The sequence below is a fragment of the Nelumbo lutea genome, chromosome 3 (genome assembly GCF_056320005.1).
Source record: "Nelumbo lutea isolate HS-2025 chromosome 3, American lotus-T2T, whole genome shotgun sequence".
In the NCBI taxonomy this organism is placed as follows: domain Eukaryota; kingdom Viridiplantae; phylum Streptophyta; class Magnoliopsida; order Proteales; family Nelumbonaceae; genus Nelumbo; species Nelumbo lutea.
In genome coordinates this window covers 98,493,090-98,637,268 of record NC_142686.1, presented here as the reverse complement: position 1 = coordinate 98,637,268, position 144,179 = coordinate 98,493,090, and the positions used below count along the sequence as shown (strand labels likewise).

Genomic DNA, 144,179 nt, shown 5'->3' with positions numbered 1-144,179 from the left:
ATCTGTGAATAACTCTAATGATTTCATCCACTGTACTACCCTTACAAGGATCAAAGCCCTCAACTCCTCGGTGCTTTTCTCTACTTCCGAGAAAATCCTAGCATTTCTTTCTTCCCATAAGGACCAACAAATCACAGCCCTTAGTCCTCTCCACATAATCTTGCCCCTTTTCATGTGCCACTTGAAAAAAGGAGAAAACAGATTTTGCATGTTTGATGGAGGGTTCTAGCTACTCCCAAATAGGGAAAGAGCCCACTCCCAAATAGACTTTGCATATTGGCAAGACACTAGTAGGTGAAAACCGGTCTCCCTATCAGCTTTACAGAGAACACACCAGTGAGGGGACAAGCAAGTATTGGGTTTCTTCTTTTGGAGCATATCACCAGTGTTGAATCTTTCCAGAAAGGCTTCCTAGCAAAAACTACCAACCCTAGGAGGGATTGGTTTACACCAAACCTCATGAACAGGAAAAGGGATGGTTACAGGACTGGTGGACTGGCTTAAGATTTTGAGAAAAGAGGCACAGGAGAAAGAACCAATGGGGGTAGGAGTCCAAATTGTAGAATCCACCTTAGCAGGGTCTAAGAAAACATTGTCAAGAAGTTGAAGAAGACTCAAGACACTATCAAGGTCTGAGTCTCTCACAACCCTTCTCAAGCCCAAATTCCACCCAAACCCAGAAGTGGAAGAGGAGGGGGATATGAAGGATGAAATTGGCTCATTTTTAAGGTTAGAGAGTGCATACAAAGAAGGAAACTGGTCCTTTAAAGGAGCATCCCCCACCCAAGTTTGTTCCCATAATTTTATAGCACTACCTAAGTTCAAGTCATACCTGATAAAAGGGGAGAAAACTGGTAACAATTCATGAATGGCTTTTCAAGGTGAAACACATGTAGTCCTAGCTTGGATTCTAGCATCCCATCCATTTAGCTCCATCCTGTGTATGTTGACCACTATCTTGGCCCATAACTTCTCCTTCTCTAGTGGGAATCTCCACAACCATTTCACCAGAAGAGCCAAATTCCTATTTCTAATGTTTTCGAGTCCCAAACCACCACTATTTTAACTCCTAGTCACCACCTCCTAGGCTACTCTATGATCCCTTTTCTCCTCTCCCGGCTACCAAAGGAAGTCTCTCATCATCTTTTCTAGTCTATTGGCAACATTTACCGGGATCTTGAACACTGAAAGGAAATAAATAGGTAAATTTGCTAGAGTAGCCTTAATCAGTGTTATCCTCCCACCCATAGAAAGGTAATTCCTTTTCCAAGAGACAAGTTTCTTTTCAAAACTTTCCACCACCGGATTCCAGAAGCTCTCTCTCTTTGGGCTGTCGCCCAACGGTAACCCCAAATAATTCAAAGGCCACTCAAAGACTTCACGCCCAAGCACTTCTGCAGTGTCCCTGACCTCACCTTCTTCCATATTCACACCAACTACACAACTTTTCTCAAAGTTCACCGTCAAATTTGACTTTTGTTCAAAGAGTTGTATTACCAATTCCAAATTCCTTATATACCTCATAAGTAATAGAATTTTTATTAAGTTAAAAGAGACAATAAGAAAGATACACATTTGAATTCATGTGCACCCCTTGCTTAGCTAAACAATCTGCCACCCCATTTGCCAATTTTCTTTCCCATTGAAACCTCACTACCATGCTTGTGGTTAGCCACTTGAATCTTCACAGAGCCCCCTAAAGGACCAAGCCACTTTCTCCGGTTCCCTTAGCCACCCAATTACCAGTTCAGAGTCACCTTAAATTAGTATTCTATCAAAGCTCAGCTCTCTACCAAGCTCCACTCCCTGTAAGATTGCATGGGCTTCTGTGTTAAACAACATCCCCAACTCCAATGGCACCAGATAATAAAGTAATAATCTGACTTGCATTTTTGAATACTCCTCCAATACCAAAGGACCTCGTATTGCCTAGGTTGCAACCATCGAAATTCAACTTGATAAAACCTTCTTCAGGGGGCCTCCAAACTACCACATGCTTTGATAGTATAAGCTTTTGCAACCATTTCCTAATTCTGCCATAAGTCATCAAAGCAAAATTGTAAAACAAGTCTGAGACTTTAACCCAATTTATGGCCCTGTTAAGCATACACTCCTAAACAACAACCTCATCTCCCTCCTTGTCCTTGAAGATTCTAGCATTTCTTTCCTCCCAAACTGTCCACACTAGAGTCACCCTCAGCCCCTGGCACATTTCCACATGACCTTACCTCTTAGGCCACCTAAAGGGTGTAGGGTCAAATAGACTACCAATTTGCAGAGGCTCAGTCCACCTGCCACCAAAAAGACCAAAAAACTTTTTCTAAAGAGCTACAACAAAAGGGCAGGGGATTAGTAAGTGGTAACAACTTTCTCCATTAGCTTATAAAATACTTTTATACTTTTATAAAAACACAATAACATAGATAATAGTAGTCGATCAAGACTACAGTCAGTCTTGAATTCCAAAAGATTTCAGATTGAGAAAAGTAGAAGAAAGAGGGAGAAGAAAGCAGAAGTACACAAAGGTTTTGAAAGGAGGGACAGATCGAATGAATCTGCTGCCGCCACTCTCTTAATATTTATAGGTTATGTTCACTAAATGTAGGAAAGGGTAGAATTGCCCTTAATGCTTACATGGCAAATAAAACAAATAATAAACTGAAATAACAAACTGTCTAAGATAACTACCAACTAACACTGACATAACTAACAAAGGTTACATGTGCTGTCATACAAACACAGTGGGACCACATCCGTGGGGCCCACATCAGTGTTCTCTACACTCCCCCTCAAGTTGGGAATAGATATTTGTCATTCCCAACTTGAATAGGTCTGCCTCTAACTTCTTCCTTGGAACAACCTTGGTGAGAAGATCTGCGAGCTACATGTTGGAGGTGATATACGGGAGACACTTCTTGTGATGAGACCCTTTCTCTGACAAAATGTCAATCAACTTCGATATGCTTAGTTCTGTCATGCTGCACCAGAGCTGCCTGATTATCACAATACAACATCAAGGGCTTCTCATAATCAATACCCAACTCTTCAAGTAGTGATTTCAGCCATAGGATTTCAGCCACTCCGTTAGCCATTGACCTGTATTCAGCTTCGACACTAGAGTGGGAAACAACACTTTGTTTCTTACTCCTCCAAGAGACAAGGTTACCTCCTACAACGGCACAATATCCAAAGGTAGACCTCCTGTCATCAGCATTCCCAACCCAATCAACATCTGTATAGACCTCCACCTTCATGTGATTATTGTTCTTGAACAGTATACCTCTACATGGGCATCTCTTCAAGTATGCTAATATTCTCTCAGCTGCAAGAAGATGAGTAGTTCTAGGGGAATGCATGTATTGGCTGACAACACTGACTGCATAACTGATATTTGGCTGTGTGAGGCAAAGATATAGAAGCTTTCCAACCAACCGTTGGAACATAACTTTGTCTTCAAGAGGCTCTCCACCCTCTGCACTGATCTTGTGATTCTGTTCAATGGGTGTATCGACAGGCTTGACACCTAACTTTCCAGTTTCCGCCAACAGATCTAGAACATATTTCCTTTGAGAGATAAAGATCCCCTGTTTAGATCTAGCAACCTCAATACCCAAAAAATATCGCAGTGCACCAAGATCTTTCGCTTCAAACTCTTGATGAAGGAGCTGTTTGAGGGACTCAATCTCACTATTATCATTCCCTGTCATTACAATATCATCCACATATACAGCAAGCAAGGTCAAAGAAGAGTTCACTCTTTTAACGAACACTGTATGATCTGATTGGGCCTGTACATAACCGAATTTTCCAAGGGCTAGTCTGAATCTATCAAACCAAGCTCTAGGGGACTGCTTTAATCCATACAATGCCTTATTCAATCGGCAAACCTTCTTACCTGTCTCTGTATCATGGAATCCAGGGGGCAACTGCATGTAGACCTCTTCCTGTAAGTCTCCATTCCGAAAGGCATTTTTAACGTCCATTTGGAACAAGGGCCAAGAGTAACTTGCTGCAAGGGCTAATAGAACTCAAATAGTGGTCATCTTGGCTACTAGGGCAAAAGTCTCCAAGTAGTCTATACCATAAGTCTAAGTAAACCCTTTTGCAACCAACCGGGCTTTGTACCTTTCAATGGAGTCATCAGCATTATGTTTCACAGTAAATACCCATCTACATCTAACTGGTTTCTTTCCTTTGGGTAGGTCAACTAGCTCCCAAGTATTATTTTTCAAAAGGGCATCCATTTCAACTTTCATTGCATCTTTCCACTCTGGAACTGATAAGGCTTCTTGCACTGTTCTGGGGATAGGAATATCAGCAATGGAAGTGAGAAAGGACCTGTAAGAGGGAGACAGGCGATCATAGGATAGAAACTGGGAAATACAGTGAGCTGTGGATGTGGTGCAACACCGTTTCCCTTTACGGACCGCAATAGGGAGGTCAAGGTCATCAGAAGGAGGGGAAGTAGCAACAGTGGAAGGTATCTCAGTGGACCTTGGGACTATAGTACCTGGATCTGGATCCGCAGAAGGAACTGGGGCTGGCCTGGACTGTTGATGACCGAGATCAACCTGCCTGCATTGCCTGTGATAGACTTTCAACTCCTGATCCCTCTGACAACCCTCACCATTACAGCCTTCATCACTCAATGGAATGGGTAAAGGAACAACCTCAGATGAGTTAACCCCACTCTCACTATGCTCCCCCTGAGGAAAAAGACCCAAATTCTCACTACTCTCCCCCTGAGGAGAAACCCTAGGATAATAGGGTGCCTCCTCAAAGAAGGTGACATCCATCGAGACAAATCTTCTCCTTGAAACAGGATCATAGCAGCAATAACCCTTTTGAGTTTGTGCATAACTGAGAAAAATGCATTTGGAGGCCTTGGGGTCAAATTTGGAATGATGAGGTCCAAGAAGCTGAACAAAACAAGTACAACCAAAGGTTTTAAGAGGAACAGTAAACAACTCCTCGTCTAGGTATAGAAAGGTAAACGGAGGCTTCATATCAAGAACCCGTGAAGGAACCCGATTAATGAGATACACGGCCGTGAGGATAGCATCACCCCAGAAACGGATAGGCACATTGGAGGTAAACATAATGCTTCTAGCCACCTCCAAAATGTGCCTATTCTTCCTCTCGGCAACCCCATTCTGTTGTGGTGTACGAGGACAAGTGCTCTAGTGTATAACCCCATTATCGAGTAGATAAGAGGCTAGTGGCTTGGCAAAGTATTCTTTTGCATTATCAAATCGGAAAACTTTGATTTTGACCCCAAACTGGGTTAAAATCATCTGTTGAAAGTTTTGGGTTAGAGCGGGAAACTCATCTCGAGAACGCATAAGGTAGACCCAAGAAAACCGGGTATAGTCATCAACAAACAACAGAAAATATCTGTACCCACCCATAGAAGGGATGTGATACGGCCCCCAAACATTAGTATGCACAATATCAAAAGAGTTACTACTTCTTTTATTACTCAAGGAATAAGATGTTCTACAATGTTTGGCAAGCTCACAACTCTCACATATCAAATTTGACATCTCAACAGACTCAAATAAAGTAGGAAACAAACTCTTCAAAGACCGAAAAGATAAATGACCTAATCGATTATGCCAGAGCATAACCGGACTCACAAACTGAGAAACAAAAGACTTCTTATCCACAAGCTCTTTCCAATGAGAACTCTCTCCAAGCAGATAGATCCCATTCGTCTCACGGCCAGTCCCAATCACCTTCCTCGTCTCCAAGTCCTGAAAAACACATCGGTCAGGGAAAAAGGTTACTGAACAGTTCTGATGTTTTGTAATACTACTAACTGAAAGCAAATTAGTATCAAGTTTAGGAACATGCAAGACCGAGGATAAGGAGATAGTATTAGATAACTTGATGTCACCCTTGCCAGAAATGGGAACAAGAGAGCCATCAGCAATGGATACTTTATCTCTACCAGAAGACAAGTGATAAGTAGTGAACAGTGATGGCAAGCTAGTCATATGGTCAGATGCACCTGAGTCTATTACCCATCAATGTTCAGTGTTACCTGGAGTTGAAGCATGGTAAGCTGAGGCCTGAGTACCTGAATGAGCAAATGCTGATGTGGCAGGGGCTGATGGTGACTGAGATGATTGAGCTGAATTCCCAACCTCCTTTTCCAACTGTATTAGGGCAGCCCGAACAGCAGCTAAGGTATCTAGGGGCGTGCCTTTTGTGCCTGACGAGGATGCATAATCAGTATTCACAGCCATATGAGCATTACCCCTTTTATTCCTCAGTTTTGCTGGGACTAAATGAGGATGCAGCTTCCAACATGTATCTTTCGAATGCTTGGGTTTCTTGCAATGTTAACAGACTAGGTCCCGTTTATCTTTTCTTCATGTCCCTTTCTGTATCACCCCCAGACTTAGGTTTAACTGTTGCCAGGGCTGGGGGGAAGGGCTGATGTTGCATCATAACCTTTCTCCTGGTCTCTTCACTATGCACCAGAGAGTAGGCTTGAGATAGGGTCACACTGTCTCTTGTCAGTATCTATTGTCTCACAATGTCATAATCTGAATTCAGGCCAGCTAGAAATTCAAACACCCTATTGGTTTGGACTTGCTTTCTATGGGTATGTGCATCTTTTGGACTTTCCCACTCAAGAGTCTCCAAATGGTCAATTTCATGCCACAGAGATTTCAAGGTAGAGAAAAAAACAGAGATTGGTTTCTCTCCTTGTTAAAGGTTATTCACCTCACACTTCAGTTCATAGGCTCTAGCAACATTAAGGGGTTGGGAGTAGGTCTCTTTCATGACATTCCATATCTCCTTGGTTGTCTTTGCCCACAAGTAATTTCGACTGATATGTGGCTACATAGAGTTGCACAGCCATGTCATAACCAAGTAGTTCTTCTGAACCCACTTGGTATTACATTGGGTCTTCCTTGGAAGGTTCTTTCACATCTCCCAATAGGTAGCTAAGTTTTCCCCTTCCCCCAATAGCCATCCTGCTGATTGGGCCCATTTCGAGTAATTGGATCCGTCAAATCTCATAGTTGTAATCTGAAACGCAGTCTCAGACATACTACCAGAGCTGTTGTTCCCCGAAACACCTTCTCCCTGATTTTTGAACTCCATTCTTGGTCAAGAATCAGTAGTTAAGAACTATTAGGTTTACTGCAATAGAAAACAACACTTAAACAACTGATCACAATCAGAAATCTGTATGAAATCAGTTCAGATCTGATCTGAAACCAATCGGCAATCACAATATAAGCAGTCCGATAACAGTTCTCACTCCCCAAAACAAGTTCGGAAGCCAAAACAGGTCTGAAAACCACTTAGAAAGCAATCTGTAATGCTGAAGCAGAATTAGGGTTTTAATCGTAGAGTTAGGAAAACCTTTGTGAGAACATAAACAGTGCTCAGCAGCACCTTCCAAAAGAATTCACAGTCAAGTCTAGCCATAGGGTTAATGACAAACCCTAAAAACTGATCACCTCTGAGAAAAAATAGGAGAGTTCGGCCGCTCCTCCTAGATAGGTCCAACCTATCTTGACTGACAGCAATCTCAAGGGAAAAATAAAGACTTACCCAGAAAACTCTGATCGCTACCTTCAATCGTGGCCTGAACCCTAACCTTCTCTGATTCTTCCTGATTACCAAAACACTCTCCAAGCCTCTACAAGTCTTCGGACAGCTGCTAAACTTTTCTGGTAACCTCCAAGAATCAGCCAACGAACAGTCCTTTGTAAGCTTCTAGCCCTAGACAGTTCTCATGTGGTCGGCTGGACTAGACTCACATGAGAAACCCTAGATAGGCTATGATACCAAGTAGTCGATCAAGACTACAGTCAGTCTTGAATTCCAAAAGATTTTGGATTGAGAAAAGTAGAGGAAAGAGGGAGAAGAAAGGAGAAGAAAGCAGAAGTACACAAGGGTTTTGAAAGGAGGGACATATCGAATGAATCTGCCGCCGCTACTCTTAATATTTATAGGTTATGTTCACTAAATGTAGGAAAGGGCAGAATTGCCCTTAATGCTTACATGGCAAATAAAACAAATAATAAACTGAAATAACAAGCTGTCTAAGATAACTACCAACTAACACTGACATAACTAACAAAGGTTACATGTGCTGTCATACAAACACAGTGGGGACCACAGCCGTGGGGCCCACATCAGTGTTCTCTACAATAACAAAACCAACAGTATTATAATAAAACACAATAACAAAAAACAACAATAGTAATAATAATTTTAATGTTTGTATCAGAATCCATGTAATAGAGATAAGTATTCAAAGAATGGTGTGTATTGGTGAAATATATGACCTATTTGACTAGGTCAACAGGCTATGGATGTGACATTTGTTTTCTTTACTTTTTTGTATTTTAGCTATTTCCATCATTAATCATAATACTTCTCACATTTTTAGAAGTATTTTTGTTTAGTATGATGAATATATAATATTCAAGACACGCTTTAACTTTTTTTTGTAAATTTATAATGTTTTCTATATTTTTATTTTTATTATTTGTTTATGACATCACAATTTCACTTTTTGACTATGAGTGAATGTGGTTTTGTTGATTTTTAGAACATTGTTCTTTTATTAGTGTTTTCTATCTATCTATAAAAAAACTATTAGTGTTTTCTATCTCATGGTCAAATTAACTAGTCAACCAGTTGACCCATTAGATCAGTATTTTGGATCCATTTATCATCAAATTGCTTGCTTTCAAAACACCATTTACTTCAATCAACAATATGGGACCTAACTATTTAAACCATTGAACAGCTTGACCTAGTTAGTGGGGTCACAAGTTAGACATTAACTCTCTTTTTTCCTTGATTTTTGTATTTTGTTTCCATCATTAACAAAAATAATTTTTATTTTTTACATTTATACTCTTAATATGATGAATACTTAAAAATAAATTTTATTTCTAATTTTACGATGTTTTGTATTTCTATCTAATTTTATAATTTTTATTTTATAATTATGACATCATGGTATATCCATTTGACCTAGAAGGTTGAACCATTGCCCCACCGCTTGAATGGATAGAAAAATTGGTTTGCTCTTGGGTCAAGTTTATTGTATTCCATTTTCATTATAGTAAAAACAAATCTTATTTTTTCACACTTATTTTTGTTTAATATGATGAATATATAATATTAGAGATTTGCTCAAATGTTTTCTACAAAATTTCTATAGTTCTTTTGTACTTTTTATGTTTCTACTTTTTAAATATATATTATTTAATTATGACATCATGAGTTGATCCATTTGGTCCAAAAGGTTGGACAATTGGCTCACCATCTAGATAGGAAAATGGTTTCATTTTTAGATCAATTTTAAATTTTGTATTTTATTTACATTATTAATAAAAATAATTATTATTTATTACACTTATTTTTGTTTAATATGACTAATATATATTAGATATGTGTCTATTTTTTTATTTTTTGTATTTTTATATATTTTTAAATTTTTAGTATTTAATTATGTTATAATTGATTGACCTATTTAAGTTGTATTCAAATTACAGTTTCTACCCTCAAAGTAGAGTTGGACTAAATTCAAAAATAGGGCATTTTGTTCAATAAATACTCCAGAAACCATGGAGAGCTATTCCCTCTCTCTCTCTCTCTCTCTCTTTATATATATATACATCATCATGGTTTAACCAAGGTTGAACCTCTGACATCTGAACCTCCTTCCTTTCTGGGTCAATGTCCAACCCGGTTCTCTGAACATTGCTTTTGAGAAAAGTGAATGATGGCCTAGACTTCTAAGAAGTTAGAAGATTCAAATGGATTTCTTTAGCAAGCAGGTTTTGAAAATAAGAATTTCTCGTTAAATGGAGGTGGATATGTTGGGACAAAGCTTTTGAGTTGTGGTCTTTTAAAAAGATGGATTTGATGAAAGGCCATCAGTGGAAATGATTGTGGCAGTTCCATCAGGAGGATTTGTCTCTTTAGCAGAAGATGGTGCTGTGGTGGTTTTCTAATATGTAGGAACCTCATGTTAGTGTGTTTTGTAGGCAGTAAACTGTTCTTATGGTATGAGTTTTTGCCCCTTTGGAAACAATTAAGGGTACAAAAAAACTTGTGGCTCTAATAGGTTTCAAACTCGGGGATGGGGGTATCAGTATCTTTTGCCTTTTCTGTTATAGACTTTATAATAGAGTGAATCTAAAATGAGTTATATACACACACATACATGCATACATGGACCTGGAGGGGGTGATTTTTGAGTAGGAGACTTGTTAGATACACATTGAGGTAACTGGCATCAAGGCTAATCGTCTCATCTAGCTGGGTGTAGAAAATTTCTAATCCTTAGTTGACAGCCTTTGAAGAGGAGTGAGATGTGAACTGTATTGACCTTAAATTATTCTGACACAGGAGCCATATTTGCATTTGTAATTCTTTGTTTTTTTTTTGTTTTCCTTTTTGCCACCTCAGTTTATAGGAGATTTGTTTGCCTTGTCTATTTTTAATCAAATCCCTTGTCCTACACCAGTGGTCTAGTGGTAGAATAGTACCCTGCCATGGTACATACCCGAGTTCAATTCCCAGCTGGTTCACTTTCCAATGACTATAAAAAAAGCTGTTTTCCCACACATTTTCTGTTATTTCCTTAAACAAAATACAAATCTATTTTTTGTTGTCTGGCAGGCTCATTGTCCAAACCTCTTTGGGACCTGGGATTGAGGGGTCTTAGGGAATGTGAAACCTCTGAGGCAATGGACCTAATCCAATCACTAAAGGGTGTTTGTTTGGATTCACTCTCCTGGCACCTTCTCTTGTGCCTCTTTCTTCCAACTTTTGCTTCTCCTAAGCCTAAGTCCTAATATAGACTTCCTGGTTAAAGCTATTTGGCTAGGCCCCACTCCACTGAAAGCTAGAGCTTTTTGCTGGGAGGTCTTTCATCACAAGATCAACACTTTCTGAGGATCTGCAGAAAAGGAGTCCTAATTGGTGCTTGTCACCCCATGTTTGTTGCCTTGGTCAAGCAATGAATCTTCTCTTTACTTTCTAATCTTCTGCCCTTTCGCTTCTGGAATTTGGGAGCATTTTTTTTATTCTTTTTGGATGCATGTGGTCCCCTTCTACTTATTTGGTTAGTTTCTTTGATAACAACTTTTTCCCCCAAAGAATAGGAGAAAGATGCTATGGAGATATACTAGAGCTGCCATTCTTTGGGCGATTTGAGAATGCCAGAACTTTGAATGAGAAAGCCATACAGTTGAAGCTTTGATTGAAAACATAGCAGCTAAGGTAGCCTTTTGGGTTAAGACTAAAGCTTTCTTTGAACCTTATAATGTTGATTATATAATTAGAGGCTGGCAGCAGATTGCTAACTAATCCATGCCAAAATCTCTAACAGTTGCACACGGTCTCCCCCACCACCAAATACTTTTGATGAGTGCATCCTGGGCAACCCTTGTTTGGTGGAGATAGGGACTTCGCTCAGAAATAAGGAAGGCACAATTTTGGCAATCTTTTCAGGTCCTATGGGACATAGTAAATCAAGGTAGATTTGTTGGCACTAGTGCCGGGTCTGAAGGTTAGGAAGGCTCTAATCTATCACAACCTGTAGGTGACTCATTAACTGTCATTGAATGGCTGAAGAATGAAAGAAAAGGTCATTGGTGCGATAGGCACACCATAAGAGAAGTGACCAGCTTAGCAAGGGAACTGAAGAGCCACATTTAGTTGGGTTCGTAGAACAGCTAATAGAATGCTGGATGCTTTAGCATGACAGGGGGCTAGCAGAGAGCATCTATTGTGGGGGCCTACAAATGGGGTATAAGATAACATAACGCTGCATCTCAAGTAAAAGTTTGGCAGGGGGGGGGGTCTAGTGCCCTCATAGTAGTTCTGGGGTGCTTTTGGCACATCTCTCTTTGTACATTTGTCCCTATTATTTCTCATAATTCAATAAAAGTTTCATGTTATCCATCAAAAAGAAAAAAAAAAGATTCAATTATTGGAGCAGAATTCTTCCATCAGAATTGCATTTGATAGTTCCGTGTTAGAAAATTTGCTCATTAAGGCCATTTTTTTACCAGTTACTGTTTTGTACAATTGTGGTTCTTATGAGTTAAATATATATTTTTTTTCCAGAAAACAAGTTTGCTGTTGGAAGTGGGGCCAAAACTGTTTGTATTTGCTACTACGAGCAGGAGAATAATTGGTACATAGTGTTTTTCCTTTCCTTCTTCCCTTGTAAATTATGTCCTTATTCTGTTTCTTGATTCTGGTGTTTTACTAAAGATGCCATTAATTTCTATGAAATTATTATCTTTATCTTTAACTTTTTTTTTGGTAAATGATCTTTATCTTTTAATTTTTCACATAAATAATAATAATAATGTAATATTATTGAATCATTAGTAAAGTATTTATGGTTATCAGTAAACTTCTATTTGGTATCTTATTGATATGGAAGAATCAACAGCTTTGAGGATTTAAGTACAAATCTACAGGTCATGAGAAACTCAAGTTGGTCCACATCAGCAGCTGGGGCAAGAATAGTTGTTGGGGTTTAATTTGTTGGATGCAGGATTTTATTTGCTTTTACTGAAAAATAATTTCATTTCTCAATGTTTGTTTTCCTACCATGGGGCTTGTGTAGTTACTTTTAGCTGCCTTTGCTAGATTTATATTTTGACAGGAACCTTTACAAGAGTTGGATTATACTTGCAATCATGCGATATAAGTAAGCAATCATCTATTGTAATATATTATTAAATCTCAAATTTACATTTCTGTGAACTTGCTTTCTTGATGGATCAGGTCTGGCCTAGGAACAACTAAGCCTAAGGGTTGACCCCTAAGGCCAAGGCCCAGCATAACCCAAGGAAAAGCACAATCTTTCTGACCTTAACTCATTCCCAACTAAAAAATTTTAAACCCTAATTATTGATCAAAAAGTTTTTAAACCCTAATAGAACTTGAGTTAAGTCACTTAGGTGGGGTTGGTCTGCTTCAAGTGTTCTTCCTCCAAAAGTACCTGTGGTATGAGATAAACTGGCTCATGTATCTTATAGGGCAGTTCCTATGACATATAGGTGGCTAAGTGCTATAAACCTCTTGTAAAGATGCACATAAGATTATGTTTGGATTGGTTAGTGCTGTTGGGCCAATTTATGCACATTGGACTATGAGAATTTAGAGCTAAGTAAAAAGAAAATTTGGAGGAAGAATAAAGAACGAAAAGATGAAAACACCACATTCTGTATGACAGTGTTGTTGAACATAGATTCAGCAATATGAAATTAGAAGGTAAAATGAACTAATCATTTTTTCTTTTTCAAAGTGCACAAAAAATGATGTTTTCTCTCTGGCATATACCTTGCTTTCTAGGTATAAGTTGTTAAACAGTTTTATGACTTTTTTATCAAAAAGAAAAAAATAAGTGTTACGACTTTTCCTGCTGTATTGTCTGTACAAACTTGTACGTATCTAATGTTAGCCAGAATTCTTGATTGATTAAGTTCTTTTGGTTAAAGAACATTCCCTTTTATTTAATGGTTCACTATAAAATTCTTTAATTTAAAGAACATAAAAATATTTCTGGTTGTTAGTTTGAAAACATTGAGGATCTGTGATTGTGTGTAATGTGGGCTGTGCATATTGCTTTCAATGACTTTTCCTTTAACACCTTTAATTGTGTTGACTAAACTTGTGATATGGTCATATGGTGTATTGTTCATCAATGAAAGTAAAGCCTGTATTATTGTATGGATATGATGTAAATGATTAAATAATGTGAATACTGATCTTTGTGATTCTAATATCTGTTTCTGAGTTTAACAATTTATTTTGGTTGCAGTTTCTAATTTTAACAATTCTTTTATGCTTGCTCTACTCCAGGTGGGTCAGTAAACTTATCAGGAAAAAGCATAATTCTTCTGTGACGGGTGTTGCCTGGCATCCTAATAATGTGCATACTCCCTCCTCTATTCTTTCTTAGTTTACAAATATACTCTTATTTTTCTTCCGGTGGTGATATAAGCATGTTATTATGTTATAAATAAAGATTTTAACTTGAGCATTCATCCTTGAAAATAATAGTTTTGATTTTTGAAGGTCACGAAATATTTAGATGTCCTTGCACATTATTTCTTTATCTTGTAAGAGGGAACAGATAATTCTATTGGATTTTAGTTCTTAGTTTTCCAAAAGAAGAATCCTACTTTTTATGGTCAAAGTGACTAAAAAAAACTTAGTGAAGTTGAAGTTAATAGAGTTTTTCTTTTGATAGTTATTAACTAGTGTTGGTACTAGCAGAAATATACAGTATAGTTATACTGTATAATTTAGGTATATTTTCTATAATACATTCAGGTATTTCTATTGGAGCCAGCTCATGTTGCTTCTCCACTATACTGAAACCCCAGTAGAAAGTGCATAACTCCAACCTGATATGAAACCTGGGATAGAAAAGAAAGAGAAAAGAAGATTCTGCAGAGAAGAGAAGAGAAATTGAAAAGCAATGGAGAAAGCCAAAAACAAGATCTGGCTGCCCTTTTCACTGTCTTATATACTCATAAAAAAATCTGAATACAATGACAAGTATACCCTTGGTAAGTCAGATACTACTAAAGAACATAAGAAAACACTCTTAACAAAACATAAACTAATGGTCCTTGGGCCCAATAACTCTAACTAAACTTTATAAACAAAAAGCAAATGTTATCAGCCCAATCTCAACACTCCCCCTAAAGTTGGAAACAGATGTGACACATTCCTAAGTTGCATAGGTCATGCTCAAGCTTGTTTCTTGCAATACCTTTTGTGAGAACATCAGCTAGCTGTAAGTAAATGCAACATATGGTAGGCACACCTCTCCGGATGTCACCCTTTCCCTTATATAAAATGTCTATCCACTTCTATATGCTTTGCCCTATCATGCTGAATTGGGTTATGGGCAGTGTTAATTTTTGCTCGATTATCACAACATAGCATCATAGGTTCTTTTGCCTCAATTCCAATCTCTCCTAACATGGACCAGACCTAGAGGAGCTTTGAAAGTTGGAAACAGATGTCACACATTCCTAAGTTGTGTAGGTCATGCTCAAGCTTGTTTCTTGCAATACCTTTTGTGAGAACATCAGCTAGCTGTAAGTAAATGCAACATATGGTAGGCACACCTCTCCGGATGTCACCCTTTCCCTTATTATAAAATGTCTATCCACCTCTATATGCTTTGCCCTATCATGCTGAATTGGGCTATGGGCAATGTTAATTTTTGCTTGATTATCACAGCATAGCATCATAGGTTCTTTTGCCTCAATTCCAATCTCTCCTAACATGGACCAGACCTAGAGGAGCTCTGAAACACCATGCACCATAGCTCAGTATTTAGTTTATGCACTTGACGTTACTACAACTGATTGTTTCTTACTCTTCCATGAAACCAGATTACCTCCAACAAGGGTGCAAACTCCTGATGTGGATCTCCTGTCATCTAGGCACCCTTCCGAATTAGCATCTACGTAAACTTCTAACTTCAAATGTCCATGGTCAACAAACAATATGCCTCTACCTGGGTGTCACTTCAAATAGGTAAGTAACTTACCGCACTAACTGCATAAGAGATATCTGGTCGTGTCATGCATAAGTATAACAACCGACCCACCAACCTCTGATGCCTTCCAACATCTTTAACTAGCTCACCATTTGAAGCATTCATCTTGTGGTTCTGATCAATAGGTGTATCAGCTGGCCTTGCCCCAAGTTTCCTTGTTTCCCGTAATAGGTCCAAAACATACTTCTTCTGTGAAATGAAGATCCTCTGCACCTTGCCACCTCAATGCCCAAAAAAATATTTCAGCTCCCTAGGGTCCTTAATTTTAACTCCTAGTGTAGGTTCCTCTTCAAGGTACATAGTTTTCAAGGCACCAAGGCGAACCTAGGCGACAACGAAGCGCTTAGTGCTTAGTCACCTAGTTGCCTAGTGCCTCAAAAGCAATGTTTTAAAACACAGAGGCGTGATGCGAGGCATTCCACTACCTAGAGGCATGAGGCGTAGTTCAGAATGTAAGAGGCGTAACCGCGTAAGCCTCCCGAACGCAAGGAGGCTTTATGCTGAGGGGGGATGAGGAGGAAGAAGAGGAAGAAAAATCTCATTTTTCTTTATTTTTAATAAAAAACCTTTTATATTAAGAAAACGAGGATGCATATCACTAGTTGGAAAGGGGGGGGTTCTTGTCGAAGACCACATATTGGCCATTTGTTCAGGCCCTGCAGGAGTGGGGGATTCCATTCATGCTTAATTTCAAGCAGTACTGCTGGGAGCACAGCTTGCAAGGGAGCTGTATTTTGAAAGATTGCTAATTGAAGGGGATTCTAGGCTGATAGTTGAAGGGACTGGATACCATAATCTGTTTTGTAGAGAGGCAGTGAAAAGATTTAAATGGAGGACTATAAATATAACTAAGAATTCAGTGGGAAAAGAGGTCGGCTAATGGGCTGGCAGACTATTTTGCTAAACAAGGGGTGCATAAAGATCATCTTTCCTGGGCTCAATTGTAAATCTTATTTGTAATTGAGGCTGCATCTAACACGTCTATTTGGGAAACTTCAATGTATAATCTGTTACTTTCGATTATTCAATCAAAAGAAAATTAAAGTACATAAACATAACATGTAAAACATATTCAAAATGACAATGTAAAAATAAACCAAACATAACATATAAAACATATTCAAGCATGTGGAACATTCAAGCTCTTTATTTTTTCCCAATTGCATTACTTCAAATATTTAATGTGATGTTAAACATTTTGCATTCCTAATTTTATAAGTTGCCTTTGTATTAATCTTTTATAAGTTAATGAAACTTACTGTTTCTGATAAAAAAAATTCTAAAAGCCGTCTTTGTACCAAGCCCCATGAGAAGTTCTGTAATTTTAATTATTATTTTGTACGTAAAAGATAAGTTCTGTAATTTTAATTATAATTCTTTTGGCTTTTAAATTGTCTTGTATCAAAAAGATGAATGAACAACATTAGCAAAATGCACAAATCTTGAGAAGGTGCATGTCTGGGCTGAAGTGCAAGGCTCACTAGGTGCGTGCCTTTTGAAAGTGTTACACCAACCGCCTAGGCAAGGTGCAAACCTTAAAATGTGCCTTGCCTATGCGCCTAGGCACACCTTTTAAATCATTTCACACAAACATACAAAAGGGAAATCTTCTCCAGAGGATTGTAACTTAAAATTGAATTTGCAAAACCAATATATTGTCCATCAAGGGCTGCTTTTATGATCCATGGATAGTGATTCATATGTATTTCCTTTTGTCAAGAAGTAGTACATCATGGTTATCACTTCCAAATCTTAGTTTAGGTGTCAAGGAAACCATGTATTATGCTTTGGGTTTTCATCCTCTAATATCAACTGCAGATCCTTCTTGCAACAACATCTACTGATGGAAAATGCCGAGTTTTCTCCACTTTCATCAAAGGTGTTGACCCAAGGTTTGCTTAAATAAATTGAAGGAGCATATCAGTTTGTCTTTTATGCACTTATCAATCTGTTGAGATATTTTGTACTAACTTATCCATATTATGTATCTGGCTGATGCCCAGGGGTTCAGGAACAAGTGTTTCTTCTGATTCAAAATTTGGGGAGGTCCAATTTCTATTATTCTTCTCTCTTCATATTAATATTTTTCTGACGTAATTGAGTATGTTGACAAGAAGATGATATCTGTATTACAATTTGTACATTGAAATTCAATCTTGGTATTATTTATATGGATGTCTTGTTTATGCACATTGGCATGTGCTTAGTTCAATATGTTGACAAGAAGATGATTTCTGCATTATAATTTGTAAATTGACATTCGTGCTTATTATTTAGGTGGATGTCTTGTTTATTAACATTGGGATATGTCTATTCAAGTATTCTTTTATTCTGTATCCTGTTGGGTCAGAGGTTACTTACATGCAGATTTTTCAAAAGAATTTTCCATGAGGGCCCCCTCATTGGGATACGTTTTAGTCATTGGATTTTGAACCCAGTTAATGCCCTTGTATTAGTATAAATCCCATTGGACACCATCCCCATTGATTGAATACTACCCTTTATGCGAGGGTCGCTTAGAGTTTTCACTATTTTCTCTTGGTCAATAGCAGAATGAAATTTTTTACTTAAGGCATAAGCTGAGCAGCATGGGATCGGCCATAAGCATGAAAAAAATGAGACACCAAATCATGCCTTGCCAGTTCAAAACACCTAGGTTCCACCTGGTTGCTTTAGTTACACTGCCATACAAAGTATCATGCATCTAGGGAGTCTTCCTCAATCTCATTAAGCAGAGAAGTCCAACATGTATAACAGTCAAAGGGGCCTTGCAGAGGGGGAAAATTCCAGCCTGAATCAGTCACATGGCCAATGGAACCACAGTATACCATGATTTATTATCTACATGAATCTTTGTAAGAGCCTCCAAGGATCCAACCCCTGAAGACCTGGATTTCCAGGAGAGTTCCCATCAAAGCTGAACTAACAGTTTCATGAGGAACCAATCCTAAGCTTCAAGCTCTGTGAATAATGGAATTAGAAGTGGTCTCCATCCATCCTTCAAAAGAAATAGAAAAAAGGTGGTCTCCATCCTCTGACTATTGGATCAATTCAAATTTCTTCAGAATAATCTGTGATGAAGCCTAATTGAGTAACTCCTGAAACATGTGCCAATGGGAAAATTAACTTTTGTTGATTAGAGAATTTGTCCTAGATTTAAGTTGTACCTTTTGTATTTTACCCTTTGTTATGAACTGATGCTTTTTTATGAAGAGTTATTTTGCTGTAGGATATAATTTATTGGGGTTTATTTTATGTGTTCTTTTCATATTTAACATGGCTCATGTGAATGTTGGATGTTTAATGACTATCATCATTTGGAAAAATAAGATTAGATGTGCTTATGCATTTGTTTTTTTCTTTATGTTTTTCTTCTCTATTTCTGTTGATGCAGCAAATCGTTCAACTTGATCTCTCATTTAGCTGGGCATTTGGTGTAAAGTGGTCCCCAAGTGGCAATACCTTAGCTTATGTAGGTCAGAAAATTCTCTCCTATATTTCATTATCATGAAAGAAGTTGTCCCCAAGTGGCAATGCCTTTGGTTATGTAGGACCAAAATTTTCCCTCCTGTATTTCTTTTATGATGAAAAAACCTCATGGTAGAACTGCATTTCCTGCACTGATTTGCATCAGTTACCAATTGCAAAAAGTGCTTTCAACAGGTGTACAAAGAATACCTTTATTGCTCTTTGAAATTCTTCTTGGGCTCGCCTAAGATTATGTGGTACACATGCTTCTTTTTAGTTGCAGGTTGCAAGACAACTACCATGTGTGTAATTCTCTACTTGAACCTTGTCATGTCCATTGCAGCGTTGCCTCCATATTGCAATTTGCAAGCTTACCATGCATAGATGACCTATAGATATTTAAGTTGATTATGAACCTCTGGTATTTTAGTATGAAAGCCATCTTAATCAGTTTTTTGATCAGGTTGCAATTTGTATTCTTCTCAGGTCACAATTCTATGATATACTTTGTTGATGATGTTGGTCCTTCTCCTCTTGCCCAAAATGTAGCAATACGTGATTTGCCTCTCCGTGATGTGGGTCAGCATCCTCTCTTGTTAACATTACATCTATTTATCTTTCAATTCTTCTTTTTGTTCAAATTGTTTCACTGTTTGTGTTTGTCTTACCATTTGGATGGGCTTTTTTGTCCCAGGTCTTATTTGTTTCTGAGAGAGTGGTGATAGGTGTTGGGTTTGACTGTAATCCCATGGTTTTCGCAGCAGATGAAACTGGCATATGGTATGTTACGGTTTCATCAGATTAGCATCTTATTACTTGCATCTCTGCTGCTCTCCCCCCCCCCCCCCCCCTCCCCAATTGAGATGTATAATCTTCATACAAAATCTGATATTCCTTGTTAAATAATGGAAAACTTTTGTTAAATTTGGAACCATCTCCTACAAGGACTTTTTGTTGAGAGGTATTATATTTGAAAATCAGTACTTACGAGGTACCTTAAAAGAAAAAAATCTCTTCCAGTAGATTTGTTCTTTGTGATGCTAACTATGAAACCACAATCCATTTGTTGATCTGCTGATATATCACTTGTGTTTGGGAACACTTCTCATTATTTGGTACCAATCGAACTCCATGTGTCTAAGGATAGCATATTGCATCCGTTTTTTCTCCCCACTAAGATTAAGGTGGAAGATTCCATGGAGATGCCTAAGAACTGCTATCCTAGGAAGGTGCAGGAAGAAAGAAATGCAAGAATCATCACAATGAGAGTGATTCACTAGGTTTAGAACAAGAGGGATTTAATGCTTTCACCTTTGATGACATCCTTAGGTGGCTGTCAGCACTTGGATTCATCAGCCACCGGAAGAGACTTCTTATGCTTTCTTGTACACCTCAAAGAGATTACATTTACTTTTCATGAATATGTTGATTTTCTATGCATTAAATGAAGTTTATACATTTTTTTGACACGTGATGAAGTTCATACATTTTTTACAAAGATTATGGACAATTAGGCTGCTTTTGGAAACGATACAAATGGAGTGTAAATCCCGGTTCAGGGTAAATTTGCACTCTGGTTCATTTTTGCCTGTGTTTGGTAACATTACATTTATGCATTGACAAATGGCAGAATACACATTTTCCAGTGCATATTTACATTGATAATAAGATGTAAAAGTACATCAATAAAAAAGAAGTAAATTTGCATTCAAGTGGGCCTTTGATAAAAAAAGGCACATGCTTTATTGGAATTCATGTTTGAATCCATTACAGCTAAAAGTCTGTTTGGTAAGAAGGTAAATTTGTCAATGCAAAACTAACCCAACTTTGCAATTTATATGGAACGTTTTACACTCTACATATTTGCATTCACACTTATTTGCATCATTTCCAAACACAGCCTTAATAGCGAAAGATGGTTGCTGCTTGCTATTGGAACCTGGGGAATTACCCTAGGGTTCATTGTTTTTATTCAGAAAAATCCCATCACCTAGGCGACGCCTAGAGAGCCTGCCTAAGCAACTAGATGACAATGTGCCCCCCTATTACCTAGCCTTACCTCAGCACCTTGAAACTATGGTTACTGTAGTGATATTTTTTTGTATTGTCATAGGAGCTTTGTCAGATTTCTTGATGAGAGGAAAATATCATCATCAACCTCAAAATATGGTTCACAGGTATGTAGGTCATTTCTTTCTACAATTCTTTCTGTAGATATGAATATTTTCTCTAGTGAGTTGGTAAAATGGTTAGCTATTTGGACAATATATATCTTCAGCAAAATTAGTAGGTCTGTATAAATCCTATGTTTTTTTCAATATTTGTTGTCTCAGCATGCCGCAGAGTAATCAATGAATAGTTAAATTTGACCTCCAAAATACTGAATATGAGACCAAGGAGTATGATTCTTTAGAGTGCTTAAAGAAAGAATACTTGCACTTGCTAATCCAATCTAATTACATGACAAAGTTTACCTTTGGACAAAAAGTTACATGAAGTAAACAACTAAGCATACTAAAGATGTAAACCTCAAGTCTTAGTCAATTATAATTTTATTCCCATATCAAAGTTGATCTTGATGTATATGTTATGCGTATGTACCAGAGAAGGTAGTCAGTCAGATCACTTGGGCTTATTCTGCTCCATGGACGGGGGACTATACTGTTTGGCTATGTTTTCACTTTTCCACTATGTGACTGTCCTTATATTTCACCTAGTGCTTTAAAACCAAGAAATGCATCTAAAGCACATGGGTTTCTAGAGCATGGGGCATGAGGTGCAAGGATGAGATGCTTGCCTGAATGAAGTGAGGAGCCAGCTATGGAAAAAAGTTAAAAGAAAAAAGAATATAATATATAAACACGATGGGTGACAAATTGTGGCCTTGTAGGTTCAAGTCCTGCATAGACTAAACTATTTAAACTCTAAAAAAATCATAATGACCATCTACAATATAGTAAATTACCTATTCAAACATCAACTTCAAGGTTAATTCATCAAATAATAGCAAAGAGCTAGTTAGCTGAGGTACACCTAGGTTCAAGTGAGGCATACCCAACAAAATGAGCCTAACCTGCGAGTGTAAATATGCTTTTTTGAAATACTGATTCCACCTTTTATTGGAGCATCCACTGAGGGACATTGACTGTCAAACTCTTCATTTTTTTTTAATTCAAAGAGTTTTAAGGGAAAAAAGATTTTATATTAGACAAACCACATGGACTCTTGGTCTGAAACTTGCTTCATAAATGGTTCTGCCATTTTGGACCATTTTGGACCCAAAATGGTTCTGCCATTCTGGTCATATCTTGAATCACTAAATTTCATATTACCCTTAATTTCTTTTTGGTTTTTTATTTGTTTGGCAGTTTTCTGAAGCATTTGGGAAACTGTATGGCCAAACGAAACAAGGATTTTGGAATGATGCAATTGAACCTTCAAGACCTCGTGGAGGTGTTCATGAGAACTGCATAAAGTACAGTCTACTCTGTAATGTTTTCAGTTCATCTCTGCTATGCTATCATGTGTACATTCTATTGAGACAATAACATGTGTTGTTCTTGGAATTCTAGTTGTATCTTACCACTAAAGAAGGCAGGGGATGCTATAGTGAAGCGATTCAGTACTTCAGGTTAGTTTTAAGATTTTCTATGTCACCTCGTACCTTCTGGTTAGCCATATCTAATACAGATAACTGTCATGTAAGGTTTACCTAAGTATGATGTTCTCATTTCACAGGATTGGATGGCAAAGTGGTGATTTGGGATTTAGAAAATCAAACAGATATTTCTTCATATCTGTAACTGAAGGTTCCTGAAACATGTGATGTGACTTGCTGAAGTCGAGATTACACCGGAGTTCTCAATGTGGCGAGGCCCATATCATGTATTTTAGTTGTGTTGTAGAAAAAGGTTGAGGGAAAGTTTACTGAACAGTTGATTATGGTACTGTCTGATTAGGTTGTTGTATGTTGTATCTTTCATTCATTCTTTTTTTTTTTTGTTTGGTCACAGAAAAGCTCGCATTTCAGCCCAGTTTATATCTATTACAGTATTTGGTGCAAGAGAATCCTGAACCAAATGGTAAAATGGTTTTCTCCCTAACAAACTTCGGAAGAGGCAATCGAAGAACTAGTGATTCTTTATGAGCTTTTCTATACATATTTATAGAGAGAATGCGAATATTAACCCACGTGGTTAAATAACAGATTACAACAATCGACTCTGTTGTTCATTAGCCCCCTTCAAGTTGGAGCATGTGGAAGTCAGATGCCCAACTTGTGAGTTAAAGAAAACTAATCAACACCTAATGCTTTTGTGAGAAGATCAGCAGGTTCTTTGCTTGGAAGATGATGAGTAGCAACTTCTTTCTTGGCAATGTGCTCGCAGATAAAATGCCAATCTATCTTGATGTGCTTGGCACATTTGTGATAGAATAAAGGTTCTTTTGAGTAGTGATAAAGATGGTGAAATGAGATGGGGCTCATTTCAACCACAGTAATTCTGCAGTTGCAATTGTCATAGCTCGTAGGGAATCACCTACACGATGACATAACCTGTTGTAGAACACCTGGTTAGAGGACAAGTAGCACAATTTGAATCACAAAAGGCCTTGAGAACTAGGTCTGTTGTAGAAGAGAGGAAGATGCCATGAGATGTTTTGAGGTAGGGCTGGCCACAAACTGAGTTCCTCATGAACTATTCGAGTTTGGTTCAACTTGGTTTAAATCGAGCTCGAGCCTGATACTTAGGTTCCTTTGCTAGTTGAGTATATTTTTATTACATACATACATACATATATACACAAATATACAAATATACATAATAAATAATTTTATTATATATAATAATATTTTTTGTGTAATAGTAAATAATTTTTATAATTCTTAACTTTTTATATGTAAAATAAAAAAATATTTTTATATGTATATTTTTTAATTTTTATAAAAAAACTTGGCTTGTAGTTGAACTCGAGTAGAGCCGAGCTCGAACTTGTAAGCTTTAAACCGAGCCAAGTTCGAGCTCAACCCTAACACAATTTCAGTGAGTTGAGCTTGAATAGCCAAGTATTCAGCTCGGCTCGGGTTGAATCCACCCCTATTTTGAAGTATCGTCAAACCTGTAAGGCAGCATCCACATGCTCTTGAGTGGAGTTCCATAAGTGTTGGTTAAGGATATGAACTGAATAGCTGAGTTTTGGGCTTGTAACAATGAGATACACAAGTCGGCTCACAAGCTTAATATACTATAGGAATCATAGAGCTGTCGCCATTACTCCATATGTGTAGATCATGGTCTGCATTCAGCCATGCTAGTGTCTTGTAATAGATCAACAAGAACAAGGTACTTGTGTTGACATAAGAAAATTCCAGATAAGGAACGATAACTTCAAACCCCCAAAATTATGTAAGAGAGTAGGAACATAAGTACTTTTTTGAAGCTTGAATGTAAGAGAGATTGTTTCTAGTGATTATGAGGTCATCAACATAAACAAGCACTATGGTTTATGAATTTAATTATTGATAATGGAACAAAGAGTAGGCTGCTACTGATTGAACAAAACCATATTGTTTGAGTGCGATAACAAATTTACTGAACCACATCCTTGAGGCCTACATAAGGCCATAAAGATATTTGTGCGGTTGACACACCACGTTTGGTGAGTGCTTGTAAAAACCTTGAGGAATTTTCATGTAGACTTCCTCATGAATATCCCCATTAAGAAAGGCATTGTTTAGGTCAAGATGGTGTAAGGACCATCCTTTAGCAATAACAACCATAAGAAGGCACCTAATTGTTATGAGTTTGGCAACCGGTGCATAAGTATCATCATAGTCAAGATCCTTTACTTGCTTATGGCCTTTGGGTGGTTTATCAAATATGTGGGTGACCAAAAACATGTTAGACAGTGTATGCCCTTAGGTCCAATAAGATTGAGGTGCATATACATTTATTGTAAATGAATAAAAATACATTATTGTTTCATGTTGATATTGGTATTTTTTTATAAAATTATCCTTTAAACTAGACACTTGCAAAACTTGTGTTAGTTTAAAATATTCTCAACCGTTGGATAGAGTTGGGGAGTTTATCCTGTCATGGCTAACATTGATATGCTACCAAAGAAGTTGGGGCAGCTTGTCTCAACTACTAGGATTAAAGCCAAAGCACATCCAGTGGAGTGTGTGACATTGTACCTTGTAGCAAGGGGATATGTCATTCCCTATCAGGTAGTATTTGATCATTATGGGCTGAGAGGTTAAGTGTAAATGTTGGGCTCATATTGAGCCCATAGTTATGTGCTCAGGGGTTCATTGCGTTTAATAGTGAATTCGGCCAAACCTTTTCATAGAGGTTGAGTTGAACCCCTGTGGACTTATGTAAGGTCATTATGGAGTCCCACGCCATACAAATCAGGCCTAAGTTGGTCATGCAACAGCTTGGGTCATGAGCCTTTGAAGCAAATGGGCCTAAAGCCCATAATTAATAAGATTAAGTTGTCACATAACAACGTAAGATATCATGTGCTCTGGATCGAATCTGGGTTCGGAAATGGGTATGGAGCACCCATCCTCTTAAGAAGATAAGGCTTATCTCTTAATAGAGTCTAGATCCAAATTAGATTTGGATAATCTCCTAATTTGATTAGGAGAAGTGCTTCAGAAAGAGATAAAAGAAGAAGAGGGCGAACTAGATTAGGAGACCACTCTTTCTTGTTCTCTCTTCTTATCTTTTGTCTTCCAATAAACCCTAATTTGACTATAGCTATTTTGGGACTAATAGAGATCAATTTTGTTCTGATTTTTGCAAGAAAAATCTAGAGGAATTTCATGCTCACCTTCCCCAGTTCGATCCAAGCAATTAGATTGCAATTTTGGTGAAAACTGTGTTGCTAAACTGGCTTCAAGAATACACTGCATCATCTTCAGTGGAGGCTGGTTTTAAAACTGATTTAGGCGTGAACTTTCACTTTGGGATCTGCGTTTGTAGTATCTGTATCAGGTATACATTTCCCTCTTTGGTTGGTTTCAAATCTAATCCGGTTCAGAGCAAGACCAATCCTAAAAATGTAGTTTTTCAAATCTAGCATGGTTCGGCCATCCATATGATGGATCCTAACCCTTTCTTCAAAACTCGCATGTGATCATATGTGAGTGGTTTATGAAATAACATTTCCATGGGAGTCTTGCCATCAAAAATTGGAGTTGGGGTGTGATTTATTAGATAGGTTGTTGTAAGTATGCATTCACCCCAAAATCGAATTGGTAAATGTGTTTGGAAGCATAATCCATGACCACCTCAAGAAGATGGCGATGTTTTCTCTTAACAATGCCATTTTGCTAAGGAGTATTAATACAATTATGCTAATGAATGATGCCATGTGGCATAAAATTCTAGCATGGGTTTAGACAAGAATTTGGACCGTCTGTTTTGATTTGTTTAACAAATGTATTAAACTAAGTAGAGATCATCTTATGAAAAGAAGTAAAGATAGTATATTTCTTAGATTTATACTACATAACAAACACCCATGTACATCTACTATAGTCATCAACAATAGTGAGGAAAAAATGGGCTTCAAAATGAGAAGTTGTTCTATAACCACTCCATATGTCCATGTGTAGTAACTCATAGAGGAATCCCAAGAAGTGCTTAGTGGAAAGGGAAAGCAAGTTAGTATGGCCCGAAGACATGTTTCACAACAAAACAAATGCCACTATTATATGGTGTATATCTAGAAATGGTAGTGATGCGGGATGGAGAAGCATGACCCATTTGACAATGCCATAGAATGTAATCCAAATTAGAAGACACGACAATAGCTAGTGTGCTGGTTTTATTGAGGAAAAGACATTAAAGATAGTACACACCATGATGTAGTTTACCCAAATTAATCAACCTCTTGGAGACAAGGTCTTGTAACAAACAAAAACCAAAAGGAAAAACCACAGAACACCCCAACTTTGATGTGAGTTTAATGATAAACAACAAATGGTAGTGGAAGTTTCGGATACACAACACTCCGTCAAGTAGAATATCTACTAATAGCTTAACCAAACCAAGATGGATTACAGCCTTACAGGTATTGTGGATCCATTGGGTAGTTGAACAAATTTTTCACTAGCAATAGTGGTTTGATGTTAAGACAACACATCCAAGGTGGTGGTCATGTAATAATCTAACGCCAAACTATCCAATATCCATTTTAAGGACGGAAAATAAAATGAGTTAGGAGACATACCAACAAAATTCATGGATGAAACAAGAGATTTTCAGCAATGACCACTGCATTCAATTGTTTAGCACTTTTCCTTGGTGTGGTCATTACAGTGATAGTGATCACATTGTGGTTGATTCCGGGAATCACTTGGATTCTTGGTTGTTTTACGACTAGAATGTTAAATCTGATTGAATTAAAGGTATCATTAAATTCCATCAAGAATTGATACAATTGATCACATACTCTTTTGCTAAGATTTCTTTTCTTCCATTACAATTATTATAGATAGGGATCAAAGATAATGTGGCTAGCTCAAATTGGGATTTTCTTCTCATAGAACACACCTCACACCAGAACATCTCTCATGAATACTAATATACAAGTATAGGAGTATCCCTAATGTGTGGTTAAGATTGATGTGTTGTGAGGTTGGTGTAAAATATGCTACAACTAACTGGTTACCTTGTCTATCCAGAGAAAGATCTAGTTTGAGCTCATAAATTCTCAAAATGTTACTTGAAATAATCGATCAACTAAATTGCATCATATTTAGCGAGTTGTGTAAGTGTGCACAACACTCTCATGCAATTCTCATGCTATCAAGTTGAAGAGCCAAGCAATCACCACTGAGTTTCCCTTAAGCCATGTTGTGATTTCAGGAGACTCTAGATTAGGTCATGGTAGTGTATTGTTGATGAATGCAAGCTTGTTGTTCGCTAGTAGAGTATTCCACATGACCCTCTGCCATGTTAAATAGTTCTCTCTTATAAGTACACATGAGATGAGAATCATGGCAATGAAGGATCATTAATTCTTGGCTGGTATCATCGATCTTGTAAAGTTGTCGATGGAAAAACTACCTTACACTCCTTCAAAAGCCATACTGAAGGGAAATCACCAAAAAGAACAAGGAATTATCAACAAGAAACAAGGGATTTTTCAAGATAAATAGAAGTTTAGTATGGCTCTAATACCATAACAAACTTTTGATGAAGCAATTGAAGAACCAATGATTCATTTATGAGCTTCTCGATACATATTTATAGAGAGAATGTAAACTGGCATGGCATAACCCATGTGGGTCCTGATTCTTCTACCTTCAAGTATGAGAAGGCAAGTTATTGGGGCCTCAAAGGTTCAACTTTCTCAAGCCTAACTCCTAAGTTACCTTACCAAAAAACTTGGGGTCTGGGAACATAGAAGGTAGAAACGGAGTTTTAAAAAGCTAAGGCAGAGGTTAGGTGTAAGGTTCAAAGTACATTTTATATTAATATATATATATATATGTGTGTGTGTGTGTGTGTGTGTGTGTGTATGTATAACATTTGTCAAATTTGTACAATATTTTTTTTATTATTATTAATTCTTGTTGTCATTTTGTATGTGGGTCTGCATTAACAACATACATATTGTGTTTGGTTTGAGTAATAGAAAAGTTGAGACAAAAATTGAAATTTGTTAAGAAACTTAGGTTTGACAAATGTTGATACTCATGGAAATGATGGTCTTTTTATGCCATTGAGATTTCACTATTTTTATATTGTGTTGCCTTCTCCAAAAACTAATATATATTATGCTTTGAACCTTGGTCCAACCAAGAAGAATAGGTAGTAATGTACTGAGTATTATAACTTTCTAATTGCCCAAAAGAAAGGTGGTACATATGTATCTACATAAGTTTTGTACATACTTTTCCCAAAACTCTATACTGTCTTTGGAGAAACAAAAAAGCAAATGTTTCATATTTCAGACCCAGTTCACGATTCAAAAAAATGAAATGCCACCTTAGTAGGGGGTCGAAATGCCACAAGATCTTGTGGGTAGAGGTGTCAATTGGACTGCTTTTGGTCAAACCTGATCCAATCCAATGTGAGTCCACTTACAAATGGATTGGACCCAATCCAGCCCAAATCCAATACAAACTAAATCCAATCCAATCCATTAAAATGTAAATGGATTGGATTGGATCCAATCCAAATCGAATGAAATATCAAAAATTATATAAAAAATCAAAACATATAAAAAATTATAAAAATATATTAAAATGAAGAAAATATGAAAATTACAAAAGTATACCCTTTTGGCATTGAAAAAGCACTTTTATGAAAGTACTTCGTAAAAGTACTTTTATAAAAGTACTTCCATAGAAGTGTTTTTATAAAATTACTCTCATATAAGTGCTTTTGTTAAAGTACTTGTGTAGAAGTACTTTTATAAAAGTGCTTTCATAGAAGTGCTTTTATAAATGTACTTTCGTAAAAGTGTTTTCGTAAAAGTTCCTTCATAAAAGTGCTTTTATAAAAGTACTTCCATAAAAGTGCTTTTGTAAAAGTACTTCCACAAAAGTTCTTTTGTAAAAGTGTTTTCATGTAAAAGTACTTTTATAAAAGTGCTTTCGTAAAAGTGCTTTTATAAAATTGTTTCTGTAAAAGTGTTTTCATAAAAATACTTTTGTAAAATTACTTTTATAGAAGTGTTTTCGTAAAAGTGATTTTATGCCGGCTTCCGTTTTGATCGGTTTCAAATTGGACAAGGGTTTGGCCTCATGATCAAATTATTGGGAATTTGGTTTAAGTTCAATTCAGACCAATAAGAATATGGACCAATTTATTTTGCATTGGCCCAATCCAATAATTATAATGGACCATCCAAATTCGATTTGATAAGGTTTGGATCGGATTGGATCCGATTCAATACCGATCGATTGACACCCCTACTTGTGGAGGCCAAAGTCACTTGAGGGTTGAAATTCTATAGTTCAAAAAGATGGAATTTGGATTTTTGGGTGAAACAACTCTTGACTCTCTTGACTCACTCATAATTCTCAACTCTTAGAACCCCAAGCCCCAACCCTAAATATTAACCCTCATTGATTGATCTCCACCTCCTCCTTTTCTATAATGGATGAATCCTAATCTTTTTTTTATAAGTTGTCATACATCAACCTTCTCTAACTTTGATGAACAATGAGTCCCAAGTATGTCATCTTAAATCCCCTTTTCATCTATTTGATCCCATGTAATGTTGTTTTTGTATAAAAAATTAATTAATGTTTGAATCCCATTCGATTAAATTCCTTACAAATGTAACAATTTTCCCATGTTAAACCTCAATTTTTTTCTTCATTAAATACTATATAAATGCATCATTTCCTCATATTAAATACTTGTTTTCCCATTGTTAAATTTCTTTTCAATGGACTAAATGTATATAATTTAATCATCCAATATGTTGTAGTAAAAAACTAGCCAACAGATAAAAAGGAGAAAAGAGGATAGACTAAGATGAGCGGTTGAATCGAGTTGCTTCTAAAGACCTACAAAAGAGGAGAGTCCCAAGATATGTCTTCAGAGTGAGCTATCTAATGCTTAAGTCAATGAACAAGGGATTGTCGAGCTGAGCCAAGGAGGGTACCGACGAGGAAAGCAAGGAATTAGGGAGCTAGAGAGTCTTGTATATTGCATACCTTTTTTTTTGAGGTCATACCTATACATAGGAGAGATGTCATGCTCATCAAAGAGTCCAAGTCCCATAAGGGAGACAATATTGGGTCAAATAGGCAACTAGGCCAATTTGGATCATCAGAAGCTCTCCAATTCCTTCTAGAAAACATGGCAACACGAGCTTAGGTATGTATGGGACTCATCATTTACCACCCCCCCCCTTTCGAGACAAAGGTGATCATCTTGCTGCTCAGATAGTAGGAGGTTAGCTCGATCAAAGAAAGTAATACTATTGGATGACTAAGAGGTCAGATTTGAGATCTATTACCATTCCATGGATAGGCAGTCATTTCCTTGTATGATGTGTAGGCCATGCATGGCATCTTAGGGGTTACATTGCCTTTGCTTGTATAGTTGGCACAGGTATTGGTCATTAATGCATCACTTCAACTTCAAAGGAATTTGACAGAGTGACCCCTAGATCGAAGGATGCATGGCATTTGCTAGATTGGAGTAAAATTTTAACTATTAATGGCAACCCGATTTAAACTATTGAAGATCCTTTATAACGAGGAGTCCCAAGTGACTAGGATTTTGCCATTTGCTTTTGGATCTTGGAGAGAGGTCATCCAGGAGTTTGGCTTGATACTTATCAGTGCTCATTAACATCTAGGAGGTCAGTATGTCCTCATCTAGTAGGTCTGAGCATTTTGGCTCAGTGATGGAGTTGACTAATAGCCAAAGCAATTCGATTAAAGAGACCGTCATGGACGAGGTTAGGGAGACTAAGGCTTATAGTCATCTAGATAGGGATGAGTTTTCTATCAAATTCAAGGCTAAGGAGGTTAAGTTTCGAAGACCGGTAGGGGATGAGGATCCTAAATTTGGTATGGGGGCTGAGGAAGCAATACCAAGGCATGTTGCTCCTATGTCAGGAGCGAGGCTAAAGAGTCTGAGGACACCTTTGGGATTGGAACCTCAAGGCCTGTCATTTACATGGCTGAAGAGCTACCTAAGAAGGGTGCTTGGCTCATCAAGAATGCCTTCGGGTAGGGAGATGTGGTGAGGATGCTAGTGACAGTATCATATACTCGAGGAGTTCGGGATGAGAGCACTAACTAAGGAATAGGCCCGCTAAGCCCTCATGGGTTGGTTGTGCACATACGAGGATAGTCTTAAAGTCAAGCTACGGTTCCCCATAAACAAGTAGGTGGCTTAAGTATTGATGGATCACTGAGTGACCCTTTTCTCAGCTTGTCCTAAACATGATGAGGTTTCTTATTTCTATAATCTACACGATTTGAATCTATCAGGGCAGTTTGTCTACTAAGGTCTTAATTCCACGCCCTTTTTCTATGTTGGAGAATCATTATTAGTCTAAGGGGTGGTATTACTTTGTGTCGTGGAACAAGGGCACTCGGTTTTTAGGAGCTCCTTCTTCCAACCACGTTTGGAAGGAGTGATATTTCTATGTAATTGATCCAGAGGCATGGAGGTTGCTGACATGATGGTTGGCCCTTATGACTAACTTGAAGGACCCCAAGCTGGTCAAGGAAGAGCATAAGCTAGTTAAGATTGGGCTAAGTCGAGCAAAAGTAGGTTGTAACATGCCTTAAGCCAACCAAACTTGTGCTTGTACTAATGTTTGCTTTTACTTGATGCAAATATGGCTGATTGTCATGGACTGTTCGAGCAAGTGAAGAAGAGGAAGCACACTGAGATAAAGCCAAGGAGAGTGGTTCATATACTAATTTATCAATACTGAGTTAACACAATAATTAAGCAATGCTCCACTTCATTTGAAACATGGATGAAGAACAAGAGATAGGACTTAGAAAAGAAAAAATCAAGGTGTATATGTATGTTTATATTAAGAGCTAGAGTAAAAAAACCAGGATATATACCTTGGCAACCATATCCTTTATTAAATGAAAAAAGTTTTTTAATTACAATTTCGAATGTGTCTTCCATGGTCTCTTTCTAGAATACAATACAAAGATAAGTTTGCAAATACATATATACAAAGTAATCCAAGGTAACAATGAACTCAAAAAAGATATATACTTGATTATTGAGCATTTCAACTAACAAAGAAAGAGCAAGTTTCTAAATTGAAGAATTAGAGTCATCCAAGACCTCAAGTAGACCAAGATATGTTGGGTTTGAAGAGAGAAAATAGAAATGAATGGCTGATAAATGAGTTTGCTAGAGTGGGAAATTTAATTCATTATTAATTCCAACATGTACTAGAAAAATTAGAATAAGGTTGTAGCAAAACCTATGGGAATAGAGAAGTAAATATCCATTCCATAGAAATTATACTTTAAAAGGTTTGTTCACAACTAATCCCATATATCTTTCAAATCGAGATAATCAAGAAGCATTGAATGGTCATAGTGTAACACTTGCCCTTCTCAAAAGGTGAATGGTTATACTTTAAAAGATTTGATCACAATGGGTAAATAGGGGATTAGTAAACGCCCATAACACTGCCCTCAAAAGGTGCTTGCAATTCAACTAGTGATAGAGTTACGGCAATGACTGCAATATTCTTGTCGATAACTAATTAGGAATGAAATAGGTTTTGGATTTTTATCAAATCCTTGGCGGTGGTTCAGGAATTGTGTCTGTTGATATATCCACATGAGGAGGGACAATATCTGCCTTCTATCTCTGACTTGTTAACAACAACAATGGTGATAAGGTTCAAATAAAAAGTGTGTTACGGTTTTGGCATGGTCATGAAATTGGGGGCGACAAATGGTGTCATCCTTTTCCTTCAAATCACTTTATTTCTAAATTTTAGATTTTGGTGGTTGGAAAGAAATCACGAATAGGGCATAAAGAGCACTATTAGGGTTTAATTTAGTAGAGGTAGAGATTCTTTTGGTTTTGCCATTGATGAATACTTGATGAGGCTTGAGGGGAGAAAGAGGTTTCTCTCTCTTTACACACCACTCTCTCGAATAAAGGTACCACATGATTATATTTTAATCATTACTAGTAGTCTTTATTGTGGGCCCTTAACCTTTTTCATTTTTGTCTTAATTTAAGAAACTATACTGGCAACAATTTTATAACCGTTAAAAAGAAACTATGGAAACCGCCAGCTAAACCACAAATTCTTGTAGTGATCACTTTCATGGATGGGTTCTCGATGTGTGAGGCCAAGGTTGTTGAGTATTGTCTCGATCTTAATATCGGCTTTCTGAATGCCAAGGCCACCCTAGTAAAGTCTCCCTACTAAGGAAGTAGCAACACCAAGGACTGATGGTGTGCCCCAATTCAATATGATTCCTCTTTCTTCCTGTCTTGTAGTGGGTTTGCATGCTTTTGAAATTTTATTGTTGTATCTTTTTATGCTTTGTAAGCCTTGAGAGTTTGATGCCACTTTTTGAAAGTAATAGAAGTTTTTGTTATAAATCGAGCTCTTTTGACTACAGATCTCACATTCCTAAGTTTTTTGTGTGATAAATAAGGTGTTTTGTCCAAGGCCGTTACAACTACATATGGTCAAAGGCTAAGTTGGCCTGATTGAGCAAACTTGCTAAAGTGGCTTGTTTGGGGCCTTTGCAAGTCAAGACAAGTTGATGGTCAGGATGATTTGACTCTTCAATGCATTTGTATTCTGCTAAGCTAACATACACGAGGTCCTTTATGTTTAAGTTGTTCAATTCCTCAATTGAACCTTTTAGCCCTTTTGGGCAAACTGGGCTTATACTAGTGATTGGGTCTTGGCCTATTGGTGCAACTAGTGTGTTAGTAGAGTCCAACTCAATGACTTAATTGATTGATCATCATTCCTATCAAGCCTAACTCAGTTAGGCCTTTAGGTAAGCCACACTAGGTGGTGGCTTGGTCGTCATGATAGCTTGGTCAATATGACTAGGGGAAAACCGCCTCATTGCTCCCTTGAGTGGCCTCAACCATTCAATTCATTGGTTGAATTTTCTAGCCCATAAAGCTTATGTGGGTTTATACTGGTAATCAAACCTTGGCTTGTCAACATGACTAGTTAATTTACAAAGTTTGATTCAACGACTTCATTGCTCGACCATTGTTCCTTGCCAAGTGTGGCTTGGTTAGATCCTTCGAGGCTTGGGGCCTAGTTGTCTTGCTTGTAGAGAAAGATATTTGGAATGAAAACTGAATTTCATTAAGACTTATACAAAGCTTCTTCATGCTTCCAAGATGCCAGCTTTGATTCTTGACGTTGGCTTTAGGGTTGTACATGGGTTAGTTTGGTTCAATTTTTCTTAGTTGTGCCAACTGAACCAATGTTGTTAGCTTAATAATTAAACAAACTAAAACATACCAACAAACTACTAAAACTAATTTGAACATTTGTTTTGCATTTGGCCAATTTAATCGGTTAATCGACTATATATGTTTTTTTTTACATTGATTACATATTACCCCTTCTATTTTTACGAACAAACTAGGTGATTGCTCATCATTACATTTTTTCATTGTTTTCTTATAGAAAATTTAATGTAGTGTAATTTATCCCATAATAAAAGTATGATGGGCTCAAAATCATGTGTTAAATTGATTCATCCAATGGTGAACATTTAAGTTGGGAAAACTTACAATATTACAATAATTATAAGTCTAAAACAATAGACCTATGCCTTATCTTTTTGACCGGTGGAAATCAAAAGGGATAAGTAGACTGCACTCCACCTCAGAATTCTGAATTTCATTGTTGACCTATAACAATTCAAAATTTCAAACACATTCATCCTAAACACCAATACCTTCCCATTTATTGGCATCGATTCCAAATTGACACCTACCCCAATTGTACGGTGGAGATAAGAATTCTGGGGGTGGACTGAACATTCAATGAAACCAAAACCGACCAACTCATTTGAGAAATTGTCCAACTTAGGTCGAGTTGGGCTGGTTTTTATCATTTCATTAACAACCCTAGTTGGCTTGTTTTCGGGCTTAGGTGCTCATCTCTTAGTCATGTCTTTCTTGTGTTGTACCCAATTTCATTTTTGAGTTCCTAATGATCCTCAGTGGTGTGTCCACGACTTTAGTAGAATTTGCAATATTCGTCCTAATTTCCTTGGTTGCATTTGAGCTTGTGAGGCCACCTGAGAAAAGGTTTGTCTTGGACTTCCAACATGATATGTGTTTGAAAGACATTTAAAGGGGGTGTAATAGTCGTAACTTGGAACCTTCAGGGTCCAGTTGAGGTCATTAGCTCAGGACCCTTTGTGTCTGCAAAGTCTGTTATTGATCGTGTTGGACTTTTGAATGATGAGCCCAGTTACTTGAGACCCGAGTATCATGATATGCTCGATTCCCATTAGCAATGGCAATCTAATGCAGTCAAAATCTGACTAACATAAAGATGAGGAAAGAGGATAAACTAAGATGTGCAATTGAACTGAACTACTTATAAAGACCTACAAAATTGGAGAATCTTGAGGTATATTCGTGAGATGAGCTCTTTGAAATAAGTAAGGCTGCATTTGGAAATGATGCAAATAAGTGTGAATGCAAATATGTAGAGTGTAAAACAGTTCATATAAATTGCAAAGTTGGGTTAGTTTTGCGATGACAAATTTACCTTCTTACCAAACAGACTTTTAACTGTAATGGATGCAAACATAAATTTCAATAAAGCATATGCTTTTTTTTTTATCAAAAGCCCATTTGAATGCAAATTTACTTCTTTTTTTTTATTGATGTACTTTTACATCTTATTATCAATGTAAATATGCATTGGTTTGTCATTTGTCAATGCATAAATGTAATGTTGCCAATAACACAAGCAAAGCTGAACCACGGTGCAAATTTACCCTGAACCGGAATTTACACTCCATTTGCATCGTTTCCAAGCGCAACCTAAAGGGTTGTCATGCCGAGTCTAGGAGGTTAGTCAACGAGAAAAAGAAGGAAACAAGGAGTTAGAAAGTATTGTCCATTGTTTACCATTTTGTCCAAGAAAATTGAATCTAGGAGAAATGTAATGCTCATCAAAGAATCCTAATCATGTAAGGAGATGTCTAGGTCACGCAAATTCGAGTCATTGGAAACTCTCTTATTCATTCTAAAACATGTGTAGCATTTCCCCATGTATGAATGTATTTAGGGGTGAGCAAAAAAGAAAAAAAAATCAAAAAACTGAACCAACCGAAATCGAACAAAAAAACCGGTTAACCAAACCGGTCGTTTCGGTTTCGGTTTGGTGTTTTTAAAAAACCGAAGATACCGGTTCAGTTTCGGTTAACCAATATAGAAAACCAACAGTTAACCGAATCGACTGGTATACGTGTTTTTCTATATATTTTCTATATATTTATGTATATTATATATTTTATATATTATAAATTAATAAATATGTATTATATATAAATATATATTTATAATATATTATATATTATTTAAAAGATAATATTTATAATTTTTTATTATATATTTTTATAATATATATTATAAAAACTAAAAAGCCAAAAAAACGGCAAACCAAACCAATGATTAACCGAAACGGTCAACCGGTTAATGACTAGTTTTGGTTTGATTCCGATTACTAATTTTCCAAAAACCGGTACTACTGGTTCGGTTAAAAAAAAGGCCCATGGTTTGATTACCCAAACTGTGAGCACCCCTAGATGGACCAAGCCCTAACCCCAAGCACATTTACTTCTTTTATGCAAGTCTATCACATGAGACCGGATCTACTCCTCACACTTGGCGCCTGTGAGGTGCCTCACACACATCCTATCATTCATTGGGAACATCTCCCGTTCTTATTAGTTATTATTCACGGGAGATGTTCCTAATGCACGGTGGATGTGCGTGTGAGGCGCTCATTTGTGAAGAGCAGATCCCATCACCTATCACATGCCCATCTCATTATTTAGTGACGTATAACCAAATAAATTATGAGTTCAAATCAGCCCCACCCCACCCACAATGTCCCACAGCACGAAAACATTTCATGATGATGACATCATTATCATCATTTCTAGCATTGTCATTGAGATATATTTCCAATACATGGCGAGGATGTGCTGTCCTAAGAGACATTGTGGGGGTAATCTTGTGGGGGCTGATTTGGTCTCACATCAAAGGACTTTTACATAGACGTGGCATTACTATATTAGTTAAAATGAGATGTAGAATTTGTGCTTAATAATTTATGAAACCAAGTCCCACAGCACATCTATTGGACTCAATGACAACACCCATTTTGTGCTTTTTTTTTAATTAGAGAAACATAAACCAACTTTACAGAGCGATAAAACATAACTGCTATTTCAACGACAACGAGTCGACGAGGGCGATTCATCAGTTGTCAAAACACAGGCAAAAATCAGACACTCTCAAAGGTCCATCAGAATAGCGAGATCCAACGGTTCCAATCTACTACCTGCAGCTGCTATCTATTCAGATCTTTCGAGTAGGACCCACTTCAACGACGATCCACGATCTATATATTCCCTTCCCGCCACTCTTTTATAGCACCCGTGTCCCAATTACTCTTTCTTTCTCTGTCTTCCAACTTCCCAGATGGTTCCTAGCTAGCTCTAGCTGGGAGTCTGGGACCCAGCTTCCAAACACGCAACTGCGAATCGAGTTATCGAGCCACTTTCCATCTCGAGACGAGACCCGTGCATTCATCGTTCCATTCTTCTCAGATCACGAATCACGATCAAAAGCTTCCTGTTCCTGAACAAGATCAGGTACAATCACGAACCCGTTTCTATCTCTCTCCTGCTTTATCTATCTTTTAATATTTAGGGTTCCTAGAATCGTGAATCTGTAGGGTTGTTGATTTCGAGATTCATAGACTTTAAACAGATCGATATCTTAGATAAACTTCTGAAATTTATATAGCAGCAGATTGATGGATCAGAGAAAATCGTTTCAGAATTTAGGTGTAGAGTTAGCTTCTTAAGAAAAAACAGTGCGCCCCTGCTTTACCTTGAAGAAGAGAAGAAGGAAAAGGGATTCTTGTTTCAAGTATTTTAGTTCTCTTTGGAATTCCATAATTCTGGAATTTTTGGAATTCCGTACCTTTTCGGTCAGCCGGAATTGTTTCCTGAGATTCCGGAAGGGTTAGATTATTTCCGAAATTTTGGGGATTTTAGTTAGATCTTCAGTAGTTCTTCGGTAAGATGAACGATTAGTGTTTCTTTTCCTTTCTTTGCTTTCTTTCTTCTCCCAGTTGTCCAAGTTGTCATCTTTCATGCACAGATCAAGCCTCGAAGATGTCGGGCCAAAGCCAGCGCCTGAATGTGGTTCCCACTGTTACAATGCTTGGAGCCATGAAGGCTCGCCTTGTTGGCGCAACGCGGGGTCACGCTCTACTGAAGAAGAAGAGTGATGCCTTGACCGTGCAGTTCCGCTCCATCCTTAAGAAGATCGTCTCTACTAAGGAATCCATGGGAGAGATCATGAAGTCCTCCGCCTTTGCATTAACTGAAGCCAAGTACGTTGCTGGAGAGAATATCAAACACACTGTTCTTGAGAATGTCAAGAATGCGTCTCTGAAAGTTCGATCCCGGCAAGAGAACGTTGCTGGCGTCAAGCTCCCCAAGTTTGATTACTTCACTGAAGGTGAGACAAAAAATGATCTAACCGGGCTAGCCCGGGGTGGACAGCAGATTCAACTATGTCGTGCTGCTTATGTCAAAGCGATTGAGGTCCTTGTTGAGCTTGCGTCGCTGCAGACGTCGTTCTTAACGCTTGATGAGGCGATCAAGACTACGAACCGTAGGGTTAATGCTCTGGAGAATGTTGTGAAGCCGAGGTTGGAGAACACAATAAGTTACATCAAGGGGGAGCTGGATGAGCTTGAGAGGGAAGACTTCTTTAGATTGAAGAAGATACAGGGTTACAAGAAGAGGGAGATCGAGAGGCAGAGGGCAGCGGCTAAGCAGTATGCAGAGGAGCAGTTTGCGGAGAAAGTTTCCCTGCAGAGAGGGATTTCAGTAAATTCTGCACACAACTTGTTGTTTGCAGCAAATGAGAAGGATGAAGATATAATTTTCTGATTTAGAGGTTAGTTTCTTCGTTGTTTTGGTTTCACTGTTTGCTTATCCAGAAAAAGTCTTTCAATGATTTTGATGGATAATACTATTTTCTGAATAAGAGTTTGATGTCTTCTTATGTCCGAACCTTTTTGTACAGTAATTTGTGATTATATATTTATCTATCCAAGAACTTTAGAACAATGAGTTCTGCTCTTATACAATAATAATTTTTTTTCGTCACCTATTATTTAAACAATCTCGTGTTAGTTTCAATAATATTCTGAGCCTTGAGAGATTTGAGTGGAAATTGAGACTCATAATTTTCAAGATTATTGACTGGAATGATTAAGTGAATACTGATTTATCAAATGGGTTATGCTATTGTTCTTGACTAAATAAACCATGAGTTCTTGAAATATGTCACTAAGGTAAGACAAGTTTTATTCCCTCTTCATTTTCCGGACAATGTCGTCATACTTATATTTATATTTTAATGTTCTATTCGTCTCATGAGACTTCCCTGAGGGTGATTTATTTGCATGCTTTAGTAAAGAACTGTCACTGCGGTTGGGGAGAAAGTAAGGCTAAGAATTGGGGATTTGCATTGGTAGTAGTCTTATGATTAAATGGTCTTCTGTTATGCTTCCCATGTAATTTTTAGGGCATAGGCCAGAATTAGATATTTTCCATGTTTCCACGTTGGCATGATCTTGTAATGGTGTTGTCTTCCATGTTCATATGATTTTGTCATTTTTTGCATGGAGTGCATGCTTTCTCTCTTTGATCAATACAGGGCATTTTATGGTGTGTCAGAAACCATAATCAACCTTAGGTTAGATTGGCAAATATGAAATTTCCTTCTCTATTACTTTATTTGTCTTTTTGTAGAATTTCTAAGGAATTTGTTCCTCGTGTTTCTTAAGTATTCCTTTCCTCCCTATCCTCACCGATTTTATTTATACCCTGCAATTAGTTGTTGAACAGCTGTTCTCCAATCGTGAATCTTTTACATAATGGTCCTTGTTCTCCAATCGTTCATTGACTTCCAAGTTCCAGGGCGCCTTGCATGAAGTCCTTATCCCCACAGTATAACCACCAAATAAGTCAAATTACAGTCTTTTGTAATGTACGCTTGTGCAAAGAGTTGGAATGCTGAGTTTATGCCTCTTAATTAAAAAAAAAAAAAAAAAAATTCCTCTGATATGCATGGGTTAAGCTTTTCTTTACTTGGGAATTCCTGTTTATTCTTTTAGTTTGGATTTTTCTGTATGTTCTTTGGTTGGGCTTCTTGCTTTTCTCTTACATCCATGTCATCCATCTACATTTCTGCTCTATTCATGTCCAAAACTTCCTTTTGTCGTTTTTTTTTTTTATTTCTATCTTTTTCCTCCCAACTTTTCTTGCAACAAAGAACAAAAGTTCTTGAGTGAAAAAATTTGCTTTGTTCTATCAAGTTCCCATATTTGTTTCTTGAATATTTTCAAACCAATTTGAATTTGAACTCTAGATAGAAGGTTTGTAGTACTTAGAATGCTTTTGTTTGATAAAAATTTCAAGGATAAAGTACAAAAAATTATCCTGTACTTTGGGGTGGCGACACTTAGCTCCCCAAACCTTTATTTGCAACAGAGAATTATCCTCTACTTTTAGATTCCAACACTCTGTTCTCACCGTTAGCATTCTGTCAGTTTTGAACTTTTATGAGACCATTTTGCTCTCTCCTTTATTGCATCTCCAAAACCTAAGTTTTGAACTTTTCCTATCTTCTATTTTTTTCCCCCTTTTCATTTGTTTAAGAGAGAGATGGAGAATTGAAAGAGGTAGAGTGTCCACCATTATTGGTCCTAACCAACTCGGGGAACTCATTACACCATTCTGCGTACATCCTGACTCCTGAGCCTAAGTACCGGTCACTATGTACTTCCTCGGCAGTGACAGGTGACCTACTGCTTTCAACTCTGCATCTCTTCTTAAACAAATGAAAAACAAAAAAAGGAAGATGTGAAAAAGTTAAAAACTCGGGTTTTGGAGATGCAATAGAGGGGACAAAATTGTCTCATTAAAATTCATAACTGACAGAATGCTAATGATGGGAGCAGAGTGTTAGAATCTGAAAGCACTTGATATCTCTGTTGCAAATGAAAGTCCGGGGACCTAAGTGTCACTACCCCCAAAATAAATACAGGATAGGTCTGTATTTTATCCAAATTTTAACGTATACTATCCATTAACCTAGAAAGTATGAGCTTGAGCTCTGGTAAGTGGTAACATTTTTTTAGTGCTGCTACTTTAGGGTTTCTATATAAAAGCATAATCTCTATATATAATTAAAAAAGAAAAGAAATTTGCTGGTGGATTTTAGTGAGCTAATTAGAGTTGTGGACCTTGCGGTCGGAGTTATAGGAGGGTTATAGAATTTGATGCCTCTCCTTGTTGAAAGTCAACTATGCTTACGTGAGTGCATTAGTTGAACGGTGTAAAAAGGGTTTCCTCGTATCAAAATAGTCTATTGGTGTGGCATCTTATACGGGTTACTGATGTTCTGCTTTATATTTGATGCTGTTTGTTTTGGCAATTTTGTCACGAGTAATACTGTCTGTATATTCTGATCCTTGTTTTTGGTTGTACATCGCACCATTAGTCTATTTGACCTCCATGTATGCTCTATTCTTGCTTTAGCAGGGACAGCATCCAACAAATATTTTCTGGAAACATGGGGACGTAACTATTACAACCATGGTAACTCGGGCTTCATATTATTCCTTGTGAAATTTTAATTGGATGATGAAGGGCCAATATTCAGATGTAATCTGTTATCTCTGAACAGAATGCATTGTAAACTTCAATTGCTTGCCAACTCTCATTAAGCAGCACATGTTTGATTCGGAAGGGGATTTCCTCAACAGTCATTTAACCGAAGAAGATTTTATTTTATTTTTATCAGTAGAAGAAAAATATTGATGAAAATTTAGGAGTTACGAGAGCTTGGGTGTAAATTCCACCCTAAAACAACAAAAGATTACAGATTTGCCCAAAACATTTGCTGACTTCCAGTCCTTTGTTTAGTCAAAGAATCTGCTATTCCATTTGTTGGTCCATGAGATTGACTACTTGTCAATGCATAAAACGTTGTTAAGTTTCTGTGACATTAATGAAAAATGTCACAAATGATCAACTCTTGGCAATGTTTACTAATAATTGTTGTTAAGTGTTAACTTTGCAAGACGTTTTTTACAACGTTTATATAAAACGTTACAAATGGTCAACTTTTTCGTGGCATTTTTTTGCAACATTAAGCAATTGCCACCAAATATTATCTTTTACAACATTTAATAAACATCACCAAAAGCCTAAAAAACATTGTGAATTCCTCCTTATACGACTTTTTAATAGATATTGGTGACTTGCAAAACGTCACTGAAAGTGGAACAAACATCACAAAAAAATTTCACGACTTCCGTAATTATGACAAAGGAGCAAATATCGAGAAAACTTTTTTGTGATGTTTTCCCACTTTTGGTGAAAACGTCACCAAAACCTAATTATTTTGTAGTATACATTTCAAATGAGTTCACATCTATTATGATTGTGATCAGCATCTCTTATGACCCCTCAATAAAATTTGAATTCAAGACATCATATCAACCATTTTTTTTTTCTTTCAAACACTAGTGTTGTATTTCATTGGTGTATAGCAAGAGAGTACTTAGATCAAAGTCACAACAAATGTTCTATCATTTCAAATAGGAAGAGAAAAAAGAGTATTGTTTTTCATTGCAAGAAGCCAACCTAACATAAATAGGCACAAGTTGAAGTTGCCAAAACAAAGTTTACATTAGGTGGTTAGAAAATAATAATTTTCTATATGAATTACTATTGGGATTCATGTGTGAATGTATGGAGTGAAGACTCCCACATTGGAAAATAAAAGAGAGAGAGAGAGAGATGCAACGGACTTATGTTTACCTACAATTCAATGGTTTAAGTTTTTGGATTAAAAGTGATGTCCAACTCTTTCATATAAATCCTACACGTGTATGCAAGTTCTTCAGTTTTAGCTACTCCCCTCCTTGCAAAAGACTTGTATCAAAACTAAAATTTCAATAGGGCTCAAGTATTGATAGATGCACATGGTGATTTTTATGGCTTTGTTAGCTTTCATCATAGTCAAGTAGTTGCCAAGATTGGTTCATCTCCCATGACGACCTCCACCCATGAAAATGTGCTCTTATAAGTTATAATTGACTCCCTATGGTCAGGTGCAAAGGGATTTTAGCTAGTGCATGTCAAACTTGGTGATATGATAATGGCTTTCATTTGAGATGAGAATAGAAGATCAAATGTGAAAGAGACTCATATGTGAGGGAGAGATCATTAAGATTCATGTATGAGTATATGGAGTATTAAGAGTCCCACATTTGGGAAAAGAGAGAGAGAGAGAGAGAGAGAGAGAGAGAGATGCAAAAGACTTGTATACAATTCTTGATCCACAACTCAATAGTTTAAGCATTAGTTAAAAATGATGTCCAACTCTTGTGTATAAATATGCACATGTGTACACAAGCTCCTTGGCTTTGATTACTCCCGTTCTTATACCACAATTACTTATAATTAAATTAATAACTATTAATATGATTATCAATTATGGCTAGTCAAAAAGCATTATTATTACTAAGTAGTTCATAGCAAGAGGATGGAAATGTCAGGGCTTGGTGGCCATTCTCTAGTTAGTTTGTGGAATATGTAATGGCAGGTTTAAAAGTAACCTCTACCACTAATGATAGATGATCACAGGGAAAAGAAGTCATTGTCATAGTAAATGTTAAAAAAATTAAAATGATCAGTAATTATCAAAGCAATGCATCCATTATGTTAGACCTTATTATCAACATCTTGTTACAAAGTTTATAAGTTGAAAACGGATCAACAAACTCATAAAGTCAAACAATTACATGCATTTAATTACAAAACAATCGATAGGACAAACACAATGATAGAAGCAAGAAATGCTAAAAGAAAACGAACACATATATTAGCCGTATAAAATCCATGCAAGTACTCTACAAGAATTTATAAAGATCCATAATCTATTTGAGTATCAAATATATTTATCAAGTTTGAACTAGAAACATAGTTGGGGAAGTGGTCGTTGTAGATGTTTAAATATATATAATAAAATTGGTCCATGAAGTCGAAATTAGCTATAAAAGCATCAATCAACAACCAATTGGGATCTCTTTGACGGGTTTGTCGAAGCCCTCAAAATTAGTACTAGTCCCACAATAAAATATTTACAGTAAAAGTGGTTCTAGCTCGAATCCCACAGGGAGAAAAATCAATAATCTCTTAACCGAAGGGGTAATGTATTGAGTGAGAGAATTTAAATACTGAAATTAAAAGAAAAAGAAAATAAATAGCAACTTAAACAAGAGAAAATCAGTCTTATCGAATTCTGGTTCAAGGGTTCGGGTTGAATCGATTGCCCATCGATTCTAGGTACACTTCAGCATTCTCGCAATTCAAGCATTTAACATTACATTTATTAGGATAGCCATAATAAACCTTGTGTTTTCCTAATTCAGTTGACCAAATCCAGCATTCGATCAACACTTATCACCACTCAACTGGGTACGATAGCGTTCCATGTTAAACAGGGATAGCATTAAGATTTGTGAAAACAGTTAAACCAAAATAACAATAATTGAGATAGCTGCAATTACTGAATCTTGTTCCATCGATTCCTTTTAGGTTAAACCATGTTAAAACATTGGTCAAAGGCTATCACGAACAATTGACCCAAAAAGATATCAACCTAATTGTTACTTGTACCATTATTCGTGACAATTACGGATCACCGAAATCATGGATAGCAGTAGGAAAATCAACATTAATTCCATTTGTCAAACTAATTAACATCAACATCCAATAAAAATATGCACGAGAATCAATGAATATTTGTATTAAAAAATAAGAAAATAAATTAACTACAGAACCTCACAATGACACAATCAAACCTCCCCCTTGAACCAGAAAAAGTAACTTAACTGCTCATGATCTGCGCAATCTCCATGCTTTGCTTCTCCACAGCCGAATTGCTTTCTTGAGCTTCTTGGTCTTCTTGATGATCTCTTGGATCTGGGAGTGAGTGATGCTAGAGCTGGTTCGCCCCCCTCTTTATATAACCAAAGGAGAGGGTTGCTTTCCAACTCCTTCTAGGAGATCATCTTATCTTTAGGGGGTCTTGATCTTCTTGAACTAATCATATCTTATCTCTTATCTAATGATCTAATCTCAATCTTGTTATCTCTCTAGGATTACATTTAAGACTTTAGATCTGATAAGACTCTCTCCCTGGACATTACATTCGAGATTTGGACTCTTGACTCTTTGAATTCAAGTTGGGCTGCTTTAAAACTTGGGTTGTTTCAAAGTACTTCTACGAGTTGGGCTTAAGTTGTGAAATGGGCCTAGCTGCGAACTTGCTCCGACTTCGGGCTCATTTTCGTACTCGATGCAGGCCGAATCTGTCAAAACCCAAAACATAAAAGATGTAGGTATTCCTTTCATCTTTTTAATGATTTTTGAATTGTCCAATTCGGAGTTTGGAATTTAGAGTTAGGCCCAGATTACTGACTGTCGCCGAAATTGTGCATAATCACCCGATTTGCCCTGTTTTCTTCGAATTGCCTTCTTTATTGCCCTGAATTGAAATACAAGAGTAATGAATTCATTTAAGTGCTAAAGTAATGTAAAAAGATGAAAATTAGGGGACAAAAATAGGGTTCTTTTCAGTCTCATTAAATCCCCCCACACTTAAACTTTGCCCGTTCTCAGGCAAGGCAAAAACTCAAGTAACACAAAAGAAACCAACTACTGATTTTCAATCTTTCTTTTTCTCTACAAAAGGCCTGGTTCATTGCATGATTTAGTTCAGACTTGGTAACCTTCCCTCTTCCATCTCTTTCTCCCCTTCTTCTCGTCCAAGAGTGATCACAAATCACCCTTCCTCATGGTCTCAGGTTGAATTAACAGTCAATGAGACAAACCTTCCCGACTGAAACTCCCTAACTGAACGGGCACTCATTGCTTTTAACGAACCAATACAGCCAGATTCACTTACCTTTCTTTGTTTCTTAAGCCAAAACAAGGTGTGCTTATTACCATAAGCTTACTATGTATCACATCTCCACCACTTAGTATGAATTCCTAGGATCTGAAGGTGAGAATGGGGTTGGGGTTCTAGGGTGAGTGCATTTTATGCTCCATTTTACCCTTGCCTTCTTTTCAAGATGTGAGTGCATTTTATGCTCCATCTCACATTTGCTTTCGTTTCTAGATGTGAGTGCATTTTATGCTCCATCTCACATTAGTCACGATTTTATTTTCTATTTTTTTTTACACAAGAATCATAGGGTTTCGTCGCCTGATCCATGAATTCATTGATCGTGGTCTCAATATGTCTAACACAGCAAGTTCTAGAATAATCAACCCATGTTTGTTAGATAATTATGTGAAAATCGATCAAACCCTTATGCATCTTGCCTATTGATCGATTAAAATCATGAGGTACCATATGCAGCCAAGAAATATTCAGTTAGTCATGCTTGCATTCTATCCTATCCATTTAGCCTAAGCACATGATTCCTGATAAATTGAAATCGCTCAAGGATAAGTTTCCAGGGAGCAGAAATTTCAAGAATGTGAGATATCCCAAATTTCCATCAGATTTCCATAATCCCCCTACACTTAAGTTATACATTGTCCCCAATGTATGTGATTATGCATAAAGTAGAAGGATTTTGGGGTACTTCCCTGTTTGTCTTGTTGGGTTCCTGCTAAACACAAAAATCAAAACCAAACAAAATAATAAAATTAACTAAACATAATGGTTTGCCTCCCACTAGCGCAATTGTTTAACATCGTTATGCTCGATGTCCTCCTTTTGCTCCTTTAATCTAATGAATACCGTGGAATGTCCAATGAGATGTCTACTATAGAGGAGACAATTGCATCCTCATGGAGCAACTTCAATCGATGTCCATTCACCTTGAAGATCTTACCTGTGTTGAGACTTTTGATCTCTATTGCACTATAAGGAAAAACATTAGTCACAATAAACGGACCCATCCACCTGGAACGCAGTTTACCTGGCATGAGTTGAAGTCGAGAATTATACAATAAGACATTTTGTCTAATTTTAAATTATTTTCTTAAGAGTGCATTGTCATGGAACAATTTGGTCTTTTCTTTGTAGATTCTTGAATTTTCATATGCCTCTAACCTCAACTCTTCCAGCTCTTGCAACTGGAGCTTCCTTTTCTTCCATGCTTCTTCCATATTCATGTTGCATCGCTTGATTGCCCAATAGGCCATATGTTCAATTTCGACTGGCAAGTGACAAGATTTGCCAAAAATTAACCTGTAAGGGGACATACCTATTGGGGTCTTGTAAGCTGTTTGATATGCCCAGAGAGCATCATCTAGACGTAGGCTCCAATCCTTCCTTCCCGGATTCATCGTCTTTTCCAGGATGGACTTTATCTCTCTATTGGAAATTTCAGCTTGTCCGTTAGTCTAGGGATGATAAGCAGTGGCAATTCGATGATGTACCCCATATTTTCTCAACAAGGCTTCAACTGTTCTATTGCAAAAGTGGGTCCCTTGATCGCTTATGATAGCTCGAGGAATGCCAAACCTATAGATGATGTTAGACTTGATAAACCCTACAACACATTTAGAATCATCAGTTTTGGTGGCTTTGGCTTCCACCCATTTTGAGACATAATCGACTGCCAAAAGTATGTAAGAAAAACCACAAAAAGGAGGAAAGGGTCCCATGAAATCAATACCCCAAACATCAAATATTTCACATATAAGAATGGGGGTTTGGGGCATCTCATTCCTGCAAGATAGTGTACCTGTTTGTTGACATCTGTCACAGTTTTTACAAAACAAGTATGCATCTCTAAATAGGGTGGCCCAATACAGCCCACTATCCAAGACTTTTCGAGCAGTCCTCTTTGGCCCAAAATGGCCACCACAAGCATAATTATGACAAAACATTAGGATCGACAGCTGCTCATCCTCAAGGACACATCTCCTAATCATTTGATCAGAACAGAATTTTCATAGATAAGGTTCATCCCAAACATAATATTTTGCCTCATACCTGATTTTGTTCTTCATGGACTTGCTAAGGTCATTAGGCAAAACTCCGGTGACCAAGTAGTTTACAATGTCAGCATACCATGGATCCATACCTCTCATGTGAAATAACTGTTCATCAAGAAACAACTCATTGATGGGTGAGGAGTCCTCATCTTTCACCAACCTACTTAGGTGATCTGCCACCGAGTTTTCAGCTCCCTTTCGATCCTTGATCTCTAAATCGAACTCTTGGAGCAAGAGTATCCACCTTATCAGCCTCGGTTTTGACTCCTTCTTCACCAGTAGGTATTTCAAAGCTGCATGGTCAGAAAATACAATCACTTTAGAGCCAAGCAAATATGACCTAAATTTGTCTAAAGCAAACACAATAGCTAATAGCTCTTTTTCAGTAGTTATGTAATTGCTCTGTGCAACATTCAATGTTTTAAAAGCATAGTAAATGACATGGTTCTTCCCATCTATTCACTGCCCTAGAACAGCCCCTATTGCATAATTGCTTGCATCAGTCATGATCTCAAAGGGCAAGTTCCAATCGGGTGGTTGAATGATGGGTGCAATGGTTAATAAATTTTTAAGCTTGTTAAATGCTTCCTTGCACTCATCATCAAAATCGAAAGGCACGTCTTTTTGTAGCAAACTGGACAATGGCAGAGCAATTTTTGAAAAATCCTTGATGAACCTGCGATAAAAACCTGCATGTCCAAGAAAGGAGCGAACCTCCCTAACATTCGTAGGGTAGGGTAAGCTCACAATCAAATCAATTTTGGCCTTGTCGACCTCTATTCCTCTAGCCAAAATTACATGTCCCAACACAATACCTTCCTTCACCATAAAATGACATTTTTCATAGTTTAAGACAAGATTTGTTTCCACGCACCTATTTAGAATTTTACTTAAACTATTTAAGCAGTCATCAAACGAATCACCATAAACAGTAAAATCATCCATGAACACTTCAATGCATTTTTCAATAAAACCAGAAAATATGCTCATCATGCATCTTTGAAAAGTGCCCGGAGCGTTGCACAAACCAAAAGGCATTTGTTTGTAGGCAAAGGTGCCGAATGGACAAGTGAATGTTGTTTTCTCTTGGTCCTCCTGCGTAATAACAATCTGATAGTATCCTGAGAACCTATCGAGAAAACAGAAGAAAGCCTTACCTGCCAACCTCTCTAGCATCTGATCAATGAAGGGTAGGGGAAAATGGTCATTTCGAGTGGCCAAGTTGAGTTTTCAAAAATCTATTACCATTTGCTAGCCACTTTGTACCCTCATGGGAACTAGTTCATTATTTTGATTTTTTACTACAGTAATCCCAATTTTCTTAGGTACAATATGAATAGGACTTACCCATTTGCTATTTGAAATTGGATAAATTATCCCTTCATCTAACAGTTTAAGCACTTCTTTCATTACTACCTCTTTCATTATCGGGTCGAGTTTTCTTTGTGGTTCTCTAACCGGTTTGGCATCATCTTCAAAAGGATCCTATGCATGCAAATCAAGGGCTGACCCCTTTTATGTCAGCTAGGGTCCAGCCAATCACCTCCTTATGGTCCTTTAGGACTTTAATGAGCCTTTATTCTTGCTCCTCAGTCAACCCTTTTGCAATAATCACAGGCAGTGTCTCTTTTTCACCCAAGTAGGCATATTTTAGGTGATCAGGTAGGGTCTTTAGTTCCAGCTCCGGAGCTTGCAAAACAGAGGGCAGCAGCCTTGTGTGAGAAACTTTCGATTGAACATCAGAAATACTTACCTCCTGTTCAGGTTCCGGAGTATCATAGGATGCATCAATCTCTTCCTCCTTGTCCGATTGTGCCTTATACTCCAGCTCATCGTCCATGTCCTCCTCTCCAAAGACTTCCTGCACAATCAAATCGATAGTGTCAATAGAGCAGTTTGAATGACACTCACTAGGATATTTCATTGCATCAAAAATATTAAATTTTACAATCTCTCCGTCAAACTCGACGGAGAGGGTACCCTCGTCCACATCTATTTTGGTCTTGGTCGTTTTCATGAACGGCCGACCTAATAGAAGTGGGGCTGAACTCGTGGTTGTGTCTTCTTCCATCTTCAGGATGTAAAAATCAGCTAGAAAGATCAAATCGTTAACCTGCACTAATACATCCTCAATAATCCCTTCTGGGTATGCATTAGAACGATCAACTAATTGTATAACAACTCTAGTCTCTTTTAAAGGACCTAGTCTCAATGCACAGTAAATCGAGTATGGCATGACATTAATAAATGCTCCTAAGTCCAGCATGGCACGCTCGATTCGTTTATTGCCAATCACACAGGGTAGGGTAAACATACCTGGATCAGCACGTTTTTCTGGCAGGGTCCTCTTGATCACGGCTGAAACGTTCTCTCCCACTCTTACCTTTTCATCAATTTGCAGCCTTCTCTTGTTAGTGCATAACTTTTTCAAAAATTTTGCATATTTAGGGATTTGTTTTATTGCATCTAGCAAGGGAATGTTGATTTCCACCTTCCTGAAGGTTTCTAACACTTCTTGTTCATACTCCTCTTTCTTTGACTTGGCCAACCTGCTAGGAAAAGGTGGTACAACGTTAGTAACTCTAGGAAGAGGGGGGTCAGATTTTACCTCAATGGGGTTGTCGTTTGACCCTTGTCCTTCCTCTTCCTTGGCTGCCTTTGATGGTGAACTTGGTTGGGACTGCAACTCTCTTCCACTCCTCAACACCACCGCACTTGCATTCTCTTTCGGATTAACTACCGTTTGTGAGGGTAGTTTCCCGGAGTTCTGCACCTCCAACTTGCTGATGGAAGTGGCAAGTTGGCTAATTTGGTTCCCCAAATTCTGAATGCTGGTTCTCATTTTCTGCTGAAATTGCTGAGTATTAGTAGCGAGAGCCTTAACTATATCATCTAAGGACATACCTGAATTCGGGGGTTGGCCTTGTGATGTAATGGGTGTTGAAAACTGGGGCTGTCAACTAAAATACTGGGGCTGATATTTCTGCTATCCTCCTTAGTTCCCGTAGCTTAAATTTGGATGATCTCTCTGCCCCGAATTATAGTAATTGGAGTAGGGATCATACTTTCGTTGGGGTTGGCCCGGGAATCCTCCTACGGCACTCACTTGCTGCATCGATCCATCCTGTAATGATGGACACATGTCCGTAGGGTGGCCAGGAATCGAACAGATACCACACACCCTAGCAATTTGTAATTGTCCTACAGCGAGTTGTCTTACCAAAGCAGTCAAGTCAGAAATCTGATTTTCTAAATTTACATGGCTTACCTCATTAACCCGTCTAATGGTACCATCTGTCCTTGCACCAAACTGCTATGAATTTTTGGCCATGTTGGAGATTAACTCCCTGGCCGCTTCGGGTGTCTTGTTCACCAAGGCTCCTCCACTGGCTGCATCGACCATACTTCTATCCATGGGCTGCAGCCCTTCGTAGAAGTAATGGATTAACAGTTGTTCGGGTATTTGGTGGTGTGGACAGCTAGCAACAAGTTGTTTAAATCTTTCCCAATATTCATGTAGTGTCTCACCACCAAATTGCCGAACTCCACATATTTCTTTTCTTATATTTGCAGCTTGGGATGCAAGAAAATATTTGTCCAAGAATATCCTATTCATCTCATCCCATGTGCGTACTGAACTGGGAGGAAGAATATACAACCAATCATTTGCTTTATCTCTTAAAGTAAATGGAAAGGCTATGAGTTTTACCTGGTCCTCGATCATACTTTGGGGCTTCATGCTTGCACAGAAGACATGGAATTCCTTTAGATGCTTATGAGGGTCCTCTCCTAGAAAACCATGAAATATAGGCAATAATTGTATCAAATCAGATTTCAATTCAAAAGCTACCTCAAGAGTGAGGTACGTGATGCATAAGGACTGTTGGTTCATAATCGGTGTAGCCAACTCCCTCAATGTCCTCTCTTTGTCGGTCATTCTTTCTCCTTCTTTGAAGATGAAAAAATCACAAGCGGGCAATTTGCAATCTAAGTTCACCCTTTTTGGTGAATGATGCTTTCTTTGCTTAGCCTCCTTCCTTAAACGACAGGTGGTCCTCTCAATTTCGGGGTTGTACTCGACTTCACCTCGTTGAGAAGCACGAGTCATAAAACTAGAAGGTTAACAAAAAGAAGGTAATAGCTAAGAAATTAATGTTGCTCCCTGGCAACGGTGCCAAAATTTTGACGGGTTTGTCGAAGCCCTCAAAATTAGTACTAGTCCCACAATAAAATATTTGCAGTAAAAGTGGTTCTAGCTCGAATCCCACAGGGAGAAAAATCAATAATCTCTTAACCGAAGGGGTAATGTATTGAGTGAGAGAATTTAAATACTGAAATTAAAGAAAAAGAAAATAAATAGCAACTTAAACAAGAGAAAATCAGTCTTATCGAATTCTGGTTCAAGGGTTCGGGTTGAATCGATTGCCCATCGATCCTAGGTACACTTCAGCATTCTCACAATTCAAGCATTTAACCTTACATTTATTAGGGTAGCCATAATAAACCTTGTGTTTTCCTAATTCAGTTGACCAAATCCAGCATTCGATCAACACTTATCACCACTCAACTGGGTACGATAGCATTCCATGTTAAACAGGGATAGCATTAAGATTTGTGAAAACAGTTAAACCAAAATAACAATAATTGAGATAGCTGCAATTACTGAATCTTGTTCCATCGATTCCTTTAGGTTGAACCATGTTAAAACATTGGTCAAAGGCTATAACAAACAATTGACCCAAAAAGATATCAACCTAATTGTTACTTGTACCATTATTCGTGACAATTACGGATCACCGAAATCATGGATAGCAGTAGGAAAATCAACATTAATTCAGTTTGTCAAACTAATTAACATCAACATCCAATAAAAATATGCACGAGAATCAATGAATATTTGAATTAAAAAGCAAGAAAATAAATTAACTACAGAACCTCACAATGACACAATCAAACCTCCCCCCTTGAACCAGAAAAAGTAACTTAGCTGCTCATGATCTGCGCAATCCCCATGCTTTGCTTCTCCACAGCCGAATTGCTTTCTTGAGCTTCTTGGTCTTCTTGATGATCTCATGGATCTGGGAGTGAGTGATGCTAGAGCTGGTTCGCCCCCCTCTTTATATAGCCAAAGGAGAGGGTTGCTTTCCAACTCCTTCTAGGAGATCATCTTATCTTTAGGGGGTCTTGATCTTCTTGAACTAATCCTATCTTATCTCTTATCTAATGATCTAATCTCAATCTTGTTATCTCTCTAGGATTACATTCAAGACTTTAGATCTGATAAGACTCTCTCCTTGGACATTACATTCGAGATTTGGACTCTTGACTCTTTGAATTCGAGTTGGGCTGCTTCAAGGTACTTTTGCGAGTTGGGCTTAAGTTGTGAAATGGGCCTGGCTACAAACTTGCTCTGACTTCGGGCTCGTTTTTGTACTTGATGCGGGCCGAATCTATTAAAACCCAAAATATAAAAGTTGTGGGCCTTCCTTTCATCTTTATAATGCTTCTTGAATTGTTCAAATCTGAGTTCGGAATTTAGTTTTAGGCCCAGATTACTGACTATCGCCGAAATTGTGCATAATCACCCAATTTGCCCTGTTTTCTTCCAATTGCCTTCTTTATTGCCCTGAATCAAAATACAAGAGTAATGAGTTCATTTAAGTGCTAAAGTAATATAAAAAGATGAAAATAAGGGACAAAAATAGGGTTCTGTTCAGTCTCATCACTCTTCTCTTGGGAAGTTGTAGCTTGATATTAGATGTCATTAGGATGGTTGAGTTTAAGTGAGATGGTGCCAAGGAGGGGAGTCTATAGAGATGGGTCATGCTTTCCTCCTTTTTTCTGTCAACATGAAAGGGAAAAGCCATTGAGGTATCCTCATCTGAAGTGCCACCAAGATTGAGTGGATAGAGAAAGATCAACAAATCTTTTGGCTTTATTAGCATCAACTGTTTTAAAAGGTGTTTGAAATGGTTTGGCAAACATCTTAGTCTTTCCTTCGAGGATACTCACCACTTCAAACATGGTAGGGTTGAGTGTAGGGGATGGACTAGTGCACAAAAGTGCCAAGTTCAACATCATTTTTGCTTCTTTTTCTTAGTAGTTCATCCCCATATCTAGGTCAACAAGATCTAAATTCTAATACTTTTTATTCATGGTTCTTGCAACTTGAACCAACATTTCATGGGCATCTTAGCCTCACTATCATATTTTAATTGTCCATGGACTCAAGGTTCTATTCATTTGCTTTAAAAAACTCTAAGGCCCCATTCAGTTTTTGGGAAGTTACTTACCTGGGATAAATGCACTTACCTGGGTAAGTGTTTCCTAACAAATACTTACTCAAGTAAGTGCATTTACTTATGTTCTTTTATTTTCCAGGTAAATAAGACAATGATTGTTTTACCCATAAAAGTACATTATTAAAAGGGTCAATTTTGTCCCATCCAAGTGTTGGAAACTGCCTCCAAAGTGGGGAAATTATTTACTCACTTTGGAGATGGGTATCACTTACACGGGTAAGTGATATCCAAGGAAAATAAATTTTCCATGGACCCCATATAAATCTGAAAAAAGAACATGGGTATCTTGGTCAATGGGAACCAAAATCTAAAAAACGAATGTCCCATAAAATCAATATCACTACTAAAAAATTTTTGGAATGACACACCAACTAATGCTTTCCAAGCATAGTCCTCCACAAGTTACCTTTTTTGTAAAGTGTAATATTTTTTTCCTTCCCTCCCCTCTAACACCTTGCCTTCTTCCCCTTTTTCATCTTAGTTTCATTTTCATTCTTCTCTGCACTTTCATTCTTGTTATCACTTTACCATTTTCCCCTCATATCCATTATCAAACAACTACCCATAATGACTAAAATAATTCTAAGAAAAAAAATTAGGAACAATAAATTCTTGGAAGAAAAACATAAAATCTGATAAATTCCTGCATTGGTACCCGTTATTAGTTTTCTTCTTAGCTTAACAATGTTCTAATAAGACTATAAGTTTGTATTCAAGCTTTACAATTCTCTAACATAATTATTTACTTAGATACCACATTTAGATTTGTTGGTAAGGACATCATAATGATATTAATGGCATCAATAATATTTGCAAAGGAGAGAATATAAACCTTTACCATTTATCTTAATGGGGTGCATTCAAACATAAACTTGACCAATCAACTCACTAATACACAAATGTATGGCTATAGAAGCCCTACATACATATAGGTTTTAAATTGGGTTAGACCAACACAAACACAGATTGAAGAAAATAGAGTTAAGTTGGATAAATGATTTGGTTATTTTGGATCAGGTTAGGGTTGATGTTTTGGACAAACTAATGTCTGATGGATCCTGAGCCCAAGGAATGGAAGAATATTCAGGCTAGAGGCCTTGTAATCTAGTAGGATAGACTGATGTGGAGTGGAACAAAGTAGTGTGAACTTGTCTACACATCTCCTTAATAGGAGATGGATAAAGTAGTATGGACTGGAAATGCTAGAGGGGTTTTCTCTACGAAGGATTTTTACAACACAATTTGAAAGCAAGAAAATGAGCAAATTAACCCTCATATACCTTCTCCATTAAAGATGATATGGGAGTTAAAGATTCTTCCTAGATTTAAGCTCTTTTATGGAGAATTCTCAAGGGATTTATAATCACTAGAAGCAAGATATCCTATTGGGGTTTATTGTAGGATGATAAGTTGTATTTTTTGTGGAAATGAGAATGAAACTATTAATCACCTTTTTTTTTTTATTGCTCTTTTGTGAGAGCTTTATTTTTTTGCCAGGGCACTTATTTTTTCAATCTAATATGTTTTGTGATATTAGTCATTTTTTTTTATCTAATCAAGGTTTGTCTAATGTTGATTTTAAAATTTTGGTATCTTGGATTGTGATTTTTGGTATTTCTTATTGAAAGTTAGAAATGAGAAGATTTTTTTGCTTATAAGGAAAGATCTTGCAATTGGATCCTTCTTTCCACACAAAGAAACCTTGAGCTTGCGCCCTCAAATGGTTAATCATCCCATGAGAAGAAACCCCTCTCTGGATCAAAATGTTTTAGCAATGGATTCCAATGGCCTTTTATTAATTTATGGTGGAAGAGTTGATAAGTTTTCTTTTGCAACTTTTGGTGTTTGTATTTTTTTTTTTTTTTCATGAGCCTAAATTTCTTATGGCTATAGGTGAAAAAATAGATAAGATCTCAGATCCTTTCAAAGCAAAGTGTGTTGTTGTCTGGGAAGCTCTATGCTTGGCAAAGTCTCAAAACTCGAAGTCTTTTTATGTCTTTTCAGATTTTAAATTTTTTATGGACGGTTGTAATGGAAATTTGTCTGGTATTTTGTGGTAGTGTCCAAGTTGGGTTGATAGAATCCTTATTATGATAGACCTTTTTGAGTTCATAAATTTCTTGTATAAAAATAGATCTCAAACTCTTTGTACCCATACTACCATATATGGCAAACAGGCAAGTTGTTTGGGAACATGTCTGTTTGGTAGGGTTTCCCCCATCTTGGTTGGAACCTTTTGTAAATATTTATTTTCCTTGGGTGATTTTCTTTTAAACCTGAATTTTAATTCTGCAGATTTCAATTTGTCGATGGCTTGGTGGGCTTTACTTTGGTATTTTGTTTGGCAATCTAGAAATGAGTTGTGCAATTAGGGCTAGGCAAACTTTGAACTCTTTTAAGCATGAGGATACCATTTGTGCCCTATCAAATCCTCCTTTGGAGAGAAACTTGATTGTTGATAGTCCTCTTGGACCAAGTTTCAAATGCAACCTTTGTTGTTTGTGCTTTTATTAATGATTTTTTTGGTTTGTTTGCATTCTGAGAGGAGCAAGATAACTTTCTTTCATGGTTGTCCATTGTCTGGGCTTTGTACAATGCTATTTGTTTCAAAGGGAAGTCCGTTGATGTTCATAAACTTATTTTTCAAATTAATAATGCTTTTGAGCACTGATGTTACGTAAATAACAATGTTTAGAAAACCATGCCAGACTGGCCGATCGAACCAGTTGAACCAAGACTAGGACCTTGGCCGGTTCAGTCTTACCCCAATAACTGTTTTTATTAGAAAACTGGTGAAAAGTGGTTAACCAGCTGGTTTAACTAGAAAACTGGTGAACTGGTCTCAATTTCATGAAACTGCCTAGGTCCTTAACTAATTAAAATTTTAAAATGTGTTTAATCAGATTTGAACACATGGCCCTTATTTTCATTTATTACTTAATTATCATTAGTCAACCTCTTAACTTGTGTTAACTAATGTCTTTATTGTGTATATTACTTTATATGCATGTATTTTAAAGAAAATGTAAATTAAGAGACTTGAACCCTAGTCATTTGCTTTAAAAATTAACAAACTTTCCATTCATACACCATCTTAAGCATATACATGCCACGTCATCATGGTTCGTCCCTGGTTAAACCTCTGACCCGTGAACCTCTCCCTTTTCTGGTTCTATGTACGGTTCAGATAATTGTAAACCTAATTTATCTTGTCACCCTCCTTTTAATCCTCCCTTGTAGTCTATTATGGTTACAAAATTTAGTGTGATAGGGGTATTATTAATGATCACCTAGGTCTTATAGAGTTATAGCTTTAACAGATTCAAATAATAAGTCTTTGTTTGTCATAGGAGGACAGTGCATGATCAAAAGTGGCCCGATAGAGGCTGAACTATGGGCTGTTGTTTTGTGCTTTGTAGACTTCTATGGATATGAACCTCTTTTCTGTGGTTATCAAACTGGAGACTTTGCAAGCCATTTTTGGCTTTTAAGGGGGCTTTGTTCTTCTCTTCCTTGGTCTTACTCTCTTGTGGATACCATCTCTTCTCCATTGTTTAAATTTAGTACTGTTTCTTCCGACCATGTACATAGAAACTTGAACTCCTTTGCTCATACTTTAGCCTATAAAACTAAATGAGGAAATGTGGTTTTTTCCTCCCCTTTTTGGACCTTGTTTGTGATAAAGCAGAGGAATCTACTCCATACGAGAAGAACAACAGGATAGAGAATCATGGATAGAGGATACTGGACTTTCCTATGTTAGAAGATTTCCTTTTGTTAGAGATTTCATATCTTGTGTATATATTTTATTTACTGATTTCTTGTACAAGGACTTTCCTTCTAAATAAGAAATGTTGATTTATAAATACGGAGTTAATACTAGTTCACGAATTGAATAGTTGGGTGAACTCTTTCACAACTCCCTCTTGTATTTTTCTTTATGGTATCAAAGTGGAAGTCCTCCGCATCTAAGATTGAAACAAATCCAATACCGATCATGGCTAAGAACAAGACAGCACTCACCATTGGAAATTTTCATCAGATGACTAGCTTGATCTCGGTCAAGCTCTCAAGCTCCAACTTCTTGCTCTAGCGATCTCACATCTTTCCTCTCATCAAGAGTTCACATCTTTATCAATTGAATGAAGATGAACCCAACAAGAAGATCAGAGATGGCGAAATTGAAAAAAAAAATCCAGAATATGAAATATGGCTCAACAATATGGTCTTCTCTCTAGTTGGATTCTCAATACAATGACAAAAGAAGGCTTAGGACTAGTTGTTGGCTGCAACACAACCAAGCAAATCCGGAGCTGCTTGGAGGAAAATTTCCTTCATTCAACTAAAGAGAGAGAAATACATTTAAAACTTCAACTTTTAATAATGAAGAAAGGGAATCAACCACTTGATGATTTTCCAAAAAAAATCAAACTATTGTGTGATAGTCTCACAGCAATCCAACAACCCATGGAAGACACGAGTAAAGTTTTCTATTTCCTTCTATTAATTAATACTAGTAAAAGTGTATGTGCATTGCACATGGAAATATCAAATGATGATGATGATAATAGTCCGCAACCAAATGACCTTATTGGTTGAACCATTAACCTATTTAACTAGGAAAATGAACTATGATTAAGACATTAATTCATTTTTTTCTTTGTATTTTAGCCATTTCTATCTTTACCAACAATTATTCTTATTTTTTCAAACATATTTTTGTTTAATATGAAGAATATATAATATTAATGCATGTTCAAATTTTTCTATAAAATTTATAAAAAATTATATACTTTTATTTTTTATTATTTAATTTATGAGATAATAAAAATTACTTATTTACCAAGAGGAAATGCAATTCCAATATATTGTTTGAATATTGGTTTTTAATATTGTGGTCAAATCAATTATATATATATAATTTATATATAATATATATGTTATAATACCATATAAGGGTAACTTTGGGGGTTTAATATCAATAAAAGTAATATTTAAAAAAAAATCAAAAATATGTTAACTTTTTAAAAATAATATAAATAAAGAGAAAAAACACTATTCATCATCTTCTTCTTGCCATTTGTTCAGCAGCGCCGCCACCCACCTGTTGTCCGCTGCCGCCCGCTACCCATCTCCACCTCCGCCTCCGGCAACATTGCTGGAGGTGGCCGGAGGTAGAGGTGGCGGTGGCGGCGTTGGTGGTCATTCCTTTGCCCAGCTCCGTCGCCGCCACCTCTATCTCCACCCACCACCGGCAACGTTGCCGGAGGTGGAGGTGGAGATGGGCGGAGGTGGCGGTGGGCGGCAGCGGGCGGCAGTGGACGACGGTGGTGGGTGGTGGCGGGCGGCGGTAGACGGTGGTGTTGGTGAACAAATGGCAAGAAGAAGATGATGAACAGTGTTTTTTCCCTTTATTGATATTGTTTTTAAAAAGTTAATCTATTTTTGAATTTTTTTAAAATTATTATTTTTATTGATATTAAACTCCAAAAGTTGCCCTTATATACTATTATCCCCCTACTATAGATATGTTATTTATATTGCATTTTTGTAAATTTCTTATATGATAAAAATAGTTAAAAGATACTTGTATTTTTTGTTTTCTTTGTTTCAATTATTATATTTTCTTTTCCTTTTAATAATTTATTATTTTTTTAAATTAAATCGGGTCATATCAGATTTGGATATCCAACATATTGATCGGATTCAAATTTGAATCAATATTTATGAGATCCAAACAGATCTTCAGATCGAATCAAATTCAAATATATCATGATTCAAATCCGATCCAATCTATTTGCATCCTTACCAAAGCACTTGTCTACAATTACCTAGCTAATTAAATCATTGAACAATTTGACATGGTTAGTGGGGTCATGTGTTAGACATTAATGCTCTTTATTTTTATCCTAATTTTTATCTCATTTCTATCATTAATGAAAATAATTCTCATTAACCACACTTTTTTATATGATGAATATATAGTATTATAGAATGTACCCAAAATTGTCTACAAATTTTTACATTTTCTAGAATTTTATGTATTTTATTCTTTAATAATAACATCATGTGTTGATCCATTTGACATGGATAGTTGAACCACTAACCCACCACTTGGATGGAAAAACCATTTTTTTCTTTTTCGGTTGATTTTAAATCATGTATTACATTTTAACCATCAATAAAAGTAATTCTTATTTCTACATTTATTTTTGTACATGTAATAATCAGTAACTAAAGGACCTTATTGGTTGAACCATTAGCCTATTTAAACAGGAAAATGGACTATGATTAAAACATTAATTATTTTTTTCTTTGTATTTTAGCCATTTCTATCTTTACTAACAATAATTCTCATTTTCTCAAACATATTTTCGTTTAATATGAAGAATATATAATACTAATGTACGTTCAAACTTTTTCTACAAAATTTATAAAAAATATTTTTTATTATTTAATTTATTAGATAATAAAAATTACTTATTTACCAAGAAGAAATGCAATTCCAATTTATTGTTTGAGCATTGGTTTTTAATATTGTGGTCAAATCAATTATTTATATATATAGTATATATATTATTTATATATAATATATATATTATTTATATATAATATATATGTTATTTATTATTTATTTATAAATATGTTATTTATATTACATTTTTGTAAACTTTTTATATGATGGAAATATTTGAAAAAATACTTATATTTTCTGTTTTTTTATTTCAAATGTTATATTTTTCTATCTATTTTAATAATTTATTTTTTTAAATTAAATCAGATCATATCAAATTCGAATATCTGACATCTTGATCGGATTCGGATTCGGATTCGAATCAATATTTATGAGATCTAATCAAATCTTTGGATCGGATCAGATTTGAATATAGCTAATTCAATGGTCTAATTTGTTTGAATACATACCAAACCACTTGCCTACGATGACCTAGCTAATTAAATTATTGAATCATTTGACATGGTTAGTCAGGTCATGTGTTAGACCTTAATTCTATTTATTTTTTATCTTAATTTTTATCTCATTTCTATCATTAATGAAAATAATTCTCATTAATCACACTTTTTTATATGATGAATTATAGAATGTACCCAAAATTATCAATAAATTTCTACATTTTCTAGAATTTTATGTATTTTATTATTTAATAACAACATCATTTTGACATTGATAGTTTAACCACTAATCCATCACTTGGATGGAAAAACCATTTTGCTTTTTCAGTTGATTTTAAATCATGTATTCCATTTTCATCATCGATAAAAATAATTCTTATTTTTTACATTTATTTTTGGTTAATATGGTAAATATATAACAATAGAATTGTATCAAAATGGTTTATATGATTATATTTTTCTTTGAGTTTTTGTATATATGTATGTATGTATGTATGTATGTATATATGTATGTATGTATGAATGAATGTATGTATGTATTTAACATTCGTTACTTAGTTATGACATCAGAGATTGACTCATTTGATCCAAAATGTTAGATCATTGACCTACCTACCATCTAGATGTGGAAATGGTTTCATTTTCAAAATGGTTTTAAATTTTGCATTTCATTTATATCATTGATAAAATAATTATTATTTATCATACTTATTTTTGTTTGTATTATATTAGTATATAATAGTATAGATGTGCCCAAAATTATTTCATATTTTTATACTATTCTATTTTAAAAAAATTGTTTTTATTATACATCATGGATTAACCTAATTTGAATTGAAAAGTTGAACCACTAACCCACCCCCTAGATAGGAAGATGGTTTAATTTCCAATCGGTTTTAAGTTGTATATTTGATGTCCATCATTAATAAAATTAGGTCTTTTTTATCATAGTTATGTTTTAATATGACAAATATATAATAATAGAAATGTGTCCATTTTTTCTATATTTTTTGTATTTCTTATATTTCTAAATTTATATTATTTATTTATGACTTCATGAAATTATCCATTTGACTCAAATGGTTGAAGTACTTACCCACGACCTAGATGGAAAATATGATTTCATTTCTAGGTTTATTTTAAAAATATAAAATTTTATTCTATTAATAATTATTTTGTATGGATTTATTAGTGGAATTTAATAATGATAAACAAAAGTATTTTTTTATATTTCCAAATTTGTATTATTTATTAATGACATCATGAAATTATCCATTTTACCCAAATGATTGAACTACTTACCCACCACCTAGATGAAAAATATGATTTCATTTCAATGTTTATTTTAAAAATATAAAATTTCATTCTATTAATAATTAGTGTGTAAGGATTTATTAGTGGAATTTAATGATGATAAACAAAAGTATAAATGTTGGAATCAATGAGAGAGAATGTGATTTATTTAATGACTTAAATGTGAGACTTAATGAGAGGTAATTGAATGTACCTAATGATTTTCTTTTAATTACATTTTTTCCCTTTCAATGGAGATGAACTAAATTCAAGAGGAGAGGTATTTCAGTAAAGAAAATTTCCATAAGCCAATACCTCCTCATTCACACTTTTATAAATAGTATAGATGTAATGGAAGAATGTACAAAAGCGGACTTCAATCATGCGTTTGTTGCTCAAAGAGGAAAACGTAAAGGTCGAGGTAATGGAGGGAGAAACTTCTACTAACAAGGACCCCACCAAAAGCCACATCAACAAACCAATGCAGATCAACCTAATTCAGGTAGAATTACTTGTCAAATTTGTGGGTGTAATGGTCATACTACTCTAAAATGTTGGTATAGATTCAACCATGCCTATCAGAGTGAAGATCTACCCTAGAACTTTGTTGCTATGAATCTCACTAATGATGATCAAAATCCTAACTTTTATGCAGACACCAATGCTACATCTCATATGACATCTAACCTAGGTATTCTACATTCCTTAACCCCTTATAAAGGCACAAGTAAGGTCTACATTGGTGATGGTACTCCTCTTAATATCTCTCATACTGGATCCTTCAAGGTTGGTCCAATTGAATTGAATAAAGTTTTAGTTGTGCATAAATTAAAAAAGAAACATAATGCAAAGAAAGCTGAAGATTTAGTTTGCACCAACGATTGGGGCATCCAAATTGAAATGGATCTTACAATGCTTATACATGCAAGCCTACCTCTTCGATATTAGGTTGAGAGCTTCAGCATTGTAGTCTATCTAGTTAACTAGGGATGGAAATTTTCCCCATCCCCGATGGGGACCTAACTTCCTCAACCCCATTGGGTTAGGAAAGGGATTAAGATCCCCGCCCTACCCCAACCTCGATTTTGGGGACCAAACTTTTATTTATTTTTCAAAAAATATTGTCGTCTAAAAAAATTTTGGGGATTCAAGTCCCCGTGGGGAACCTATCCTCATTGGGAATCAGGGATGGAGGACAACTTTTATCCCTAGTGAGGATCGAGAACAAGAATTGGGAATATGATCCCCACCCTGAACCTGCCCCATTGCCATTCCTATAATTAACTGACCACCTACACCAACTCTTAAAATCGTTTCACCGTTCTTTAAGTTATTTGGCAAGAACCCAGACTACTCCTTTTTAAGGACTTTTGGTTGCCAATCTTTCCCTTGCAACCAAGATCTTTGCCATGCATTTTTGTTGGTTATAGTCCTCTCCATAAAGGGTATCGGTGCCTTCATCCACCTACTCAACGTATCTTTATCTCCTGGCATGTTATTTTTTATGAGCATTTCATACCATTTACTAACCTCAGTTATCTATCCACAAGAACTAGTATATAGGGGGAATTTGTAACATATATAAGTAGTGATGAATGGATTCTAGAACCAAGGTATCTCCAGCCATTTTCTATATAAGATGAATTCTTTTGGACCTAGTGCCAATGTTCTTCTTAATAAACCTAGACCCACAACTAAACCTACAATTTTCCTCACAACCAAACCTTCAACTTCTCTACCTTTAGTTGGTCACCCACCACCTCCTTATAACCCCACTTATCTCTCTTGTCATCTTATGCAAACTTGAATGTGTTTTAGTACTCACACAAGACATGTGTGAACTAAGTTTGGCTTTTCTCAGCATTTTCTCCTTACTGATTTGTCACATCCACCAGACCTTGATGTGATAGAACCCGAGTCTATTAAATTAGCTTTACAACTTCCTCATTGGAGTGTCGCAATTCAAGAAGAGTTGGATGCACTTTGCTATAATCATATTTGGGATTTAGTGCCTCAACCTCCTCATGCCAATGTTGTTGAATCAAAGTGGGTATTCAAAACAAATTCCAAGAAGAGACTTTGATGATACTTTCAGCCCTATCCTCAAGCCTATAACACTTTGATTAGTGATTGCTCTCTCTATTATACTGGGTTGGCCTATACAACAATTTGATGTTAAGAATGTGTTCCCTCATAGCGAATTGAAACAAATAGTGTATATGCCTCAACCACGAGGTCGAGCTTTCGTGACCCGAAACACCCTAATTATGTTTGTCTCTTAAGGAAATTGATCTATAGCCTTCGACAAGCCCCACGGGCATGGTTTGATTGCTTTACCCTTCATCTTCTAAATATGGGGTTTCAATGCAGCCAGGTACATTCCACCTTGTTTGTTTTAAATTCCTCTCGAGGTGTTGTGCTCATATTTGTACATTTATGATATGCTCATTATTGGTAGTATTGTTGGCCTACTTAATGTTATTATTAAAACAAAATTAATCTAGTGAGAAAAACAACACACAAACGTGAATTACATTGTTGAGGTTTAAATACAATAAAGAGGAAGAGTTCGAATGAAACTCTCCTTATTCAAGATAAAGGTAAAATAGGGTAATCTCATAAAACTAATTTTAATACAATTCAAACTCTATTACAATCCAGATTCTGGGTAAGCCTTATCTTTTCCTTATCTAATATCCCCCCTTAAGTTATATGTGGACATTGCACGTTTAACTTGGACCGAAGTAAGGAGAAGCGATTGAAGGTAAGAACCTTGGTAAGGAAATATGCCATTTGATCGGAAGATGGAACATGTTGAACAAGGAGATGCATTTTGGCAACAAAATCATGCACAAAATGTATGGATTTCAATGTGCTTAGACTTGGTATGAAGGACTAGATTCGCAACCAAAAAGGTAGCACTAATGTTGTCACAAAATAACATTGGAGCTGACTAAAGAGGGAATCCAATCTCATGTAGCAAAGAGCAAATCCATATAGTTTCAGCAGCAACAAAAGCGAGGCTCCTATATTCACTCTCAGTGTTGGACCTGGCAATAGTGTTTGTTTCTTAGAGGACCAAGAAACCTGATTGTTACCTAAGTAGATATAGAACCCACTTTGGGACTTGTAATCTACTGAATCTCCTGCCCAATCAACATCCGAAAAAGTGAATAGAGCATCAGTGGATGATAGAGTTATACAGAGCCCATAATGCATGGTGGCCTTTAGATAGTGAAGGAAATGTTTCACATCAATCCAGTGAGCATTGGTGGGGTTATGCATATGTTGACAGTCATTGTTGATAAAGTTATGTTTGGCCTGGTCAATGAGAGATACTGAAGAGCTCCCACAATACGTCAGTACTAAGTGACATCAGAAAATGAGTCATTTGTTTTAGTACACAGCATAGAAGTAAAGGAGAATGGCATACAAGTTGGTTTGGCATCAAGCATACCAGCACTTGTGAGCAAATCAATAATGTACTTATGTTGTGTAAGAAAAAGACCACTTGGAAGATGAGTTGCTTCTACACCCAGAAAATAATGATTAATCCCACCAAGATCTTTGACAGCAAACTAAGAACTCAAGGAGGAGATAAAAGATGAGACAAGATCAATATTAGTCCCTGTGATGAGAATATCATCAACGTAAACAAGTATGAAAAGAGAGTTGCCATCAGCATGTTTACAAAATAATGAGATTTCAGCTCTAGAGTATGCGAATCCACACAGGTGTAAAAAGTCTACAAGCTTGTTGTACCAACCCCATGGGGCTTGTTTCAATCCATAGAAAATGCTTTGACAGGCAAACATGGTTGGGCTTGTTGCATCTTTAAAGCCTAAAGGTTGCTCCATATAGACAGTTTCACCTAGATCTCCATGTAAGAATGCATTTTTCACATCAACTTGATGGATGGGCCAACCTTTGGAAACAACAATAAAAAGCAAGAGTCTGATGGTGGTGGGCTTCACAACAGGACTAAATGTCTCATAATAATCTATTCCTTCTTGTTGTGAAAACCCCTTGGTGACAAGATGACCTTTGTACCATTTTATGCTTCCATCAGGGCCACGTTTCAAATGGAAAACCCAATTGGATCCAATGACATTATGGTTAGTGGGAAGAGGTACAAGAATCCAAGTGTGGTTACATTGCAAAGCTTCAAATTCTTCTTTCATGGCCAAGCACCAATTCTCATCTTGGAGGGGTTGTTTGATGGTGGATGGTTCAAAAATGGATTCAATAGGTGGGTGTTCGGGAGCAAGATATAGTTTAAGCTTGAAGATACCACTTTTAGCTCTAGTGGTCATAGGATGAATATTGGTTGGTGGTGGCTCAATATGAATGGTTGAAGAGGAGGATGGTTGGTGATGAGAGGTGGACATTTCAGTGAGAGGTGAATGAGTAGGAGATGGGCTTAAATGCGGTGGTGAGGTTACAGGCTCAGCGACAATAGATGGGATTGATTGGACTGGGGAAGTTGCTAAAAAAGGTTCTATAGAAGGTGAGGACACGAGTACAGGTGGTTTGGGCAAAATGATTGATTGAATGAGAAGGGAAGGGGTAATAGTAGGAGCAGAGGGTTCAGTACTTCGTGAAGCCCTGATTTTGAAAGCAAAATTCTCTTTTGAGTTTCCTAGCTACAACTGATAGAGTCCATTATTATTCGACCCTTGTAGAAGAATTTTCTTCGTTTCCCGATCCTTCACAAGAAAGAAATGAGGATGAAATTCAAAAAAACACATTGTTATCTGTTGTAAATTGTGCTACAGATAAGAGATTCTTTGTAACTTCCAAAACATGTAAAACATTTTTTAGAACAAGAGAATGTGAAGGGGTTTGTAAAGTAGATGAACAAATATTCTTGATTTGCAAACCTGTCCCATTTGCAATGCGAATTTGATCTAAACCTGTGTATTCAGAATGAAGCTTCAGACTGGAAAGATCTGATATGAGATGATTTGTAATTCCTGAATCTAGATACCAACTTCCATCATTAATAGAGGGGGCCATATTAATAGAATTTGCAGCTTTCTTAGACTTTTCTCCATCTTTGTGATATCTGAAGTAGTAGTTCCTTGCAGTGTGGTTTTTCTTCTTACAAATTTATCAAGTCACAAGAGAGGATCCTATGTTGCCATCATCAAATTGAGGCTTCTTCTGTTGTTGTGCTTTATTTCCTTTTCCTTTATTTTTATTGTATCTTGACTTTTCTTGTTGTTGGTCCACACTGAGCAACGTAGACATTGGAAATGTTGGTTTCAGGGTGAATCTTCAAGGCTCCCAACCTAATCTCATGATTATATAGCATATCTTGTAAATCATCAAAGGAAATTTCTTCAGATCGAGTACTTACAGATGTGATAAAAGATTCATAGTTTGAACCGAGTCCAGTAAGAGTGCGAATCACAAAATCATAATATGAAACTGGTTGACCAGCCATTGATAGTTTGTCTGAAATAGCCTTGGCTCTATGGAGATATTCATTCATACTGAGATTGCCTTTTCTCAAATTCATCAATTCGGTGTGCAATTGCATGATTTTGACTCTAGAATGAGAGGCAAAGAGTTTTTCCATACTACGCTAGATAATTTGAGTGATGGTGCATCCAATTACTTGCCCTAGAATGCTTTCTGAAATTGTTAAGAGCATCCAGCTCAATAAGAGTTGATCCTGTTTTTTCCATTGTATGTAGGCAAGATTGGGAATAGTTTTTCCATCTTCTTGAATGGTCTGAGATGGGCAAGGGAAGGTACCATCTGCATGACCAAGTAAATCAGACCCAAAGAGAGTAGGAAGAATTCGTGATCTCCAAATCAAATAATTAAATCGGTCCAACTTTACTGTTACAAGTTGACCAAAATTCAATGTTGAAGATGGCATACAAACAGAGAGAGTTTCTCCAATTGTCATAGCTATGGCAGCAGGCGAGGACGAGTTGTTGTTGCTGTTGCAGAACGCCATCTGCAGCTCTGATACCATAAAACAAAATTAATCTAGTGAGAAAAACAACACACAAACGTGAATTGCATTGTTGAGGTTTAAATAGAATAAAGAGGAAGAGTTCGAATGAAACTCTCCTTATTCAAGATAAAGGTAAAACAATATAATCTCAGAAAACTAATTTTAATACAGTTCAAACTCTATCTTTTTTTTTTTATAAACTTAGTTCAAACTCTATCACAATCCAGATTTTAAGTAAGCCTCATCTTTTCCTTATCTAATAGTTATATCTCATCTTGGACAAGTTTTTGCTATAAAGTACCTTGGTGTCCTCCATTATTTTTTGGGTATTGAAGTCAACTATTTTTCAGGTGGTATTATTCTTTCTCAAAGCAAGTATGCCCAAGACATTCTCGTTCACGCTTTCATGTTGGATGCACCACTTGCTGTTAATGTTAATCAAGATCCATTAGATGCTCATGCTTATAAAAGTATTGTGGGGTCTCTTTTAGCATCTTACAATCACTTATCCAGATCTTGCTTAATGTTGTTAATTATGTTTGCCAATTTATGCAAGCTCCTACTATTTGCACATCTTTGCCAAGTCAAACACATCTTCCAATATGTCAAAAGTACTCTCCACTATGTACTACACTTTCTTTGGCAGAGTTCCACTTCTTTATATAATAGATTTTTGTGATGTTGATTGGGCGGGCTAATCTCTTACTCCATCTCCTTGGGTGCCAATTGCATTTCCTGGGCTTCAAAAAATTAACCTACCGTTGCATGATCTAGTGCAGAAGTTGAATATTACGATATGGCATTCACAACACCTAAAGTTGTTTGCATTACTTAGTTCATGATCTTGGTATTCATCTCTACAACCCACCACAACTTTTATGTGACAATTTGAATGTTTTACATATGACTGTCAATACCGTGTTTCATGCCCGCACAAAGCACATCGAGATTAATTATCATTTTGTGTGGGAAAAAGTGGTGCTTGGGACACTTGTAGCACAATATATACAAGCTCGGATCAACTAGCTGATATATTTACCAAACCTCTCTCTAAACAAGTCTTATTGCACTTTCAATTCAATTTGTGAATCCACGCTCTTTCCCTCACCAGCTTGAGGAGGAGTGATAAAGCAGAGCCTGATCGATATGAGAAGAACAACAGGATAGCAAACCATGGACGGAGGATATTAGACTTGCCTTAATTGGGGATTTCCTATTTTAGAAGGTTTCCTTTCGTTAGAGATTTTGTATCTTGTATATATATTTTAATTACCGATTTAGTGTTTTCCTTTTAAATATAAAATGTTAATTTTTAAATACCAAGGTTTTAAAAACTGGACTGGACAAGGAACCGTTCTAGGGTCTGGTTCCCAGGTCAAACAGTCCAATCGTCTGGTCTGAACGAACGGCCCACTCTAACAAAAGAATTAAAAAATTAAAAACCCATAAAACAACCAAAAACCATTCTCAGGATGAACAATTCAGCTGCCCGAGTCAATGATTTGTTGACCAAATCAACGATGTTTGGCCAAACAAGGAATTTGGGGTAAAACGAAGGTGACCGGTTCTGTTTTTTTGGTCTGACCGTCAAGTCCAATCCAGTTTTGAAAACATTGATAAATACAGAGTTAATAGTGGTTCATGAATAGAATGATTCAATGAGCTCTTTCACAACTCCCTCTTGTATTTTTAGTTGGTAGTCTAATTAGGGGTTTTACTTCTATCAAGGTTTTATACAAAAACCGAACCTTTATTGTTTGTATTCATACCATGACCATGAGGGAAATTTGTTGTGATAGATCGATTCGTAATTCCCCTTCTTTGCTTGTAGTTTGAATGGATGTTCACTTATATATATTCTAAAAAATTCCCATTAATCCATCACATCGACATCAAAGATTTGTTATAAATTTATAATTATCAAACTACCAATCCAATGGTTTACCGTTCTCGTAAGGCAAAGCCGTTAAGGGGTGTGCATCCCACACTCAGGGTGATCCTAAAGTTGTGTAGTGTGCAATATATAACAATGTTTTAAAAACCGACCTGGAGGCCAAACTATTTTTTTTCTCTGGGTCACGGGTCACCAATTCGATCGACTGGATTGAATAGTTCAAATAGTGCCATATCAGCATATATATGTATTATTTTTTTTTTGCTTCATGGAGCTACACAACAGCAGGTAGCCCATCCCCTTTCCCTTAACCCCTCCAACCCCTAATGGCAGCAGGATTTGATCCCAGGTCTCTACTCCAACAAGTCAGAGAACCTACCAACTGATATGTATTATATATATATATATATTAGATATATTATATGTATTATTTTATATTTAATTTATATTTTTAACTCAATTTTTATTTTTTTTATTTATAAAAATATTAAAAATTATAATTTAAAACCAAAAGGGGTTTTTTTGCGAATCTTAACTAGATGATGGTTCAACTAGCCGGGTCAACGGCGGGTTGAAAACATTGCTATATAATACATATTGGGCAAATTTGTTAAAGTACCATACGGTTTAGCTAATTGACTAATTTTACCCTTACTGTTTGATTATTATCTTAAAATACCGCTATTATTTCTAACAATTGACTAGCTGTATCGCTATTGTTAACGTCCCTTAATATCCTACCAAAATCTATACACACATGATACCACAACTGCCCCATCTCGAATTCAAGCTTCGACACCCGAGATACAACCGCCATGGACATGATCTTTTGTGCCAAGTCAAGCTGGTCATATGGATCCATTGGAATAACAGACAATATCTCATCGGGCAAATGGAAATATGTCCCGTCCCCACAGCCCTACGGCATCTCCCTCGCTTTCAAACCCTAAATCCCTAAATCCCACAAACAGAAACGGAAAGAAAACCCTTAATTAAAAAAAGGGAAAAAGAAAACTAACAGTCAGAAATAGTCCATGGAAGGAAGAGAACCAAAATCAAAGAGTTGCAGAGAAATTACTCACAAAACTCATGACTTTAGACGAAACGATAATGGGCGCTCTTTCCCTCACCATGGACGTGATCTTTTGCGCCAAGTCAAGCTGGTCATATGGATTCATTGGAGTAACAGACAATATCTCATCGGGCAAATGGAAATCCGTCCCGTCCCCACTGCTGTAATTACCACTGCCCTGCGGCATCTCCCTCGCTTTCAAACCCTAACTCCCCAAATCCCACAAACAGAAACTGAAAGAAAACCCTTAATTAAAGAAGGGAAAAAGAAAACTAGCTATCAAAAAAAGTCCATGGAAGGAAGAGAGCCAAAATTAAAGAGTTGCAGAGAAATTACTCACAAAACTCATGGCCTTAGACGAAACAATAATGGGCGCTCTTTCCCCCTCTTTCCTCTCTCTCCCTCCCTCCTCCTGGGTTATGCTTCTTGAGAGTTGTTGCCTCCACGAATTAGAGCATCAGCTATGTTTTCTCACAACGAGTTTGATCTGCTTCAGCTCTGTTCGCTCATTCCAACGGTGGAACTGATTTGTACACCCTTCTCTTCTTCTTTGTTGTTCAAACCGAGGTACTCCCGTTACGTACACCCAAACCGGGAAACCTGATTCAAGTTCGCCCCAGCACAGCTGACCGGCTGGCAAGTCTCGGTGGTGATTCCGTTTAAAGGTTCCATGATCATCGATGAGCGGAGGGCTAATATGTCCAAATGTATGACCCATTCTTATAAATTGAAGTTTTTTTCTCACAATTTCTTATTAAAATCTCTGAATAAATTTTTTTCTCACAATTTATGAAGGAATTGAATTTTATTTTGAAAATTTGAGAAATAATAAAGGATAAATTAAACATTTTATTTTTTCTCTAACATAGGAACAGTTGTCACAAACGTAGAGATACTTTAAGACAATACTGAACAATAATAGTATTTGTAATCATGTATTTTATATTATTTTGTATGAATTTGAAAAGTACGTAATCTTTCTAAACTGAGCGTTACGAGTAGTTTAAGAAATTTGCCCATAAATATTTTCCCCCGCGCACTCGAAAGTCGGGTGCCCGTTCCCCGTTAACCGTCAGCGCCACCTTATCCACTGAGTAGTAGTAGTGGAATAACACTCCCAGGAGAAGAGAAATGGCTGCAGTTTATACGCCCTCGTTGGCCTTCCTGTCCACTCCGCCCCAGAAAGCATACTCGTTTGCTTCTCCCAAGACTCCGTTCCTTGGATTTCCAGTTGCAGCAGCCAAACCTTCTATTCAAGCTCGAGCACTTACCCTCTCTAAGCCAATCCCCAACCAGATTCATTGCCAGGGAGATGCAGTAATTCCCAAGGAGCAGAAGTGGATATTCGACGAATCTAATATCAACGGCCCGGTAATTTTCTCTTTCTATTATCTCCGGCTGTCTTCTTATGCGCTTATGCGTTTGCAATTCAAATTCATAACTTCCATCGAACCTAGTGAAAGCATGTGTACAAGGGTTAGAGGAGATTTCAAATGGGTCTGCTGAATGTTAACGTTTCTTGAATTGTTGAAATTTGAAAGAATGTCTGGAGATGGACACAAAGTTCCATGAACAGTTTAGACGTGTTTCTAGGGAATGTACTCATCTCAAAGCCCCAGATGGCTGAGACAATATTGAGTAATGGTCTTTATGTAACGGTGGAGGATCGCTCCTTGGAAGAGTTCCTCCACCAGCAGATGTCCAGTGATCCAGTCCAGTAGCTATGAACCTCTGTTTGTGAATCTCCGTGCATCTCTTCTTCAAGTTTTTCTTCATAAAGTGCAGCTTATCCACCAAAAGAAAGAAAACAAGTGAAGTAGCACTCTACAGATGAATCTTCTTCCTCTTTCCTCGGTATTGGTGAACTGCAGAGAAACTGTAAGCTTTATTTTTTATTATTCTATAATGGAAGGCAAGGAATGTGATCTGAGGGAGTCAAAGGAACATGAAATAGTTCTTTACTTTGTAGGTTGAGTCAAATCAATTACCTAAACCGACTGAAACCCTGCTCTCACCAGTTTTTGGCTTCGACATTACCAGTTTATTATGGGGCTCAAGCTGGTCGATTCATCCATACTATCTAGGCCTTAGATTTCGGGACAACTAAGGCTGCATTTGGCATTCTTTATTTTAAGGACTTATCTCCTTTTCGATGTTAAAAACTCAGTGTTCATAGGGGCATTTTAACTGCAAATAGGAGATAAGTGCTTAAAATAAAGAAGGCCAAATGCAGCCTAAGTGAGTTCTGTTTTGTTATTCCAGTTAAGTACTTCCTGTTGGAGCATTTTTTGGTTGGCCAACTACAAACAATTAGCATGAGGCAGACCTGCTGTGGATTCAATTTTTAACACAATTTTTTTGTGCATATTTAAATTAGTATCATATTCTTTAACATTGTATTAATGGGCATTTAAGGATATTGCTCTAAGATTCTTGCTTCATCCATGATTGGGATCTTGAAACTTGTGTGTTTAGTTTTTTTGTTTTTTGGTAAATGGTGTGTTAAAGTTGATTGATTTTTAATCATTCTATTTTGGTTTCTGTTTTTTTTTTTTTTTTGTCTGATTCTTTATAGGATGAGATTCTGTGACCAATGCCTTACAAAAATAAATTCTGACATTGATGAAATTGCTTTCACACTATTCTTGTTAAGTCTTTTCTTCTAGGATCACTCAAACAATTTTTCATATTCTTTTCTTTTTTCAGGATATTTGGAATAAGACATGGTACCCAAAAGCTGCAGATCATGTAAACACAGAAAAAACATGGTATGTTGTAGATGCAACTGACAAAATTCTGGGAAGATTAGCATCAACTATAGCCATTCATATCCGTGGGAAGAATCTGGCAACATATACTCCCAGTGTGGACATGGGGGCATTTGTCATAGTGGTATGTATTATGTATATATGCTACTTACAGATGGTTAATTTCAGCTTGATGTAGGTGTAGATATGTTCTTTTCAGTTACTCTACTTTTGTGTATAGTGTATGCTGCCTTGTGATATAAGTCAGTTCATACAATTCATATTTGAAATTGTTTTTTTTTTTTTGAATTATTCTACATTATGCAAAAGATGATGGTCTAACAGGGTTAGACAAAGATATTTTTTTTAAAAGGTAAGGTAATTTTATTAAATAGAATACAAGATACAAAAGGCCCGACTGAAGGGGCTACAGACCGGACCTAAAGGCCCTACAAAGATTACAGATCAAACAGACTTGTAGACCTCAGCTGGCACCCAGCACCCTGACCTGCAAACCTTTAGCTGCTGTCCAAGAGACCAGTTTGCCAAAAGAGGTAGAGATTAGGCAGTTTACATCCCTGGAACAGTTTTGGAAGATTCTTCTGTTTCTTTCGAACCAAATAGTATGTATTACTGCTGCAGGAACTGTCTTCCACACACATTTAGCCAACTTTGATAGACCCTGGAGCTCCCAACACCAAAGCAGATCCTTCACAGAGGTAGGCATGACCCAGACTACACCCACGGAAGAGAGATAATGGTCCCAAATTTCTGCAGAAACAGGGCAATGAAGAAAAAGGTGATTGTTGTCCTCTTCTTCATGGCCACACACAACAAATCTTGTAGCTGAACTCCTCTCTTGACCAGGTTCTTTTTAGAGAGACTTCTGTCTAGCACCACAACCCAAATAAAGGCATTAACTTTGGAAGGAGGAATTGGATTCCAGATTTTCTTAGCAGGAATATCGGCTCTGCCTCCAGTTACTAGATTCCTAGCAAAGGAGTTAACTAAAAACAGGCCATCCGAGGTCCAGTTCCAGCTCCAAGAGTCTTCTTCCAACTGGTTTAAAGGCTGAGAGGATAGCAACTGAAACAGCTCAGCCACTTGTTCTATCTCCCAGTCTTGAAACTGTCTTCTAAAACAAGGAGTCCAAGTGACACTGTTATCTCCCACTTCATAACAGTCAGCAACCAAAGCATCCTGGTTTTCTGCAAGCTGGAATAACTGGGGGAAGGATCTTTCTAGAATATCAGTCTGTGACCAGACCACAGCCTAAGAGACAAGCCTCTATTGAAAAGTGGGGCCACCTCCATGATTTTCTTCCATAGGGAACACCCCAAAGAGGGGAAATTTGAAGTAATTGTCCAATCACCTCTGTCAGTACCAAGTTTTGCTGCTATTAAACTCCTCCACCACCTTTCCCTTTCTTTCCCGAATCCCCAAAGTCCAAACCCATTTCCCCAAAAGGGCCTTGTTGAAGATTTTCAACTTTCTAATCCCCAGCCCCCCTTTTTCTTTTGGTACACACATCTGGTCCCAATTGACCAAATGTATTTTCTTATCCTCTTCCCAGCCTCTCCAATAGGAAGTCTCTCTGTAACTTTTCAATTCTTTGCACTACTTTAGATGGGATTGGGAAAAAGGAGAGAAAATATGAAGGTAAATTTGAAAGGGAGCTCTTTATAAGGGTGATTCTACCTCCCAAGGGAAGGTATTTAAATTTCCAGGAGACCAGCTTCCTTTCTAACCAATCCACCACAGGGTCCCACACTAGAGAGGAGGTGCACTTGGCTCCCAATGGAAGTCCAAGATACTTAATAGGCAGAGAGCTTACTTGGCAAGCCAGCACATCAGCAAGAGCTTCTAAATTTTCTACCCTTCCAACTGGTATTAAGCTGCTCTTTGACCAATTAACTTTCAGCCCCGACACCACATCAAACCAACTCAGCACCCCTAGAAGGACTTCCAATTGCTCCACTTCAACATTGATAAAGCAGAGTGTGTCATCAGCAAACTGCATCAAGTGAACCTGCTCCCCCCGGGCTTGATTCAAAGATATATACTTCTATTTTCCACTTTGTCTGCAATTGATTGGACATAAAATATGTTGCAAGACAGCTATTTATAAAATATTAATTTTTAGTGATCGGCTGCCAGTAAAATACCAAGGGTAGCAAAAAAATCCAAGTCTAGAGTGAGAACAGTGTAAAATGACTTTTTCCCTTTCCGAAGTTAAGTCAATGTATCTTTTTTCTTGGTTGAGATTGTAGGCTTTACTTTTAAGAATCCTACTGATAACTGTCTACTTAAATTACACACATCCAAGAAAACCTGCGATTTCGTAGAAGTATCTCTTTTCCATGTAAGCCTAAAATTTAGTGTTCTTCTGATGGCCCTGTTTTCCAAGTTTGTCTCAAAGTTGCAATTAAACATTAAAAAATTATGAAAATATTTAAAAACTAATTATTTTTAGCTCACAATTTTTTAGCATGCCAAAATATTTGTTGAAGATCCAAAAACAGTCTTCATTTCTTTTCCTTTTCTTTCCTCCTCTGTAGAACATTCTGCTTGCACTTCTGTTGCTATTCCATCACCAAGAATCAGGTAATGCTTTCTTGCTATTTTTTCTTCTGACAAATTCAACTTCAAACATCCATACTATTTCATAGCAACACAGCTTATTCTTCTTTTGGCATAAGATAAAAGGCTGTTTTTCTCATGGAATCCATAGATCCATTGGCCCACATGATAAGAGGGTAGTGAAGAGTTAATTTCTTCATTTTGATGCAGACATGATTATCCTTTTGCAACTTTGCAATCAATAGTTCAATAATGCAAGGCAGCAATGTTTAGATTGAACAACCAAGATATTTTATTTTTAAGGCGATGCACTGTGAAAGTTTATGTTTTAGGCTTAACTTTAGTTGGAACACAAGTTTTCTTCATTCTAGAAATTTGGTAAGTCAAATGGGATATAGGCATCTCGTGCTAAGTGTTGGAATCCACCTATCTCTATATAGTTTTACTGATATCCTTTGCACAGGTGAAGATGTTTACTTAGCACTAGCACCTTTTTATAGTGACAATGGAGTGATTATGGAGTTGCAGGATATAATTTTTATGGTCTGACCTGGATTCCAATAGAGGTGAACAAGGGAAGAATGGTGAAGAATGACAACAGAATTGTAGATGAGCATGTCATGACTAAGGATGGAGATTTGGGAGGCCCTGAGGATGGATTGGAAAGGGAGGAGCAATATTGTCAATGTGGTAAGCAGATGATTGTCGTTTTGGCCTCATAGGTAATGGGGTGACCAGTCAATGCCTTGGTATTAACTAATCAAAAACAAAATATATTTTCTAAATTTAAGATATAGAAGATTTAGTTTCAGTAATCTTGTTTTTGCATATATTGAAAGGAAAGCAAGATATGCTGAGATAGGGAGTGGCGGTCTTTGTTTTTCAAAGAAAGACTGCAACTTTGACTATTTGATGTGGTCCCCTTGTTTGTGGCAATTCTTTATCAGCACAGCACCAATTGGAAGAAGGCCTAAATGAACTCCTTCACTATTCTTATCTTATTGCTTATTTCTATTTTATATACTATCAACCAACTACATGCCATTGCAAATTCTTTTAGCAACTAACTTGCATATAACAAAATAAAGGCATGTTATATGGTGTTGTTTTAAATAATTAGAGATTAAGACAAGAAAATAAAACTTTAAAATGCAACATTTCCATTCTATTGCATCATTATTGAAGGAGGCTAACACAACATTTATAGTTTACATTCCCAAGCAATAAGGTGTAGTAGAGCTTAAAGATTTCTGACCCATCATCTTAATTAACAGCATTTATAAGATAATAGGTTAAGTGTTGACAAATTGGATGAGAAGAGTCCTCAATCAGATCATGTCTCCATCTAAGGGGGTATTTGTTAATGGAAAGCACATTCTTGATACGCCATTGATAGCCAATGAATGAATTGATTAGAGAACGAGAGCAAGTCTACTAGGAACCTAAGGAATTACACTTGGATTCATGTTTTTATTCAAAAAAAAAAAAGAAAAGAAAAGCACTTAGGTGACTAGGCAACAATTGATAGTAAAAGTTAGGTTTTATTAAAAAAAAAATTCCATCATCTAGCCTAGCCTCAATTCCTTGAAAGCTATGCCTCCAGGGTCCACTGCCTTACTTTGACAATCAAGAAATACAAAGATAGCTTAACATGTGGAACAAAGTAGAATTTTCAGAAGGAAGAATGACGAAAGAATTCCCTCCTTGTTCAATTCAAAAGGACAACTTGAAGCCATCTAAAGGCATCGAAGGTTTGGAAGAACTGAGTTCAAGGGGGGATGAATCAAAGAAATCAATCAAGCAACTTCTTCAAGATAGAGAACTCCAACGCCTTGAGTCTATTTGATTAATTCCACAGGTGAGGAAGGAAAAGGTTTACATGGGGGAAGTAGAAGGGGATGGTGGAGATTCCAAGGATGGGGGACGAGAAATAAACGAGACATCAACCAGAGTGAAATCTTTGGAAATCATAGCTCAATTGAACAATGAGGTAGGTATGGACTTTGGCTCTTCCATTTCCCCTCCTACTTCTTTTACTTCTTCGGGTTTGGAAACTCCTAAGAAAGAGGGAGATAATAGAGGAGATGGTTTTGAATCTACAGATGAAGGGAGAAGTAGTGTGAGAAGAAAAAAAATCAAGGGAGGACCAACGCAAGGTCTATAATAGAAAAAGGACGGTGGGGCAAGGAGGTTTAGGGGTTGGAGTTGAAAGGTTAGAAGTGGAGGACCAAAATGAGAGTAGAGAGGTTACAAAGTAGGGAGAAGAGAGAGTGGTGGTCGAAATTGAAAAGGATATTGGGGAAGACAATACTGAGAGAGGAAGGGTGAGTATTGACCAACTGGTTGATGGATAGGTGGAGGCTAGGAAAGCTCTAGGCCTATTTTTCCTAGGAGGAGAAGGGGTAGTGAGGAAGGTAATAGAACATTTTGAGAGAAGCAAAAGAGGAGAACATAATAAAAAGAAAATTATTGGAGAAGGGCGAGAAGTGTGAGAGGAAGGAGAGGGGGGCGGGGAGAAGGAATAGTTGATGGAAGTAGAGGGAAATTGCAGGAAGGTTAGAGGTGGGAGTTGGGAACTGACTTTGAAGATGAAGTCAATATCTTGGTATGTTAGGGGCTTGAGAGAGGAAAGAAGGCATACAGTAGAAGCAAGAAAGCAGGGCTGATTTGGAGCTGCACTCTGTTTGCAAGATGTTGGAATTTATGGAAGGAATGAATTAGAAGAATTTTTGGAGCCAAAGCTTTGATTTTGGAGTGGATAGTGGCAGCTGTCAGAAAATCTGTTGTTGGCGGGGCTCTAGTTCCAGAATATCACCAACTATCCAAAGAAGACATTGGGGATAAGCTTGGGGAAGTGTTGGGGTTTCAAAAGTGTAATCTGGTTTTGTTTTGTTTTGTTTGATTTGTAAATTGAATTATGTTAGAATGTTAGAGTGATGTTCGGCTGATAAGAGTTCTTATTAGCCCAGTCTTATGTTTAACTTATCTTGTTAATGGGCCTAATCCTGTTTAGTGATTTAAGTCATCTGGGTGTCCCATCACTAATCAGGGGCATCCCAGTAATTTCTTGTACCTTGTACTATATTCATCTATAAATAAAAGACTGGTCGACTGCCTAGTACAGTTCGGCATTCTCTTCAGTTCTGTGGTTCTCTTCTCCTTGCTACTTCGAGTATAGCTCTTCAGATTACATGGTATCAGAGCATTAGCTCCTTCCTGGTTTCAGCAGGTGCACTCTCTTCTCTTGCTGTCTTTTCATCTTCTCTCTTCTTTTTCTGGGTTGCTGCAGTAAAGACCTAGGAGTGTAAGAGAGTAAAGCAAGTTCGAACCTAGGGTTTCTCTTGGTTGTAGGACTCAAGGGAAGTAAGACCCAGAAGTAGATGTCCTACTAGATTATTTCCAGCAAGTAGTAGCTATTGGGCTACTAAGAGAGGTCTGTATAGGACAGACCTGGTTGAGGGCTAATTCAGCAGTCCTAGCACTAGCCGAGAGGGGGAGAACTTCCTCTACAGTTGCAGCTTCGTGCTCCAACAAGACTTGTGCAGAACAAGTGGTAAAGACTTAGCTTCTTGTACAGTTGCAGTTTTGGTGCATCAGCTTCTACAATTGCAGTCTCGGTGCATCAGCAAGACTCTTACAGAACTACGGCAACTTCAACTACAGATTTTCTTCAGGTCGGTTATCAGCCCTACTCTTGGACTGAACTGGTTCAGTTACAGACCTTTACTTTTTACCAGAACTGCGGCAACTTTTGCACCACACAGTTGCAGCCTTAAACTTTTACCAGCACTGTGAACTGGTTCAGTTATAGATCTCTACTTGCTACTGTACCCGATGAACACTTCTACTAGTACTGTGAACACAGTGACCAATTTGGCCAGTCCTTAACAGAATCACCTATAGTACTGTGAACAACTCTTGGACTGAAGTCAGGATGTCTTCACTATCCGGTGAAGTTTCCTCTAGAGATAACAGACCTGTCACAAGGTCCTCAAACCTGGAAAACCCTAATCTGCACAGCTTGCAGATTACAAGTGTGCTACTGGATGAGTACAACTTCAGAGAGTGGTCCGTCTCTGCAATGTTGTTCATTACCTCTTGTGAACTCACTGGCTATTTGGATGGAGACAAGACACAACCAGAAATTGGCAGTCCTAAATACACCGTGTGACGCAAGGAAAATGCCACAGTCATGTCTTGGTTGCTGGCCTCTATGAGTCGTAGGGTGGCCAGAACTGTTCATTACTTCCCTACAGCTGCTAAAATTTGGGAGAAAGTATCTAAGACATATGGCCAGAAAAAGAACAGTGCTAGAATCTACAGGTTGAACCAAGACATTGCAGCCCTAAGGCAAGGAGACATGTCTGTGGCAACCTACTTTGCAACACTAGAAGGCCTCTGGGAAGAGCTTGACCACCACTTGATTTTGGATTGGGAAAATGCCAATGATAAGGAGAGGCATGACAAGTAGATTGAGGAGGGCAGAGCCTTCAAGTTTCTGGCGGGTCTTGACCCTGTATATGAAGGTATAAGGTCACAAATTCTAGGGAGAGATGAATTACCTGAGCTTCACCATGTCTACTACTTGGTGAGGAATGAAGAAGTAAGGAGAAAGGAGATGCAAGTTGACTCCCAGACACATTCAACAGAACTACCTGGAGAACATTCAGCCTTAGTCTCCACTAAGGGGAATAGATTTTCAGACAAGAAGTCCCTCAAGTGTACCCATTGTGGTGGTGAGAAACACACAAAGGAGAAATGTTGGGTCTTGTACCCTCATCTGAAGCAAGCTACTCTGAGAAAGGACAAAAGGCAACATAAGGGCCACACAGCAAGTGGGAATCTTGCCACCAACAACAGTAGTGACAGCTCACAGAGTACTCAGACAATGTCCTCTTCCACCGCAAGGCAGGCTGCCGACTCCTTTGGACCAAGTACTTCGGGCTTCACAGCTAGTGAAGTAGAGGTTCTCAGCCGGGCATTAGCCCGTCTAAAGAACAATTCTTTAGCTTCCACCTCTCTTGCCAAATCAGGTACAACCTCTGCATTTAGTGCAACTAGTTCCATTAATTCTACCTCTTGGGTGATTGATTTCGGAGCCACTGACCATATGACACATATGTCCTCCTTATTCTCTACATATCATTTGTTGTCTGGCCAGGATAAGATGAGAGTAGCTGATGGGTCCCTCTCCACAATCTCTGGAAAGGGGGTGGTTGACCTAAGCAAGGATCTCTCTCTTAAATCAGTCCTACATGTTCCTAGTTTTACCTCAAATCTGTTGTCTGTTTCAAAACTTACAAAAAATTTGAATTGCAGTATAACTTTCTTTCCTTCTCATTGTGTCTTCTAGGACAGATTGACGAGGAGAACGATTGGGAGTGGTCATGAGTATGGGGGCCTCTATTTTGATGAAGATGTCAGCTCAGCCTTGCAAGCTTCTACTACTAGTCTGGAATGTGTGGAGTCAATAGCTAGGCTGCACTTGTGGCATGCTAGGCTAGGTCATTTGTCTTTTTCTTCTTTAGCAATGTTGTTTCCCGAATTATGTAAGGGCATTCCGAGTCAGAGTTTAATTTGTGATGTGTATCAAATGTCAAAACAATGCAGATCAATGTATCCAATTTCTAGAAATGAAATTTGATTTGATTCATTCTGATGTTTGGGGTCCTCCCATTGTTTCCATTGATGGCTTCCATTACTTTATTAGTTTTATTGACCATTATTCTCGGTGCACTTGGATTTATCTGTTGAAAGGACGTGTTGAAGTTCCCCGGATAACTATGATGTTTTGCAAGATGGTTGAAACACGATTTGATAAAAAGATCAAGCAATTCCGTTCAGACAATGCAGCTGAATACTTTGAAAGATCCCTGAACTCATTCATGGAAGATGCAGGCATGTTACATTAATCATCATGTGCTTACACCCCTCAGCAAAATGGGGTTGCTGAGCGCAAGAACAGGCACCTATTGGAGACAGCTTGAGCCCTTCTTTTCTAGCACAATGTGCCCAAGCAATATTGGTCTCAAGCTGTTCTCACTGCATCATACCTGATAAATCGGATGCCATCTAAGGTACTGGGTATGAAGACCCCTTTCTCTGTTTTGTGTCCCACTCTTCTAGAATTTCCTCTTCCCCCACAGGTTTTGGCTGTACATGCTTCATACATGTGAAGGATCCAAAGAAAACCAAGCTGGATCCTAAGGCTACAAAGGGAATATTTTTGGGGTACTCTCCTACACAAAAGGGGTATAAGTGTTATGATCCTATCTCCAAGAAAAAATATGTCACCAGAGATGTAGTCTTTTTTGAGTCTCAACCCTATTTCCGGTCTTTTCAGAATCCTCTTCAGGGGGAGAGTAGTGGGATGGAAGAGGATTCTCATTCTCCCTTCTTTTTTGTTCCCATTTCATCACCTTCCACTACTACTAGCTGTAACATTCCGGATCAACCTAGTGAGACTCCCACTGTGCCAGTTACTTCTCCAGATTCGGCTGATGCTTCTGAAGGTTCCAGTGAACAAGAGAAAGAGATACTTACATACAGTAGAAAGAAGAAGGCCCCCCAACCTCATGATTGCAACCAGTTGAACTCAGATCAATCTGTCTCTACAATCCAAGGTAATTCCGACTCACTCAATTCAGATTTGGATCTTCCTATTGCTCCCGTAAGCCTGTTCGCTCTTGTACCACTCGGCATCCCATAGCTGATTATGTTTTTTACTCACACTTATCCCCTGCCTATCACTCCTTTGTGTCTGCTCTTTCCTCTGTATGTATCACTTCCAGGTATTCAGAGGCGGCATCTGATCCAAGGTGGAAAGAAGCCATGAATGAGGAGATGAAAGCCCTAATGAAAGCAAGGACGTGGGAATTGGTGGACATGCCAGAGGGGAAAGGCACTGTTGGGTGCAAGTGGGTATTCACAGTAAAGCACAGGGAAGATGGGTCAATTGAGAAGTACAAGGCCAGACTTGTGGCAAAGGGATTTACACAAAAGGAAGGAATTGACTACAAGGAAACCTTTGCCCCAATAGCAAAGCTCAACACAATCAGGGTTCTACTGTCACTAGCAGCAAAATTCTCTTGGGGACTTCATCAGCTGGATGTGAAGAATGCCTTCCTAAATGGTGATCTTCATGAAGAGGTATTCATGGAACCCCCACCTGGATATGATGTTGGAAAGAAGGTATGTAAACTAAGGAAAGCATTATATGGTGTGAAGCAATCTCCCCGGGCATGGTTTGAGAGACTTTGTTTGGCCATGAAGAAAGTAGGGTACACTCAGAGCAGTGCAGATCATACATTGTTTACAAGGAGACAGGATGACAAACTTACAGCACTCATTGTGTATGTGGATGATATGGTGATTACTGGAAATGATGTGAAAGAGATGAAGAGGTTGAAGGAGTTCTTAGCTTCAGAATTTGAGATCAAAGACCTAGGAAATCTGAGATACTTTCTTGGGATTGAAGTTGCTAGATCAAGAGAAGGAATCTACATATGTCAAAGAAAGTATGTGCTAGATCTCCTAGAGGAAACAGGCATGATGGGATGCCAGCAGACACTCCAATAGAACCAAGCCATGGATTATAAGAATCAATGGGTGAGGAATACTGTGACAAGGAAAGGTACCAAAAATTGGTAGGAAAACTGATATACTTATCCCTTACTCGGCCAGACATTGCCTATGCAGTGCATGTTGTCAGTCAATTCATGTACTCACCAAAGGCCCCTCATATGAGAGTAGTGGAAAGAATCCTCAGATACTTGAAGACTTGCCCAGGGAAAGGAATTCTATTCAGAAAAAACAGCAGACTTGAAATTGAAGCCTACACTGATGCTGATTGGGCTGGGTCTGTTGGAGACAGAAAATCAACCTCAAGTTACTGTACATTCTTGGGAGGAAACCTAGTCAACATGGCGCAGTAAGAAGCAGAATGTTGTGGCTAGATCAAGTGCAGAAGCAGAATACCGGGCTATGGCACATGGGGTTGCTGAACTCTTATGGCTCAAAACTCTCCTTAATGAGCTTGGTATCAAGACTGAGGGTTCTCTCAAGCTATATTGTGATAATAAAGCTGCTATCAACATTGCCAACAATCCCGTACAGCATGACAGGACAAAACATATTGAAATTGATCGACACTTTGTCAGAGAGAGAATTATTTCAGGAGAACTCTATGTACCTTATACTCCATCAGAGATGCAGATTGTAAATGTATTAACAAAAGGGCTGGCATCAACAAAGTTCAGGGACATACTTGGCAAGCTAAACATGATTGATATCCATGCTTAGCTTGAGGGGGAGTGTTAGAATGTTAGAGTGATGTTCGGCTGATAAGAGTTCTTATTAGCCCAGTCTTATGTTTAACTTATCTTGTAACTGGGCCTGTGTTAATGGGCCTAATCCTGTTTAGTGATTTAAGTCATCTGGGTGTCTCATCACTAATCAGGGGCATCCCAGTAATTTCTTGTACCTTGTACTATATTCATCTATAAATAAAAGACTAGTCGACTACCTAGTACAGTTCGACATTCTCTTCAGTTCTGTGGTTCTCTTCTCCTCCTTGCTACTTCGAGTATAGCTCTTCAGATTACAAGTTAGTTGCCAGAACTCCTGGCAAGTGGGTGTTGCCTTAACACCTGGTAGGTTGAAGCTTTTTTCTTTTCTAATGAAATTTTATTTTTTACTATAAAAAATAAAAACACGTGGAGCAATGAGTTTTCATGGTCATAAAACTTTCTTCTGATCCTCCAATAAAACATGACGTTGCTATCAACCAAATCACCCAGTGAGTGCTTGCTTGGGTGATTTGGCTTCGATATGTTCACATGGTCACAACACTTGTGATCCTTTAATAAAACACAGACATGCTATTAATCAAACGAAAAACCAAATTATCCAGTGAGTGCATCCTGTTGTTGCTACTCCAAATGAACACTACCAACCTGCTAACATGTGAAAAATAGAGATTGCCTCTAGGATCTATTACCTTACTATGACACTATAGAAATATCAAGGTAGCCTAAAACTTTAAGCAACTAGTTCAAACGACCACGACACTTTCATGCAATCCTCCAATAAAACACAAACATGCTATCAATCAAATGAAAAACCAAATCATCTAGCAAGTGCATGCCTAAGTGATTTCGTTTTGGTGAGTTCACATGGTCACAACACTTTCTTGCAACCCTACAATAAAACACAGAAATAATAGCAATCAAATTACCCAGTGAGTGCAAGCCTTTTTCCTACCCCAAATGATACAAAAAGAACACGCTAACATATGAAAAAATAGAGACTACCTCTTAATATGACAATCAAGAATTGCCAAGGTAGCCTAATATGTGTTGTAATGTGCTCACATGGTCACACTTCTTTCTTGTGGCTCCAATAAAGTACTAACCTGCTATCAATCAAAAGAAAATCCAATTCACCTAGTGAGTGCATTCTTGTTGTTGCTACCCCAAGTGATACATGAACTACATGTTATGATATGATAAAATGGAGATTTCCTCTAGGATCCACTACCTTACTAGGAATATCAAGAAAAATGAAGGTATACTAACATGTGAAGTGATAAGTTCACATAATCATAACACTTCCTTTTGGAGTCTAAACAAACCTAGACATATAATTATCAAAAAAAAAAACCTAGACATTATAAAAATGTTAAACCAAACCACTCAATGAATGCATGCCTATGATTTGGTTTTCATGAATTCACATTGTCACGACAATTTCCTGTGACCATCCAATAAAACACAAATGTGCTGCTATCAACAAAATGAAATGAAAAACCAAATAACCCAATGAAGGCATGTTTGCTATTGCAACACCAAACGATACAAGAATAATCCACTATCATATAAAATAGAGACTACCCCTAGGATATACTACCTAATTATGACAATCAGGTAATACCAAGGTATATTTACATGTAGAGTGATGCCTAGGTGGTAAGGCACTCATGGAGATGGAGGGCCACCTCACTTAATTGCCAAGATATTTTTTTCACAGTGCTTTTGGATACTTATATATTCTTAACTTTCTAAGATTATAATAATAAAACAGACACTATTAAGCTAAATTATTCAGTTTGAGTTGAAATACTAGTTTTTTTATTATTTTTCTTATTTGTTAGGGTTCAGTCAAGATGTATACTGTTTTTGAACCCTTGAAGACTTCAAAACCTGAACTTATAAGCATGGAAGAACTCAAAATGTTGTCCGATCAACAAATATTGATTTTCTTCTTTCTTTCTTTCTTTGTTTCATCATTTCTTCTCTTTTCTTCTTTTCCTAGGACAAAAATATAGATTCAGCCCCTCTAGTTTTCTGAAATTTCTTTTCTTCCTTTTTTTCATGAATATGTTGATTTTCTATGTTTTAAATGAAACTCATGCATTTTTTTATGAAGATTGTAGACAATCAATAGTGAAAATAGCTGCTGCTTGCTATGGAACCTAGGGAATTACCCTAGTATTCATGGTTTTTATTTACAAAAAATCCCATTGCCTAGGCAACAAGGTGCCCCCTATTGCCTAACCTCGTCTCGGTGCCTTGAAATCTATGGGTGTGTCAACCAAAAGACAAAAGTGGTTTGAGTATTAGACCTCTAGAAGTGGTCAACAAGAGACTTCTTGGGAAATGGATCTGGAGATCTGGATCAGAAAAGGATGTCTTCTGGAGGAAGGGGTAATCCAGGGTAAGTGGGGATGAAAGGCAAGACTGGACACTGCAGAGGAGGTCCAAATGTCTTATGATGTTAACATATGGAAACGCATTTCAAACTTCAAAGCTCAAGCAGCCTTTCTGGATTAACATCAATTTTAAACCGGGAAATGGGGACCAGATGAGGACCCTTGACTCAGAAATCGATCATTGAGTTATTTTCATTTCTGTTTCTGCTGGCTCAAGGATTGTTTTGCAATGCTGGGGAATCAAGGGGTGTGAAGTCCATTTTTGAGGTGGAACCTTAATGATTGGGAAGGCTCAGGTTCTCTTAAACCTGCTAGAAATGTTGCAGGCAGGTTCATCTTGATCCATCTATGCAAGACAGGATGAGGTGGAGACTAGAAACCTCAGGTGAATTCACTGTCAAATCATTTTTCATATTCTTGGCTCCCTCCAACACAGAGATGGTCCCTTGGTCCTGGATATGGAAAGCAAAGTGACCGTCAAGGGTGAAATTCTTCATGTGGTCTGCATTAATTAACAGAATTTTCACTGCAGATCACTTAAGCAGAAGTGGTATGGCCATAGATAATCAATGTGTTTTCTGCCAATTGGAGACTGAGGATGTTTCCCATCTACTAATCCGGTGCCCTGTAGCCTACTGTATATGGTGCCTTTTATTTGCAGCTGTTTAGGATGGTATTGGTATTGCAGCCTGGCCTGCTAATATGTTTAGCAGGAGGGGCAAGAGGCTGCAGCTTTTGGTTCCCAGTGCTCTGTGCTGGATCATTTGGCTAGAGTGCAACAACAGAATATTCAGCCATTTTGACACTGAGATAGAAAGATTGATTGGGAAGGTGGAAAGTTGCTTGACCAGGCTCCTGGAAGAGTTCAATGGCATGAATCAGTGGGAAAGACTCATTTTCCTCTTTCTTTTTTTTTTTTTTTTTTTTTTTGTTGTTGTGTGTGTGGATGCTGTAAATGAATGACTAACAGATGCACTTTTTGTAATTAGTATTCTTTTTGTATTCTCATCCCTTTGTGCAGAGCGTTGGTGTACAGTGGTTCTAATGTAATCTTTTGACACATTTTCAGTTAATACAATTCATACTTTACCATTCAAAAAAGACTTTGTAGTTGACTAGGCTGAGTAGTCATCAGTCAAATTAGTTGACCTAGTCTATCAGTATTGGATTTGTTGTTTTTCAAAGATGCTAAGGGAAAAGCTATGGATTAGCTACCTTAAGTTCTGGTAGATGGTCGAGGAGGAAGTGATTGAAAACTCGAGCTTGAGTTCAAGTGCTTTATTACAAATCTAGTTTGATATTTTTACTGTTTTTATCAACATCTAATTAGTTCAGATGATTTTCTCTCCTTTTCTTTTTCTTTTCTTTTTTGTCTGTTTTTCTCTCTGTTGGTACCTGTACTGCCTCTTCATCCCACAAATGAGACTAAAACCTTAATGAAATCTTTAGACTTTTTATCTTTCTTTTTAGGTGGAGTCTTCAACATTAATATAATACTTTTCATAATACATCTTTTGGAACTCCATATTTCTCTTTGATACATGGTGACTCCTGATCAAAGCCGTGCTGGGCCAATACTTAGGCTTCATGCCCACTGCTTGAGTTAACTTGTTTTTTTTTTTCGTTGACATCCTGCAAGAAATGAGTTGCTGAACCATGTTGGGTTAATGAATTCCTTTTCAATGTCTCCCACAATTGCTGGTGCAAGTTTGGATCTTCACTTAAATTGAGTAACTGTTGTTTCTCAGGTTTTGTATGTGTATTCCCAGGGTCAGGCCTAGAAAAATTCATAGTCAAGATGCAAAGTTGGTCATGTGCTCACTTCATAATTTTTTCTATATGTTTCTACATGTTTAATCCAAGTTACAAAAATTGAGGGGTCCTTAATGATAGCTCTCATCTTCTTTCATCACCATGTGATGTCAAGTATAAACAAGAATTTTGTGCTTTCATGTGTTTCTTTAATGATTGGTACTAATCTCAGATAAATGTACTTGAAAACAGGTGAATGCAGAAAAGGTTGCTGTATCTGGTAAAAAGAGGACACAAAAGCTATATAGGAGGCATTCTGGAAGACCTGGTGGCATGAAGGTGGAAACATTTGATCAACTCCAACAAAGAACTCCAAAGAGAATAATTGAACGTGCTGTCCGAGGCATGCTTCCTAAGGGGAGGGTGAGTAATGTTTCTTATTTTTTTCTTTCCAAATTCCTTTCTTTTTTTATATATACGAAAAAGTATGATTTAAAAAAATGATGGTAAAGATAAATATTATTATTAAGGGTTAGTTTGTGAGGGTTGAAGCTTTTTGATGAGTATCTTTTGCTGAGCTGCTTTGGAGAGGCCACTAAAAGAAGTTTCAATGGAAATCCCTTTATTTGGATGAAGGACAGCAAATTTGGGCTTTTCAATTTTTACCATACATTGCTCATATGCTGTCCATGCAAAACCAAAAGCTGCCACGAAAAGCCCTCCTGGAAGGGCTGAAGTTTTGATTGAGCTTCTTTGGGGAAGCGACTAAAAGAAGCTTCAGCAGAAAACCCTACTTCTGGCTGAGGACAGCTATTTTAGGCTTTTTGGGGTTTTCACAAACCTAGCATATGTCCTATTCAGTGGTTCAGTGCTACCTGGAAGCCCTCCCAAACAAGCACCAATGAAATTAGTGGATTACTTATGTGCTGTCAAGATGGATCCCACCTTGCAAAACGAAAAACTGCCACAAGAAAGTCCTCTCAAATGATAAAATTCTTTGGAGCTCGCTTGTGAAATTAATGTTGTCTGGGGTGCATATTTATTGAACACTACATGGTAAGTGGTTGACGCAGATCACTGCGAAAGTGAGACTAAGTACATAACTGATGAGCTAGGTGTACTGTGCTTTTCATAAAATTTGAATTTGATCATTTGAGAGCCGCCATGGCCTCTTAGCTGTATGGTGTAAGTGGTGTGCTTTGATTACCAAAAGAAAGTAGTATGCTTTGTTATTGCCTATGTTAATATGGTTGAATTATACTTTGTTCCACTTGTCTATGTTGACATGGTTTGAACATTCTATATTGTGGTTCCACTGAGTTCAAACATGTGAAACCATTTAATTAGGATGTTTGAGAGCAGGAATGGTTTTCAATCACAGAATATTTTATTCTAATTTTTGTTCTTTTTTTAGGAACAACATAATCTTGATCTGAAAAAACACCTTATTAATGCGAATGCCTTGGAAAGTTAGGGGAAAGCTTGTTCCTGCAGACTTGTTTGAAAGATTCTTATTAAATTATCTCTTGAGAATAACATGTGGTCAGGTGATTGGCATCTTCCATGTTAGGTTCAGTCTGTTTCTTACTATTGTTTGAAGAATCACTTTTGGGTCACCACTGAACCATCCCTTTTCCAGGTCATTTTCTTTAAAGGGGAAAATGGCACGTAATTAGAGCTTGAAGCAGCCTCCTTTCGGCTCTAAATGGCCTTAGTTCTGGGCTGAGGTGCTATATTACAGTGGCTACCCCATATGTTTTCCAGGTTGTCGTCTAGCTATGCTTTAACTACGGTGTTATTGTAGTTTGTGCCCACGTGTACATGTATTTTCTTTCATTTCAAATTTTAAGTCACTATTATTACTTATTTGTGTATTTCTTATGCATGGTGGTTTCTTTTCTTTCTATGTGATATCTATGCTTTTTGTTCCTAGTGTTTAACTACTCCAACACCTCGACTAATCCTTTCTGCAAAAGTATCATATTAACAATATACTTGATATTGTTATTGGAGAAAATGAAAATGGTTGTTTTCCTTTGGCTACTTGCACAGAGATTTTCTCACCGAAGACATGTTATACTGCCTTGGAAGTACCATTATATCTCCTTAATATTCTTTTGTAGCATATCATAATCTTCTTTTCTAAGCTGCCCAACGTCTGTATTGGATATTTGGACTGTGCAGCTGGGTAGGGCTCTCTTCAATCATCTCAAGGTATACAAGGGCCCAAACCACCCACATGAAGCTCAAAAACCCATTGAACTGCCCATCAGGGACAAGAGAGTACAGGTACAAAAGTAGATACGGCACAGTTGGATTGTTATATTTCTTTTCCAGGAAAATCCAGTATAGGGGCGGAGGTAAAAAACCAGCCATGGATGGTGTCATTTCTTTTCTTTTCTTTCTTTTTTGTTTTTTAAACACTTTTAAGTGTTTGTCCATGTTAAATGGTTCATTGTACTGATTTGACAAAGGGAGGGACTTGCCTCAACTTGGTGCCTAAATATAAACACAAATCATGTTTTATTTGTTATTTTGATAAGTGAAAAGCAATTCTACGAATAAAATCATGTATACATAGCATACTACTACAGCACTATAAATGCTTAGGTTCAAAATTCAAGTCTTACATAAATTTCACTTGTTTGCATAGTTCCACATTTTCACATTTTTTATCTCCCAACTTCCATCATCGTCATCGTCAAAGCCTTATCCCAACTATATTGGGTTGATTACATGAATCTGTTTTGCTATTCCATTTTTTTAATTATCTCCAAACTTATTTGATTTGAAAAGAATGCATAGGCAATCAATGTAGACCTCCATATGATATATTCATGTGAAGATATTCAGTGTATGGCTAGATGAAGGCCAGATCTGCTCCTTACACCAACCGCACAACACATAGCAGTCGTGCATTGGAAGCATCTCCCCATGAATGAAAAATACAAGTATTGGAGATGTTTCTGATGTACACCTGCAATGTGTGGTTTGGTTAATCGAACCGTGGGCTAATTTTTAAAATAGAATTGGGGTTAAAACCGGTAACCAAAATCAAACTGAAATCAATCGATTAACTGGTTGACTGGTTTGGTTAATCGTCGATTTGGTTCGTCGGTTTTTCATTTTTTTTATTATTTACAATATTTATTATAGAAAAATATATAAATATATATAATATTATATTTTAAATAATAAATAATATATTATATATTATAAATATATATTTATATATAATGCATGTTTATTAATTTATAATGTATAGAAAATATAAAATATATATAAATATGTGTATACCGATCGGTTTAGTTAATCATCGATTTTCTATTTTGGTTAACCGATACCTTCAATTTTTTTAAAATATTGAACCAAATCGGATTTTTGGTTCAGTTTGGTTTTTCGGTTTTTTTGCCCACCCCTACTTAGGGTGTTTGTATAGTTTTTGCTCTTAGGCAAGGTTCAAAGTATCGACACGTATCGGTCGATATCATTCTGGGACCTCTCCGATACACCCCTACAATGGATGTATCGGGGGTCTGACCGGTTCAGGGGTGGAGGAGCCTTAAACCAGCCCCCCTAAACTGGTTTTGAAAAAAAAAATATAAAAGGTATCGATATCGCTCAATACGCCCCTACCAACGTATCAGGCGTATCAATATTTTGAACCTTTCTCTTAGGAGATTCCAAAATAAGAAATTAAGAACAAAGTTGGGCGAAAGTTGGTAAGGATCTCTTTCCCTCTTATTTTCTATCAAACCAATCATAGCTTAAGAATTATGGTGCACACATCCATCCATATGTATGTTCACAAACGCTCATCAAGGATACAAATTCTTTCCCTGTAGCGCTTACTAAATGCATCTTATTGTTAGACAGTGTATGCCCTTAGCTCCAATCAGATTAATGTATATATGCATTTATTGTAAATGAATAAAAGTACATAATTGATTCATGTTATAATTGGTATGTTTCTATGTAATTACCCTTAAATTAAACACTTATGAGACTCATGTTAGTTTAGAATATTCCCAGTCATTAGATAGACTTTGGGAAGTTTATCCTACCAAGGCTGACATTGGTGTATTACTAAGAAGGTTAGGGTAGCCTGTCTCAGCTACTAGGGTTAGACCCAAAGCACATGCAGTGTGTGTTTGTTCGAAACACTGAACCCGGACTAATTTTCAGTTATGCTCTAAACCATGGAGACTAGTGGACAAAATTAGAAAGTTACACATAACCCCTATACTTGATTATGGTACTACACTAGGTATCAGATTGGGTTGTCTTTGATATGTCAATCAGTGAGATTCTTTGGGGGTTAAAACCTAGGTATGTTGGGGGAGTCTGAGAATTCACTCGAGTGGGTAATCATAGTGACAAAATCAGCCCCTTTGTCAGACAAAGTGAATGACTGGGATTGCACTCTCTCTGATGGAAACCAAAATTGCCGGTAGTCGATTTCAAACATGTTTAAGATTTGTTATATATATATATTATGTTTTAAAGAAAAATATTTGCAAAAGGTTTTAATTCTCGGGACCCATCCGAGTAGAGAGTGCAACACTGCACCTTGCAACCAGGAGAGAGGTCCTTCCTTGTTGGGCAGTGTTTGATCATTAAGGGCTGAGAGGTTAAGTGTAAGAAACCATTTAGGTTATTTTACCCGATGGGCTATCTCAATTAAGTCCATTGTTCTTGGGTCATCATAGGATGGTTGGACTCAATGATCATTTAGTATAAATGTTGGGCCCATTAAGAGCCCATACTAATGGACTCAGGGGTTCACTGTACTTGATAGTGAATTCAGCCAGCCTTTTTCACAGAAGTTGGACCGAACCCATACGGGCTTATGTGATGTCATTATTGGGGTCCCACACCATACAAAGAGAGCCAAATGGGCCAGCAACTATCTAGGGTTGTGAGCCACTTACTTAATGGGCATAAAGCCCATGATTAATTAGATTAATCAATAAGTCACATGACAACTTGTGCAGTCATGTGACATGGGCGAATATGGGTATGGATATGGGATAAGAGGATAATTATTATTCACTTAAAGAGTCCAGATCCAAATAAAGATTTGGATTAAAGACTCCTAATTGGATTAGGAGTGTTGATCATTAAGGCTTATAAAAGGAGGAGGGGGCAAACTGTTCTAGATACACTTCTGTTCTCAGTTCTCTCTTTCTATTCTTGCCGCTCAAAACCCTAGTTTGACCTCCAATTCTTAAGCTGATAGAGATCAATTCTAGTATCTAATTTTTGCAAGAAAATATCATATTCAATTCGTGCTCACACCCTTGCTCGATCCAAACTGTTGAATTATAGTTCTTGCTGAATCGGCTTCAACCTAAGTTGCGTCATTTTCAGTAGAAGCTAGTTTTGGTACCCTCTTCGAGCGTGAACTACCACTTTGGGAGCTACACTTGTGGATTCCGTATCAAGTATACTTCTCCCGTCTTTTTTGTTTTAGATCTGGTCCGATTCAGTGCAAGAACGATCCTTGAAAAATGCAGTTTTTTTTAAATTGGGAATACGATTTCTGAAAGGATAAAAAAAATTGAAATTTCGCCCAACCATCTAACAAGGTTCAGCCATCCATGTAATAGATTTCCCCTTCCTTCAGTTATACGGCTATACCATAGTTCTGGAATATTCTAGGTGTGTAGTACAAGAAATCCTTGTAACTTGTACTACTTACAAGTTGGGTAGGGCTTGATGATGATGATAATGGAGGATTAGGGACCAGTTTGATTCCCTCAAGAGTAAACCAAACAAGAAAAAGGAATATGAAAAGCCAAGTAAAACAAAAAGGGATTAGGCCAAACAAAAAAAAAAAGTATAGGAAAAGCAAAGCGAAAAAGATAATCCCCTCAAATTTGAGTAGAGGATTTCAAGATCTCTTCTTTCCTTTTTGACAAACAAGAGAGACGAATCTGGATTTGCTCCTTACATTATGCTCCTCACACTGACCTTATATTCCAGCCATGCATTGCCAACATTCCCCATATTTGTATGTTAGCATTTATGAAGAGATGTTTTAAATGCACGGTGGAATGCTTAGTGAGGTAGGTGTGAGTGGATCCAGACTCAAGGGAAAACCCAGTCTCACATTTCCCTATACCGGAAATTTTTCTAGACTCCTTTATCCACTTTTCATCAAGATATGGAGTGCAGTTGCCAGTCCCCTTCAAAGTTCAAGGTATCAATGCCCCCAAATGTATCGGCACAGGTGTATCAATACTTTTTAGGCTATGCATTTTTTTAGTTCAAATTAGCCACAAGATTGCCCCTCACAACGTCCCACAACACATCTTTGCCATGTATTAGAAACATCTCCTGATGATGACATCATCATTTATGGGATTATCATCGGCAGATATTCCCAATAGACAATGGGGATGTGCTGTGGGAGGTTGATTTGGTCCTGCATTTTTTTTTTCAAAAATTCATTTTTATACATTCTTTTATATAATGTAATTAATAAAAAAATTGATTTCCTCAAAACACAACAAGTGTATTGAGAATCCAACAATACCATACCTATCACTATTTTGAACCTTGGTCTTTTGTTGTTACTTGTTAGTCCTGTCACCTTTTTTATGGGTTGTTATAACTTTTGCTTCTCCCTCACTGGCTTTAGCTAACGAAACAAGTGGCTAATGATCAAATTTCAAAAAAAAAAAGAGTGAAATTTTGATGCAGACGCACAAAAAAGGGCCATTCTTTGTCATCGAAAGCCCCTCTTTTTCCGTCACGCAATCCTTGTTTCTTTTTCTTTTTTTTCTTTTTCAGATTCTTATGATGACAATAGAACCAAACACAATCACAGATAAAAAACTTATAGTACGGTATCTACCACTTACTGATGATCGATGATAGAGGGAAAGGAAGAGCACAACTAACCAGTCATCTCTCTCTCTCTCTCTCTCAAACTTCCTCGTCTGGAGCTCTACCAATACCAGCAATGTTATCCTCACCTCTTGCGATTTCTGCTGGGCAGCGTCGTAGTTGGATGCAATGCAATGGTCTCCTTGGCACTCTAGCGTTTCTTCAGCCTTGCTTCTGGCTGCTTCATCACCTTTCCTCACCTTTTCCTTGACTCCACGCTGCTGCTGCTGCTTTGCATTTTCGGTTGCATGCCAACAACCTGGGCGAACTACTGCATGGATTGAAGGGCTTATGCATAGAGTGGGAGATGAGGCAGTGAATTACAGTGGAGATAACAGCTTAGACGGAGGGAGAAAGATAGAATGGTATTGAGTCATGCTGGCTTATTGCACTGTTGAGGACAAATGGCTTGGTATGAATGGAGGACCAAAAATAACTCTCTTCCAGTGCATCCAGATTGAATTTGCGACTTGACTGGCTTTTAGTAATGTCTTCGCTAATTTAATAATGAAGCATAATATTGCTTTAGAAAAGATGGATTTAACCATCAATAGTGCAATTTGGCTTAGTTGGTAAGGCTTCTGGCCGGTTGTAGCAGAGACTTGAATCAAATCCTGCCGTCACCAGGGTTGGGGTGTAATGGGTAGTAGACAGACTACCCCAAATGTGTAGCCCCATGAAGCAAGAAAAATAAAATAAATAAATAAATCCTGAACTTAGCCATTACAATATCATTTATTTGCTTAGATAAGGAATTCAATTTAATTAAAAATCCAGAAAGTAGACGTAGTTGTCTTGAGCTTAATTGAGATGATATCCAGCTGAGAATGGCCAATCTGAATGGGTTGAGAACAACATTCGACTGAGATAACCATTTCAGTTATTTGATTGTCGTTAACTAGAGAAAAAAACATACTCTCTTAAACTATTTCTTCTATTTTCATCACTACGATTGCTACAACTAGATCATCATCACGATCATTCAATACCACAACAGTTAATTACCAGTACCAGGTGTTGAGACTTGAGAGAGGATTCTTGTCGAGGGGGGAGAATGAGATTAATTACCACTCTGTCCCATACCAGACCCAACCCATTAACATCTCTACGCATGAGCATCAGATCAGAATACACTTGGAAAACTATGCAAACAAGTGAAATTTATGCAATGTATATGTTTGTAGCTTGAGTCAATGCAGTGCTGAATCTTAACTCTTGTGATTCAATATTTCTCTGATCTTAATAAAAGTCTTATTTGCTGATAAAAAAAATACTATGCTATGTATACATTATTGTTATTATTATTTTGATAAATCTATGTATATGTATACATTATTTTATTGGCAGAATTACTTTTCACTAATCAAAATAACAAATAAAACATGATTTGTGTTTATATTTAGACATCAAGTTGAGGCAAGTCCCTCTCTTTGTCAAATCAGTACAATGAACCATTTAACATGGACAAACACTTTTTAAGTGTTTAAAAAACAAAAAAGAAAGACAGAAAAGAAAAGAAATGACACCATTCATGGCTGTTTTTTTACCTCAGCCCTTATACTGGCTTTTCCTGGAAAAGAAATATAACAATCCAACTGTGCCGTATCTACTTTTGTACCTGTACTCTCTTGTCCCTGATGGGCAGTTCAATGGGTTTTTGAGCCTCATGTGGGTGGTTTGGGCCCTTGTATACCTTGAGATGAGTGAAGAGAGCCCTACCCAGCTGCACAGTCCAAATATCCAATACAGACGTTGGGCAGCTTAGAAAAGGAGATTATGATATGCTACGAAAGAATATTAAGGAAATATAATGGTACTTCCAAGACAGTATACAACATATCTTCTGTGAGCAAATCTCCGTGCAAGTAGCCAAAGGAAAACAACCATTTTCATTTTTACCAATAACATTATCAAGTATATTGTTAATATGCTACTTTTGCAGAAAGCGTTAATCAAGGTGTTGTAGTTAAAACAAAAGGCATAGATATCACATAGAAAGAAAAGAAACTATTATGTATAAGAAATACACAAATCAGTAACAGTAGTAATTAAAATGAAATGAAAGAAAATACATGTACATATAGGTACAAACAATAGTACATGAGAACCTGGAAAATATATGGGGTAGCCACTGTAATAGCACCTCAGCCCAGAACTACGGCCATTTAGAACCAAAAGGAGGCTGCTTCAGGCTCTAGTTACGAGCCATTTTCCCCTTTAAAGGAAATGAACAGGAAAAGGAAAGGCTTAGTGGTTACCTAAAAATGATTCTTCACACAAAAACAGACTGAACCTGACATGGAAGATGCCAATCACTTGACCACATGTTATTCTCAAGAAATAATTTAATAAGAATCTTTCAAGTCAGTCTACAGGAGCATGCTTTCCTCAAACTTTCCTAGGCATTTATTCATTAAAAAAAAAACTTTCCAAAGCATTCAAGTTAATAAGGTGTTTCTTCAGATCAAAACTATGTTGTTCCTTGAACACAAATGCAAAGGAAAAAGCAAAAATTAGAATAAAATATGCTGTGCTTGAAAAGCATTCTTGCTCATAATTCATAAACAGCCTTATTACATGGTTTCACATGTTTCAACTCAGTGAACCACAAAATACAGAATGTTCAAACCATGTCAACACGGACAAGTGGAACAAAGCATAACTCAACCATATTAACATAGGCTAACAAAGCATACTGCCTTCTTTTGGTGATCACAGCACACCGCATACACCATACAGATAAGAGGCCATGGTAGTTCCCAAATGATCAAATTCACATTTTATGAAAAACACAGTACACCAAGCTCATCAGTTATGTAGTTAGCCACAATTTCAGTCATCTGCATCAACCACTTACTATGGACTAATGTTCAATAAATATGCACCCTAGACAACATTAATTTCACAAGCGAGATCCAAAGAATTTTATCATTAATTAATTATGAAGTCACTTATTTCCTTAGTGCCCATTTGGGAGGGCTTTCTTGTGGCAGCTTTTGGTTTGCAAGGTGGGGCCCATCTGGACAGCATATAAGTAATCCACTAATTTCCTTGGTGCTCATTTGGGAGGGCTTTCATCTAGCGGCTTCCGGCTTTATGAGGGCCCCACCTGGACAGATCATATGCTAAGTTTGTGAAAACCCCAAGAAGCCTAAAATAGCTGTCCTCAGCCAGAAGTAGGGCTTTCTGCTGAAGCTTCTTTTAGTCATTTCTCCAAAGCAGCTCAATCAAATCTTCAGCCCTCCCAGGAGGACTTTTCGTGGCAGCTTTTGGTTTTGCATGGTGGGCCACATCCAAGGATCAAAAAATAGCAATGTATCAGGGCATATCGGCCGATACATATTGTATCAGCATTCAGCAACCCCCAGATAAGCCCCTATTACCGGTGTTTCAGGGTCTGGCCTAGTCCAGGGTGTAGACGGGCCTTAAACCGCCCCCCTGAACCAATTTGAAAATAAAATTAAAAAGAAACATACATATAGCGCAGCACAATACAGACCGATATGCCCCAATTTAGAACCTTAGCCTCATCTGGACAGCATATGAGCAATGTTTGGAAAAAACTGAAAAGCCCAAATTTGCTGTCCTTCAGCCAAATAAAGGGATTTCCATTGAAACTTCTTTTAGTGGCCTCTCCAAAGCAGCTCAGTAAAAGATACTAATCAAAAAGCTTCAACCCTCACAAACTGACCCTTAATACTAATATTTATCTTTACCATCATTTTTTAAATCATATTTTATATATATATAAAAGAGAAGAAAGGAATTTGGAAAGAAAAAATAAGAAATGTTACTCACCCTCCCCTTAGGAAGCATGCCTCGGACAGCATGTTCAATTATTCTCTCTGGAATTCTTTGTTGGAGCTGATCAAATGTTTCCACCTTCATGCCACCAGGTCTTCCAGAATGCCTCCTATATAGCTTTTGTGTCCTCTTTTTACCAGATACAGCAACCTTTTCCGCATTCACCTGTTTTCAAGTACATTTATCTGAGTTTAGTACCAATCATTAAAGAAACACATGAAAGAAGCACATAATTCTTATTTATACTTGAAATCGCATGGCGATGAAAGAGATAAGAGCTATCATTAAGGACCCCTCAATTTTTGTAACTTGGATTAAACATGTAGAAACTTATAGCAAAAATTATGGAGTGAGCACATGACCAACTGTGCATCCTGACTATGAATTTCTCTAGGCCTGACCCAGGGAATAAGCATACAAAATCTGAGAAACAACAGTTACTCAATAAGTCAATTTAAATGAAGATCTAAACTTGCACCAGCAATTGTGAGAGACACACTGAAAAGGAATTTATTAACCCAACATGGTTCAGCAACTCATATCTTCCAAGAAGTTAACTAAAAAACAAAACCAATTTACTCAAGCAGTGGGCATGAAGCCCAAGTTTTGGCCCCACAGGGATTTGATCAGGAGTAACCGTGCATCAAAGAGAGAGAAGAAAATATAGAGATCCTAAATATGTGTTTTGAAAAGTATTATGTTAATGTGGAAGACCACCTCAAAAAAGAGGAAAAAAAGTCTAAAGATTCTATTGAGATTCAGCAGTTTCTTATGATTTTCTTGTTTATAATCATTAGTTAGTGTTATTGGGCCCAACGCCCATTAGTTTATGGTGCTTTTCTTGGAGCTTTTTTTTGCTATGAACAGTAGACGCCCTATTAAGGGCATATTAGTCTTTATAATCAATCCTTTTTATGAGTATATAAGATAATAAGTGGGGTGACCAGATCATTATTGGCTTTTCCCCATCTCTTCTTCTCTTTCTCTTCTCTTCTCACTAAGAACTCTTTCGGTTTTTCTTTTTCACTGTTATCAAATCAAGTTATTGTTTTCTCTTTTTCTACTTGGTATTAAAGCAACTTTTGGGATTTTTTCTCTTCCATCATGCAGCCCTAGATCAGCTGATTGCATGGTGAGTTAGAGAGCTGATCGAAAACTCTAAAAGTGCCCAGTTCTTGGATTTTTTTGTGGATCTAGAACCCTTTGTGTTAGATCTTGGATTGATCATCAAAATCAAGAAGAACTGGAGGAAAAAGAGTCTTGATTGCAGTAGGGCTCTTTATTTTTTACCTAGGAAGGGGCGCCCTGGAGTTTTTAGACTTCTTGGTGTTTTCCAAAGGGGTGGTTCAAGTTCTGGAGTTTTATGAGGTCTCTAGTGGGAGCAGCAGCTTTTTCTCCTATTTCTATTGGCTCCCAGGGAAACAGGAATCTTTGTGGGCAAAGGTTTCTAGGTATCAGAAGGTTGATTGAGGCCTAAAAGGTATAAATCTATTTTCTCTCACGGTTGATTTTCTAAACTATTCTGGCAATTATGGAAGGCTCGGAGTTGAGTACAAATCTACTAGTGAAATGGGACTAAGTGGAGGAGGTGCTAGTAACCCTTTTGGGGCAAGGACCATCACTATAGTTAGGTTGGATGGTACAAACTACTTGGAGCAGCCACAATCAGCCAAAAAGGCCATTGGTGCTCGTGGAAAATTGGAGTATGTCACTGATGAAAAAAAGAAACCTGAGACTAACTCTTCCCAATGGGCGCAGGAGAACTACATGGTGATGACCTGGCTGTGCAACTCTAAGTTACCCCATATAATCAAAAATTTTCTATGGGCTAACACATCTAAGGAGATTTGGGATGGAATTCTAGACTTACTCATAGAGTGAAAATGTTGCTAGGGCCTTCCAGTTGAGGAATCAAGTGATTGCTACTAGGAAGGGCGATAAATCTGTTGCAATTTATCTTTAAGCCCTCAAAACCTTATGGCAGGAGAGAGATCATTTGGAGACTGTGGTTTGGGAGAATAATAAAGATGCAACTACTTACTAGAAGGTGGTAGAGAAGAATAGAATGTTTGAGTTTCTAGCAGGACTCAACCTAGAGTATGATATTGCACGACAAAATGTTCTTTCCCATGATAGTGTAACTCTCACTCGAGCATATCCTTAGTGTCTCGAGAAGAAAGTTGGAGGAATATGATGATGAGGAACTTAAACCTTGAGCAGTTTGATATGGTTAGCTCAATGAAACCTAAGCCTGGTGAGGATAAGGGTGGTAGTGATGGTAGGAAGGAGGACAAGAAGGACTTGATCTATGACTATTGTAAGAAGCCTAAGCATATCAAAAATAACTGTTGAAAGCTTCATCCACACCTTATACCAAGTTGGCTTAGAAACAAGAAAGGGAATCCTAATATGGCAGTCACTGTTGACTTATCTAGACCACTACCATAGCTTCTTTGGAATCAGTTGCAACTATTGCAGTTAGGGCCGAATTGGAGAGATATGGGCAATTTCTAAATCAAAGAGATACAACTAGTTCAAACTCTTCACCAGGTGGATAGAAAGGTGCAAGTGGCCCAAGATCTAGTCATTCTACTTCATTCGCACATACAAGTAGTTCATATGCCACTGCAAATTATGCCTCCACTATAAGGGAGAACCTCCCTGGGTTATAGATTCAGGAGCTTTAAAACATATGATGGCTCCCACGTTCCCATTGAGTGTCCATAGTTGATGGCTCCCATGTTCCCATTGTTGAGAAAGGATCTATCAAAATAACTGATACCATTTCCCTGCCTTCTATACTACATGTTCCTAGGTTGAGTACTAACCTTTCATCTGTGAGTAGTTTGACATAAAAATTGAATTGTTTAGTAATTTTTTCTCCTGGCCATTGTGTTTTGTAGGATCAGGAGCCAAAAAGGGCGATTAAGAGTGGTCATGAGGTGAACGGAGTCTACCTTCTCGATGTGCTTCCCAGTCATCAGAGTCATCATGTCAGCAGCAGGATTAATGAGTCAGAGCCAGTGGGTCAGATTATGCTTTGGCATAATCGGTTAGGACATTTGTCATTTGGTTCTTTGCGCTTTTTGTTTCCAAAGTTGTTTAAATCTACTAAGTTGTCCAATTTGGGGTGTAAAGGTTGTCAACTTTGAAAACATTGCAAGCATTCATTTAAGGAAAGTAATAAAAGATATTCTTCAGTTTTTTATATTGTTCACACTGATGTTTGGGGACCATATCATGTTCCTTCTATGGGTAACTACCATTACTTTCTACTGTTTGTGGATGATTATTCATGGTACTCTTGGGTATATTTGATGAGATCTTGTGATGAGGTACCTTCCTTGGTACAACAGTTCCACTAGATGGTGTTGACGTAGTTTGGAGTACAAGTGAAGGTGTTCAAATTAAATAATGCTAGAGAATATTTTGAAAAAAAAAAGTTGCATCATATTTATTAGAGCATGGAGTATTCCATCAAAGTAGCTATACATATATTCCACGACAGAATGGTGTAGAAGAAAGGAAGAACAGACATTGTGGAAGTGACATGAAGTATGATGGTGAGCTCCATAGTTCCAATTCGGTTTTGAGGTGATACGGTTCTCAAAACATTCTTCTTGATTAATTGGGTACCCTCTCGTGTTCTTGGATACACTACTGTGTTCAGTCTTCTTTTTCTTGAGGGGAGATGTTTCATGTTCCATTGAAGGTGTTTGGATGTGTATTCTCTGTCCATATTATTGGTCCTCACTGCTCAAAGATGAACCCTAAGGCAAAGAAGTATGTATCCTCGGGTATGCAGGAAATCAAAAGGGGTATTGTTATTATGATCCTATGTCAGAGAATTGGTATGTTACCATGGATGTCACATTTTTTTAATCTACATCTTTCTTTTCGAAGAGTCTTTCTTAGGGGGAGTATTTTGCGAAAGGAAATGAGCAACCTACACCACTTCCTATTCTAGCTCCTTTACCTACTCCAATGCCTGACCTAGTTATTCCACCTACTTAGCTTGCTCCATTGCATCCCACTACTCAGTTTTTTACACGACAACGCCTACAGTAGCATAAGGAGGTTGACTCCACAACAAAGGAACCCATACCACTTCCTATCAACTCATCTGAAATTCCAAGTTCGGATGACACAGACCTAGGTATGCCTTTTGCTCCATCTAATATTCCAATTCATGTTGATACTACACCTGTACCTAACACCACTACAGATTGCCTAGACCTTCCAATTGCACTCCGAAAGAGGAAGAAAAAGTGCACAACCCATTGTATCTCACATCATCTTCCTACAATGGGTTATCTCCCTCCTACTAGGCATTTGTTGCTTCTCTTGATTCTATGTTTATACCCAAGACTGTTAGTGAAGATCTCTCCAGTGGAAGATAGCTATGTAGGAGGAAATGGAAGCCTTGATTATAAGCCAAACCTGGGAAGTTGTGGATCTACTTGATGGGAAGGATACAATTGGTTGCATATGGGTTTATACTGTGAAGTACAGGGTTGATGGAAGCATATAAAGGTACAATGCAAGGCTGGTTGCAAAATGGTACACTTAGACTTATAGGATAGAATACTTGGAGGCTTTTGCACTGGTGGCCAAGATGAATTCAGTTCAGATTCTTTTATCTCTAGCAGTTGCTTACTCTTGGCCCCTCTTCCAACTTGATGTGAAAAATTCTTTTCTTAATTGGAGATTTGCAAGAGGTGTACATGGACCTTCTAGCTAGTTTTTACAGCGATATGAGCAAAGGAAGGGTATGCAGATTGAACAAGTCCTTATATAGTTATATGGTTTCAAACAATCACCAAGAGATTGGTTTGATAGGTTTAAGAGTGCATTGACTGTGTTTGGTTATACTCAAACCCATGCCCGACCTTTTCTTGTGTCGAGCAAGGGATTTTTCAAAGCTTGATCCCAACTTGATAATATATATTATATAATAAATATATATTTTATTTAATAAAGAATATATACAATATTTCTTCTTTGTTTCTCTTCTTTTTTTCAAGTAATAGTGAGATCTTTTATTATTTTTGAGTTTTGAGGGCTTTTAATATAAATAAAATACTTTTTATTGAACAAAAAAAAGAAAAAATTTATGTTTTCAAATCATTGGCTAGGCTCGGACTCGGGTCAAGACCTAGGCCCAAATGTCGGACTGGGCTCGGGCTCGGGCCTGAATGTATTTTGTTGATACAAAGGCGAAGCCCGGCCCATGAATAGGTCTAATCGAGAGTGTGCACTCTTGTTGGAGGCAATCTGATTTCATGGAAGAGTAAGAAGCAACCAGTTGTAGCTAGGTCAAGTGTAGAAGTTGAATATAGAGCTATGTTACATGGTGTTTCAAAGCTTCTTTGGGTTCGATCCTTATTAGGAGAGATTGGAGTTGATGCAGAAGAACCTATGATGTTGCACTATGACTATCAAATAGCAATTAACATTGCCCATAACCCAATTCAGCATGACAGAACAAAACATATAGAGGTGGACAGACATTTCATAAGAGAAAGGGTGACATCTGGGGAAGTGTAACTACCATATGTTGCATCTGATTTACAGCTAGTTGATGTTCTCACAAAAGGAGTTGCAAGAAATAAACTTGAACATGATCTATGAAAGTTGGGAATGTGTGACATATACTCCCAACATAAGGCGAAGTGTTGAGATTTAGCAGTTTCTTATGATTTTCTTGTTTATAATCATTAGTTAGTGTTATTGGGCCAAGGCCCATTAGTTTTTGTTGTTTTTTCGGAGCTATTTTTATGTTATGAATAGTAGCCACCCTATTAAGGGCATATTAGTCTCTGTAATCAATCCTTTTTATGAGCATATAAGATAATGAGTGAGGCATCCAAATCATTATTGGCTTCTCCCCATCTCTTCTTCTCTTCTCACTACAACTCTTTCTTTCTTTCTTTCTTTCTTTCTTTTTCACTGTTATCAAATCAAATTATTGGTTTCTCTTTTTCTACTAATTCCATTAAGGTTTTAGTTTCCTTTGTGAGATAGAGAGGTTGTATAGATACCAACAGGGAGAAAAACAAACAAAAAGAAAATAAAGTGGGGGAAAAAGGGGGGAAGAGCATCCCAACCAATTAGATGTTGATAAAAAGAGTCCAAAAATATCAAACTAGATTTGTAAAAAAAAAACACTTGCACTCAAGCTTGGGCTTTCAATTACTTTCTCCTCGACCTTCTACCAGAACTTCAGGTAGCTAATCCATAGATTTTCCTTTAGCACCTCCAAAAAAATAAATCCAATACTCATAGACTAGGTCAACTAAGTTGACTGATGACTAGTGAGTCTAGTCAACTACAAAGTCTTATTTTTTTATGAAAGGTAAAGTATGAACTGTATTAACTGAAAATGTGTCAAAAGATTACATCATTTAGACCTCCCAATTGGTGTTGTGCTGATATAAAATTGCCACAAACAAGGGGACCACATCAAATAGTCAAAGTTGCAATCTTTCTTTGAAAAACAAAGGCTGACACTCCCTATCTCAGCATATCCTGCTTCCCTTCTAACATTTGTCAGAACAAGATTACTGAAACTAAATCTTCTATATCTTAAATTTAGAAAATATATTTTTGTTTTTGACTAGTTAATACCAAGACATTGATTGGTCACCACATTACCTATGAGGCCAGAACAACAATCATCTGCTTACCACATTGACAACATTGCTCCCCCCTTTCCACCATAAATCCATTCTCAGGGTCTCCCAAATCTCCACCCTTAGTCATGACATGCTCCTCTTCAATCCTCTATTATTCTTCACTAGATATAATATTCTTCCCTTGTTCATCTCTATTGGAAGCCAGGTCAGACCATAAAAATATATCGTGCAACTCCAAAATCTCTCCGCTGTCACTATAAAAAGGTGCTTAGTGCTTAGTAAGCATCTTCACCTGTGCAAAGGATATCAGTAAAACTATTTAGAAATAGGTGAGCTCCAACATTGAGCATGAGATACATATATCCCATTTCATCACCATCACCATCCATGCTTTATCCCAACTATATAGGGACATCTATATCCCATTTGACTTACCAAATTTCTAGAATGAAGAAAACTTATGTTCCAACTAAAGTTAAACCTAAAACATAAACTTCCACAATGCATCTCCTTAAAAATAAAATATCTTGGTTGTTCAATCTAAACACTGCTGTCTTGCATTATTGAACTATTGATTGCACAGTTCTGAAAAGGATAGTCATGTATGCATCAAAATGAAGAAATTAACTATCCACTACCCTCCTATCATGTGAGCCAATGGATCTATGAATTCCATGGGAAAAGCAACCTTTTTTGCTTATTTATTGTGATGCCAAAAGAAGAATAAGCTATCAAGGTTGCCATGTAATAGTATGGATGTTTGAAGTGGAACTTGTCAGAAGAAAAAAAAAATAGCAAGAAAGCATTACTTGATTCTTGGTGAGGGAACAGAAAAGGAAAAGAAATAAAGACTATTTTTGGATCCTCAACAAATATTTTGGCATGCTAAAAAAATTGTGAGATAAAAATAGTTATCTTTTGCTGATCAAAAAATAATTATTTTTTTAAATAATTTTCATCACTTTTTAATGTTTAATTGCAACTTTGAGACAAACTGGGAAAACAGGGCCATCAGATGAACACTAAATTTTAGGCTTACATGGAAAAGAGAGACTTCTATGAAATCACAGGTTTTCTTGGATGTGAGTAACTTAAGTAGACGGTTATCAGTAGGATTCTTAAAAGTAAAACCTACAATCTCATCCAAGAAACAATGTACATTGACTTAACTTCAGGAAGGGCAAAAGTTATTTTACGCTGTTCTCACTCTAGATTTGGATTTTTTTTTTTTTTTGCTACCCTTAGTATTTTACTGGCCGCCAAACACTAAAATTTAATACTTTATAAATAACCATCTTGCAATATATTTTATGTCCAAGCAAATGCAGCCATAGTGGAAAACAGATGTCTTTGTCTAACCCTGATAGACCATCATCTTTTGCATAGTGTAGAATAATTAAGAAAAAAAACAATTTCAAATATGAATTGCATAATACACTAATACACAAAAGTAGAGTAACTGAAAAGAACATATTTACACCTACATCAAGCTGAAAATAGCCATCTGCAAGTAGCATATATATGTACATACATACCACTATAACAAATGCCCCCATGTCCACACTGGGAGTATAGGTTGCCAGATTCTTCCCTCGGATATGAATGGCTATAGTTGATGCTAATCTTCCCAGAATTTTGTCAGTTGCATCCACAACATACCATGTTTTTTCTGTGTTTACATGATCTGCAGCTTTTGGGTACCATGTCTTATTCCAAATATCCTGAAAAAAGAAAAGAATATGTAGTTTCATCAATGCCGGAATTTATTTTTGCACTTAAGCCAGCATTTGCAGAAAGGCATTGGTCACAGAATCTCATTCTATGATTCTATGAAGAATCAGACAAATGAAAAAAAATAAACAAAATAGAGTGGTTAAAAATTAATCAACTTTTAATACACCATTTAGCAAAAAAAAAACTAAATACACTGGCTCCAAGATCCCGAACATGGACGAAGTAAGAACCTGATTTGATGCCCAATTGCCCATCAATACATAGTAAAAGAATATTCTACTAATTTAATTACACACTAAAAAAATGTGTAAAAAATTGAATCCACAGCAGGTCTGCCTCGTGCCAGTTGTTTGTAGTTGGCCAACCAAAAAACGCTTCAACACGAAGTACTTGATTGGAAGAAAAACAGAACTCAGTTGTCCCGAAATCTAAGGCCTAGATAGTATGGATGAATCGACCAGCTTGAGCCCCATTATAAACTGGAAATGTCAACGCCAAAAACTGGTGAAGGCAGGGTTTCAGTCGGATTAGGTCATTAATTTGGCTCAACTTACAAAGTATAGAACTATTTCATGTTCCATTGACTCCCTCAAAATAGACCTTACACTTTCTCTGCAGTTCACCAAAACCGAGGAAAGAGGAACATTCATCTTGTTTTCCTTCTTTTGGTGGGTAAGCTGCACTTTACGAAGAGAAACATGGAGAAGAGATGCACGGAGAGTCACAAACAGAGGTTCATAGCCACTAGACCGGACATCTGCTGGTAGAGGAACTCTTCCCAAGGAGTATTCCTCCACCGTTATATAAACACCACTACCCAATATTGGTCTCAGCCATCTGGGGTTTTGTGAGGAGTACATTCCCTAGAAACATGCCTCAACTGTTCATCGAACTTATAGAAAAAACAAAAAAAAAAAAAAAGAAGAAGAAGAAAATAAGACGATTTGTATCCATCTCAAGACATTCCTTCAAATTTCAATAATTCAAGAAACGTTCACATTCAGCAGACCCATTTGAAATCTCCTTTAACCCTTTTATGCATGCTTTCACTAGGTTCGATGGAAGTTATGAATTGGAATTGCAAACGCATAAGCGCATAAATAGAGAGCTGGAGATAAAAGAGAGAGAAAATTACAGGGCCGTTGATATTGGACTCGTCGAACATCCACTTCTGCTCCTTGGGAATTACTGCATCTCCCTGGCAACGAATCTGGTTGGGGGTTGGCTTAGCGAGGGTAAGTGCTCGAGCTTGAACAAAAGGTTTGGGTGCTACTGCAGCTGGAAATCCAAGGAACGGAGTCTTGGGAGAGGCAAATGAGGATACCATTTGGGGCGGAATGGAAAGGAAGGCCGACGGGGCCGTATGAGCTACCGCCATTTCTCTTCTCCTGGGAGTGTTAACTACTACTCAGTGGATAAGGTGGAGCTGACAGTTAACGGAGGGCGGCTTCCGACTTCCGAGGGCGCGGGGGAAATATGTAGTGCACACTGTGAATAGTATGTATTATGGAAGAGACCGGATTGCTCCTCACACAGGGCGCCTCACTCGCGCCTCACATGCACATCGTACCATGCATTGAAAATATCTCTCGATAAATACGGGGATGCTCCCAATGCACGATGGATGTGCGTGTGAGGCGCCCCAGAAGCAGATCCCATTCCTTGAAATGGTGCATACTGCGTATCTCACACAGGGGCGCGTTACAGTAACATCTACCGTGCATTAGGAACATCTAAATAATAATTTATAAGTACGAAAAATGTTTCCAATGAAGATTTAGAAGATGGATCCGGTGGCCAGAAATGGTGCTGCATCGAACCACCTGGGGATCTTCTCGCCTTGATTGTCGTCATCTATGCAACGGGATCCCGACGAGTTCTTCGCCTCCCCCCCTCCCTCTGGTTTCAGCCCACCACCGAACACTTGGCATCCATGAAAAACCATGCAATGTGCATGCACAACAATCGGATAGCGCCACGTACTATCCATGCACAAACCCGACTTGTTGCTCCAAAACTCGCATTAATGGCTTACTACTTCACCAAAACTGGTGGGCTGGGTACCATAGATTTGCTCACAGGAAAGAGGCGACGTGGCCATCCAAGGAACTACCATTTGGATCCCTTGTCCAATACTTTACTAGCAATTCGTAAGGGCCAGGTGGCCGATTTCTTTACTGGTGACCTACTACCCCCAGCAAGCCTTCCAACCCGCACAACAATTGGCATTTCCAAACCCCACACCTCCTCACTTATAGTCCCTTCTCTCTACTAAAATTATGTAAACAAGAAAAGCCAGATCTCCTATTTCTTTCGGAGACAAAACTTTCTTCGAGTAAAAGCTCTTCCCTAGTCAAGAAGTTGGGATTCACTCAGTTTGTGGTTCATGAAGTTTTTGGCCAATCTGGGGTCTTCCATGTTGCTGGTCTAACTCCATGCAAGTAAACATCATTCAAGTAGATAGCCATTTGATCCGGTTTGAATTTAGGAATTGTCCCCCAGGCAACCCATGGCACTTATTACTGTACATGGCCACTGTTGGTGAAGATGGGGTCACTGTAACTTAGAAGGAAAAGCTCTGAGGCGCGTCTGAAGACACTATCTTTATAACGTTATTTGCCCCCACTCAGTTTTACTGACTTTGCTGTTGGGTTACAGGTAAATTCGTTCCTAGAGCCTTGGGCGAGAATATGCAACCAACAAAGTTGAAGAGTCTCCAAAGAAACCTTCTGTGAGACTATAATAGACCGGACTGAGAGAGAGATAGTGAATTTCAAAATTGTGTTTTTGGAGTCTGATTCATGCTCCTTAAATAACTTGTGAAGAGGTATGAGGAAAAGGTAGGTGTTGGTTTAGAGAAGGCACCTTGAACAGTCACAATTTCAACCATTGTGACTGTTTAAAAATTGTTAACAGTTGGTGACTGTTAACTTTGAATTGTGCATCTTGATCACACCCGATTGAATTGTGACCGTTGATGATCAACGGTCATCAACGGTCATCAACGCACCAAAACCAGAGCCGCCCATCGCGAGCCACACGGGTGCAAGCAAAGTGTGCCTCTAAAGCGCCTCATTGCACCACACACATGCGTGCACACGCGTGCGTGCGCATTGCGCGGTATCGAATCCCCATGCTCCCCTCTACTAATTTTAAGGAGTGTAAATCAGCTCCTATTGAAATATTGAAAACAAAACTTATAATTTTCCAATGTGGGACAAGTTCAAAACTGGGTTTTTTGTAAGAGAAAAACTTATTTTTTCAAACAAGTGTATAGGTGCAATTTCTCATGTAATTGACCAATCAAACCTATTAAATTTAATCTCTTATGAAATTAAAATCCAACAGCCACCCTTTCTGTCAACTTTGAAAAGACATATGGCAACAACTCCCTCAATTATTAGAAAACCTCTCTTTACCATGGCTCCTCATAGGGGACATAAATGACATTTATAAAATAGAAGGCCATAAGTCCTTCAAAAATTCCAAGCCTTTCCGGCTCAGCAAAAGTACTAGAAAGGTTGGATAGAGCACTAGCTACCCCATCCTGGTGTAAGCTATTCCCAAACCACTTACTTCGTCATTTCCCAGTCACAAGCTCCGACCATCGTGCTATCTCCATTAACACCAATCCGATTACACCTCACCGGAAGCCCCACTTTCACTTCTTACACTTCTGGACAGACCACCCTCAGTGTAGGGAAGTTGTCTCTGACTCTTGGAACCAACTTATTCAAGGTACTCAAACTTACCATGTCATCACTAAGCTGAAGGCTTGCAAATCAGCTCTCTAGTCCTGGAACAAGAGCCAATTTGGTCATATGCAACTTCACATCAAAAAACTTTCTGATCAAATTTCATCCCTCCAAATAAACGAGTTGGATAGTAACCTCCATATGCATCTCCATTCTTTCAAAGATCAATACAACTATTGGCTCTTAAAAGAAGAGCAATTGTGGAGAGTTAAATCACATGAATTATGGTTATAGGAGGGTGTCGTATTTCCATCATATGGAAAACTAAAAGAATACCCAAAACAGCATTGATTGGATAAAAACTCCACCTAGCTCCTGGACATCTGATTGGGCTACTATTGTTCAAGCTTTTAAGCAATCAATCCTAGACATTGGAGGTAAACAAGAGTCATTTGATCCAAGCATGCTATCTAGTTTTTCACTCCCTACTCTATCCCCTTCTCAATAGGACTCCCTGCTCCTCCTACCCACTCTTGAGGAATTAACAGAAGTGGTTAAACAACTACACCCACATAAAGCCACGGGTCCAGATGGGTTCACACCATACTTTTACCAACATTTTTGGTATTTAGTGGGGTCAGATATCTTTGATATGGTTCTGAAATTTTTCGACTTAGAGTTCCTTCCAAAAGAAATCAATAATATAGACTTGGTTTTTGTTCCCAAGAACAATCAACCGGTGGATACCTCAAGTTATCGCCCCATCAATCTCTGTAATGTGATTTACAAGATTATCACCAAATGGATGGTTTGCCGGCTACAACCTGTCTTACAAGAACTGATATCACCTTATCAGTCGGGTTTTTTAAAAGGCAAACAAATCTCCAACGGTATTTTGTTGGTGAAAGAGATTTTGCATAAATTGAAAGGCCAAAAAAAGGGGAAGGGCTTCATTGCCCTTAAATTGGACATGTCCAAAGCGTTTGATTGTTTGGGCTAGTCATTCTTGTTTCATACTTTTCAGAAGATTGAATTCCCTATGAAATGGTGCAACATGATATATCAATGTATATCCACGGCTACCTTCTCAATCAAAACTGCAGGAGAATCCCATGACCATTTCAAATTGAACCGAGGAGTACAACAAGGTGGCCCCGTCTCACCGAACCTATTTATCATAGGTATGGAGGTCGTTACACATCTTCTCTTTGCTGAATCAAGCCACAGTCTCTTATCAAATTGAGGGAGTCAAGCTCAGTAGGAATGGTGCTCCTATTACACATCTTCTCTTTGCTGATGACTATATTCTCTTTTGTAAAGCTGACATGTCACAAGTCAGAGCTTTGCTCAACATTCTATACAAGTTTGAGCTCATGTCGGGTCAAGAGATAAACTATTTCAATTCGAGCATTTTTTTCAGCAAAAATGTACCTCGCCAACATCGTAAGTTCCTCTCCCATGCACTTCATATTAAAAAGTCATTGACTAGAACTAAATATCTTGGAGCCCAAGTGAGGACAAATATTCGGCTAGGTAGCTCTCACAAGGAAATTATTGATAAGGTGCAATAAAAAATTAGCTCTTGGAGCTCAAAACTTTTATCACAAGCCAGCCGTATCACCCTAGTTAAATCGGTGCTCCAAGAAACTCCAGCTTATTCCATGTCAACATCAATTTTTCCCAAGTCCATAACATCCAGACTTGATAAAATGTATAGAACCTTTTGGTGGAGCCAATTCTTGAAAACCTCCAATCATACCCTCCCATGGAACAAATTATGCCAACCCAAAAAACAAGGAGGTTTAGGTTTCAGATCTTCGGAGGCCATGAACCAAGCAATATTCGGTAAGCAAGTTTGGAGATTGTTAACAGAGAGAATAGGGCTTTGGAGCACGCACATTAAGGCTAAACACTTTCCCTGCACTTTCTTGTTTGTGGCAAAGAAGGTCAAGCAGAGCTCGCAGTGGTGGCAACAGGCCCATCAATTACTTTCACTTCTACGTCCCAATATGTTATGGTTGATCAAGGATGGCATGGAGGTATCTGCTATCTCTGATCCATGGATTCTGTCTCTACCAGGTAACATCCTGCCTCTGAATTCTCCTCTCTCTCAACATCAAGTTCAGGACCTGAGAGTCTCAAAACTAATGAACTTAGACGGCTCATGGAATCTTCAGAAGTTGCAATAGTTCTTTTCGGACTCCACCACTTCCCACATCCTCTTGGTATCTTCGGAGCCAGGCCAACTGAATGACCTCCTGGTTTGGAAAAATAATGCTACAGGCATTTATACAGTCAAATCGACATACCACTCTCTATCCTTATTAGGAGCTTCAACATCAAGTACCTATTTTAATTGGAAGCTTATATGGAAGCTCAAAGTGCCATTTAGATTCCAAGTTTTTCTTTGGAAGACTCTTTGGGATGGGCTACTTACAAAAAACAAATGTTCCTCATGGCTGAACAGGGAAGATAGGCTATGTGTGTTCTGCAAACTCCAAGAAGAAACAGCTCACCACCTGTTCTTCAAATGCCCATTTGCGCGTGCAATATGGTGTGGTACCTAGATTGGTCTGAACCCATCGCGCATATTTCATCTCCCCATTTACACCATCATCATGAACTGGTACACCTCTTTGTGTGCACATTTGGGTAAACACCAAGATTTAATATGTCTTAGTAAATTCTCTATAATTATTTATCATATATGGAAAGCAATGAACAAGCAGATTTTCGAGAATGTCAGGCAACATCCAATACAAGTGGTAAACTCAGCGATAAGTTATCACATGGAGCATTCATCAACCCAGCCTATGCATCACCACCAGAGTCAGTCACGACAAAATAAACTTCCAACTTTGTATACTGACGACTATTTTGATACAGCTACAAGTAATGCAGGACAAGGGTTCACCCTCCAACATCCCCATGAGCATTACACCATCGTTGAAGGCAGACCTTCTTGGGCCCTTACCAGCTATGATGTTGAAATTCGAGCCCTACCAGGCCAACTACATAAGGCACTTTCCAGTGGCATCTCTCATCTTTTGGTACATTGACCGAGTATCCTACTAGTTTGAGCAGCTGCATAGAAGTCATCTGAGACATCTAATAGAATCATTTGAATATATAAAGTTTGTACATATTGTAAGGCATCACAACCAAACAATTCATCTTTTTGCTTATTTAGCCTGTAAGGGTTAGTTTACCTTGCACTATAACTCCAAACAATTACAACATGTAACTTTTAACATATAAAATATAGTACCTTTTCTGCCAATGAAAAACAAGAACAAGAAAGGAGAAAAGTCAAGTAAAATCCCTTTTCTTCCTAGAAAGTACAAAGTGTTGGATAGTTTTGTATGCCTTAGCTTCAATCAGAATGATGTACTTTATGAGTTTATTGTAAATGAATAAAAGTGCATATTTGGTTCATGTTCCCTTGGTATGTTTCTGTGTAATACCCTTAAACTGAACACCTAATGAGACTCGTGTTAGTTTAGAATGTTCACAGCCAGTGGGTCAGTCTGGGGAGACCTATCCTGATAAGGATGACATTGTTGTGCCACCAAGTCGGTTGGGGTGGCTTGTCTCAGCTGCCAGGGTGAGCCCCTAGGCACATACAGTGTAGGATTAATTAAATCTTTGAACTGGACCAGATTTTCAGTACTGCCCTGGACCTTGGAGATTGATGGGCAAAACTGAAAAGTTACACCCGACCCCTAGATTCGATTATGATACTGCGCTAGGTGTCGGATTGGGTTGTCTTTGATGTACCAATCAGTGAGATCCTTAGCGGGGCTCAAAACCTGGGTATGTTGGGACAGTCTGAGAATTCATCTGAGTGGGTGATCATAGTGACAAGATCAACCCCTTTGTCGGACAAAGGTAATGATCGGGGATGCACTCTCACCGATGGAAACCAAGACTTTCGGCAGCCGATTTCAATCGTTGAGATTTGTTTTGCAAAGTATATTTTATATGAGATATAAAAGTATATATATATATATATATATATATATATATATATATATATATATATATATATATATATATATATATATATATATATATATATATATTATGGTTTCTAAAAGGTTTGCAAAAAAGTTTTAATTCCCGGGGTCCATATAAATAGAGAGTGCAACACTGTTCCTTGCAGCCGAGGGAGAGGTCCTCTCTTGTCCGGCAGTGTATGATCATTATGAGTTGAGAGGTTAAGTGTAAAACCACTGAGGATAATACCTGATGGGCTAATCTTGCATCTGCTCACAGTCCCTGGGTGTTACAAGGTGGCTTGGCCTAGGGACCACTTAGGGTAAGTGTTGGGCCCATAGAGCCCATTTGATGGGTTTCAGAGGGTGCACTGTCCATTACAGTGTATTCGGCCAGGCCTTGTAACAAAGGCTAGGCCGAACCCATGTGGCTGATGTGTAGATCAATGCTTAGGTCCACGCCATACAAGGAAGCCCAACTGGGCAGCAGTTAGGAAGGTTAAGTGAGCACATAAGCTTAATGGGCCTAAAGCCCATTTTGAACTAAACTTATTTAATAAGTTAAATATGGGCGAATTCCGAGATGGATCAGCAGATAAGATAGGGTCTTAACCCTATCCACTCAGAGAGTCCAGTTCTTTATATGATTCAGATCTAGAAGCCTTCTAATGAGATTAGGAGAGGGTTGATCCAATCTGTAGATAAGATAAGGGTTTATCCTTATCACCTAAAGAAAGGTCTGATCCAAATATGATTTGGATCAATAGCTTCTAATTGGATTAGGAGTTGATCCTTTGGGTTTACAAAAAGGAGGGGGCGGCAGCCTTTAAAAGAATCAGATAATCAAATCCTCTTCAATGCTGAAACTACAGAAGAAAGATTTCTGCAATTCCTGCAAAGATCTTTCTTGCCGCCTCCTTCCTGCAGCCGCCAAACATCCAGTTCGATCTCCAGTTGTGGGAGAAGTCAAGATTCGATCTTGACATCAATTCTTTGAAAAAGAATTGATAGGAAATTGTGCTCACATACCATCCTGTTGTTTCTTGTGAAGGACATAATTCTTGGAGAAGAACGTTGCTAATTCTGTTCCATCCTACACTGCGCCATCTTCAGTGGGAGCAATCTTTGGATCCTTCCTTGGGCGTGAACACCTTCGTTGGGAGATACTTTTTCTCCGTATCAGGTATAATCTTCTCCTACTCCTTTTGGTTCAGATTTGGTTCAGTTTATAGTTCAAGATTGATCATTGAAAATATGATTTTCTAAATAGGGAATGCGATTCCCAGTTGAAAGGGAGAGAAAAATTTTTGAAATTCGCCCCTTTATTCCACAAGATTTGGGCGTACGATGGATCTCTCATCCCTTCACAAAGCTGCATTTACTAATGGAAAGTTTAATCAATCTCGTGAAACCTATGATACTAGAAAGCTATAGTATCAAATGAGCTTTCAACCAATCAAAGCACCCCGTGAAATTTGATAAATAACACCTGATTGGTCACCCCCTTTATGATTAGGCACATGAAGGAATTCAGAATATAAATAGGGATGCAAACAAATCTGATCAAATTCGAATCAGGGTATATCCGAATCCGATATGACATTGTTCATGGTGGATTCGATCCGATCGGATCTAATAGGCCTCAACCTGAATTTGAATCCTACCAATAAGTTGGATCTTCATATCTAATCTGATTCAACTTGTTTTCTTTAAAAACTATTAAATTATTAAAATAAAATAAAATATACCATTTTAAATTAAGAAAAACAAAAAATAAAAGTATTTTTGTAATTATTCTCATCATATATATACATGTTTTTTATAAAAAATAAATAATATAACAAATTTATAAAATATAATATAAATAATATATTTATAAATAAATAAATAACATGTATATATGTATTATATATATAAATAAATATATAACATATATCAGATCTTCTCGAATCAAATAGGGATGATCCGAATTCGACCAAATAGGATCAGATCTCAAATCGGATCGGATCATAATCTGATCCATTTGCACCCCTAAATATAAATATAAATAAGGTTGTCAATGAGTTAATTTGATATGAGCACATCATCACAGGGATTTAATTTGATATGAGCACACATCACAGGGATTTAATTTGATATAAGCACACGACGGCTGATTTAATTTGATATAACCATAGTACCACACCATATTTTGCAACTTATTACATGCTTGGGGTATTGATGAAAACATCAACAAGAATATTATTTGGGGCAGGGCTACAAATGGATCCAAACTTTATACTATAAATAGACTCAAATGTGATTCGGTTGTATTGGATTATAGACAGATAGATAGATATAATTAATATAAAATGATCAAAAATATTAAACATTATTAATAAAATGAACTAAAAATTATTTTAATATTGTATTTCATGAACAAAATGAATTGGTGTGCAAAACTAAAACCCGTGAGGCTGTGACAATTTAGTAGTAATTAGCAAAGGGTAAATTATTTAAACCTCCCCTGACGTTTGGAATAAATCATACTTGAACCTCCTTTCAGTTAATTTTTCATCTGAAAACTAACCATTCATGCTTTTAAGTTTTAACCACTTTCAAATTGCCAATTTGCTGATGTTGCATTGAAAAATTAGAGAACAAAAATAAGTAGGGTGTTCACATTAAATGTTAAACTGACCAAACCGACCCAACCTGAGTTGGTCGGTTTTTTAAAACCATAGGTTGGTTTCGGTTTGTATGAGAAAATAAACCAATAACTCAGTTTGGTTTCGGTTTTCATACATAAAAACTGAAACCAAACCGAACTGATCCTACATGTTTAAGTAATTATTAATTAGTCCATAAACTATATGTTAAATGTTGATATATTTTATTTGTGTTTTGTTTGAACTTTGAAAAAAATTGGTTATTTATGATAAAAACTAAAAAGCAAAACCAATATAAGCATAATACAATAGTACAATATTTAATTCAGTTTTGTATAAATTTAAATATATATTGACAAAAAATTCAGTTTTGCATAAAACACTAATCGATTTAAATATACATTTTGATTTTGCATAAAAACTAAAAAGAAATAAACATAAGTATATATAGATATTTAGAAATAGATATTTTAGTTTAATATATATATATATATATATATATATATATATATATATTTAAACCGACTCAACCGATAAACCGACTCTTCATGTTTGAATTGATTTTGCTTCAGGGTTGGTCAGTTTCGGTTTATCCAATAAATAAACCGATTAGGTTGGGTCGATTGAAGAAAATGACCCCCAACCCGACCCGTAAACACCCCTAAAAAATAGAATAAAAAACAAAAATATAAACATAAAATAAACAAGAGAGTAAAGGAGCTCAGTCTTCTCTCTTCTCCGTCACCAACAGAACCCATAGAAGATGAAAGGGGAGAAAGGGAAGCCCATCGATCGGTTGAATTAATACGTTTATCATTGGAAGTCCAGGGAACCCAAACATGAAAACTGAATACGTTTGGGATCAGATTCTAAGGAACTCTAATCCTCACGAAAATCTGAAGTATCTAAGTCAGTCCATATGCTTCTCTAAACCTTCTATTCAGGAAACCTATTTTAGATTTGGGTCTCTCTGACTCTAATTGGTATCATTAGAACTGGTTCTGAAGTTGGGATTACCGAACCCATAAAGAATGGATGCCTCACCAAGATACTGGGGAGGAGAGATACCTTCTTGATGTCTCAGAGGACGTCCTCAACCAGTTTGGACATATGTATACATTGCCCCTAAATATTAGGTGTTCTACAAATAATCAAAACATCACCGACCCATAGATGGACCCCTTGAAGTGACAAATTGTTGAGCATGAGGACTTCTTTGTTTCTTATAAAAAGCATAGGGCATATCAATCGAGGATCATGATCAGTATTTGGGGTTCATTTGTTTTGGGAGAATAGGGATCTAGAATCAGAATTGGAATAGGTCATTCCGATTCTAATCTAATTGTTTGATTGGGTGGAATTGGAATCTCGTTCCCATTCTTGATGGAATGGCATTTCCCCCATTTGAGGGAATGATCATTCCCTCTCCACCCTTTGGGAATGAATCCCATTCCAGTTTATTTTTACTTCCAATTCCAATTCCTGTTTGAACCAAACAGACTATGGGAGTAGATCATTCCAATTCTGACTGTGAACCAAACAGACCCTAAGATTTTTACAACTGGCAGATAACCCAGTTTAATGTTTAGATTTGGGGAGCTAACAACCAAATGAACTTCCATATTCTTATAATACATGTATGATTTGAATAATAAGATCAGCAAAAATTATATCAAACGGTATTGTTTGTTGGACATTTTTATGAGAGAGAGAGAGAGAGAGAGGGCTAGAACTAGAATGTGTTTGGATTTTTTTCCCATTGAAAAAAAAAGGTGAAATAACATCAAGTAGGTTGGTTGGTTGGGGTTGCTTTTTGGGGGGTAGGGTCTTGGAACTCTCTAGGCCACTGGTTCAACAGTCTGGATTTCTAAAGTTACTCTTTCAGACTTTCAGTAACTTTGACATTTTGCAAAGAGAGAACTAGTACAAATTTGAAGCACGGAATGATCATATATTAAATAATACTTCTAATGATCCTTCACAGTGATGCTATTTATTTGCATTGTCCCTACAAGGATCTCAAGCCTTCCTGCATCCCCTCATGGTAATGTTGATGCCATAGGCTGGATAAAGGTGGTTTATTTCTTGCCCCCATACTTATTTAAGCTAGACACCAGATCCAGCCAAACGCCGCCTTGACGCATTTGAAACACAAACTTGACCAAGCTTGTCAGCTTCTGCTGCCAAACGCTCTTTGATGGGCATATAATGCCGTAACCATTCACCAGTATACACCTGAAAGATCCAAGGCACTAAATTAAGAAATAACATGGAATTATCTTAAACAAGAATATGAAAAGAAAACAAAAGGCTTATTATCAACTGGACATTTGCTTCAAGGAAATGAAGCAAAAAAGTTGGTTCATCATCAGAGTATGTTGCATTAGTAATATTTATTGTGGCTCCTATTTTTTGACATCAAATTTTCAACCTATTTCTTGAGAAATAATATATTAAGAAAATTAAAAAAAAAACTGCTACACTAGTAAGAAATCACGGTTTTCTTGGGAACAGAATAACAGATAATCCTCATCTCTTTGAATTGCATTACTAAGCTTTGAAGATCCCAAGAGATTTGACACTATTTATGACATTAAACTATTGATGTCATTGTGCCTATCCAAAAGAATATAGGTATATAAAAGAGAAAAGAGAGGAAATTTGTGCAACATATGCTAAAAATTAGGAAAGAAAAATACTGGAATGTTACACAGAGAGAGAGAGAGATAGTTGAGCCCAGATTCGGGAAGGGGTAAGAAAAGGCGCAATGTTTTAGATAATAAAATATTGAAATAGTCCTCAGAGATATCATGTTGCAACAGATGAACAGCATTCACATATATTTGCATTATTATTCTTTATGGGTCACTTGTATGGCTTAAAAAATATGGTTCTACCAATTTGTAATGATGGATAAAAATTCCACAATTCCTATCAAGTCAAAACACCAAATCCAAAATAATGTTGATATGAGCTACAGGACTAACCTGCTGTGGTCTCATAATCTTTGTATCTGGATCATCCAGAGACTCCCGCCAGTGTGACAGCCAGCCAGCCATGCGAGGGATAGCAAACAAAACAGGGAAGAACTCCGTTGGGAATCCCATTGCCCTGATCGACAAATGTTCAACATTTTTAACACTGGCAAGACTCGAAAGAGGAAAATAAATGATGCCTTGAGCCATACCTATAAATTAACCCAGAATAGAAATCAACATTGGGATACAGCTTCCTCTTAACAAAATACTCATCTGAAAGTGCAGCTTTCTCCAATGCAACAGCTACCTGCAAATGATAAAGTTCTAGCAAATAAAACCCCAGTGATAACACAAAATACCATTGTGGCTCTCAACAGAAACTGACTTCCTAAAATCCCTAAAATGACTTTGCAAAGGAGTTTATGAGATCCAGAGAAATAGGAAAACCTCAATGAGAGGATCCCGCCCAATAATGGAGAAGACTTCCTCTGCTAGCCTGTGTATGACCTTCGCACGGGGGTCATAGTTCTTGTATACACGATGCCCAAAACCAGACATCTTTCTCTTCCTGAACAGGTTGCAAAGCATACAAGAAGATAAATATAACTAACTAAAGTAGATAATTGCATTGTTCAACATAACCTTTCATGTACTATCATGAAATTTATGACAGGAAAGAAGAGCAAGCATAGATATAGGAACTACCTGTTTTTAACACCTTCAATGAATTCCGGGATGTTCTCAATGGTTCCAATCTCATTCAGCATCTTAAGCACAGCCTATGATCAACACGAATTAAGTAAGCCACATTGTTTGTTAATTGACTCACTATTCATATATCATGCTATTCATTAAGATTAAATATATTTAAAACTATGCAAATAGATCAAATATAATAATTGTTCATTTGAACTAGAAACCATTCAATGCCAGAACGTATGGGACTTAAACCCAGAAACTGTGTTTGAAAAGAATGGACAGACAGAATAAAGCACAAAGATGAATGCAATAGGTACCTCATTTGCTCCACCATGAAGAGGGCCATACAATGCTCCAACAGCCCCAGCAAGAGCGGTATAGACATCCACACCACTGCAAGAGTACTGTCAGGTGTGTTGTACAAGCTTAAGTCAGCTTTGTTTGGATTGCAGACATTAATACACATACCTAGATGCAAGATGCCTGGCAGCTGCTGTAGAACAATTCATTTCATGCTCTGCATGAAGTATAAAGAGAACATCCAGAGCTCGAGCTAGACGAGGATTGGGTTTATAGGACCGGTTGCCTCTGCAATTTATAAATGAAATAGTTCTAATTAGCTCTCAGATAAGCCCAGAATCCAATATTTCTATAATGATTTCTCTTAGGAGCAACAAACTGAAGAAGGCAATCAAATTCATTGCTCATGAGTCACCAGGTAACTTCAGACACAACACAAGCATGCATGAACCTGGACAAACACCATTCATTCCACTTGTATGCCTTTTAACCGAACACAACATAGCAGAACACACAAACAGACATGCACAAGTCAGGTAGGTCATTCATGCATGGAATTGAAGAATCATGCATGATGATGACATGCAAGTGGTAATTCCACCTTGTAAGTAGGCTCCAACCTGGATTGAAACCAAGATTTTTCTGCGGTTTGGGTTTTTAGTTGATATCCAAGAAAGTAATAAATTTTCCAATCTCTGATCTATATTCCTACGTGGTTTTCCTTTTTAATCTTTGTCAAATTTTTTGTTTTCCCTTTTCTACTACATCTATTTCTTCTCCTATATATCCAAAACTCATTATCATAATTCGTGAATAGTAAAGTAGAAGAACTCAAAATATCTTCTAAAAGTCAAAATATACAGCAAATTCTTTCTTGAAACCAGATGATGACTGCCTTTCTTTTTTTTCTGAGTAGAGTCAAGTTGAAACAGGATTCATGTAGCTGATCCTATATAGATGGGACAAGGCATAGATGATGATGATGAATCAAGTTGAAGTCAGAACAAATGCCAAGGAAGATAAAGTAGCTATATTTTAATATGGCTCCCTTAATTCATACATATAATACATACATAGGTACTGGACAGAGAGAGAGAGAGAGAGTTCTAATTAATATGATGAGGAAGGAAGTTAATTTAATCAAAACTTACAACGAGTCCAGCATATATAAGAAGTTCTCTGAATAAGAAAGGTTGCTGGAAGGAAGAACTGGAGGCCTTCCAGCCAGCCTCAGATAAGCTGCCGCTGCAATCGTTGGTGCCTGCAACATATGAAATGACTTTTTATAGGGAGAAAAATTACATTATAGATCTTCACACATAAATTGAGAAATTATGAACAAGTTGACACTGTTCAGCCCCAGTTGTACTGCAACCACATTCACAACTGATTTACAGTATGCATGATAACTATGACAGCACACATTCATAATTACAATTACCCAAATCTCCTGAAAGTTACAAAGGAGAAAAGAACAAAAAAGAGAAGAAACAAGAATCAAAAGATTAAATTGTATTACATAAAAGAAGAAAAATTAAAAGCAAACCTTTCCAAGTATGCGTGCTATTTGCTTATCTCTGACTTGTTTCGAATGGTAAAGATCTTGCCCCTGTTTCAACAAATAAATATATGATCACAGATGTTTGAAAATCAATAAGAATCAGTGAACATGTTTATAAAATTTAAGAGAAAGAGAGAGGTGCTTACCAGATTTTGTAAAGAAGATCAAGTACAATTGAGTATTTTGTAACAAGTGTAGTTCCATAAGTTGAGTACACTAAACAGAGGTAATTTTGTTATTGTTTCAGTCCTAGTATATAATATTAGAGGGGCATGTCAACTTCCCTAACAAGTTTTTCTCAATCAATCTCTCTTCTTCTCCTGTTCACCCCCATCTGAGTAGTTCTTACTTTCTTTTACTATTGTTTTTCTCTTTAAATCATTATTGGTAAAATATTTACTTGAAAGTTTGAAGTCATCTATTATGAGCTGTAAAGCCTTTTAAGAGGCCAAGCCATTAATTCATTTGAAGATATTTATAGAGTTTATTTAAAGTTACAGTCTCTACATTCCCAATGAGCTGAAATTATACATAACTGCAAAACTCCACATTAAGGATTGAATTGTAGTGACTTCTGATCTAGATTAACTTTCTAATCAAATCATACAACTCTGGAGCCCTAGACAAACCCTCATTCACCTTTCCTAAACCTGCCTCTAGCCCCCACAAACATCATTTTCTTTTCAGTACTCCCTCAAATGTTATCTGTACAGCTTGGATCATATCAATCCTAAATTAGGTGGTATCAGAGTCAGCAATCCTACATTAGTTTGGTTCCATATCCTATATCAGTTTAATATAAGAGCTGTTGGTCTTGCATAACACACCTTGACATATAATTTTTGCACCATTGACTTCCAAATAGAATTTTGTTCATTTGGAAAGAAAAAGGTTACTATTCTGCAACTTGTAGTAAAATTTCTGTCAATAACTGACTCCTAAATACCTACTGGTTGTTAAATGCAAAATTAAATATGCAGCTTCTACGTAATATATACTAAATCAAACTAAATCTGGAAAAAAGAAACATGAACGCTTGATAACCAATTTTTGGCCAAAAAATCAAAAAGTTGGAGGGATGCTAGGTTTCAGATTGGAAATTGAAGAGAAACCCTGTTATGCCTAACCAATGATAATTCAAAAAGGACAGAAAGTCTGTCAGAATAAAATTGAAGTCAGTTTTTGCTGACAATGAAGAGTCAGAACCATATATAATTCAATATTTTTCAGATCGCATCTATACAAAATGTTACAAAGGCTCAAAGTCTAGGGCATGACCCAATAACCTAAAGCCCAAATTGTTCCCATTGGTGAATATTTTGAAAATGGTAACAATAGAAAACTTTTTTCCTGTGCAGGAGAAATTTCAACAGAGTAAATTCTCTCTGCAATCAGATATAAGGATAAACTAAACAAATAATGTCAAAATACACGGTTCGGGATGAACTGATACGGGCTGAATAGATTCATAAATTTGCTAAGTGTTCCCATATAAAAAGTAGTCAGATCAATTTATCTGCCAGTATTCTAGAGCTCAAAAACTTGGAATAGGAATCTTTTAGATAATAAAATGTTACTAATGCTTAAGTGCTTATTTGGGAGGAAAAGAGATCAACAGTAGGACTTTAAAGACCAAAGTTCAAATAACCAGCTTACCCTGAGTGCAGGATTAGCATCAGGATGGAAAATGGAAAGAGCACTCATGGCACTGACAAGCACACCCATTGGATGTGCATCATGAGGCATTGCTTGTATGATGTCCTACAAAAGAGAAATATAAAAAAACATATATTAGAAAAGAAAAAAAAATATTATTTGATTTAGTAATATAGGTGCATTACTCTAATTACAGAAATAAAATGAAAACAGTCGGTCTTTCCAGAATACCCTTCAAAATGACAAGGATGCTAGGTTTCTTCAATTTAAGGAGTTCATTCCAGATGCAGGATGATCTTAAAAAAAACTAAGATAAGGGTCTCAGATTGTAGCTCTTCTGTGAACTTTATTGTGAAATACGTCAGTGTTAACCCAGCTTATTCATGAAAGAAGATGAAACAAAAGTTTCCCCCCTTTTTCCCCAGAGTATGGAATCCTCTAGACCTAATCAGTATCCTTCAGTATAGTTCCATAATTATGTACTTTCAACCAAAAGTCTTTACAGTTGACATTCCTCTCACTACTAAACGGCAACAACATACAACATTTATGGATCCACACTTGCAGAAATTACCAAATTTTTTTATTACATCAAAGGAAAAAATATTGGCCAATGCTACTAATTACTCAAATAAAAGAAACCGATCTACTAGAAACTTGAAATTGGCAAACATAATTTGGGTTGCCTAAACAAAAGGAACAGATAAACACCAGAATCCCCTGAGGAACAGCTGAATGTTGAGATACTGCAAACTCCCATTCTGCTAACTGACTTTGAGAAGGCAAATTCCCATACACTGTAAAAAGGAGAAAGGGAATAGATCTATCAACTGAATATATATATATATATATATATATATATGTATATGCACAACAACTCTTGCAGACTTGCACGCATACTTACTTAAGAGATAGACCACTTCCAGGAAGGTGCTGCTCTCGGCCAATTCCTCAATCGGGTATCCTCTGTATCTAAGAACTCCCTCATCTCCGTCTATATAACAAATTGACGAGCGCACAGGAGCGGTATTAAGATATCCAGGATCATAAAGTTTAAGGCCCTTGTCGTACTTTCCAGTTGTTATCTGTAATTAAACAAACTATAAGTAAAACTCTAGGCAAAACAAAAGAAAAAAGCAAAAAAAAAAAAAAAAACAAAAACAAAAACAAAACAACAACAAAAAACAAAAACAAAAAAGGACGATAGTGAATTGGCCAAGAAGAAAAATAAAATAGAATAGCACAAATATACTCCACAAATGGCAGGGTTCTAAGTTCAACCACGCCATTATCTAAATCACAACTTGAACAACATATCGGCCATACGCGTTCATTCAGAATTTAGAAAACAAATCTAGAAGTGCTAAAACCCCAAGCACAATAGAGAACTCAAATTCATTCACCAGGAACAAGAAATCCACGACACGAGTAAAAGAAAAGAAAAGCAGATATAACAATCACTTAATCAACCCAGTTTCAGAAGGACACAAATTAGTCAAAGCAAGACACTTTTCGAGAAGACAGTTAATTACGATCAAAATAATTCCAGCCTTACCTTCTTCAAGTCCGAAGCTTTCACTGTTCCTTCTTCAGAAACCTGAACCTGATACTTCTTCCCAGTTCTCTCGTCAACGATCGCCAACGTCCCCTTGAGATTCCGCGGCGGTGGCACGATTTCCTGAGCTGAAACACATGAAGTATCCAAAATTGGCGAAAAACCGGCGGTATCAGCACCGGATAAATGAGCTGAGAGAACCGCCAACCGCCCCCGGACCACCATTGACGGATCAACACTTCCCATCTTAACAAACAATTCAGAACCCAATTGCAGAAATCAGAGAAAGCAATTCAGAAGATAAAAATATATATATTATATATAAAAAAACCCACAGCGATCAGGCTTTCTCGTACCTGTCTGACCTTCTCGGCGTTCTCGCTCGCTTTGCTTTCTCGCAATTTCGTGACAGAGACAGGAAAACAGGGAGAGTTTCGTTTTCTAGTTGCTTAAATAGATATCGCCAAAGGCAAAATCAAACGTGGATAGTCGCTTAGATATAGAAAACATTGAATTTATAGATAACTAGTCAATTGATCAACGGTAGATAATCTTGATGATGAGAAAATGATTGACTATTGATGCATCAACGGTGATGGAACTTATGAGATGATTTAATGCGATAGGGTTTACATGGATTCTAGTGATCTTGCCGGATTCCGTTTGTCCCATCTGGGACCCACTTTGGGATAGTGCAATAATTTGAGCAAGAGAAGATTCAGTGCATAGGATCGCAGGACTCCCTTGCAACCCCTCAAATGAAACACGAACACGTCAGCGGGTAAATAAATTCAAGGTATGAGCGTCCGTGTTTTTATTGGGCAGTCGCAGGGAATCCCGTGACCATGGTCGCAGTAGATATGCTCCTCCAGATATACGCATCGGGATGCGGCAAAAAGGATGACATAGGGGTTGACGTCACCCATAGACTAGCTCACGTAATCTCTGATCTGTACCACAACCGGATGATGACACGTCATCCTGATACGTGGAACCAACGTGTACGAAGCTGACGTGGTGTATCGTCATTGGCCATTCAATTCCCTTTACATGAGCTGCTACGGAAGTAGATCATGTCTGAAAAAAATCCACCGTAGACAGGTTAAAAGTTAAAACGGGAAGAGTCGTGGACCGGTCATGATTTAACCACCTAAACTTTCCACATGACAACATATGTGCATAGCTAGCTGACTTGGTATTTTGTGATTGGCCCAATATTACGAGTAAAACCGTAGAGGGGTGGTAATAAAGTCCACATTGACACTTGCTTGTGTTGCGCAGCTTGCGCTTATCTAGGGTTTGTAGGTTAACTCCCAAAACAAATTTCTGATTTCTGAACGCCATGAAGGTGGTAGTATTAAACTCGTACTCTGACTCTCTGAGTCTCTTACTAGAAGAAGGATTAGTACAAACCTGCCTCGTCAGCTTTGCAATCGATATTATCCCTTCACCAGTGGAAAAAAAAAAAAAAGAAAAAGAAAAAGAATATTCATCTCACTTCGCCCTAAGGCCTAAGGGCGTTCATGGATCAGTTTAGATGGGACCTTTCACAAACTAAAATCAATTTAGATGGATTAGACGTACCAAAAAGGCATTTAATTAGATTATTTTAGATTTAATGGTCCAAAGTATTTATTTATTGGATTGGTTTGAACTTGGTCTATCTATAATGAATTTATATTAGATTGGATTGGATTAAATCAATATTTAATCTATTGATATAAAACAAGAATATAAATGGCAATAAATCAGATTTTTTTAAAACCAATATAAATTAAAACAAATTTAAACAAATTGAACAATTCAAAATTAAATTGAACTGACCCAAAATAATCTAAAATATTCATTAGATTGGATTGAACCTAGTCCATTAGCAATAAACTCACATTTGACCGAATCGGATTAAACCAAATTTAGTACGATCAACACCCCTAATTGGCCCGAGTCTCCACCATCTAAAAAATGTAGCTCCATTGTTGAAATAATCAATTGGAAGCAATACTTCACCCCTAATTCGCTCTCTTCCGAAAAACATCTAATCATTACAGGTTAAACTTTTTGTCCTTTTTATCATGATAACAATGGTTATTATTTTTCACAATTGTTTTTGTTTAATAGAATGACTATGTGATATTAGAGACTTATCCAATTTTTTATAATTTATTTATATTTTATATATTTATTCTTTAATTTATGATATCGCAAATTGACTCATTTGTTTTTTACCCAAATGAGTGAACCATTATTGCCCACCGCCTCTATAGAAAAGAAATTTTGTTTTCATATCAGCTTTTATGACAATTAATTAATTTAAAGTTGAATAACTACAGCAATAAAAAAGTTGAATAAAGATTCTAAATAAATGCTTGGTTTTCACGTTTTAGAATCCCTTATTTTGTGTTTTGTAAGAAATCTCTACATTACCAAATTAGGGTTTTGGTGTTGCACACCTAGACATCAATACATCTAAGGGTGTCAATGGATCTGTTTTAGATTGGATCAGTCCAAAATCAATTTAGACAGATTGGACAGATTAACAAGATATATTGGATTGGGTAATTGGGTTAAGCCAATATCTGGCCCATTGATATATAAGATAATAATATAGGTGTCAATGAATCGAGTTTGAGTTGAAATCCTTTTAAATTAGGGTTTTTTACTGTTCAGTCCACCCCTGAAAATCCTACCTCCATAGTACAGTTGAGAGTAGGTGCCAGCTCAGAATTTATTTCAATTCACGGGCAAACATGGGTGTTATAGGTGGAGCCATGGAGGTGTGTTTATATTTTTGAATTTTTGTAAGTCTGCAGTTCAAATCAGAATTATGAGATGGAGTGCAGTCTAAAAATCCCTTTAAATTAAAGCGAATTTGAATGGATTAGATGATCTAGACATTGAATTAGACCAGTCTAAATTGATTAAAAATATTCATTTGATTGAATTGGACCTGATTCATTTGTAGTGGACTCACATTGGACTGAATTGGATTGGACCAAATCGAGTTCAATTGACACCCCTAAATACATCCATTAATTTCTTCCATGAAAGCATACCTAGAAAATATGTTTTTATCTATTGTTTATCATGTCATGCTTAAATAATTAATTTCCAATGTAGCATAAACCTTTCTCCCCCTATCTTTATTATTGGTTTTGTTTTCTAACTTTTATTTATTTCTACCTTGGACCAAAATTCATTTAAATATGGCGGATATGGTCTATCTATAATTGTTTAAAGCAGCAAGCTATCAAAGAATTTATAGAAAATTTTGGCATATTCATATACTACAAACCAAATAGTAGCTCTTTACTATCATACAAAAGCTATAGCATATATTTGTTTCAAATCATCTTTTGTTGGTTTTTAGAAATAAAGTTTTTCTTAATGAATCAAACCAATGTTCACACTTTATTTTCAGAAAAAAAAATTATATCCAATAATTTGTTTACTTTTTTCTGTTGGTGTGACATTTTAAGATAAGAAAATACAAAACATATCCACTAGAAATGATATAAATGAACACTATCATGTGACATGCGAACCCTAATAAATGTGAATACACCCTTTCTTGAAATTAAAAAAATCAATTGATGTGCTGACTTGAATTTATTGCAAATATTGTGAAGGGGTCTCTAAATTGTCTCTGACTGTGAAACTGCGACCATGGTTGCAGAATACGCAATCATACAAATTACTGATGTGTTTAGATTGGCTTTGGTTGTCCATTATACACCTTATTTGTAGTATATCTAGAGTACTTAATTGTTTGTTTTTGCTTTTTCTTAGTAGCAGTGCAAGTCAGATTGTGGTGGTATATCTAGAGTACTTAATTGTTTGTTTTTGCTTTTTCTTAGTAGCAGTGCAAGTCAGATTGTGGTGGTGAATTTCAACTACATTAATTAAGGCTCATGTTAGGGTTTAGGCTCATTGATAATTCAATAAATTCTCTACCAGACCCGATCCAAGTTGCACGATTGCTTTGCTTTAGTATGAAATAAACGTCTAAGAAGATTAATCAAATGCAATTTTTGTTGCCATGGTTAATGTAAAGGGATATTTGGTTTAGTTAGAGGTGTAAAATGGGTCGGGCCGCCTGGTCATGCCAAGCACGAACAACTCCTTGGGGCTAGGTTGGGCTAAGGGCTTGTGGTTCATCGGTCATGCCGACCCACAATCCATGTGGGTTCATGCCAACACAGCATGACCTGGCCCAACCAAAACTAATTGTTTTCTAGCCGTTATATAATGTCTATATGGGGTATAATGGCCAAAATACCCCCCAACAACTATAAATAGTTATTTTAGAGGGTATTTGTGTATTTTATCAAAAGGGGTGCAAAAATGACTAAAATGCCCCCAAAAGCTATAAATAGCTAGTTTAAGGGAGATTTCAAGTAAATTGATAAATATATTCTTAAATGACCAGAATACTCCTTTTAATAACTATAAAACTAGTTTATAAGGGTATTTTGGTTAATTCAATTATTTCTAACCCCTATAAATACCTTAACCCTTACTCATTTTCATCACAAGAGCAATCATTCAATCAAATACAATCTTTGATTCTTATACTACACTATTCTCATATAGTCATATTCTTAATTTTTTTTTAATTTCAACAAGGAGCCTTGATCAAGTGTCTCAAGTTAAAGTTGGCAATTTAGGAGACTTAAAACTTTGCATCCAAGTTGAAATACTGAATCGGCGAGCCAAACTCCAAGGACTGAAGTGCAATTATTGGGTTAGTTGGATTTTTTTATAAATTTTAGATTTTAATACTTATTAAAATGACCGGTTCCTCTCACACCCCCTTTTACTTTGCTTCCCTTGATTAATCTCACATTCTCACTCATAGTATGTACTACCAATGTCGGAACTAGCGCTACCGCTACTAAACAAACCCAACATGATGTTGGCCTTAGTAATTCTAAGGCACCAAAAAAGAAAACCAGCAAGGTTTGGAAATATTTTACCATCAAGGGATTAGATGGGCATGAGAGCAATTTGCAATAAATGTAAAAGTGATTATAACTATCAAAATGGTGGTGGCAATAGCCATTTTTTTTAATTATGGTGGAAAGTCCTTTAACGAAAGATCAGCAATAAACTCACGTAAAGAAGACCAAGTAAGAAAGCTTTGTATCAGAGAAGCAACCTTCGCTACATTGTGAATGAATCCGGATCTCCTGCCCACATTTGTCACAGTCACATGTGGAGAACATCTCATCCTATGCATAATATTATGCAGGAGGAGATGTTCCCAATTCACAGGAATAGTGTGTTGTGGGCAGGTTCTCCTGAGGAGGAAATCCGGACTCGTTGTGAACCACTCGGTTTGCCATACAACGCACATGAATAAAGTGATACACAGTAAACGAATATAGTAAACTCCTGCAATCTACAACTAAACTGGCAATATTCCAGGGGGGTTGGACTTTGCCAACAGAAGTTTCACTAAGGATAGACAATCCGATTCAATCTGAATATATGGCAGTTAGGCCTAACTCTTTAGCAAAAAGTAAAGCATGCAAAACACTAGCTACTTTGGCCTCTAGTGGTGACATTAACGGTAATCTAATTGCTCTTGCATGGACAAAATGAGCATAATTATTTTTTAAAACCCTGCACAATTAATTGCATACACAAAATGACCATAATTAATTGCATAGACAAAATGACCATAATTAATTGCTCCTGCACAAACCCTACACCTGCTCTGTCTCTAGGGATGAGGCACCGCCACAATTAATTTTTAAAACACTTCTAAACAGGAGTATAAGGCTATGTTTGTGAGTGCTTATGTTAAAATCAAGTGTTAAAAGTAAGTGCTTATTCAAATAAGCATTTATTTATATTTGACACCCAATTTGAGTGCTTATTTTAAAAAATAAGAACTTATTTTATATTGGGTGTTTGGTGGTCTTCTTCTTCAAAAAGTACTTAAATAAGCAATTGTGACTCTTTTGCCATTCATTTTCTTTCAATTTTTCAAAACATCTAATCCAAAGTGAATGAATAAAAGTACTTTGATAGAAGTGCTTTTATAAAAGTACTTTTACAAAACTGCTTTCATAAAAGTACTTTGGTAAAAGCACTTTGTAAAGTATTTTTATAAAGCTCTTTTGTAAAAAGTGCTTTTATAAAAGTATTTTCATAAAAGTGTTTTATAAAAGTACTTTTGTAAAAGTGCTTTCATAAAAGTACTTTTATAGAACTGCTTTCGTAAAAGTACTTTTATAAAAATGCTTTGACAAAAGTAATTTTACAAAAGTGCTTTCATAAAAAATACTTTTATAAGTGTTTTCATAAAAAGTACTTTTGTAAAAGTGCTTTCACAAAGGTGCTTTTATATATGTACTTTTATAAAAGTACTTTCGTAAAAGTAATTTTACAAAAGTACTTTCATAAAAATATTTTTATATGTGTTTTTACAAAAGTGCTTTCGTAAAAGTGATTTTATAAAAGTGCTTTCATAAAAATACTATCATAAAAGTGTTTTCATAAAATTCTTTACTTTCATAAAAGTGTCTTTGTAAAATTGTTTTTGTAAAAGGTTTATAATTGGTATTCTAAAAATTCACTTGGACAATTATGAGAGAAAAAAATGAATAAGTGCTCGTTGTATGAGCACTTAAAAGCATATGGAAAATTGGGCTTAAAAAAATAAACCCTTATTTTTAAAATAAGCACTTATTTCCCAAACACTAATAAGTGCTTTATGGTGTGGTCTCCGCCCAAATAATCACTTATTTCCAATAAGCACTTACCTTTAAGCACTCCGAAACATGGCCTATTATTAGTTATATTTCTATAGTTGTTTATTTTATTGATGAAAATTGGATTTTGAACAAAAGAATTTTTAAGTTTTATAATATTAGAATGGTCACATACCGGCCAACTATTGCAACTAATATTTTAAATATGGTATAGAAGATAATTTTGTTTCAATTACTTCTGATAATATAATGACTAAAAGTGTTTTAAAATCTCAATTAAAACATATTTTAGAAGGAATGTTATTTCACATTAGATGTGCTTGTTATATTTTAAAATTTTGCATACAAGATGGTTTAAATATTATTTTAGGACATGTTTCAAAAATTAGAAGTTGTATTTTATATTAGATTTCCATGTCCAAGAAAACAAAATTTTAAAAATTTATGCCATCAATATAGAAAAAAATATACAAATTTTATTTTGGATGCCCAACATAAATGGAATTCCACTTATGCTATGTTATAAAGTAATATACCATATAAAGAATTTATATCAAATTTTCATAATAAAAATGCCAAATAATATGATAATTGATTTTGATTTGGAAATGAGAAATTATATAAAATAATTTTACAAATATTTAATGATTCTTTAAACATTTTTTGGTATTTATTATCCAATTTCATATGTTTTACTTAATCAATTATTTATAATTAGTGAATATTTTTTTTTGAAAATATTATTGAACAAATGAAAATTAAATTTAAAATATTGGGAATATATTTCCTCTTTATATTGTTTATTTGTAATATTAGATTGTAGGATAAAATTAGAATGTGTAAACATAATACTAAATTTATATAATCAAAATATGCCAACCAATATAGGTAAACAAAAAAGAAGAAATTAAAAGGTATTATTTAATACGTATAATTAATATGAATCTAAAATTAAAAAAAAATCTGGTTTAGTGCCACTTACTAAGCATAGTAGTAGTAACAGTAGTAACAACAACAATAGCAGTAGCAACAGTAGTAGTAGTAGTAGTAGTAGTAGTAATAGCCCTTAATTTTTATTTTCAAAATAATTTTTTATGTTTTCTCACACTTGAGGAAATATAGAATTTTTATATTTTAGCTTGGTGGAAAGCACAATGGCACGTAATCTACTAACCCCACTAGTGTCAATAATAGCATTAGAATCTTGTTTCAATGTAGGAGATAGTGTGCTAGATGAGAGGAGAAGTCGAATGAAAGATGAAACATTGGAGATGTGCATTTATCTAAAAGATTGGTTGGATGCAGATAAGGGCGGAGCCAAGAATATTTTATGAGGAGGCCAAAACTTATGGATGGGCCATAGGGGGCCAACCATTGGGTGAGAAGTGAGGGGAGTGAGGAAACTTACATAGAAAAACGTATTTAGTGTGTGGATTTCTGGACCATAGGGGGGCCATGGATCCCTTGGGTCCATCCTACCTCCGCCCCTAGATGCAGAAAATAGATTACAAGATAAAGGAGGACATGGCATATCATCCAATGTATCACCAAAAGAAGAGGAAAGTAGGACTTGAAGATTTTTTTTTATATTATTATAAATTTTGAGATTTTCAATTCTATTTGTATCTTGTAAGTTATTTGTGAAAATTTTCAATTTCATTGTAATTTTTATTCTCAATTTTATTATAGTATTTTTTAATTTTATTTATTCATTTTATATTTTTATTGTATGAATTGATTATTCATATGGAATAAAATTACAATATATTTTTAAAATTGTTGTTGCAATAATTAAATTTATCATTTTCCTTCAAGTTTTCATTATTTCTTAATTTTTTTAAGTTTTTGATTGTTTTGTAGCAAAAGAAAATATTTGAAAAATGAAATAATAAGGTCCAGCCTGACCTAAGGCCCATAGGCTACGAGCTCGGGCTCGGACCTAGCATGGCCCACATTACACCACTAAGTTTAGTGGTGTTGTGTCACCATTATGTTTTGGGTTGACCAATTCTAATTTGTATGAGAAATATTTTTTCCATCTGAAATGATTTTGAAAATGTTCTCAGTTGATCAATACAAAATGTTATTTCTACCTAAAACATCAAATTTGATATTTCTTATAAAGCATTTTCTAGTTGAAATGACACTCGTATATGATGTGACAACTCATATTTTTCATAAATGTTTATTAATCAACCCAAAATGCAAAAACAGCACAATGCCACTATACCAAACACCCCCTAAGTTTAAGTACCAATTTGTTAGAGTTTCTCAACTAAAAAAACATGTAACATTTGGTCAACGTTATCTTTACTTAATAATATAACTTTGTAAACCCAACAAAGTACTTTTATAGTTGGCTTTTAGGATACATAGAATTAGATGCAACATATATCTCATGTATTTCCCATGCTCTAGTTAAAATTGATATTTTGAAAAGTGAAACATAGATTGGACTCAAAGTAAATTCAAGAAAAATGATCAACTTAAGAAGATAGAAAATTCTGATTTTTTGAGTGGTTCCAACACTTTAGAATGTTGCACCATGCAACTAAAGCAGGAATTACACCACCATAGAGTAACTACTAGGTCTAATTGTTTTACTAATAAACAAGTGCTTTTGTAACAATATTGGTGCTAGATACATAACTTGGTAAACCGACATGTTACACAAAGCGAGCCCTATTGACAACCCATATTGTTGAATATTGTGGATACCCGAAGTTTTCTCAAATGTTGTATGCCCTTAACTACGATCAGATTGATGTACATAAGCATTTATTTGTAAATGAATAAAGTATATTATTATTTCATATTAATATTGGTATGTTTCTGTGTATTACCCCTTAAATTGGATACTTGAGATACCTATGTTAGTTTAGAATGTTCTCAACCATTGGATAGACTTGGGGAGTTTATCTTGAATTTCTGACAATGCTGACACTGGTGTGCTACCAAGGAGTTAGAGCAACTTGTCTCAGTTGCTAAGGTTAAACCCCCAAGCACAATCAGTGGGTGTTTATCAAAAGCTCTGAACCCGAACCAATTTCTAATTATGCATTGGACCTTAGAGACAGATGGGAAAAACTGGAAAGTTATATATAACCCTAGACTTGATTATGGTGTTGCACTAGGTGTTGGACTGGGTTGTCTTTGATATGCCCAGTAGTGAGATCCATCAAGGGTCAAATACTTGGGTATGTTAGGGTAGTCTAAAAATTTACTTGAATGGGTGATCATTAGGGGTGTAAATGGATCGAATTCAAATCGGATCAGGCAACATCTGAGTTCGAATCTGATTAAAAAATTTGGTATCCGAATCTGATTTTAATATTCGAGTATTCAATTCGATTCGATTTGAATTCGAGTAATTAATTATTTTAGATAATTAATAAATATTTTATTGATATAAAGTATATAATATACATTATTTATATAACTTAACTATTATATATAAATTATATAAAATAATATATATATTGTATATAATAATTAAATAATTTGTTGAATTCGAATATTTATCGAATCAAATCAAGTCATATCTGAATCCGAATTCGAATAACTATTCGGTAAGAATAGAATATCCAAATTTGACTGATTAGATACTCAAATTATCCGAACTCGATCCGATTATGTCGAATATTGAATTCAAAATCAGATTTTCGAATACCATTGATACCTCTAGTGATCATAGTGATAGGATCGGCTCATTTGTCAGACAAAGTGAATATCAGGGTTTACACTATTTTTCATGGAAACCTAAACTATCGGTAGTCACCTATGTTTGAAATATGGTTTTGCAAATATATATATACTTATGTTTTATGAAAAATGTTTTAATCTCGAGATCCATTTGTGCAAAAAGTGTGACATTGCATCTTGCAGTCAGGGTGAAGTTCTTCCCTGTCAAGTAGTGTTTTGATCATTATGGGCCGAAAGGTTAAGTATAAGAGGCCATTACATGGATGATTACCTGATCGGCTTTATCTCACTTAAGTCTATTATCCTTGTGTCTTCATAGGTGGTTGAATCCAATGATCATTTAGGTGTAAATGTTGGGCCCAGACTGAGCTCATGCTAATTGACTCAGGGGTTCACTACTCTCAACAGTGAATTCGACCTAGCCTCTTACAGAGATGGGGCCAGACCCTTATGGACTTGAGAGAGACCTTTATGGGGTCCCACACCATACAAGATTAGGACTAATGTGGCCTTGCAACACCTAGGGTCATGAACCTTTGAAAAAATGGGCCAAAAGCCTAATAATAATAAGATTAATTAAGTCGTCACAAGACAACTCATGCGATATGAGTCAAATCTAGGTTTGGTATTAGGTATGTAGCACTTATCCTCTCAAGAGGATAATGTTTAATTGTTAAAAGAGTCCAAATCCAATTTAGATGTATATAATCTCTTAATGTGCTCCATGAAGAGATAAAAAAAGAAGAGGGTGAACTAGACTATAACACCTCTCTATCTTGTCCTTTCATATTCTCTTTTGTTTCCCAAAAAACCCTAATTTACCTAGGTTTTCAATAACTAATTTTTTATCTGTTTTCTTCTAGTTTTTGCAAGAAAAATATTGAAGAGCATCAGGCTCACACATTCTACTCAATCCAAGCAAGTTGGATAGAAATTTTGTTGAAAACATGTTACTAAATCGGCTTTTCCCATACACTACGCCATCATTCAATTAGAGGCTAGTTTTGGGATTTATATTGGATGTGAACTTTCACCTTGGGATCTGTGCTTGTGGTACCTGTATCAGTTATAATTTCAATTTTTTATTTGGTTTCAAATATGGTCTGATTCAATGCAAGATCGATCTGGAAAAATGCAGTTTTTCAAAACATTAGAAAATTGGTGCCCATAAGTTATAAAATTTTTGAAAATTTGCCCAATCATCTAATATGGTTCGACCATCCATAAGATAGATTCTAACCCTTCCAACATATGTTTCTATAAATTATTTCATCAAATATGTTTAAGATCATAAACTAAATGCTATCACCATATGTTTGTGTTGTAAGAGATTTCTAAGATCTTATTGTTGAATTTTGTGTATATGAGTAACATTTTCACAAAGAAGGCCTATATTTATTTCTCAATTGTTATGCATGGAGAATTTCTATAAATGGAGTATCCAAAAGTTTCTTATATTGGTATTTATTATGTAAATGGTTTTATTTGTCATTAGCATTTGTTGCAAATTTCTTTAAAGTAAGATATCATTTCTTCACAAAGGGTATAACATTTAGTAAAGTAGATTTCTTGTGAATAGAATATCATGCTAAAATATAATATTTTATATGAAAGATCCTAAACAAATTTATCTCATATTTTAATACTAATATAACCATACAAAGAAACAAAGGACAATCAATAGAACTACCATTTACTTTAAGAACAACCATAAACTAAGCACAAGAACACCTAGACATGAGTTTTCACACCAAGGTGAACTACTAATTCCTTTCATTTATGATTTACAATTTTTTCATAACTTCATGACATTACAAATTTGCCCCTAAAACTTTTCAACATAAAGGAACATATTCTGTTTTAACTAATAACCATCCCCTTGTTATGGTTAGTAGAACTTTATAGAGAATTTTTTAGTCTAAAATATTTTTGCTATTATTTCATTCTCTTTTACCAAAAAAGAACTTTGTTTTTTACTCAATTCAATTTATTAATTTTGATGAGAATGACAAGAAAAACAAGTATTTCCTTATAAAAGATCTAAAAATATCTAAAATTATGGATGATAATTTTCTTTGTACCCCTTGGGTAGCCAGCCTCCCCAACTCAATGACATCAGGATGGAGATTACCTTGGTGGGGATGGGGAGTAAACTACCCCACCCTAACCTTGATTTTATATATTAATTGTTATTCATATTAATTATTTATATTATATATCAGAATATATTTACAAATTTCCTTTATTTTGAGCAAAACTATTTTCCAAAAAAAATAATTAAAAAACTTTGGCGATTCAAGTCCTTGATAGTGAACCTTTCTTTGTTGGGGATCAGGGATGGAGGGTAACTTCTATCCCTAGCAAGGATTAAGGTAGGAATTTGTGGGGACCCAAATCCCTAAATTTTTTAGATAATAGTATTTTTTTTTGAAAATTTTAAATAATTTACTTAAAATAAATAAATAATTTAAATTATAAATAATGTTTTAAATATGTTTTGAATATATATATATATATATATATATATATATATATATATATATATGTATGTATGTATGTATGTATGTATGTATGCATGCATAAATAATATAAATAACATTTATATATATAGTCGAGGTCGGGGACCTCAATCCCCATCCCCACCCCCACCCCGACGTCCCCATTGGGTCAGGGAAGTCGGGTCCTCTTCGAGGATGGGGAAAATCGCCATCCCTAGATCAAGGTTAGAGACAAAGACTTGTTTCAAAGTTAGGATCAGGGATGAAGAGTATGATCCTACCTCATTTGCCATTCCTATCTAAAATATATCAACATGTTAAATATTTCAATCAATTTACATTAATAAAACAATCCAAAGAGAGAAGGTTTTCTACCAAATGGATCTGAAACATTTACGTGCAAGTTTATATGGCAAACTCAGGGGCGGAGCCAGGGGTGGCGGAGGGGAGCCATGGCCCCCCCATGCCTTCAAAATTCCCACAAAACCCAATTAAATTCCACTTATATTTTGAACCCTATACCCATGTTTCTTAGCTTTTGGCCTCCCTAGCCATGTTTTCTAGGTTTTGACCCCCTCAAGAAAAAATTCTATCTCCGCCCCTGGGCAAACTGATTCCTTATATATGTTCCAAAAAGAATCTTTTAGAGGCATCTAATGTATTTACTTTTCTAGTTTCATATGATTTATGCAAATACAATATATTGGACTGCTTGTCCGCATGGAGTAAGATAAATTATACGATAAATAACTCAATAGATCAAATGGTCCTAATTGATAAGCTAGTTGTCATTTCAGAAAAAACACAAACCAATTAATTCTTTACCATAATTTGTTTACTTGAGCAAAGTTGTCCAATTTTTCTTTTGTATTTTGGCTAACTTCCCAACTTCATTTTTTAATAATACTTTTCTCAATCAATTAAATTATTTCAAAATGAAAAGAGAGTGGCCATCTTATCATATATGATTAAATCCATATCCGATTCGAATGCAACTAAAGGATATGAACCAACCAATCACCAATGTCATTACACCATGTGGGGTGTAATAATGCAGATGAGCGGAGGTGGCTAATCTCATTAAGTACTCATTTTAATAGGTCTTTTACACAATAACTTTTGACTTTGCAAGTTGGCCCAATAGGGAAACCCTAAATTATGTTTGATGAAAAGTTTAGAAAGTCCAAATAAGCTTTTATTCATCCAAAGTTGACTTTCTTATGAATCCAATTTTATTAGTATAAGGTGGGCATTGTACAACAATCTTAGCTCTCTGGAAAGCGTGTGTAGGATGCAAGGGGGGAGAATAACAAGAAAGCTTAAAAAGAAACTTTTAAGAATGGGCAAAAAATGATAAGGATTTTGAGAATATTATGACATCTAATATGTTTCTTTATGTGTATCCCTGTATCGCATTGGGGGACCCTCCTATTTATAGGTGAAAGGGAGAGTCAATTTTGCTTATGCGTTTATTAGAGATTCTTGAAAGTTCACTATGTTACAAGTTTGGGTTTTTAAACCGTTGTTATTCATGCTACAATTCATGGAGCAGGCTTACCTTATTCCATTCTCCCACTATCATGTGTTGCACTTGAGGGGACATGTTATGTGACTCATAACCAAGGTTTTAAAATTTGATATGATACTCCCGATATGGGGCGTATTGTATTATATCTTTTAAAAGCCAATACAAGATATGGTGGAAAAATCGATAATATCATCTTTTTCCACAGTATCAAATTGTATTGGGCCATATCGGGAGTGTATTGATGGATATGCTATGAAAAAGATACATGCAAAAATGGGAAAAAAAGGGGGTAAGAAAGCCTTCTTTCACCCCCAAATAAATCTAAAACTCCAAACCTTATTCTTAGAGTGCTAGATATGTAAAATAACACAAGAAACAAGTGCAAATCATTAACGTTTCTTGAAGATTTTTCAAGTTTTGAAAAAATATGGCAAAAATAAGTAAGGTTTTTTTTTTCAAATTTTCATAATATATTGTGATTTCTTTTTTTACTGAATGCTAAAAAATGTTCAAATCTATGTTGATCTATATTTCTTATATTAACAAAATAACTGTTTTTTGTGTTATGAGTAGATTTATGGAGATTTTATGAAGAGATTTGAGAAAAATATAAAATAACAAAAAAATTAAAAAATTAATTTTTTATTTGCCTATTAACACTTAATATGTTTTAGATCTATGGATTATCTATCACATCATAACTGAAATTTCTTCTTCAATACTCTTTTTTATTTTTTAAATTTAAAAATATATAATAATTAATTATACTTTATGAACTAATCACAATGATTGAATATATAATAGATATATGTATGATCTATCATATCCTAAGAGTAATTGAAATTTCTTCTTCAATAATTATTTTTTTGAATATATTATACAATGCTTATTTGTTTTTATAATTTTTGAAAATAAAAAATAAATAGTAATTAATAAATAATTATTAACAATATTTTCACTTAGAAGTTGTTCTAATGCATGCTTTATGGTTGGATGGGATGGTTGGGTTTTTTCCCTTTCCTTAAATCTTAAGAATTAGAATTTATAAATTATAGTTACACATAGTCTTTTTACTGAAATTATAATTAACTGTGATGTATTTCTTCATAAAATCATTAAAATATATTAATTTAATGTATGTATACCTCACTGAGGCCTTATATTTAGTGTTATTGATGCAATTTTTTTTTATGATTTATTGAAGCATTTATAGTGTTCCTATGTATATCTATTCGTGTCTTTAATTTTTCTCCAATACACATGCATATCCAAGGCGTATCCCTATATGCCTCTTAAAATTGCCTTTCTGATACATTTATCATTTTCGATACTTTGAACCTTTGCTCATAATTGTTTGTCACAATCGCTTGTTTCCCAATTTTTGCTTTTTGTGAACATAATCCGTGAATTCACTTTTCAGAAAATCTATGACTATTCTATTTCTCTTGCTTGTGTGTGTTTGTGATCTTCTTTTA

At 36.7% G+C, this 144,179-nt stretch overlaps 5 protein-coding genes and 1 long non-coding RNA gene across 14 annotated transcripts in view; 3 read left to right on the top strand and 3 right to left on the bottom strand.

Annotated features, from left to right (window-relative positions):
- The window catches only part of LOC148867106 (actin-related protein 2/3 complex subunit 1A-like), a 34,483-nt gene extending 11,366 nt beyond the window's left edge, over positions 1–23,117 (top strand). The window contains exons 6-16 of the mRNA XM_088979476.1: positions 12,118–12,187; positions 13,870–13,939; positions 17,405–17,478; positions 17,590–17,632; positions 18,981–19,062; positions 19,541–19,629; positions 19,749–19,834; positions 21,168–21,231; positions 22,423–22,529; positions 22,627–22,685; positions 22,793–23,117. Of these exons, the coding sequence (XP_088835602.1) occupies positions 12,118–12,187; positions 13,870–13,939; positions 17,405–17,478; positions 17,590–17,632; positions 18,981–19,062; positions 19,541–19,629; positions 19,749–19,834; positions 21,168–21,231; positions 22,423–22,529; positions 22,627–22,685; positions 22,793–22,857 (809 nt within the window). The 3' untranslated portion in view covers positions 22,858–23,117. The remainder of the gene's footprint in view (positions 1–12,117; positions 12,188–13,869; positions 13,940–17,404; positions 17,479–17,589; positions 17,633–18,980; positions 19,063–19,540; positions 19,630–19,748; positions 19,835–21,167; positions 21,232–22,422; positions 22,530–22,626; positions 22,686–22,792) is intronic.
- A 15,221-nt stretch (positions 23,118–38,338) lies between these two features.
- LOC148867105 (V-type proton ATPase subunit D-like) lies at positions 38,339–42,599 on the top strand. 5 transcript variants are annotated; one of them, XM_088979471.1, is made up of 3 exons: positions 38,339–38,417; positions 38,932–39,738; positions 42,393–42,599. In XM_088979471.1, exon 2 carries the CDS (start codon positions 38,946–38,948, stop codon positions 39,729–39,731), a length of 786 nt encoding a protein of 261 aa, XP_088835597.1. In that variant the 5' UTR covers positions 38,339–38,417; positions 38,932–38,945; the 3' UTR covers positions 39,732–39,738; positions 42,393–42,599. The 5 variants fall into 5 exon arrangements, with proteins under 5 accessions (XP_088835597.1, XP_088835598.1, XP_088835600.1 ...); XM_088979472.1 differs by having other exon boundaries at positions 42,390–42,599; XM_088979474.1 differs by having other exon boundaries at positions 38,903–39,738.
- Positions 42,600–71,790: 29,191 nt separating this feature from the next.
- LOC148867104 (uncharacterized) lies at positions 71,791–72,802 on the bottom strand. Its single transcript, XR_016109646.1, has 3 exons — positions 72,663–72,802; positions 72,333–72,555; positions 71,791–72,204 (listed from the first exon to the last, which is right to left on the bottom strand). It is a non-coding gene; the product is annotated as an uncharacterized LOC148867104 (long non-coding RNA).
- LOC148867103 (large ribosomal subunit protein uL13c-like) lies at positions 72,302–92,676 on the top strand. Of its 5 annotated transcripts, none has more exons than XR_016109644.1 (6): positions 73,298–73,693; positions 75,029–75,214; positions 77,628–77,673; positions 78,178–78,339; positions 90,362–90,532; positions 92,294–92,676. XR_016109644.1 is itself a non-coding variant. In XM_088976710.1 (4 exons), the coding sequence occupies exons 1-4, from the start codon at positions 73,454–73,456 to the stop codon at positions 92,408–92,410; spliced, it is 714 nt and encodes a 237-aa protein (XP_088832836.1). In that variant the 5' UTR covers positions 72,302–73,453; the 3' UTR covers positions 92,411–92,676. The 5 variants fall into 5 exon arrangements, 3 of the variants coding, with proteins under 3 accessions (XP_088832836.1, XP_088832837.1, XP_088832838.1); XR_016109645.1 differs by having other exon boundaries at positions 92,162–92,676; XM_088976710.1 differs by lacking the exons at positions 77,628–77,673; positions 78,178–78,339 and having other exon boundaries at positions 72,302–73,693.
- Positions 92,677–98,335: 5,659 nt separating this feature from the next.
- Positions 98,336–110,819, bottom strand: EMB1473 (Ribosomal protein L13 family protein). The gene is made up of 4 exons (XM_088976709.1): positions 110,309–110,819; positions 108,975–109,160; positions 100,799–100,969; positions 98,336–98,723 (listed from the first exon to the last, which is right to left on the bottom strand). The coding sequence occupies exons 1-4, from the start codon at positions 110,549–110,551 to the stop codon at positions 98,607–98,609; spliced, it is 717 nt and encodes a 238-aa protein (XP_088832835.1). The 5' UTR covers positions 110,552–110,819; the 3' UTR covers positions 98,336–98,606.
- A 10,622-nt stretch (positions 110,820–121,441) lies between these two features.
- LOC148867101 (citrate synthase, glyoxysomal) lies at positions 121,442–128,752 on the bottom strand. Its single transcript, XM_088976707.1, has 14 exons — positions 128,617–128,752; positions 128,261–128,506; positions 127,610–127,790; positions 127,417–127,502; positions 126,706–126,810; positions 125,035–125,097; positions 124,640–124,749; positions 123,657–123,776; positions 123,506–123,581; positions 123,195–123,268; positions 122,937–123,057; positions 122,699–122,796; positions 122,499–122,622; positions 121,442–121,746 (listed from the first exon to the last, which is right to left on the bottom strand). The coding sequence occupies exons 2-14, from the start codon at positions 128,504–128,506 to the stop codon at positions 121,618–121,620; spliced, it is 1,533 nt and encodes a 510-aa protein (XP_088832833.1). The 5' UTR covers positions 128,617–128,752; the 3' UTR covers positions 121,442–121,617.
- Between the last annotated feature and the right edge of the window lie 15,427 nt (positions 128,753–144,179).

Excerpts from the sequence above, each read along its gene's own strand:
- LOC148867105 (XM_088979471.1), top strand. The coding sequence starts at position 38,946 with ATGTCGGGCCAAAGCCAGCGCCTGAATGTGGTTCCCACTGTTACAATG.
- LOC148867103 (XM_088976710.1), top strand. The coding sequence starts at position 73,454 with ATGGCTGCAGTTTATACGCCCTCGTTGGCCTTCCTGTCCACTCCGCCC. Across the intron at positions 73,694-75,028 it reads AATCTAATATCAACGGCCCG|GATATTTGGAATAAGACATG; the intron begins GTAATTTTCTCT and ends TTCTTTTTTCAG. Across the intron at positions 75,215-90,361 it reads TGGGGGCATTTGTCATAGTG|GTGAATGCAGAAAAGGTTGC; the intron begins GTATGTATTATG and ends ACTTGAAAACAG.
- EMB1473 (XM_088976709.1), bottom strand. The coding sequence starts at position 110,551 with ATGGCGGTAGCTCATACGGCCCCGTCGGCCTTCCTTTCCATTCCGCCC. Across the intron at positions 109,161-110,308 it reads AGTCCAATATCAACGGCCCT|GATATTTGGAATAAGACATG; the intron begins GTAATTTTCTCT and ends TTCTTTTTTCAG. Across the intron at positions 98,724-100,798 it reads GCATGCTTCCTAAGGGGAGG|CTGGGTAGGGCTCTCTTCAC; the intron begins GTGAGTAACATT and ends TGGACTGTGCAG.
- LOC148867101 (XM_088976707.1), bottom strand. The coding sequence starts at position 128,506 with ATGGGAAGTGTTGATCCGTCAATGGTGGTCCGGGGGCGGTTGGCGGTT. Across the intron at positions 125,098-126,705 it reads ATGCTAATCCTGCACTCAGG|GGGCAAGATCTTTACCATTC; the intron begins GTAAGCTGGTTA and ends TTGTTGAAACAG. Across the intron at positions 122,623-122,698 it reads TATTCTGGGTTAATTTATAG|GGCAATGGGATTCCCAACGG; the intron begins GTATGGCTCAAG and ends TTTGTCGATCAG.